We start from the raw sequence: 133,056 nt of genomic DNA on the forward strand, positions 1-133,056 counted from the left end.
ATTCCGCCTGTACATCCTAAAACCTAGTGCCTATCCCACTATTGCCCATTTTGTCTTAGCCGAGTATACAATTAATTCGGTATTTGTATTTTGAGCTAATCCACCCGAACTAACTACCCGAGACTATGCTAGAATAACAAAAACTCATCGGTCGGATAGGGCGGGCTATGCAGATGAACCTGCGCCTAGATAGGTAGCCCATCCCTACCCTGATACCGCATGTTTCTCTTATTCTAACCCTAGGGGGGTGTCGCTAGGTTGCAAATAGACGATTTTGCCCTTGAGATAAAAATTGTTTTCGGGAAAGAGAGATTACGCGGTGCGGGCCACCTCGGCCTGTGACCGACGCTAACCGATCCCCTGGACCTTCCAGGGTTGTCAAGAACCCTAAAAGAGCCAAAAGATCGGTTAATCTATCCGGAAGTGATCTAAGAAGAACTTCCACGTCCAGACCTGAGTTTCCTGAAATCAGGTGAGGCCTCGAGTCAAGACGCGCAAGTCCTTCCTAGACATCCATATCACATCGAACTACGTGTCTCGAGTTTTATAAAATTTGCAAGTTTTGAGAAGGGCACCAACGCATGTTTGCAACCTATCGACACGTGTTACCGGTTTATTACCAATTCGTACAAAATTATAAGGGCCAAGTGAATTAATTAAACGTGTGAACGTCCAATTACCTCGTTAGTGAAATTATTGATTAAATTAATTAATGTTTTGCCAAATGCTCTAAATATTCGGGTTTCGGACCGTCGAGCCGATCATTGATGGACCGTCCGATGCGAATCCTAATTCCCGATCGCCTTAGGATTTAAAAATTAATTTTAAGTCGAGTTTGCATGATTAACCCGATTCATGAGAGGTTTCGATTTAAACGATAAATCATTTTAAGCACAGATCAAGAGCATATCACCACATCAAGCACGGCGAACATACAAATTTACATAACCGGTGCCGCCATGATCATGATAAACACATACAAACATACACGCAAACACGATATCAACGAAATCGATAAAACGGCACCGATTCATGGAAAGCGGAAAATCATGCAAAGCACACACGTTGTCATGCCGTATACATATAATTACAAGAATAAAATATTTAAACATGGCATACGCGCTGTCGGTCGGTGATCCAAGTAGGAAAGGGCTGGATGTCTTTGGAAAATGTTCAGGACTGATTTGAAAATTCCAAAAAGTTCAGGGACTAATGTGAAAATTCCGAAAAATTCAGGGACTGATGTGAAAATTCGAAAGGTTCAGGGACTAATGTGAAAATTCCGAAAAATTCAGGGACTAATTTGAAAATTGCAAAAAGTTTAGGGACTGATCTAAAAATTCCGAAAAGTTCAGGACTGATCTGGAGATTTCGAAAAGTTCAGGGACTGGTTTAAAAATTACGAAAAGTTCAGGACTGATATGGAGATATTAGAATGATCGGGACTTGACTGGAAACAATTTTAAAATTCAGGGCAGATCTGAAAAAATAAAAATGCGTCCTCTGGACTGAAATGAGACAAAATGAAAAGTTCGTAAAATCGAGTTCGCGACGAATCCGATCACCCACACGATCCAATAACACTCATTTCACATCATATTCATCCAAGCAAACGTAGATATTTGGCAAATGAGCCCTAAACATGCCACTAAGTAGAGGATTTACCTAGTTCGGGAGATTGGGGTGAATCTGTAAAATAAAAAAATTTTAAAAAACGTCGGACGGGTTGGGCTGCTAGAGGGGCCGGATTGGGCCGGATTTGGCCAAACTGGGGTATCGGGCCGAACTGGGCCTTTGGCTGCTGAACTGGGCCGATGAGGGCAGACTGGGCCTGACTGGACCGCGGTTAGTGGGCCGGACCGGACCGCGATGGCTGGGCTGGGCTGGCGTGCGCGGGCCGAGCTGCTGGATGGCGTGCCTGTTCAACCCGAAAAAGAGAAACCGACCCGGTTAGCAGAACACGGAAACTCAGAGGGAGAGAGGAGGCGGTTCGGCGGCCGAGCCGTGGGCGAGGCAGACTCGAGCTGCGGGTTCGGCGAGGGAGCTGGAGGTTTTTTTTTGGCCGTGGGCGAGCTGCGGGTCTCGGCGTGGGGTCGAGCTGTGGATCTCGGCGGAAAGTCGGGATGGGATTTTAGAGAGAGTTCGTGAGCTGAGGGGGTTCGAATCTGGGAGCTGAGGGCGAATCGTCCGAACGAGCTGAGGGAGAGAGCGTGGGCTGTAGGAATTTTTCCGAGAGAATCGATGAGCTTCCGGGATTTTTTCGTCTCCGCCCCCATTTTTCGTGTGAGCTTCCGGTTTTGTTCCGGAATCGAGGAGAGAGAGAGAGAGAGAGAGAGAATCGCGTGCACGAAATCCATTCGCGTGTGAAGAGGAAGACGTTGGCGTGTGCAGAGGAGTTGGCGTGTGGCAGGCTCGGGTGCAGCGGCGCGGGAGGCTCGGGTCCGTCCTGCCAGGAGGGAGAAGATCAGGAAAATAAATGATGAATCAGAAGTCAGTGACTTCTGACCGTTGCTGAAATTTCTCGACGCGCGTCTCGTCTTGATCGGACGTCGGAAAAATAATTCGAGACCGCCATCACGCTTCGCAAAAATTTGATGATCGATATTACGCGATAAAATTATTTTCAATCTCGAATTTTGTCCCGAATTTTGAAAATTGACGTCGATGCACGCGAAATTTGAAAACGTCCCAAAATAGTATTATTTTTGAAAAATCATAAAATTGGTGCTAGATTAGGAAAATGTGCTATCTCCGAAAAGTCGTGAATACTCGGGTAATTAATCGGAAATACTTCCCTCACGGGCGGCAAAAAAACGACGATTCTGCCCCTCTGAAGCCGGTGGACCAAAATTGGGTGCTGACAGCTTGCCCCTCTTTGGTTGCGTGCTCGGATAGAGGGTGCAGCCAAAGATAATGAGAAGCACCCGTTCGGTCTTGACGACCACCTGGCCATTCTCTCAGATGCAACGGACTTGTTTGTGGGAGGAAAAAGACAAAGGAGTCATGGCAAGCAAATGCAGGGCTAAAGTTCGTAAAGTAATAAATGTGAACACGAAGTCCTAAAAGCGATAAAGGTTGACACGAAGTCCGGAAAGCAGTAAAAGTGAACAAGAATTTTAAAAAGCAGTAAAGGTGGACACGAAGTCCTGGACGCAGAGTCCGAAAAGCAGTAAAGATGGACACGGAGTCCTGGACGCGGAGTCCGAAAAGCAGTAAAGATGGACGCGGAGTCCGAAAAGCAGTAAAGATGGACACGAAGTCCTGGACGCGGAGTCCGAAAAGCAGTAAAGATGGACACGGAGTCCTGGACGCGGAGTCCGAAAAGCAGTAAAGATGGACGCGGAGTCCGAAAAGCAGTAAAGATGGACGCGGAGTCCGAAAAGCAGTAAAGATGGACACGGAGTCCTGGACGCGGAGTCCGAAAAGCAGTAAAGATGGACACGGAGTCCGAAAAGCATAAAAATGGACACGGAGTCCTGGACGCGGAGTCCGAAAGTAGTAAAGATGGACACGGAGTCCTGGACGCGGAGTCCGAAAAGCAGTAAAGATGGACGCGGAGTCCGAAAAGCAGTAAAGATGGACGCGGAGTCCGAAAAGCAATAAATGACACGGAGTCCTGGACGCGGAGTCCAAAAAGCAGTAAAGATGGACACGGAGTCCTGGACGCGGAGTCCGAAAAGCAGTAAAGATGGACACGGAGTCCGAAAAGCTGTAAAGATGGACGCGGAGTCCTGGACACGGAGTCCGAAAAGCGGTAAAGATGGACGCGGAGTCCTGGACACGGAGTCCGAAAAGCTGTAAAGATGGACGCGGAGTCCTGGACACGGAGTCCGAAAAACTGTAAAGATGGACGCGGAGTCCAAAAAGTAGTAAAGATGGACACGGGGTCCTGGACACGGAGTCGGAAAAGCTGTAAAGATGGACACGGGGTCCTGGACGCGGAGTCCGAAAAGCAATAAAGATGGACACGGAGTCCTGAACACGAAGTCCGGAAAGCAGTAAAGATGGGCATGATGCGAAAATGCAGGGAATGCAGAAGCAACGACTAGTGTTAAGGAATGGCGCGGGACGCCGAAAAGGGGCGCTTGGCATTGGGTCATGGCTTTGTTGGGATGGTGCAGTGGTAGGTGTGGCTTGCAGTTTGTCACGTGATTGGACGCGTGCTGGGTGACTTGTGTCACGTTCTTGGCAGGAATGGTCTGATCACTGTATTCACCGGGGATGCTGTTGCTTGTGAATGTTGCCATAGTGAAGCAGGGCTGTGGGTTGGACTAACTCTCGGGACCAAGACGCATCTTGTCTCGGTGGAGAGTAAGGATTGCACGTGGCTCTCCCGCAGAGATGAGCACCACTTTCTATTAGTCGTGTGAACGGTGGTGTACGCTGAATGTGCAGGGCTAATGCTACCCCAAATGTGCTGATCTGCCGGAGGCCGACCTCGCCGCTAGGGCGGTTGCTCGTTGCTCTGCCGGGTGCCGGCTCTGTCGCAGGGGCAATTGTAATTTGCTGGGGATGCCCCGGTCTTGCGATGAAGGGCTCAAGTTCTAGACGAAGTGCCCACGTACCTCGAGGGATGGGGAATCAGAGTCCGTCGTGGTTTCCGCATTTGTTTTACCTGTGATCCTGTCATCATTAGTAAGTCATGGGATTACTAGCGATTTGTAAACACAGGTAAAAAGATGTGCTCGCGACGCATGTTCTTTAGTTTCGGGTCGCCTGGGCGACCCGTAGAGAATTTTTGCTTTGGCGATGCGAATGAGATCCCATTTTCGAAGGCATCAATGCGAGGCCTCCAAGGCTCCTGTTGGCCATGCACGAGCATATCGAGACATTCTCAATGATGCCCTAGCGGCTCTGTCTATTATTCGACGCGTCCGTTGGCTTAGGACCCTTCTCGTCAGGGTACCGTAGGGCGGCTGCGTTTGTGACCCGCCTGGGGATTTATGTGCAAATTTGGTTAGACCTCAATCTATTCATTTCCAAAGTGTTTATGACTTGACTCCCGGAGATGAGTGTCTAGGATTTTGGCTTCGTGGTAGCCGGTTGTAGGGTGGCTATGACCCGTTTGGAGTTATGCAATGACAAAGAGAAAAGAGAAAGCTTAGGAAGCACGCTGTCCCAAGCCAAAAGGATACATGGGTTCACGCCCTGCAGCGACATGTACCCCCTTTCTCTTCCGTCCTTCGGTTGGTGTTGGCTGTCTTGAACTGCTTGGATTGCGTGCTTGGTCGCCCGCTGTGCTTGAGGAAGAATCCGCCTTTGACACTTGAGTCGTGCAGGAGAGCCGATCGGGGATCATGTTGGAGTAGATAACTTGGTCATTTTCCTTGGGGATCCCTGGTCTGCGCAGTGTGCGAGAGCCTAGGGTGACTGTTTTGTTTATCTCTCATTTTACTCTCCTTTTGCTACGGTTACCCACCTCGGGGCCGTACCTCTCAACCTAAAGGGGATTCGCTCTCCTTTTGCCACGACTGCCCGCCTCGGGATTTTCAGCCGCGCCTCTCTTTGCCCTAGCTTTTGCCTAGGTCGCCCCGAAGGGTTTTCGACCTAGTGGGCTTGATTATTTTGTCTCTCGAGTTTGCAAGGACGAAAGGTTCGAAAGATTCGACCTCCGAGTGCATTGTGTTATGTCTTCGTCGAGGAGTTACGTCTGCTGCTCCCTTTTTGTCGGAGTTTGTTGATTTCTTCTTCGAATTGGCAGTGCCGCAGTTTTATATCTCGGCGGTGCTTTGTTTTGTTCATTGGCGGGTTTTTCCCGCGTCTTTTCTCTCTCTCTTCATTGGCGGGTTTTTCCCGCTTCTTTCCGCTCTGTTTTTTTTTTCTTGCAGTTGGGGTTTGTTTTGTGCCCCGTGTATTTGTTGGAAACTCCTCGACTTTACATTGCGTGGTCGCTTTGGTGTGCCTTGCCCTATTTCGTGATGTCTGGCCTTTCATAGAGGTTTGGCTCCTGGATATTCGAAAGCCGAACTTCGTGCTGCTCGTCCTTGCAAACTTTACAAATGATTTCCCCTGTCGTCTAAAAGGAAAACAAGATTTGCCCTGGGGTACAGGTGACCAAGGTTGCCCCGGCATGAGTGTTGACCGCGGATGCCCTGGTCTTCGTGGTCTGCGTCGAACGCCGCTCCTGACCGAGTTTTGTCGTTCCTGTGGAGGGTACCCCTAGGAGGATAGGTGCTCTTGAAGTCGGCGTACGTGCTTTGCTTCGAGGGCCATGCTTGCTATCGACTGAGATGGTTGGGTTGATAGCATGTGGCTCACTCAGTCGTTTTTGTCTTCGACTTCGTTAAAAAGGGGGTACTTCCTCATCAAGCCTCTTTCCTGTCGGAGTATAAGGAGAGAGACCCGATAGGAGTTCTCGCGGAGGTGTGAACCCGTGTATCGCTCTTCGCTTGTAGCCGTCGTGCCCCTGTAAATGATGACAAAGAAGATGATGTATTAGGTGATTATACGGTGAAATATGTGGTAAGAAATGTAAGGTGGACCCATGAGAAATTCCCTCATCCAGCGCACGACCCAAGGGGTGCCGCGCGTGGGGGACACTCAATTTCGGGAGTCTGGTCATCGCCACGCTGGAGCAGTTAGACTGTGACTGGGAACCGCATAGTTGTACTTTCCCTGATTGCGGATTGGTCTGCGCAGCCGTCCTAGGGAAAACTCGAGGAGCCGAGTCCCATTGGGACATGCGAGTCGAACAGGTCCGACAGAACTAATAGGGCGTCTTCGAGATTCTTCAAGTGCCCCTTGAATGGTTCGTTCATGCCGAGAGCTTGTTTGGAAATGCGAATAAATGTAAAAGAGCTTGAAGGAGAATGTATGTTGCTGCAGTAGCAAGTCGATGGCCATAGCGGAGGGTGGGTTGGGCCCAATCTTCGATCGGCAATGTGAATGGGTTAGAAGCCCCGTGGCGGGTGGGCTGGGACATGCTATGTTCGTTGGAGCTGTCGCCTGTGGTCTTTCGTGGAGGGATGGTCGTTCTTCAGTGTTTGGAGTTCACGGAAGTAGCAGAGAAGTGCTTCCTGTCTCGATTGTGGTCGTTCGGGATTCAGATTGCCTTCTTGTCGGTTATTTCCTGCAATGGGAAAGGGGAACGAGGAAGGAGCAAACTATGTTCGCAATTTTATCGCAAGAGTACAGGGGATCGAACTAGCCTGATAGGCGTTGTGCGAGCGTGCTGGGGGTGTGTGCATGGGTAAGGTGGAGGCATGCTCGCACGACGCGAAAGGACGCACTCGATTGTGCTGGTAGATGTGCTTAGTTACGCGAAGAGACGTGTTTGCAATCACGCGATGACGCTTAGTTGCGCGGGGTTAGTGAGAAGCTAGCTTTGCCAAGGAAGGTGGATCGGTCCTCGGGCCACGGCTTGCCTTGCCGTGAAAGTCGTGATTGGTCTACCTGCGAAGAAGGACTTCACTCACTTGCATGGTGAGATGTTAGATGTTATGCAAAACGGTAAATAAGTAGGGTGCATGCGATGCGTGAATTTTCCAAAACTAATGCCATCATTCACATTGACTCAAAAGGTTCAAAGTACAATGTAAATTTTGTAAAATAAAGCCCTAAGTCGATCTTCCACCACATTCGAAGTTCGAGCGAGCGCGGCATTGAATTTGTGTAGTGGGTCTGAGCGAGCTCCCTCTAAGGTTGTGGTTGGTCGACCAGTTCCTCATCTTTCTCAGCAGCTTATCGGCGAAGGTAATCGATCATGTTGTTGGTGAGGTCGACTATGGTGGTTGTGCCTGAAGTGGGGGATGTCCTGGCAAGTGTGCCGGTCTTGGTTTGCGGAGATTCAGTGGGACCCTCCTGTGTTGACGGACTTTGTCGAGGCACGAACAAGAGGCCGAGCAAGGCGTCTCTTACTAAGACGAAAGGAAGACCGACTTAGGACTCGTCCATATGAATGACACCCTAATTTTGTAAAACGGATGATGCATGTGTGCGAAGAAAGTAAATGCCCACGGCTTAGTACAATTACAAGGTACATCACTCTTGAAATAGAAAAGACTCAAGTGGCACGTAGGCCGACATGGTGGAATGTTTGTCGGAGCCGGGTTGGAGTATGGCATGGAGCTCCTGCAGAATGCATGGTTTTAGTACTACGGGGACCGTGCTACGTAGGGATGGGGGCTCCCGACTCAAGGGTGTCAATTCCTTGAAACCGAGCGAGATTCTTTTCAAGGCCTAAGCGGCAGTCGAACTGCGCGCCGTACCCCTACTTCGAACCCCTATCTAACCTATGCTCCTATTACCGGTCGTGGGACGCGACCCATAGGTACCTAGAAGCTAGTATGATATGCAATGCATGTGCGGGAAATAAAAGTGCGTTAAGTAGATAAGCGGGAAATGCAGAAAGCGGTAAATAAACAAGCAAACAAAGCAAGCGGGAACGAGCCCGAACCCTCTAAGTGTCCCCAGTGGAGTCGCCAAGCTGTGCGCACCCGAATTTCATCTCGTCGGGGCACCCGTGCGCGCGCCTATGCAACGCGGCTTGGGAGTGTCCACCTTCCCGGGGACGCGCGACGGACGCACGTGAGAAGGAGTCGCCACTTGCCATTTTACGACCCGAAGGTCGAGGGCCGGCAAGTTACCCGGGTCTAGGGGTACGGGGTACACCTAATTGCTAAGGCATATGGTCTGCGAAACCCGAAGTTCCGAATTCGGGGGTTCTGTTACATGCGAGCCTATATCTCGCATGCCCTATCGGTACTCTAGCTTGTCTAGGCTTGCCATTTTAATTTAATTACCGCTTAATTAGGTTCCGCTCATCTTACGCGTTTTGACACCGTAAATTCGAAGGAACACTCCGACCGTCCACTCTCCGACCGGGATTCTTACATGAATAAATGTACAACATAAATCCTTACATTGTCCTCTCAAATAAATAAAATACAAATTACAGCAAATGAATCCCGGTCGAATCGCGTTCGGTTATTATTCCACTCGTGCTCACCGTGTGGTTTGAAAAGACCGGAATTGAAATTAAGATGCGCTCAGTGTTAGGGGGGGTAGACCCCGTGATCTACGGTAGGGCGTTGGATCCCCTATGGGTCGCATCCTAAGGGATCGAGCTCGATCCGCATAACAAAACAAGTGCAAGAATGTAACAAAACGGGCATAAATAAGCAAACAACGGGATTTTGTTATTGCCGAATTTACGTGAATTAACCGATTATTAACCGGGGTATCTTGGCATACAAATCCTACCCTAAAACAAACAAAGTAGGTACAAGGTGTGAATCGATCAAGGATCGCCTCGGGAAGGTATTTCGCATTTGGCATTATTTTATGAGGACCTGACGTACGTGACGTCTGTTGTCAAGCCTTGTGTTTGTGGGTTATTTTTAGGGTTGTTCTATGTTGTGACACTACGGTTGTTACAGGTTATTACCAAACATTGATTCCGCCTGTACATCCTAAAACCTAGTGCCTATCCCACTATTGCCCATTTTGTCTTAGCCGAATATACAATTAATTCGGTATTTGTATTTTGAGCTAATCCACCCGAACTAACTACCCGAGACTATGCTAGAATAACAAAAACTCATCGGTCGGATAGGGCGGGCTATGCAGATGAACCTGCGCCTAGATAGGTAGCCCATCCCTACCCTGATACCGCATGTTTCTCTTATTCTAACCCTAGGGGGGTGTCGCTAGGTTGCAAATAGACGATTTTGCCCTTGAGATAAAAATTGTTTTCGAGAAAGAGAGATTACGCGGTGCGGGCCACCTCGGCCTGTGACCGGCGCTAACCGATCCCCTGGACCTTCCAGGGTTGTCAAGAACCCTAAAAGAGCCAAAAGATCGGTTAATCTATCCGGAAGTGATCTAAGAAGAACTTCCACGTCCAGACCTGAGTTTCCTGAAATCAGGTGAGGCCTCGAGTCAAGACGCGCAAGTCCTTCCTAGACATCCATGTCACATCGAACTACGTGTCTCGAGTTTTATAAAATTTGCAAGTTTTGAGAAGGGCACCAACGCATGTTTGCAACCTATCGACGCGTGTTACCGGTTTATTACCAATTCGTACAAAATTATAAGGGCCAAGTGAATTAATTAATCGTGTGAACGTCCAATTACCCCGTTAGTGAAATTATTGATTAAATTAATTAATGTTTTGCCAAATGCTCTAAATATTCGGGTTTCGGACCGTCGAGCCGATCATTGATGGACCGTCCGATGCGAATCCTAATTCCCGATCGCCTTAGGATTTAAAAATTAATTTTAAGTCGAGTTTGCATGATTAACCCGATTCATGAGAGGTTTCGATTTAAACGATAAAGCATTTTAAGCACAGATCAAGAGCATATCACCACATCAAGCACGGCGAACATACAAATTTACATAACCGGTGCCGCCATGATCATGATAAACACATACAAACATACACGCAAACACGATATCAACGAAATCGATAAAACGGCACCGATTCATGGAAAGCGGAAAATCATGCAAAGCACACACGTTGTCATGCCGTATACATATAATTACAAGAATAAAATATTTAAACATGGCATACGCGCTGTCGGTCGGTGATCCAAGTAGGAAAGGGCTGGATGTCTTTGGAAAATGTTCAGGACTGATTTGAAAATTCCAAAAAGTTCAGGGACTAATGTGAAAATTCCGAAAAATTCAGGGACTGATGTGAAAATTCGAAAGGTTCAGGGACTAATGTGAAAATTCCGAAAAATTCAGGGACTAATTTGAAAATTGCAAAAAGTTTAGGGACTGATCTAAAAATTCCGAAAAGTTCAGGACTGATCTGGAGATTTCGAAAAGTTCAGGGACTGGTTTAAAAATTACGAAAAGTTCAGGACTGATATGGAGATATTAGAATGACCGGGACTTGACTGGAAACAATTTTAAAATTCAGGGCAGATCTGAAAAAATAAAAATGCGTCCTCTGGACTGAAATGAGACAAAATGAAAAGTTCGTAAAATCGAGTTCGCGACGAATCCGATCACCCACACGATCCAATAACACTCATTTCACATCATATTCATCCAAGCAAACGTAGATATTTGGCAAATGAGCCCTAAACATGCCACTAAGTAGAGGATTTACCTAGTTCGGGAGATTGGGGGTGAATCTGTAAAATAAAAAAATTTTAAAAAATTTTAAAACGCCGGACGGGTTGGGCTGCTAGAGGGGCCGGATTGGGCCGGATTTGGCCAAACTGGGGTATCGGGCCGAACTGGGCCTTTGGCTGCTGAACTGGGCCGATGAGGGCAGACTGGGCCTGACTGGACCGCGGTTAGTGGGCCGGACCGGACCGCGATGGCTGGGCTGGGCTGGCGTGCGCGGGCCGAGCTGCTGGATGGCGTGCCTGTTCAACCCGAAAAAGAGAAACCGACCCGGTTAGCAGAACACGGAAACTCAGAGGGAGAAAGGAGGCGGTTCGGCGGCCGAGCCGTGGGCGAGGCAGACTCGAGCTGCGGGTTCGGCGAGGGAGCTGGAGGTTTTTTTTTTGGCCGTGGGCGAGCTGCGGGTCTCGGCGTGGGGTCGAGCTGTGGATCTCGGCGGAAAGTCAGGATGGGATTTTAGAGAGAGTTCGTGAGCTGAGGGGGTTCGAATCCGGGAGCTGAGGGCGAATCGTCCGAACGAGCTGAGGGAGAGCGTGGGCAGTAGGAATTTTTCCGAGAGAATCGATGAGCTTCCGGGATTTTTTCGTCTCCGCCCCCATTTTTCGTGTGAGCTTCCGGTTTTGTTCCGGAATTGAGAGAGAGAGAGAGAGAGAGAGAGAAATCGCGTGCACGAAATCCATTCGCGTGTGAAGAGGAAGACGTTGGCGTGTGCAGAGGAGTTGGCGTGTGGCAGGCTCGGGTGCAGCGGCGCGGGAGGCTCGGGTCCGTCCCTGCCAGGAGGGAGAAGAAGAAGGAAAGAAAAGAGAAAGAAAAGAAGAAAAGAGGAAGAAGAAGAACAGGAAAATAAATGATGAAAGAGGAGCAGCGGTCAGAAGTCAGTGACTTCTGACCGTTGCTGACTTTTTTTTTTTTTTTTCGAATTTCAAAATCGACGCGCGTATAAATTTAAAAATCTCGTCTTCTTGATCGGACGTCGGAAAAATAATTCGAGACCGCCATCACGCTTCGCAAAATTTGATGATCGATATTACGCGATAAAATTATTTTCAATCTCGAATTTTGTCCCGAATTTTGAAAATTGACGTCGATGCACGTGAAATTTGAAAACGTCCCAAAATAGTATTATTTTTGAAAAATCATAAAATTGGTGCTAGATTAGGAAAATGTGCTATCTCCGAAAAGTCGTGAATACTCGGGTAATTAATCGGAAATACTTCCCTCACGGGCGGCAAAAAAACGACGATTCTGCCCCTCTGAAGCCGGTGGACCAAAATTGGGTGCTGACATCAGGTGTACCAGTTATCGTGCTCACGGTAAACGCTGGGTAGCTAAGTAAGGAGCGGATAATTGCTGAAAGCATACTATAGCTGCCTCATGTAACACACTAGGATTATCTAGCGACTATGTTCACAGAAGCAATAACCATATATAAATCTGATCATATCAAAGCTCGTCAAGAAGTTCTTGGTATAAGACTTTGAGTGCACCTGAACTACCCATAGTCTAGGCCAAGAGGTTGATAGCGAGATCTCGAATCAACTTATTGCTCTTATGGTATATCTCAGTAATGAGGCACGTAGGTATGATGGTATTGGGCTATGCAGCTCTTTTATATGATTCGATGAAATATCTTGGATCTATGTCAAATTGGTAGGTGATGTCAATCAAATGAATTTCGTTTGATATAACTTTTTGAATGCCATAAATTTTCGATCTAGTAAACTTATAAATGATTCCATGATTATAAGTTCATTGCATACCGAACTGAAATAAGGTTATGCATGAAGAGATTTCATTAATACAGAGATTGACAGTGTGCTCTATTTGAAGCAAATATGAAACGTTGCGATTTAATTGAAAATTTTGAAAGTACACGGTAAACCTAAAAATAAGTTAGAAAGAACGTGATTTTGCACGTAATTTACATGTGCAAATTCATATATTTTTGCTTATGCTAATTAATCAATTGTCTACTCTATATCTAAAAAGAAATAACCATAGAAGGTATTATTCTATTTTATTATGAGATAGAATTTTCGATCATCATCATCTAATATTCGGAAACTCAATGTGCTCAACGAATCCGAATTCGTGTTTGGTTAGTTTATTAAGGGATAAAACTCTTTCAGTTGTGTCTTTTCCCATTTAAATTCAAGACCTAATTTAAGAGAAGATATATTTAATTACCTGAACCAATTCACATTAATTATTAGAAAACAGTATATGTTGGAGCAAATAAAGATAGCATTTTAGGTTTAGATATACAGATTTGGTTCTATATTAAAATTATATCAATAAATAATATTATTTAGAATTTTTATTTCTTCTTTTCTCTTGTCATTTAGTCTATAAATAATTGTCAGCAATTTTAATTCTTGAATCGCGCAAATATGGTGAATTATCATTACCCCTCTGACTTCTTTAGCCACCATGTACAAGTGCATATCTTGCAAATTATGTGAGATTTTTGGAGAACAAACTGATATAAAGTATCAATTCGTACATAGTTTCAAATGGTATTGCGTGAAACGCACGTGCATTTTCTAGTTTATCTAAAAAGAAAACATAATTGGTGGTGCCCATGTTATCAATATGTAGCAGGTTCCAATTACAATGAGGGAAAATATATTTAGTATATACGGTGGACATGCAGTCATGATTCTAGGTGACAAATATTAATATTATTAGACTTTATATAGTATAGTGTATATGATTAATTAATTTTCCTTGCAGGTTGACTTCTTCATAAGCCTCTCTTGTACCTCAGGATTTTGTGGTCAGCACATCCTTTGCCGCGTGAGGGAATTCCCTTTTTAACACACGATCGATAATGCCATATATAATGAGTAGCAAAAAGACATTCTCGATTGTAAAATTTCTTCATTCACATTATTCAAACCTATGAATATAGAGGTGTTGAACCACTTGAATCAATCCATGCTAATATATTGTTATTAATCAAATAAAACAACTAAAAATGCTTAAAAGAACATGCATAGTATATGACTAGGATCAGACTATCAATCATCACATTAGACAAATTTCAATTTTCTAAACTTGTTGATCCTTCTTAGGTTATGACGTTATGTCCAGCTGTTTTCTTTTTCATCATACAACATTTGACCTTAACCCATGATATCCCATTCTCCTGTCATGCCGTATAAATGCCCTTCATTGTGCCCTTCTTCATCCATCCTCGAAAGCACTTGCTTCCCGAAAAAGCCCAAAAAGAACTTTCTGAATTAAGTGATTCCATGGCTTCGAAGGCTCCATTGTCATTGTTGTTGTCCCTCTTGGTCACAAGTGCTTTCGTGGCTGCAGAGGCTTCAGCCGGTCCCATCTCCAGAACGGTAGACATTACATGGGGAGACGGCCGAGGGAAGTTCCTCAACAATGGCCGCCTCCTTACCCTCTCCCTAGACAACTCCTCGGGCTCTGGGCTCCAGTCGAAAAGCAAATTCCTCTATGGGAAGTTCGACATGCAGATTAAGCTAGTTCGTGGCAACTCTGCTGGCACAGTCGTTGCCTATTACGTAAGTTATTCTTTCTTGATGTCAATGCTAAACGTATGGCTATCTTGATCCACGTATATGGAAAATTTTTACCTCCATTAGGCCAAATGTGGCCCGAGTCAAGTCCCTTATTCGCGCATATAGTAAATGCGGTCTGTTGCAGTTACGCTCTCCGGGACTGAATTGGGATGAGATTGACTTTGAGTTCTTGGGGAACCTGACTGGCCATCCCTACGTACTCCATACCAACATATTCACAGGAGGCCAAGGAAACAGGGAGCAGCAGTTCTACCTCTGGTTCGATCCAACTGCAGCTTTCCATACCTACTCTGTGGTATGGAATCCCTCGAACATCATGTAAGTATCAAGTGATCATCGATCACCGGCAACTCTTCCAATTATCAGATGAATGGCATCGCCCCGTCTGTTTTCGATAGATTCTAGCACATTAAAACACTCGAATTAATTTGGGTTGGCAATTTGATCAAAATCAGCACCAAGTATATGATTCAGCTAAAGCAGCCTGTAGACATGTTCTTGGCCTGTCCACGCACTACATATCATGGATTGATCATCTAAAAGTTGCTTCTTTTCCCATACGATTCGCTTCGGGCTAGCTCTAATTACACTCATTATGAATCAGAATTTATGTAGACAATACACCCATAAGGGAGTTCAAGAACTTGCGGTCAGTAGGGGTCCCGTACCCGATGAAGCAGCCAATGAGAGTCTTTGGTAGCTTATGGGACGCTGATGATTGGGCTACACGCGGCGGCCTCGTCAAGACCAACTGGACCCTCGCGCCCTTCACAGCATCATTCAGGAACCTCAACTACGATGCCTGCATCATATCAAACGGCAGGTCATCTTGCAAGCCAAAATCCTCGAAAAGATTTATGATCCAAAAGCTCGACCTTGCAGGTCAGAACAGGCTCAAGGCAGTCCAGAGCAAGTACATGATATACAACTATTGTGTCGACAAGAAAAGGTTCCCCATTGTTCCAATCGAGTGCACTCTCTCATGACCAGGAGATCCTTATAAGAAATTGATACCGATCAATTTTTTCAATTGAGATACCGGCCGTTATGCTCATTAATAGTTCTCTGCTGCCTACCTAATCAATGGGACTGATCTCATTGGCAAGAACGTGTGTGATGAACAATTTTTTTTCTTTTAATTCCTTAACGAAGAAGAAGTTCATTTTTATTTATTTATTATATTTTGCTAAATTGATTCTTTTATTGTATGATATCAAAGGAATCGATGTATGACTCAGCTTCGGCCCTTTTCCGCTATCAGGAAAAAATAACTTACCAGTACCATTAATTATTAATGCCAAAACCACAGCTGTATATTTAGGATACTTTCTTTCTTTTAAAATTGTTTCAAGAATAAATTCTATTTTTGGTGAGATCATGCGACATCCTCCATCTATCAATCCGAGAATAATACTTTCTCAGTACATCAGTCCGGCCCTGAACCGGAGGTGCTTTCGGATTTTCGGATGTGTTTCGAACTCCATCCCCACTCTACAGTTAAGAAATTTGTTTAAAATTCAGTTAAAGATTAGAACATAACAAACAGAATGGTACCAAGATTCTCTGCCTAATTTTGCCGGATATTTCTAATATATTGCTATATAATAATAATAATAATAATAATAACAACTATTTTCATGTTTCAGAATAAAAAACTCCAACTTTTTATTTTGTAGCGCCAAATTCAATATTCCCTCCATATATATATATATACGCACCTATTAGCCAGATTGACTAGTGACTGTTGCATCAATATTTTCTTTGGAAGATTGCCCTAAGAATGTTTAGTCACTGAGGAAAAAGAATGAAAGAGGCAGATCATCGAGCTTTCCCAGCAACACTGGGGTTTGAGGAGAACTTTCCTGATGGCTTACGTGTGATGGCCCTCGACTCCAATCGGGCCTGTCTCAAGATCCTCATCGCGATGCTTCGGAAGTGCTCTTTCACAGGTTCGTCTAATCGATATGCTCCCTCATCAACACAGACGGATTGATCTTTTGTTTCTTATAGTCATACTATCAAATCAAGTAATTGCATACTTGATTACTTACCGGAAATCCTCAGGGATTAATATAGCTCTGTGTGGCTTCTTGATCGTAGTTATTTAGTTAGGTTTCGTTTAGTTTTGTTGTGCCTCGGATAGTTTATATTTGTTAAACACACGAATATTAATAATTAAAAACTATGATCCAAACAGAGGAGATCGCCCATGCCTTTAAATAAAAAAAAAAAAAAACTCGCCTATGCCTGAAACCCCTTAGCTGTCTTCTTTAGCCCGAATTTTCAATGAACAAGAAGAGCCGCTAGTTAACGTAGATTTGGAAAATCTGACAGATTGTTTGCGATGGGTCGAGGCAAACAACCTAGAGGGACCAACTGTATATAAAATTGTGTGTTATTGTAATTTGATAATTTTCTTGATCCCTAATCATGACTATTCGTTGATTCGCTCTACTCTATGTGTGCGCGCATCAACATATTGAGTAGATTTTAGTCACTTTATTGCTTTTTATCATATTATTATTGAAGTCACTAACAGGTCTTCTGATTCAATTCTCTTCAATAAAACTCCTATTGCCAAGTAATAATCATCGACTCATCCATACATCACTTATTTAGTTTTTCTTAAATGCAGTGGTCGCAGCTGAAAGAAGTGCGCAGAAAGCCCAAAAAAAGCTTATCAGTGGCAGTGCACCCTGCGACATCGTCGTGACTGAACTGAAGAGGTTTGACATGGATATTTTCCAGTTTCTGAGAAGCGCTTCGCAAAGGGGCATTCCAGTAGTTGGTAAGCTTCACAATATCCATTGATGAATTGCTCATAATCCATAGGTTATAAATACAAGAGCATTCCTTGATGGTGTTGTGAATTCGATTGACATAGCTGAGGTCTCATAAATAGGAGTGACAAGTATTTTAGAAGCTAAAACTCTAAAACCTTAAAACCATAAAGATACGTACCTGCAGAGCCAAAAAATAAGTTGCTAGAGTTAAAATCTGCTCTGGAGTTGCTTGGAGCTTTAATTCCACTACTCCAATAAAATTTTTTGGTTCAGAAGATTGAAGCCTAAAATAATATATATAATTTGTTGGTTATTTACTTTGATGAAATCTGGCGATATAGTCTTATGGTTTTTGCAGTTCTCTCTGCATGGGAGGACAAGGATATGATATCGGCGGCGATCATCAAAGGTGGTGTTGCACAATACATGCGGAAGCCAGCTAACTTGACGTCGACTAAATCCATCTGGACACATGTTTATAGGGCAAAATTATGTGCATGCATCAATGGCAGTCCTAACAATGGCATTAATACCATCAGCAATGGTGATGGTCTACCTCGGAGCCCTTGCCCCACAGCAGACAATGCTCCTACAGAAGCTGCACATTTAGCGGAAACATACAATCACGCCGTCGAGGAGAGAATGAACGAGGCCCACAAGGATGACACACATACTGGTTCTATGCTCTACTCGACCAACAACCGGGAGGAACGGGTGGAGAAGGAGGAGGTTGGTGGGGATGAGGTTCAGAATCTTGCTCCCAAAATGAAGCCGAGGTTGGTTTGGGGGGCGCATCTCCAGAGCAGGTTCTCATCTGTCATTTGCAATCTCGGAGGAGCCGACAGTAAGTTGCTCATGTATTCCCATCCTATTATCTTTTTTATTATGTATACATATGCATGTATGTATTGTATGCAAGACTGATTTTTTTTTTTCACTTGGAAAAAATCAGCAAAACATGAAATATATCCACAAAAGCGACCCATTTTGGATCCAATTCGAAAATCATTTTCATTAATGACATGCCTGAACCGATTCTCTAGGGATCATTCTTTCACAATATTTCACTTTGATTTACACTAGTATGAGGACATGCTCTTGAGGTTTTATGATATAAGGCATAGATGTTCAATTGGTCCTGATTTGTATTCCAGATGCGAAACCTAAAAAGATATGGGAACTCATGGGGGAGCCTGAACTGACAAGAGAGAATATTGCAAGCCATCTTCAGGTAAAATATTGCAGGAATTTCCTTATCTAGACTCATCAGAAGTTCCTTCGGCTCACATGAGATGTGCTTTCAATTGTGATTTGGTTTTTCAGAAACACAGGCTTAATATAAGGAAGCAAGTTGCGGAGGCGCATTTGGGCGGAGCTGTTGCCTCGCTCCAGCAGAGCGGCAATCCTACTACGCCAAACCCAAACCATAATGCTGTGGCGAGCCCAAACCTTCAGGTCCATCCCGACCAAACTGCTGCATTGTACAACCAACCTTACCATCCGACAATGCCTGTACAACTCCCGATGTGGACGGACAATCTGGTGGCGATCCAGCCCTCGTTTCCTCTTGAAATGGGAGGTGACACGAGGATGAACAATCCTCAGGCAAATTGGCTTGGGATGGAAGGTCAAGACACCTTTGGAAATCCCTACAATGATCCTTTTCAGCCAAATGCTCCATCATCGAATCCTATATGGGAAGCCTTTAACCAGCAATTCATTGACTATGATCCTGTCCTCGACTTTGAGAACGATTCTGCTGGCGCCTATCAACCAGTCCTCGACTTCGGGAACAATACCGCTGGTGGGTTGGAAGTTCCCTCAATCTCAACCGGCATAGTTGATATGATGCAACATGGAGGTACGCTGTATACATATTCTATCTCAAATTTGGCTCCATTTGCTTCTTAGAAATTTCTGTTTTTACAATTAGAAAATATATAAAAAAAAGATATCATGGATAGACAAAAATGTAAAGAGTCCATTAATCAATTTCTTCTTAAGAAATATATATAGATAGTTTTTTAGAAAATTTAAATGATGTCCTAGATTATAAAAAGATATATATTATGCCGTATGAGTGATTTATGTTGATATGGTTGTTTCACATATCGTATATATTTTAATTACTTTTCTATGAAAACTTGCAGGTGCCAGTCTATACCCTGTGGCAAACGGAACGTTGCCAGGCTATACTTGGGCCCATGATGCCCCAAGTGCTCATAATTTTATAGGTAAGCATAGGTTAAATTTCGAGTTTTAGAGTCTTTTGTGAAATATTTAGTGTTCGCATTTATGATTACGTACCGTGAAAAAGTACCTATTGCGTCATATGAATGGCTCACGTGAAATACGATTGTACCATACATCCTCCTAATTATCATTTTTTTGGTAGAATTTGCAGCGGCTGGTTCCTCTGCTATGGTGAGTGGACCTGTTCATCAAGATGCCAATATCAGTTCGGCCCTCGACACTCCAAGTGGAACATTTTCGACATGATCTTCTAATAGTTATTTCCATGATGCTCTAAATTATAACTCAAAATTGTTGAGGTACCGCAGCTAGCATCGATCGCTTGAATGTCGAGTATAAGGACTTTTTGTGAAACATTTTGTTCATGGTGCATGCCCTTTGTCAGCATCCCGTTTTAGTCCACTGCACTCGAGAACCATCAAAGAGGACTTGACTGTGTTCCCCATTTATCGAGAAAGTCATCTCTGACTATCGCTCGGTGCATTTACTGCTCTTGAAATCGAAATATTTCTTTAATTTAATTCCAATTTGGTTTTCAAAAAAGAAGAAGAAGAAAGCTCTACAGGACATTTTTAGCCTTAACTTGCATGAATTTCGATTTTCTAAATTCGGAGTAATACTTGGGACCGAAAAATATTTTTATGCATAATATTGATCCTCAATTTTTTCTGAACACAGTGGCGGTCTTGCATTATTTTTCGGATATTTGATTGAAAAAACTAAACATTCAGAAATAATCGACGTATTGCGAAGGCTCGATGTCAATTTTAATTAAGATTCGGTCTCCATTAATGCAAATGAAACTTTTCATAAAGTCGATTATTTTTCAAATATTTCAATTTCAGTAAATTCATTCGGAAAATTTGAACGAACACCGAGAAATCGAATTTCATTCGAAAGACGCCAGTATGAGTAAAATAAAAAATAGATAAATATATATATATATATATAATAAAATAAACATAAGACCAAAAAAAAAAAAAAAAGAAGAGAGATAGGGAGTGGCAGGAGGGTCGGCCACAAGTGGCCGAGCCCATGCAGCTGCCTCCTCCTTTTTCTCTTCCTTTCCTTCTTTTTCTTTTTACTTCTCCTTCCTTCCTGCTTCTTCTTCCCCTGCTTTCCCATACAAATTGCTCTGCCCCCGCCTGCAACAAATCTTCGCGCCGACCTGCAACAAGATCCCATCATCTTCCTTTTTCCTTTTTCTTTCTTCTTCTACTGGCCATGCCCATTCCTTGCCTTATTTCTTTCGCCATCACCAGCAATCTTCTCTTGACCTTCTTCTTCTTCTTCTTGCTTTCCTTATCTGGTGGCCGGCTAAAAAAGGGGGCAGCACAGAGCTATCTCTTCATTCTCCATCAACTTGCACTCTCTCTCTCTCACTCTCGGACTCACTCCCTCCCTCTTCTTCTTTCATCCCTCTCCTTCATCACCTTCCTTCACCATCACAGCCCCTATAGCCAGCTCCTCAACCTTCCTTCTCCTCTGTCACCGCCACTCTCAGTTCAATCCCCTCATCATCATCTTCATCGACCACCACCATCATCATTCATCATCTGCTTCCTCCCACTCCATGTCATCTCCAGCTTCTCCTCGCTCCTCCTTCATGCCACCACCATAAGCCCATCACCTTCATCTCTTTCTTTTTCTCTTTCTACACGCCATCGCAACCACCACGCTCCATCATCTTCCTCTCCTTCTCTGCCAATACCACCTCCATCATCATTCATCTCGGCTTCCTCCTCCTCCCCTTGCCAACACAGACCAGCTTCTCATTCCTCTCCATCTTCACGCCACCCCATCATCTCCAGCCTCACCTCCATCATCTTCTCCTTCCTTCTCTCTTCTGCCTCCTCTCCTCAGTCTCACCTTCATCTCCTTCCTCCTCCCTCAGTCCTTCCCCGCTGTTGCTGCTGGTCGCTCCTTGTCGAAGTCGCTGAGGAGCTGCTGCTGAGTTGATGCCCTTTCCGAGCCGCTGCTCCTCCCCGAGCTGCCTAAGCTCAACTGAACCTCTCCTTCCTCTTCTGTACTACTGCTGCTACCCAGCTACTACCGTAGCTGCTGCCTCCACTAACTTCCTGAGGCCGCTGAGCTGCTGCCAGTCTTTCCCTGTTGCTATCGGTGCGGATCGTTGGTTGTACCTGCTCGTTTGTGGCTCGTTGGTGCTTGCTATTGCCGTCCCGTTCATGTCTTGTGCATGCCTGGTGCTGCCCCTAGCTGCTGTGGAGAGCTTGGACAGCTTGATCGAGGCATTTTCGGATATTGAGTGGTTCTTCCCGACATTGGCTTGGGAGAGGTATAACTCCTCGACCTCAGCGGCATGCTTAGGGCTTTATTATTCGGTTGGTTCTATGCTTGCATGGACGGTGATGTCGTTAAATGAATTTTGATCAGAAAAGTAGGAATCGGTTTAATGATTGAACTCGACTTTTTAAAGAATCAGGACGTGTAATGAGCAACCCACTTGAGCACGAATTTGACTTTGAAGGATCGGACTTAAAATAATTCAACTCCATGCTTATTTGACCTTAGGGAGTAAAACTGACTATTTACCAGCTTAATTGATCACTTGAACTCAAAACCAGCAAATTAAACTTTGTTGTGATTGTGTGTATCATGTTCGTGCGTTTTGGTGCTTATTATCATTTTTAATTAAAACCTCACACGAATCAGATTAATCGTGTAAAGTCAGTTTAAAATCGCATTTCAGCTTTATCACAGTAGTTGAGTCCGAACCCATAGGATACAATGAATACAAGGGTCCATCGCCCAATCCGAGTGCAACACGTTGCGAGGGACCAGGTCCAATGCTCAGGACCGCCTATTTTTATCCAAAATCGCAACCCAAAGTGACATGGAAAATCAAGAGGAAGTTCGTGTGCCTTGACCCGAGTTCGGGCCCAATTTGATGTGGCTCGGGTCAAGACACCTGAAATTCCTTTCGACCTCATCCGAAGGAGCATGACCAACTCCCGGCTCCCTCAGAGGTCCATGCGATCCCTTTGGGGTCCCATGGGTTGGTCGTCCTCGGTCACTAGCCGAGGTGGCCCGCGATGCATTAATCTCACTTTCTAAACAGTCACATAAATGATTTCATAAGTCACAAATCACGGTGAGGACGAGAGATTGAGACTAAGTGCACATTACCCCCAAGGCTTGACTATTTTGGGATGTATTTAATAAAATGGGGAGACATTGAACATATACCCCGACTTTTCAAAACCCTCATTTGTATTTATACAAGGGCCTTAGGCTTAATGCACACGAATCCCGAGCGGATAGAAAATCGAAATCGAAGCGGATTACGAATCCATACGAGACAGCTCAAGCCCATTACGCCCCACGGGCCACTCCACAAGCGAGGACAAAGTGGATGGACCAAGCTCATTACGCCCCATGGGTCATCCAAGAGGGAGGACAAAGTTGACGGGCCAAGCCCACTTAAGCTCCTTGGGTCATTCACAAGCGATGACAAAGTGAATTGGGCCAAGCCCATTAAGCCCCATGGGCCATTCGCAAGTGAGGACAAAGTAAATCGGGCCAAGCCCATCAGCCCCGTGGGCCTCATCTCGTGTGGCTTCATAGCCCAATTTCATTTTGATTCTTTCAGATTTCGTAATTAAAACTTAAATCGTGAAAGATGCGTGGAACCCTAATCCACGTGGTACATCATTTAAGATCGGCAAACATTAGACAAATTAAAGTACCGAAAGGGTGTGCGGGGATTTACCCCTGCATGTAACAGAACTCTCGAATTTAGAATCCTCAATTCCGCAGACTACTTGCCTTAGCGAATTAGGTATATCCCTTACTCCTAGATCTGGGTAATTCACCTGCCCTTGACCTCCGGGTTGTAAATTGATAGTGGCGACTCCTTCTCACGCGCGTCCGTACGGGTCCCTCGGGAAGGTGGATACTCTCAAGCTATGGATCTTGCGCATACATGTGGGCACCAACGAGACGAAATTTGGGTCTACACACCCTTGGTCGTCACACTTTTTGTTCCATTTTCTTTAGATTTTCCAAATTGATTAAGGTGAATTATATAAGATGACAATTTGTCATTGTGACAATGTGATACGTCCTCTGAGAGGTATGATATTTGTATCGAAATGCATAGTACTTCTATTGATACATGCAGTTCAACAATGAATTTTGAAAGTAAAATAATTATAGAATATTCAAAATTTTATAATTTTGGTATATGCTTGTACTTTTCCTCTTTTCACATTTACATAAATGAGTTTCATGAATTTGAATAATTTTAGATAAAAGGGTCCAATTATTTCGAAGAAAGAAATACTTAATAAGGTTTTAATGAAGTTAGCTATACAGTGCTTCGATACATTTATGAATATTTATTTACTAAAGAACTATTTGAATCCTTTTTTATTACTTTGTTGTGATAAATCTAACAATAAGTACACAAGTATACATATTGAACAAGTAGTACGTAATGAGTACGCGTATCGTTCCCACAAGAACAGATCTAAACTACATCTAATTACTATTCTGCTTTTATCCAAACGAATCCATTTTCAAGAGAGTCGTTTTAAAAGTAAATTGAAGCAATAAATCAAATAACTGTAATGCAAAGGCGATGAAATACCTAAAGCATTCAACTTCTCATAGGGTTAATACTAATTCAATCACTTACTTCTTCTAATATTGACTAATTGATTTTAATATTAACCTAGGATTTTTAATCTTATTGCACGTCTTTCGATAGCTACAAGAATGCATCCCCATGTATCAATTCTATTCCTAGGTAATCGATTGGTGAGGACCCATTAAGATCGCCTAATTGACTACCTAAGGTAATTGATTATACACAATCCTCTGGCAAATTAATATCGTTTCCCAACTTCAATTAATCTTAGGTTATCCTATTTCGAGTTTAAACCTGGAATTTGTCTCCTGAGTGTATCAAGGTTGCGGAAAAAATCTAATCATTAACTAGGCAATAAGAAAGCATTAAAAACGAAGTAGCATAAACATCTTCAATCAATCAATAACAAAGAAGTAATATCTCGATTTTGAATTAAACCCTAGGTTCTATTGAAGCCCTAGGAAAGATAAATTTAGCTCATAATTGTTCCGTTGAACATCAAAGAGTTACGGAGAAACATGATTGAATATACAAAAGAATAGAGAAGAATTGAAGAAAACTTTGTCGGTCTCGGGTCGTAGTCTTCTCCATTTGTCCCCACCCCTCCAAAAGTCACGTTGCCTCTCCCCCTTCTCCTCAATGTTGACACCCCTTCATAAAACACTAACGCTCCGTTTGGTTTTGAAGTCGCAGTTTAAAATTTTAACTTTAACTCAATACATTACACAACAAAATATATTTTTTCAAAGTCAAACTGGTGGACTTAATATATTATTCAATATACAATCTCATACACTACACAACAAAATTGGTAGGGTCCACAGACCCCATATTTTTTTTAATATTTTTCCACAATCAAAATCAAAGTTACAAATTCAAAACTTTAACTTTGAAATCAAACGTACTATAAATATCCCTAAAACAAATCCCTAGATATTCTCCCGATAAAAAAAATTCTGTTTCCCAAAATTTAAGAGTTAATTTCCCAAAATAGATCAAAAACTATCCCAACATCATATTTTCTTCTAAAATCAGCTCCTAAAAATTCTCCAACATAAACTTCATCCAAAAGATATTTGCAAGCAATGGAAGTTGCCCAAAATACCACATCAGCATAAGGATCCCTGAAAATCACGCTCGGTAAACTGTACAATGGAAAAGTCAGCTTCTTGCCATGGCAAGAAATATAGATTCGAAATTGCCGTGGCACATTCCAAAGTTCGTCGTGGCAAACTTTACTGAATAGCTCTTCTTGCCATCTCTACCAATCCAAGCCTCAATCTTGATCCTCGAACCCTTCAAAATTCTATATTTGTCCCTAAGGCATCAATCATAACATCAATAGCAAATAATTCATAGGAAAACCTCGTAAACTAACTAGAAACAAACAAAACTAATATAAATCTAATAAAATCAAACTAACTCTAAAACTAATAAAAACTAACCCAAAACACGACCCACTTGAAGTTCTAGCATACAATTATCGCTCAAAATAAGATTATTTAACACGTTTTTCACCGAGTTATCATACTTCTTTGAATTTATATAGAATTATTAATCACAATAACAATAATAATTAATATATTTTATTAATTTCTATATAGCAATTAACTCATGAATTAATCAATTAATTACTATTTTACCTCTATTTATTACTATGTGGTCAAGTTTATATGCAAATATATATTTTTAATATAAATGATATTTCTTACATTAATTTTTACAAGTTTCAATATTTTTAGATAAAATGACCCAATCACTTAAATAGAAATTTACTTGATTGAGTTTTATAAGTTTAGCAATAATTCTTGATATTTGGAATTTGATTTTAAGTTTATATAATTATAAATGATTAATCATTTTTTTTAATTATAAATATATTTATAAGTTAATGAAATGACAATAATTATTTCATACATTTTTTAATAAACATTTTCTTTATATTCATATATTTTTTATTAATTATAATATTACTATTATCATTTAAATTCTATATAGTAATGAATTTACAATTTTGGCCCTATTGACTGGGGCGTTGTCAAGTTTCATGTGTGTATATATATATATATATATATATACGAAAAAATATTTTCTTTATATTCATATATTGTTTATCAACTATAATATTAACTATTATCATTTAATCAACTATCAATGAAATAGACTACGCTTGTAATAAGTGCTCATAATAAATATTTTGAATATTGTAAATAAAACTAAATTTCATAAATTAAATATTATAATAAATTAAATATAATACTAAATAAAAAATAGTAAAACAAACTACGTCTGTAATAAATGTCCATAATAAAATAATAAATATAATAATACAATAATTTTTAGGGTAAATTACACAAAAAAAAACCTAAATTTTATAAAACGTCTCAGTTTTGTCATAAATTTTGTTTTGTAACAAAATAAACCATAAGTTTTCTAAATTGTTTGAAAAATGACCTCCGTTATAAATTTCGTCAATTTTGCATACGTGGACTATTAACTTCAGACATAAATTAATAAACAAATAATATAGGTTAAATAAAAAAATTCAAATTTTCAAAAAAGTTTCAATTTCATCATAAATTTGGTATGTAATGAAAAAAAAACCATATGACTTATCAGATGATGTATAAATTTTGTGGGTCCCATGAAGTCCACGTAGGCAAATAGACGGCAAACTTAACAGAATGATAACGGGAGGTCAAATCTGAAACGATTATCAAAATATGTGATTTTTTTTGTTACAATACAAAATTTATGACAAAACTGAGACGTTTTACAAAATTTAGGTTTTTTTGTGTAATTTGCCCTAATTTTTAAGATATAATGAATCACATAATCTATATCAATATTAAAACAAACTACATTTTGCATTAAATAGGGCTATGTTAATTAGGATTAGAATAGTCATTTTATATTTATATCACAATATTAGCTACACTAATACTATTTATAAATGTATTTCTAATAATTATATATAAAATTCTCCCAAAAAATTTATAATATAAATAGCATTTTCATATTGGTGCAATAAATAAATATGAAAATGAATGTCAAATAAGTTCTACTGAAAATTTTCAATTGAATACATATCTAACCTATGGGTTAGAACACTAGTTATTAGTAATTACAGACAGTTAGAGCAACGTTTTGATAGATATCTTGTAAAAAAAATTTTGATTACTTGTTAATTTCTCATACACGCCTCTGCTCATCCTATATATGTGTTTATCTCCATGATTATAAATTACCTACTACTATTTGTGGTTAGAGTATCAATCCAAGGAATACTGATAATTATAATGATCTTTCTTTGACTGTTTCACATTACTCTATCATCAGGGGAAGTCGAAAGATACATAACTAGATTTAGTAACTAAACTTTTTGCAATTTAAAAATATAGCAGTGAAACATCAATTAAAGGGAGGTATAAAGTGTATATAAATAAATAAACAAATAAAAGGAGGAGAAAATTTGGGCTTCGGATCCCTCATTCACTATAAAAAAAAAAGAGAGAAAAATGCGGTAAAAGTAATTGATAACAAGAAATAATCAAAAGGACACAAACGAGAAATAACCGTAAAATTTTGGGGGAAACGAGAAAAAAGAATATTGGAAAAGGGAATGAAAAAATAAAAAGAAAATGTCCATCAAAAAAGAAAAAGAAAAAGAAAAGGGATCTTGATGAGGGACCAATTTTCAATAATATAAATAAATATACATACTAATGGGTGTCTGGATACACCCACATTTATTTATGCTGAATCTGCCAAAATTTTGCTCCCAACTGCTTTTAATGGATTGGTCACTTCAATGTTCTGTACGAAACGTTGCAGTAGTGAAAAATGGGATTTCACGGGTAGTAATTAGACGCTTTTACTTTCTAATAATTCATAAGATTAGCATGAGGCTGCTTATAAAGAAAATAAAAAAGATTAGCATGATGCTCCTATACGTTGTAAACTTTGCGTTTCGTAGTGAAAAACCAGTAATTGCTAATTCATGGAACAATCATATGGAAAAAAAAATGCTTTCTTTGAATAAGTATAAATAAGAAAAAAAAATCTTTCTAATGTGAAATTGAATTGAGGAGAGGTGGCTTCAAAATTGGCACAACATTGGAAGGGCATGTGTTTATTGATTTCAAGTGTATCCATATTTAAGGAATAGATTTTGCTGGATACAATATGATCATGCATGTTATCATGCCCCATATGAAAAAGGAACAAAGAACAGAATATTGCATTCATTAGCGATCAATAGGGCCCGTATCGACTAGTTCACATCATCATTTAATTAACTTTGAGCGTAGTATACAATTCCAGTTTTGCGTGCTTCTCCCATCGGATAACTCGGATAGCCCTTATAACAAATTAGTGGGCCATGTGCATCCCTCTATCTTCTGCTCTTCATTAAAATTAGTGCAAAGGAGTTTACTTCAAATGACATGTGATACTGTAAAATTCCACTCGAATTATAATCTATTGTACCTATCTCCAATTCAAAAGTTTGAGCTAATAAGTTGTGAAATACAATCTCTTATAAACCCGTGAATTTCTCTTTAATTTTTCTATGTAGGACAATCTCTCTCAACACCCTTCCTCACGTAGCACCGTGTAGTATTTCTCACACTTTACCTACACATGCCGCGTGAACACATAAACACTCGCCCTCAACAACTTATCTCAAGCCGGGTTCTCATCTCTTCCAGACTCAAGCCTTAACTACCTCGAGGTGGGCTTTCTCTTCCACACTCGGACGAGGAGGATCAAACCAACTGCGAGCCGGGCTTCCACTTCTGGACTCGGACTTCATTGGCCACAAGTTCCATACTCTGACCTGGCGTAGTGTGAGTTCCCAAACAGGCACGCGAAAGCCTAACCCATTTGATACCATGTAAAAATTCCACTTGAATTATAATCTATTAGACTTATCTCCAACCCAAAAGCTCGAGCTAATAGGTTGTGAAACACAATCTCTTATAAAGTCGTGAATTTCTCTTTAATTATACAAACCTCTAAAATAAACAATTTAAGAGGAAGAGCTCCATAAAAGTGGTAGGCACTCATTCTCGATCTGAAACTAAGAGATTTCTGAATCGTTCCAACATTCTGTGACTCTTTATTTTCCCCTTTTTCGATCCATGATCACGACACTCATTAACCTCTCTTATAACCTAAATTAAAATTGACTGACCCGGTGAACGTATTCAATGCTTTTTCAATGTGTATTGCTTTCCTAACATGTTGCATTGAGGATCCGTTGTCATGTCCTTATATATTAAAGGGATCGAATGCAAAAAAACCGATAACTCTAGGATTAAAAGTTATTTAGCATGTCTTTTTGCCATAAATTATGTTTAGTTGGCCGAGTTTAGTTTAGTTTTAATCCTTTTTAGGTTGATTTTCATGTTGTAGTTAGTTGGTCGGATTTTGAAATGTTATGGTTTTTTTAGTTAGATGTTGGTATTTATTTGTTCTTTTCGTAGGTCATGGAGTGGCAAGGAAGACTCAAACTTGGATCAATTGATATCATAGCATTGTGAAGGATGCTGCAGCGTTAACAGAGAGGGCAACATGGATGAGTTTAGGCGATGCCATAGCATAGGCGAGAATGCTACAGTACTGACAAAGTACAACATTTGATGCACAGATTTTGCACTTTCGAATTATCTCGGAATGTTCGGTGATTCTCTTGGAAAGAAATATCTCATGGAATATCTTGAAGACCAAGATTAGAAGAGAAATTAATAGATTTCCTTTGTGCTTAATTTTAGGATAGCATGTTGAAGGCTTTTAAATTGGGAAATTAGATTTAATAATATCTATTGGATTTTATTTTACAGTTTTAGCTTTTATCCTATAAAAGCCCAAGACTTGGGCGTGAGACTGGTGTGTCAACGGCGGAGAAGAGGAAGCCACCTTAGAAAAGAAGTCAACTTGGGTTTTAGGAAGTTTTCTTAATACTTTTGTTGAACTTTTTTTTATTTCAATGTCTATGTTGAATTCGTCTGTGTTTTCTCATTTTTGCGAGCTAATTTCATATGCTAGGATTGCAATAGAACCCGCATGTTGTTAACTTGATTATTTTCTTTTGATCTAGTGATTTTTTTTATTCTATTTTGTTTAGTCTATTTCCATACTTAATACTTTCAATTGCTTGATCACCAATTGTATTGATTTCAATGGTCTAGATGAACTCAGGAGGAGAATTTTAGATATAGATTAGAGGTAGACTAGCCTAAGATCGGCTTTGATATATCGTTTCGAGGGTAGATTCAAGTCTACGGTTGATTTATAGGTAGGATAGGAATATACATATTCACCTTAGGTAGCCGAAGGATTGGTACTTAATGAGCTTGCATTAATTCGGTAATCATGGGAATACAGGGGATCGGATAATATAAGTCTTTTATTGAGTGATTCGGAAGAACCTTAAGGATAGTTACTAACCTAGATTAGGAGATAGGATTTTAAACGAATTAGGGATAGAGGGAGTAGCTCGAGTTAACAATTTGTTGGGGGAGTTGTAATTCTAAGCCATCTCACAAATTCTTCTTGATTTGTTTTTATTTTATTCAATTTTAGTCAATCGATCTTTGATTTGCTTGACTTCGATCACTTTATTACTTTATTACTTGTTACGGTCCGTACGCTTGCGGGTTATAAAACCGTAAAACAAAAACTAAATTGGAGAAAGGTAGTTATCGATGACTGGTCGGAGACTCGGGACAGTGCCAGTCAATAGGCAAGCCGATTGACTGACTATACGAGTCGAGAGAGACATTAAACGCACACGCATTATAGTGAAAGTGACATGGAACTTCCACACAACCGTGGACAATTCCACACCAATGAATTGCCATTGGCTCCTCCTACAAATAGATAAAAGGGGTCTGCCATGGAAGATCTAAGCAGAAGAGAGAAAAGGATCGACTGATCCAGTACTTCTCTAGCTTAAGAAAACATTATGGCAGCTTCTCTCGGAAAGGTCGAAGCTTTGTTGAGGGCTTGTGCGGTTCTGATGTTGGTCTTGACAGCTTGTTTGGTCGGGATGGATACGCAGACGAAAGCCATCGTCTTTACTTACAAGAAAAAAGTCACTTATAAGTACCTCAATGCTCTCACGTAATTCCCTTCCCTCGATCTCACTATTATTCATGCAAAAGGTTTCGTCCGTGTTTGTATATGTCCGGCGATTACATTTTATCCGACCCCTTTCTTTTCCCTGTACCAATATATTGTCGAATTTTCTGCATTTCGATGCGTCAAAGCTCGTGGAGTTCGTTCTATTTCTCAGCCTTTTGCTAAATTAAGAACATGTTGTGAATGTTTTTATAATTGGTAAGTGCATCGATGAAAGTATAAACAAGGATATTATTTCTCTCATTCTCTTTGTGAGCTTCTCCTGCACATAAAGTCTGCTCATATGGTCCAACTTGTGTGTTGATTCAGATATTTTGACACCTTTTTCCCTTAAATGAAGTCTCAAGTTTGAATTTTGTGAATGGAAAAAATCTGCGGTTAGGAAAACTTTACCCCTCAGTGAATTGACATGATCCAAATCTATTAGTCAATTTTCAAATACCAGACAGTGACTAGAAATTTGCCGATGCTTTCAAAAGTGGAAAGCAACGGCTTACTTTTCCCGACGCTAAAAAATGTCGCCTCAACCCCGGAAAATAGGTCCGGAAAAGGTGGCAATTTCTCAGTAGTATTGTTTGGCAACTGAATAATCATATGAAGTTATTAACTATGGTATTCATTAACTTGAGTATTTGGATCTTAATTTGGTGTAGGGCTATGGTGTATATCGATGTTGCAGCTGCGGCTTATAGTCTTCTTCAGCTAAGCAGATGCACCATATCAGTTTGGTCCCACAAGAACCTAATCACGTATGATCAGAAGAACTTGGCTTGGGGTTTTTTCTTGCTTGATCAGGTAATTCTTCTTATTATTCTTCTCTATATATATCTCTTTCTCTATAGAAGAATGTTTCTCCAACTAAATATACCAAAAGAGTGACCATCGAACATTTATTATATGGTCCTCATCATCATCCATGCTTGAAATTTAACTGGTAATTCTTTGCATAAACTCCTATTTTATTCGTTTAATACCTAGCGCAGCACCTCCATTATATTAATCATCCATGCAATATTCAATTTTCAACACCTCGTCTATTAGGTCAATTAAAAAAAAAGATTCTGATTAGCAAAAATGAGAATTTTTGTTTTACCATTTTCTCAAATCTATCAAATCTATCTCATGCTTTAAAAATTATTAAAAAAAAATTATGATTTATATCTTGTTCCAAATCTATCACGCTGTGAATTTTTCCGTCAATGAAATGTAAGTGGTCTACAAGCCTATCTCATGATTTTAATTTTTTCTCAAATCTATTCCATGATTTTAATTTTTTTTCTCAAATCTATCCCTAGCAAAAGGCCACAGTGACAAGAATGAGCCCACTTACATTCCATGTCAGCAACACCATTAAATGTTGACATAAAAATTAACTAGATTTGGAACTAAACTTAAACCATGAGCCTTTCTAGGTAATTTTTAAATCATGGATAGATTTGATAAACGAGTGATATCATGGAATATCTGGCATAATAACCCGCAGAAATAATGAAAAAGCATCCACTTGGAAGTTGAATCGGGGAAGAAGGGATCACACGCCCAGTTTAAGTGTAACTCCGTCCCTGACTTGTATCAATTCATAAAATATATATGCCGATAGTCAATATAAATATATATGGTCTGAAAAGAAAATCAAATAAATAAAGTATCACTTTCATATATACAGATTAAGGCCTTCCTAGCTCTAATACCACCCCCACCCAAAAGAAAAAAGCTCGTACATCATTATCAGGGTCAACCATAAACTAATATTATAATTGAAACTTCACTTTCAAATCCCTCTTTCTTCCCACTTTTATTAAAAGTTTTATATCGTTGTACTATATTTAAGAACCTCCTTATAAACGGAAAAAAATGTATGCATTTCAATAGGAAAAGGGTTAATACAATATACTCACTGAAAAAGAAAATTAGTACATATATAATTTCTGTTATTAATTATAAAGTTCGACAGCTCCATTCATCTTATTGTTGATTTCATAAGAAGACCATGTCCCACATACTTTGAAGTTATATCTTTATAAAAGTCTCTTCTTCTCTCTCCAACGCATTTTTGATAAATCTTTTGTGAGTGATACAATTTTTTATAAGATAATATGAATCTATATAAAATACAAGAACGACAAATGACACCGCACGCAGTACAAGAACCCCTCTGGTATAATACATATTGTCAAGGTACATATCCAGCCTCTATATATATAAAGAGAGAGAGAGAGAGACATTCAATCGAACATGAGTTATCACATGTCCGTGATTCTTTTTCTGCACTGCATAGATTGTCAATAAATAAGTTATGGACGGAGTTGGTTGAATCCTAGAATACTCCCAACCCCCACCAACTTATTAGTTAGGTTTCCTGATCCGATCTTGTGACTGTGAATATTTCCACATTTATATTCATCCGTGCCTTACTGGGGACAGTACAACACGAGGTAGTTAGGCCATCCTTTATAATCGAAATGGAATGATGAACTGACGCGTTATAGGGGTGCCCACCGAAAACTTCTCCTTTTGCGATATGAAGGTGGCCTATGCACTTAGTGAAGGAAAATAAATAAGGGAAGTATCATTGACGAGAATCAAATTTAGGACCAATTAAAAGATATATATCATTGCACTACACTTTTTCGATATATGATTCGGGAATCTCATCCCACAATATTTATATATGTGAAAGGATCTTTATATATTATCAAAACTTCCAAATATCACCTGTGCGTTTCTCTATTTACTGTTAATGTGATAAGCCATTGAATATGAATCAAAGTGAACTTGATTTGAAGCTCTAGATCCTGATCCGCGGTTCCTCAATGGATTGGAGGCACCTATACTCCATGTCCTAGGCTGTCATCCGATCATCAATCCGCATCCACAGGGAATTTCGTTGTAACAGTGACCATGTAGATACAATTTTAGCATAGATAGCTGGTGTCTATTACTTTTATGCTTGGCTGATCTCACATTCACAATTCATATCGTACGTGGATTATGTCAGTCTAACCCTTCAATGCTGTGGTTCCCACGGAAAAGATAGAAGACATTCATATCATTCACGTGCGGAACCATATGGTTGCTTTGCTCATGATTTTGGCCTAAAATATTTCCAATGTTCCCAGTTTCAAGTATTACTATTAGCAAAATATAAAGCTGAAAACCCCGATACGATGTATTCTTGAAATTTTACATTGAACAGGTTGTGGTTTACGCCGTGTTTGCTGTTAACTCGGCAGCAGCACAAGCAGCCCTGTTGGCAGTCACCGGCTCGAAGGGTCTGCAGTGGATGAAATGGTGCAACCGGTTTACCAGATTCTGCATCCAGATCGGTGGTTCGCTCTTCTGCGGCTATGTCACGTGCTTCCTCTTGGCAACAGTCTCATTCACCTCGGCATTCAATCTCTTCAGACTCTATTCGCCAACACAATTCATGCAGTTGAAGCGGAAAACTTAACTCGATCCCTAGGTATATGCCTGGCAATCTTTCTATATGATAATATTCAGTTGTTAATTAGTTGCTGCAAACAACCTGCGAGTCACATAAACTGAAAAGGTTTGAGTTATTGATGTCTAGGGAAGTCAGTGGTTGGTTTGTTTCCGGTATGCCTTGGGACACTTCTTTTCGAAAAAGGAAAAAAAAAAACAAAAAGACTCCTCTCAAAAGAAAAAATGCTACTAGCGTGTGGTCACATTTGTACATACTTATCTCTAAGGAATGTATATTACGGGCTTCTTGACATCCGCATACATGTACATCTCAGTGCCAACCATAAGGTATCCTACAATTGTTTTTTTTTTATGGTATGTACTCTAAAAAATTTTATTTAAGATGAACAAACACTAAACTGTTTGAACTAATCTTTGTTGGTTACAATTGCTGATTTTAAGAGATTTGTTTGTGTACTGATTAATTGATTGATGGATTGATTGATTGATTGATTGATTGACAAGTTTAGAAACTCTTGCACTGGTAGCTAATTGACCGATTTGGATCATTAATCGAACCATGTCAAGGACCACCAATAGGTGATCTCATTCAATCTAAGGTCGTTCTTGATATATGTTACAAATATATATATATATATATATATATATATATATGTCATGAGATTGCTCTATATTATCTTAACCACTATGTGTTGAAATACGAACCAAACCACATCATATCAGTTGTGTACTCATCCAATGGGCGTTTCACATATTTGTGAAAGTATCATATATATCATTCTCACACTATGGTTGCTGATGTTTTAAATCGACGCTGATTAGACATTTTTTCGAATTGATGATGTGATACATTTGTATGCTTGACTGTCTCCATTCGTTCAACACATGCATATAAGACGTGAAACTTTTGTAGCTGGTAATAAATTCTAACTTAACAGATGGGCATTAGTATGTATATTTTCTTGAAATGAAATGACTTCAATCACGAATAGTCATTTGTTTAGTCGTTCTACGTTACTCTTGCAGCGATGTGATGTATATCTTCACTTACATCTTTTTCAATAATAAATTTCCACCTAGAGTCATTTCAAGTGTATTTATATTGGAGGATATGAATGTAGAGAGACACGTAGGGTTAGGACAAAACATAACATATCGATTAGGACCCCTGCACCAATTAATTAATTTCTTCTTTTTTTTAATTATAAGAGAGGGATACAACACCACTAGCACATCATCCAAGTAATTGTAAAAACGAGATAATACTGACTCCTCTCAAAAAATGCTACTGTGTAGTTCCTATTGTCTGCACATTAAATTTGTACATACTTATCTCTAAATAGTGCATATTACGGATTTTTTAACCATAAGGTCTCGTACAATTGCTGTTTTTGAGATATTTGTTTTGTTTATTGATTGATTGATTGACTGATAAGTTAAAAAACCCTTGCACCGGTGGGCGTAGCTAATCGAACAGTTTGGAACGTTAACCGAACCATGTCAAAGACCACCACTTATAGGTGTCTTATTTGATCTAACATTATCTCAAGATTCTAAAACACTACATATTGAAATAGGGACCAAAACCACACCATATCAGGTCGCGTACTCATCAACTGGGTGTTTCACATATATGAAAATGTGTGTCATATATATCATTTTGACATTGTGGCCGTTGATGTTTAAAATCGATGCGGATCAGAAATTTTTTGCGAATGGAAGATGTGGTACATTTGTATGGTTGTCAGCCTCCAATCATTCAACACATAGGTGAGGTGAAACTTTTGAATCTGGTAATAATCTATTCTATAACCTAAGTAGACCTGCGTTAAAAAATACGACTTTCAATCATAAAATAGTCATTTATTTGGTCGTTCTACGTTGCTCTCGCCGCGATCTGATGTATATCTCCAATACATCTTTTTCAATAATAAATTTCGGTCTAGAGTCATTTTAAACGTGTATGATATGGAGGATATGAATGTACAGAGACGAAACATCGCTTTCCGATTAAGACGACTCGATTTATTAATTAGTCTTTTTTTATGTTTGAAATAAAATAAATAAATAAATAAAAGGGAGTCTACACTACAGACCTAGCTAGTAGCTACTATAATAATGGGAAAAACGATATTAAGAAAGTATTATAGTTTTATTAGTGAGTATTAAATTAAGAACTTTTTAATTCTAGTTTGACAGTTTTTACCACTCACTAAGTACCCTCTTTATTTGTTAGTTATATTTAGCGTACAGTGGAAGGTGATTTGGATGGCTTTAAGCTGTGTTACCTATCGCTTTTGCCATGACAAAGATCGATTGCAGTTGCTACTTCAACATCAAAGGGCCAAAAAGAAAATATTTTTTGCTAAAAAAAATGTGACAAAAGATGTTCGATAGCTATTAATGCCCGAATTATACAATGTCAATGTGGGCAGAAGGATGTGCGTCCCACCTATCAATTATACTTAGTTAGTTCGAATGAACCTTGCTAAATTTTCAAAATTGGATAAGGCAGGAACGATATCTTGGTGGCCCAATGACCGATCTCTTGAGACTAGAAAATATTTTCTGTATTTTTTCTGTGTGCTTTTATGTAGTATTCAGAAGCTCGATCAATAGATCCAGATTAGACTAATCCATGCTTGAGCCAAGACGACCAACTAAGGGATAAAACTCTTCCATGATCGTGAATTTTTCTATTTACAAGACTTGAACTTCAAACTTTCGTTCAGAATCCTCAAAAATGCAAGAATTCAATGCACTTTATAAAAATTCAATTGAATCTGTTGTTTGTCATTAAAATATCGCTCAAGAATTATTTTAAAAATGCAAGATTTACATTGGAATTGAGCTAAAATCAATGAGAGTTGGCTAGAATCCAATTCATTTAAAATTAATCACTTTAATTTAAAATTTAAAATCCTTTATAAATAGATTACTCTCTTCTAAATGCATTTCCAACAAGATTATTCAATTCATTTCAGTGAAATTCATTAATTTTTCAAAGAATATCAATTGCATTAATCGAATTGAGTTGAACTAAAATGAATTAACTTGAAATCAAATCTTACGAGAATTGATTCCAAACGGGGAAAGGGCGTCAAATCCCTAAAGCAATCCATGTCAGTAGATATTTTTTGTATTAATATGACTCGAGAATTAAAATGGACCGATTTAGCTAGTTATTTGTAAGATAAGTGGTTAGAGAAAATTTAGGAAATGGAAAATCCAAAGATACACTAAAATCTCCTAGGTATAAACTACCAAATCTATTTGAATCTATCCGATTATTTTTCGGTAATGATAAAATAAATCTTCAACAACAGTCATCAATCATATCCTGCAAACCATGCTAAAATATATGCAAATCTTAATGTGATTTCGTTATGAAACAGCGTAATTTTTTGATTGAGTAAAAGAAGTGAGAAAATTCAAATGAGTTGAAGGAAACATTTGAGGTACAAAATAAAGTCAACCACTTGAGCAAATATATTTATTTATTTATTGTTCACAATTTGATATTTCAAAGTCCAATAGTCCCCAAACTAATTCACATTCGAATTAAGATTGGACTACTAAAGGATAAAATTCACTTGATTATAGATATTCTCCATTTACAACCGTCAAAATCGAGATAAGAAAAATTCCAAAACATTTCATCTGATACTTATTCATTATTTATGTTTTATTTATTTTTTGCTATTTTGGCGCAAAAGGTGGTAGCATTAATTCATAGCTGAAATTAGTCAACCAATTATCATAACAAGTTAGTCAATCTAACAAAATTAGTAATCTCAACAAACTAATTCCCTACGAAAATCTGGCTCTCCACGATACTTTGTAATTAATTATTTTTTCTCGTGGTCATGCTCTAGTTTTCTTATATTAAAAAGAATAAGAATGAGGCGGTGGCCAAAAAAAAAGATTGAGGATGTGGAGAAATATATTGGTATAACTTCTGCATAATACTTAGACAATGCTCTCGACTTTCAAATTTTGAAAATGAAAATTTCCGAACCCTTATTTTCGTTTCTCTATCCTTTTTTTTTTCTTTTGGGTGAACTCTTTTCTCTATCTCTTAGACCGAAAAAGTGAGTTCCCTACATCAAGCCACTGACTCAATGCCTCCCAATTATTCTTTTCTTGCCAATGAAATTTGGGAAGGAGGAAAATGTGTACTTATATAGAGTTATTAATATAATCAGACAAAAAAAAGAGCAGCACGTTCTACTCAGTAAAAAGTAATGCACGGATTTCATGACTAATTTTTTATAATATAGTAAAAACATAACGAGGGTATCATAGTAAGGACAGGTATATCATCGCTATTTCCATTTGATAACAGTGCTATTTCTATTTGATATAGTAAAAGAAAAAGGACAAACCAGTTTTGCTTGAAAATATGATTTTCACAAGTTTGGGCCTGGATAGGACATCTGATCTCTATGACATGGCTAAACGAGAGATATATGGGCTTCAAGTCAGCCCAGCCAATTACCAAGTGAAAGCCCATTTCGTTTGACGTGTGAATTTCAGACGAATAAAATTAGTAATTCCGTCGTTTATAATTTATAGAAAGTGTCTGGAGAGAGGTCTAAATATTCCCTCAATTAGTGCAGTAACTAACACTATCACCTGATAACTTAGAGATTCCAAGTTTGATTCTCACCAATGGGACTACCCGTGCCCCTTTATTTAGATTTCATTTCCATTTCCTTATATTAAGTCATGAGCCTCCTATTGTAACCGAAAAAAAAAAAAAGTTCCCCCAATTTAGATTAATGCCAGAAGACTGTAGTTTACATTGATGAGGTTCTCAAATCCGATATCGGAGAGTGAAAAAGGACTAAGGCAAGCTCGCAAAAGCCACCCCCTTCCCTCAAGAGGTGTCTTTTGCATATCAAATCCAATTGGGGCCTAGTTCAAGGTCGATAATACCTTTCGGGCAGACTTTCCATGTCGCAGATTTAGAGCCCACAACCTCGTCACTGGCTTCGTCTAAAGGAACAAAATCATGTGCTCTGCTGTCCAAGCCCTTGTTTAGGGGATGATGAGGTTTCCAAATCCTATATCGGAAAGAGAGACATAGGCCGATGCACAGCACGTACGAGCAAAGACCATCCCTTGTATCGCTAGGCGCCTTTTAAGCACGAAATCTAATGGATTTGGTATAAAAAACAGACAATACTCATCACATAAAGAGAGACCAAAATCCGTCTGCAATTAAACTTCGTTTTTCGGTATATATAGTTAGCGCTTTAAAAGAAACCGATGCGGCCGTAAAGTGTTAGTTACATTTTTCGTTGCATTCGCTTCTATGCATCAACTCGCTAGCAGAAACTCTATGTATGCATTTTAGTTTTGTCCCCCTTACATTCCCTACAATTTCCTAGACTATATATATATATATATACACGATTCTCACTGGTCCGTCTCATCGTGTTAATGCATTGGACGAACCTAACATAGGAGTAATCTCACGGAGAGTCAACCAAGATTATAACAAACACTTGACCAACTAACTGTTAAGTAATCTGAACAAAATAAGTTTTATCAAACACCCCCGAAGTCGTACGTATGGGAAAATAGTTACTTCCAAGATGAAAAATGAGCTCTGTGAAAATATATGGAAAGGTTCAAATACTATTGCATGGAAAAGTCAATCTACAGACGGAGATTAAAAACGCATATATATTGTCAAAGAAGGAATCTGAGAAGGAGGCACTTAAAAAAAAAAAACCGTACAAGGTTATCATCTTTTTTGTCAAATCGTTCTAGTCAATGTAAAGCCTTAATCCCAAAGCAAATTATGAAAACTAATTAATTAAAACAAATTCTAGTAACTAATATATAATATATATCTTATCTTATCTTATAAGAGTCTAATTTTGTAACAACCTCCCCATTTATAGGATGAATAAAAGGTCTAGAAAATATCATTTATTCTCAATTTAACTATCATATAATCTAAAATAAAATAAATAAGTAAAAGGATAATATTATTCATTTAATATTACATTATTGTCCATTTAATATTGTTTTCCCCTGTCCGTTCGGCCTAGCAGATATGGACTTTTGTACTAAAGTTCGAGTTTGAACTTTGAAGAATAGCGTCTACTGATGTTGATCCGAAAAAAAAAAAAGTACTGTTTTCCCTCCTCAATTTCTCAAATCACACGATCTGTCGCATTATTCTTGCTTTTTTTTTTGTTTCTTCTGTTAAAATTTGTCATTAACTTTTTTTTAATCCCTTCCACACATAGTGCGGGTACCCTAAGAGGGGGCTTATTAGGGTTTTACCAGCTAATTAATCAAATAAATTTGACTAGTAATAATAAATTAATAACAAATGCTTTATTTCTAGTTGGCATTATCATTTTCACAGGCATGGAATTAATTTCCCTGGAATCACTGAAAAATTTCCTGGAAAATACATGGATTCATTCCTCAAGTGTCCGAAATTTCTCGATCCATCACATGGACAATTATCAATACGTACGACTCTCAATTATTCTAGCTTCTAGATATAATCTTGCTGAGTTCATGGAGTTAACCTGTAATTTAATTTTAATTTGACATTGTTACTTTAACTCCTAATTTTTTAAATAAAATAAATAATATATTCATATTCATTATATCTTAATACACTTAATCTCTTGTTTATAATCTCCATGTGTCAAACTATCAAATTTTTGACTTTTTTATTTTTATTTTGTAGATATTTGTTTATAATATCATGTAAGGCTTATTATATATAATATATATATATATAAATATATTTCTTATATTTTTTAAACTATATATAAAAATTTTCTTTCAAGTCGCCACCGCAAGTTAAATAGTTTTTATCATATCGTATCATTTGAAATATAACCCTAATTCCTTTTTCATTTAAATGCAAGATTACTCCAACTTATTGACAATCCTCCATTGGGTTGGTCGTGATCACGAGATACTTTAAATGAATTTCGACTGTCAATTACAATTAACAGGGCTCGATGATTTTTAAACGTGACTTTGAAAATATCCTAATTCTTTTTTCGATTAAATGCAATGTCACTCCAGCCTATTTACAATCATCGCTTGGTTGGTCATGGTCGCGAGATGCTTCAAATGAATTTTGAATACCACTTACAATTCTCAATGAATACCACTTATTTATGAATTTGTGCCTTTTTATATTCAATCCATGTACTATTAAGATGGATTTTTATTTTTTCTCCCGCATTCACGTATGCTTTTTTAGATAAGATTAATATTGAAATTTTCAATTAAATTTGCACTTAGCAAAATTACAATAATTATAATACTTTGTATTTAAAAATTTGTTGTATTGTTATAATATGGTGAATTTTTGCAACATTATAATGCACTCCATATATTTTTACTTTTTATACTAAATCAAAGATTCTTGTAATATTTGAGTACATCCTAGCATGATATTATGTGTAAAAAAGGTATTGGGATCAAATGAAATATATCGCATCTATCGAAATATATATATTGCAATAATGATAAGCTATAATGGCAACATATAAAACATTAAGAGATTCTTAATGAAGAGGAATTAGCTAGAATTATATACGTATTACAAATATATATGAATTAATATTTTAATTTTTGTAAAATTAATTATATTTCTAACATATATATATATATAATTCTCTCCTAAAAATAACCTTAACTGAGTTGTTATCTCCCACTGCTAAGCACGGGTCTTCTTCGCCCAGTCTACCATAAAAAGGATGGGAGTATCTAGGGTCAGGAGACTCCTGCTTTTGAGGATTCTCTAAGTTATTTAGCAAGGAATTTGTTTTTCAGTAACAATCTTATTATATTCAAAATAATAATTTTATTATAAATTAGCAAGTTTTTTATAACCTAATAGGTATTTTATTATATTAAAAAATAATAAATTTATTATTAAATAATAAATATCTTGCTATTTAACAAGATTTTTATTAGTTCATTACATAGTCCGATAAGAATGACGTTATGCTCTCCGATTGATCTCTATAATTAATTCCCTTTAAGGAATCTCCTGAGAGAAGTTAATTCCAAAAAGATTTCCTCTTCATGGAGAGAAAGAAAAAGAAAGAGGAATCATAGGAGAAATGCAAGAATGCGCTTTAAAACTATTCATAAATTTAGGATTCAAAACAAGCACATGTACTTCGTATACCAAGGAATTTTGTTCTTATTTGATCTCGTGAATACTCTTCAAGCACATGAATTAATTAATCAAGCACATGGGTGAGCTCTCACCAAAGATTGCGAATGCGAACGATCCTATAGATGGACTACCGTCAACGGCTCATAGCATAGTGTGATGTGCATGCATATATATATATATATATATATATATATATAATCGGTATAATCAAACTGGACTCATATGTCATTGTCTAACAATATAATGATGTGCCGATTTATGGACATATATAGATATGAAAATGTGCCAATAGCAATTTTTTATTTATAATATTATTGCTAATTAAAAATGTATAATTTTTTTCCTTAAAAATTTGAATTAATTGCACCGGTGGTCCAAGAAGTTTCATGAATGTTTCAGGTTGTTCTAAAATATTTTTTTGGTAACTTGTTTGTACAAAAAGTTTTAAAACCATTTCAATTTAGTGCATTCCGTCAATTGTCCTAACGCCGTTAACATTTTACTGACGTGGCGCGTCCTATGTGTCACTTTTGTTACGTGAAACCAATCATAGTGCCCCATGTCATTTAAGAGAACATAAAATCTGAAAAAGTCCAATAAAAATACAAAAAAAATTAAAAAATACTAAAAAATATAGAAAAAATAAAATAAAAATTATTTTAAAAAAATTTAAAAAATTTTAAAAAATATTTTTAAATATTTTTAAATTAAAAATTAAAATTGTTTTTAATTTAAAATTAAAAATAATAAAAATTATGTAAAATTTAAATTTAAAAGTTTAAAATTATTTTTAAAAGTTTTTAGAATTTTAAAAATAATTTTTATTATTTTTCTAAATTTTTACTTTTTTTTGTATTTTTATTGGACTTTTTTAGATTTTATATTCTCTTAAATGACGTGGCGCACTATGATTGGCTGTATGTAACAAAAGTGACACATAGGACGCGCTACGTCAGTAAAATATTAACGGCGTCAGGGGCAATTGACGGAATGTACTACATTGAAACAATTTTGAAACTTTTTTGTACTAACAAGTTACCAAAAAAACATTTTAGACCAACCTGAAACAATAACGAAACTTTTTAGACCACCTATGCAATTAAGCCTAAAAAATTATACGGTTTATCTTTTTAAGTACGGTTAATTGCACCGGTGGTCCAAAAAGTTTCATGAATGTTTTAGGTTGGTCCAAAATGTTTTTATGGTAACTTATTGGTACAAAAAGTTTCAAAACCGTTTCAATGCAGTGCATTCCGTCAATTGCCCCTGACGTCGTCAACATTTTGCTGACGTGGCGCGTTCTACGTGTTACTTTTGTTACGTTGAACCAATTATAGTGCGTTACGTCATTTAAGATGATATAAAATCTGAAAAAGTCCAATAAAAATACATAAAATAATTTAAAAATACATAAAAATACTAAAATATAGAAAAAAACCTTTAAAAATCATTTTAAAATAATTTAAAATTTAAAATAATAAAAATTATCTAAAATTTAAAGTTTAAAATTATTTTTAAAAGTTTTTAAAATTAATTTTTTTAAAATTTTTTTAAAAAAAATTTGTATTTTTTTTGGACTTTTTAAAATTTTATATGATCTTAAATAAGGTGACGCACTATAATTGGTTTCACATAACAAAAGTGACACATAAAACGTGTCACGTCAGCAAAATATTAACAGCGTCAGAAGTAATTGACGGAATGCACTACATTAAAATAATTTTAAAACTTTTTATACCAATAAGTTACAAAAAGATATTTTAGACCAACCTAAAATATTCATAAAATTTTTTGGACCACTAATGTAATTAATCATGTTAAGTGTAAATATATATATATATATATATATATATGTGTGTATATGTACATATATGTATGTATAACTCTATGCGTCATCGTCGAAGAAAGTCAAAAACTGCGTGATAATAATTAATGTACTTGGCTTTCAAGAATGCTAGCTGGCATGCGGTAGTTGGTCTCAACCTTCCTTTGTCTCATATCATATTTACTCCCAGTTTGATTTCGCAATCATATTTTTAAAATTTTAATTATAATTTTAACTCTAATTACTACACAATAAAAATTAATAACATTATTATTACTTTTTTATTTTTTTTATTTTTGTAATAATTTAATTCAATTTTAATACTAAATTCTTTCATCTATCTATTACATTTTCTACTATTCAATAATACAATAATTACTTATTTTCAACTATTCATTACTTTTTCTTATAATTCAACTACACAATCATTACAATTCAATTAAAATCAAAATTTAATTATACTTAACTCTAAAACCAAATATACAATTAAAATCCTAAAGTTCGTGTATCAAAAATTCTACCGTACAATCATTGCCCAGATAATTCTCTTCCCTTAATCTCACATCACCAAATATATTCCACGCCTTATTACTTTAACAATCACTTAAGCCTCTTCAAAGACTAACTACGCGTCATGAATCTTCTTAGGAAATTTAACAAAAAAAAATATAGGATTAGTAATTTGAATTACATATTCTTATGGGTTTGGAGCCCCTCTTACGTGATCTACTTACTAAGTCATGTCCAGACTCGATGAGTTATCCATCCAGTTTGTTCATCAAAAGCATTTCCGTTTTTTGATAAGTATGGAAAAAGAAAAACGCATTTGGTATGTTCCATCTGTTGTGGTGATTTCGATACGATCATACATAAAGAAATACTCGGTCCACTAGTTGACCCAGTTCGAAATTATTCTATATTTGCCTCATGCATAGTCAAACATGTGCAAATTCTCTTAACGTAAACTACTGTAGCACGCAAAGACCAATTACCCCGTAACTTCTAAGCCGCCTCCGACGCCGGTTACTCTTCGACTATATATATGTCCCCGCCATGTCCCATTCCTCATCCATTAATTGTCCAGTCTCTATCAAATCTTCGACCATCACATTTCATCACAATCTTAATTCCTAAGAGTTCATTCATAGTACAACGCTAGCTAGCTCCTCCAACAAGAAAGTTTGCGGAAATCAGAACATGGAGAACTGGCCGATCCTGGGCCGCCTTCGGAAGGCCGTGAACAAGGTCCGCTTCCTCCTCAACTTTAGGCTCCACAGATGGATCTCCTCGGGCGCTCTAGGGGGCTCTATCAGCCACCGCCGCCTGAGCTTCGGCGACAGACCGGGGCTGTGGCTATGTGCGGATGAGGTCGAGTCGGGTGATGCCCGCTCGGGCAGCTACAGTTCTCCTTCGAGGAGGTTGTCCCTTCAGAGGACGATAAGCAGCCCGACCTACAGCGACCAATACTGTTATGATGTCGATAAGAAGGCTGATATGTTCATAGCCAACTTCTATCGCCAGCTTCAGCTGGAGAGACAGATCTCTCTCGAGCTTCGGTACTGCAGAGGGAACAGCTTGGGGTCCATGAAATCTCCCTAATCCGACGACCTTTTTTCCTCTATCTCGAAGCATTCTGTGCACAAGTTCGGGAGGAAATTGATACGTACCAATTGCTTGGTGATGGCGTCTGCTTTATCTTTTCCTGAAGATTTCATCACATTTTGATTCTTTCATTCATGTATTATATCTTTTGGTCAATCAGTGCATTTTTGGTTTTTCTTGGTACATTTGTTTATTTTTATTTTTTTATTTATCAAGCTTTGTACATTTGTTTATTGATATGGATAGTGAAAAACAACATTTTGAAGATTCACCTACATTTGTTTAATCTCATAAGACTATACTATGCAATGCTCTCATTGATCTCGCCGGAACAGCCCGACGCAAAGAATCGTATCATCGTTCTCGATTGCAATTAAATGTAGTCAGTGTGATTGATTGTGAATCTACAAGTTTTCCAGGAACCAACATATTCCCTGCGGCAACTACTAATTTTCAGTTTCCCAAACACAACCTTTGGGACCAAAACATTCAAAAAACGCTTCATGGTCTTCCAAAGAATAGAATAGACAACTGAGGGAGTTGCAACTTAGCAGAGTAGCCTCGATGGCGCTGATTAAGGTTTCAGGGCAAGAGCGAGGCCCATCTTTGGAGCAGAACTTGAGACCTTGGTATCGTACTCGAATGAGAGAGTAAGCAGTGATTTGGGTCGCCACTCTCTTTGGCATAGCATAGCCACCTTCCCGTTGTCTGAGAACCGGGCCTTGACCGTAGTCAGCGGGTCCACCATGTGGGAGCTCCCTACGGAGAAACTGTTATCGTAGGTGGAGACGCGGTGAGTCATCTCGGCTGCGACCGAGTTGGTTGGGTTCACGGCGTGGATATAGGAGGCCTTCAGTGTCTGTCCCTTGTCAGTCCTACATCAGGGGGTAAAGGGGAAAATTTTCCTTATAAATCACAAACGCCAGAAACTGGAAACCTTACATATATAGATCGAATTGACTCGGTGGTGTTTGCTTCTAAAAGTTAGTTATAAGAGAAAATGAATGTAAGAAAAAGAGAAAGATGAGAGATAAAGATCTAAACTACTTAATCATTAAGCAAAAAATCACTTAATTCATAAAGTAGAATATTTTGACTTAATGAAATAAGTCATTCTTCACTTATTGGTGCTCTTTATCTTTCACAAAACTTTTCGCATACTTGTTCATTACTCCCTTCTTCCTATACATTTCTTCTCTTAACTAATTAAGTTCTTAATTTTTAAGCACTTAATTTATCAAACACCACCTTAATTTAATGGTTCCTCATAACTACAAGAACTAATCTAGTTGTTGTTATCAAAGCTTGGCCGAGTTGAACATCCCACTTGATGTGAGACTCAGATCTGATATTCACAATATAGCCATCCTCGTAGCCTATAGGCATTTGCTAGTTCTATCATATGAAAAGTACACAGCTAACTGTCACATACTATTGGGATACTCACAACAAGAGTGCTGCAGAAAAATCGGGCCTGCTCAACCCAATCCCAGCATTATATTTGGTCAAAGAAGCTGAAGCAGTATCAAGTGTGATTTCTCCACCCAAACTGAGATCTTTACTGCCTAGTGCTGCTGAAAGCTCCAAAACTGGAGCTGGGTTCAACCCAATACTTGACTCGATTGCAGCACGGTGGTGAAGGTATTGCACATCCAACTGATATTTATAATATATATACGCACAGACATGTCATTCACTGGTCAGCCTTTGCTAATCATTAATAATGTTGATATCAGCAAGAGCGAAGGGGGAAATTATGTCAAATTAAATTAAACTACAATAACACCAACCTTGCCTGATTTGCGATCGGGTACTTTAAAATTAAGTGTTGTTTTCGTATTAGGTAATATATCACTGGCGATCACTTTTGTGGACACCTGCGGAAAATTTAAATAATGAACAAAACTCGAAGATGGTACAAAAGAAATTAGGCATAAAGATGCATTCTGAAGCCATAGATGAAGTCAAAGAGAAAGATGCTTACATTGGAGTATGAATCAACTTTCACATCGACAGTTATGTTCTGGCTCTTGTACATAGTGTTTATGTCACCTATGAAAATTTGGTCCTTTTTCAAGCCTGTTGCTGTAAGACCCTGCTTATGCAGTTTGATATCGAAACAAAAAGCACAGTTAGATTAAACAGCAAAACACAAAACAGAGTAAGTAGAAAGCAATTCATGAACAGCAAAACACAAAACAGAGTAAGTAGAAAGCAATGCATGAACTTGACATTAAAGTTTTCAAAACAGCAATGCACCAAACAAATGGATTTAAAGAATGGGGATTTAAGCACTTAATCATAAGTTTAAACAAGAAATTTCCAGCCAATGGACACAGTTGCCAACAAGAAATAACAACATTTATATGGTTTTTCATGATAAATACTCATTCATTCAACAAAAAATTTACTTGGACCTGGAAGTTTCATCCAGGATTTTCTATGAAATCCATGTCCAGTGCGTTTAACTAGTTGAACTTTAGGAGCAGATTTATGTCAAATGACTAATATCTAAGATGCAGATCACAGTTATTTGATTACCTATGAGGTGAGATGATGCAGGAGGAGGAAAAATTTTAAAAGAGCAAAAAAAAAAAAGAGGGAAAAAAACTGCAGTCCAAGAAGCTCAGATGCCACAGTGTGCTAAAGCATTGAGAGAAACCGTGAGGGAAGAGGGGAGAGAGAGAGCAACTTGTGACATTACCATGCCAGTGGAGCATGGGATCGTCAAAGTGAACTTCTGATCAAAGTTGTAATCTTTAGTCAAAAGGTCTGCACCAAAGAATGCAATCCTCCATCAAGCATGCAAAACCAGATATAATGTCTAAATAGAACGCCAAGGCGTCATTTGTAAAGTCAAGCGACTAGAACCAAGAACAAGTTTGCAGCAACAACTTTATCATTCTAAACCGAATTTCCGGAGGAAAGAGAAATATTGAATGAAAAGATGAAGGACACCTCTTGCCCTTTTGCCAATATCAGAAAATGGAGCTGGACCACTCCCCATCTCTTTTGGATGATAAAACAGCTAACAACTTCTCCGATAAACCTGCAAGAGACATGATCTCTCATTTCTGACTAAATTCGACAGCCTTTAAGAGTACAAAATTATACGATACAAATGAAGATGATCGGTCAAACAAAATGAAGGTGCATCACTCATCACCTCTTTCTTGGCAAATCAGACAGGGAGTTTGAGAGAGTGTGTAATTAAAGAGTAAACACTAAGAGAAATTTATGAAAATTTAAATGGAAAATGCAGCACTCCCAAAAAAATTCACAGGAGACTGTCCCCTCTAAGTCCTCCGAGATTCCATCACTGACCACTAGGTTTTGACGATACACAGATCAAACGCTTTATAGACTAAACTAGTTCCCGAATTGAACTTCATATGCCCAGTTTCCCCATTTTAACTTCAGAATCCCAATTTCTAATGCAAGATAAACTTCGAGGGGCAAATAAATCTGCATATATACAAAAATGATCATTTTGAGGCATTCAGCACGTGACCCTATAACAAGATTGAACGAACTTTCATCGAAGAGGACAGGAAAGAGTATCAATGAGCATTAAGAATCTATCCATTCACTAATTCTTGATTTCTCAATGACGAAATAACCAAGCTTAACAACACGTCATCAATTCAATCGGAGGGACATACATTCAATCAAGACTGTAAACCAACATCTACATCAACAACGATCACTCTTCAATGGAAAAGTCAAATGCACCAAAGCACACCCCCCATTTCTTGAATTTCTGGTGCCCTCAATGGCCTTTCCAAGAACCAAGAATTCCCACGACAACATCTGAATCAGAGACAAAGCCCATTTGTCCTGTCAGTGATATGGATGCGTTTTCACGGATTATCTCGCGGGCTATTGAATATTGATTCCCCCTCTCTGAAAATTCGCAATCCTAACGGGAGGAGCAGAAGAAACAAGCACAAGAAAGGAACATAATTTGAAATGATAGGAGCAAATCGGAGAAGAGGGACACCTTTCAAGTTTCAGGTGGGCGGCGGAGGAGGAAATGTGACCGTTGGTGGTGGAGCCGCCGCCACCCTGCTGGATGTTTTGTTTTCTATTCGAAAGGTTCCTTCTTCATTCGACGTCCCTGTTCGTTCCCAGGGCGGCCACAGAGAGAGAGGTGACACATCGGTAGGGCGGTTTTTGCGAAATAGTCCTTGTGGTTTCATGTATTTCCGAAATAGTCAATGATCCGATGGTCCTCATTCACTCAAGTCCTGAGCCAATATCTGATTCAGGCCCAAGCCCAAGCCCAACATCAGGCCCGTGGCTGGCCAACATCTTATTTATATGATATGATAAATTGGAAAAAAAAGAAAAAGAAAAAAGGGGGAAAATAAAAGGTCTATCTTTGACTGAGAAGCGACCTTAAACCCTAGACCTCAGTGGAAGAGAGGATTCTTCTTTGCTGCCAAAGCTTCTGCATTTCTCTCCAATGGCGGTAAGTGCTTCAACGCGTTTCGCAGTCGATTTGATTCACGGCATCGATATACTACTGTTGTTCGATTCTGGGTGCGTGTTTGACTGGTTTAATCTAGGCTTGGGTTCAAAATTGCGCATCAATTTTTAATTTTATTGAGATAATTTTCCTTCTCCATAGCAAAAACTTTATTCTTATTGTTGTTAGAAGGGTTGATAGGTCGTTGCCAATTATGATTGGTAATTATAAGCATAATTTAATTCGTACGAGATGTTCGGAAACTAGTATGGGGTTCATTTCCGGCATGATGATTGATGTTGGAAAATTGAAATCGGAAGATGTTGGGTTTATGAGGAAATTTGATGGAAGTTTAGAGTGAGGGATGGTGGAAAATTCTGTTTTCCTGCTTTGTTTGGATGACTATGGAGATGCTGCTTTTTTTTTTTTTAGCTCGGAGTGTTTACATTTGTCGTCTGCTTAATTTTTTTCTGGTGGTATTGTTAAGTTGTCTGAAGACCAGTTAATTTGATATGGCAGACGATACCGGTCAACCCGAAACCTTTCCTGAACAACTTGACTGGGAAGCCGGTGATTGTGAAGCTCAAATGGGGCATGGAATACAAAGGTAATGAATTTTCCCACTTTTGTTTATCAGCGTTCGAAAGTGTGTTGGACGAATTTTTGAGGAATTACTTTGCTGTTCGTCCTACAGGTTTTCTCGTGTCTGTGGATTCATACATGAACCTGCAGGTGAGCCATTGGCCTATTTCCTCGTTTACTTGATAGTTGCATTAGATTTTGCTTATTTAATTGTTATTTGAAATCATTAGTCCAGTGAGACACTAATCCATATCACTGACTTCGACCTTTGACCCCTTCTGCAGTTGGCAAATACTGAAGAATATATCGAAGGACAGTTCACTGGAAGCTTAGGGGAGATCTTGATCAGGTATCTATTCAAAATTTCTGCCCTGAAATGTACAATTACAGATGAATAGTGCTCAAATGTCCTTACTAAAGTATACCTCCTGTTTTAGCATCCTTTTTAATACCGAAAAAAGAGTTTCAAGATAGATTTTGATCAGGTATCTTTGCAAAGTTTCTGCACTGAAATGTGCAATTTCAAATGAATAGAGCTTGAACATCCCTGCTGAAGTATTCCTCCTGTTTTACCATCCTTTTAAAACCGAAAAAGGCGTTTCAAGATTTATGCCTCGGTCACTACTAGTAACACACTTCTTTTTGCTAGGGGAGGTTCTAGGAAAAAGCTAACAGAATTAGACAATGATTATCTCTATTCCATTTTGAAAAGTAATTGTTCCCCTATGTTTCCTTAGATAAACACATTGCTGGAGATTCCTCTTTAGCGTAGTGCATTCATGTTTTGATTCTTGTGAACCTGAGCATGATAATTTCTAGGTGGATAGGGTATAACCGGTGTAGTTATTGAGTTTGTCATTTTACTATCAATAATTCCTTGTGTCATATTCATATTGTAATTTTCTGCCAACATTATCCTGTAAATTTTGGACTTCCCTTGGGGAAGGTACTTCAAAGGTTAGGTGTAGAAGTTATGGTTGGTGGAAGTGCAACTTACTATTTACTCTCATGATGGGCAATAAAAGAGTGCATCAATTTAGGACCATGGCTGCACATGCATTATTGTGTATCCATACCAGTGGAAGGTCACTGAAGTTTCCTCCACTATTTACTTTCCGCAGATGCAACAATGTGCTGTATCTTCGAGGCGTCCCGGAGGATGAAGAAATAGAAGATGCTGATCGTGACTGAAGCTTCATGGTGCTATTTTTGTTACTGTGTCATAGCTCATTTGCTTGAACTCTCTCAAGACACTGCGGTTGACATGTTCTGGGTCTCGAGACTGGACAAATTTGTTCCCATTCCGGCTGATCAACCCTAATGTGATTTGTAATGAAATTTGTAGGATATGGTGAAGTATATTGCATTCTATGAGCTGTGGTGACAATGACATATTTATTCACTATGACTTCTTTTGTCCTCAACTTACGAGGAATAGTTGCTTTAGTCCTTTTGCAAGACAAGGTTGTCTTTGTCTTGGTGCTTCAGCAAACGCAGTGAGTTTGTTGTTATCTTTCTCTCTCTACTCTCACTCTCGAACTCCCTCTCTTCCTTTGTTCACTGAGGTAATCGACGAAGGCCGGCATGGCATCCATGAGCCATAACCAACCACGAGTGAGCTCACCTGCGATGATCCATTGCAGTGGCCTTCTCTACCTCCCCTCTTCATTTGAGAAATTTTAAATTTTAATTCTTCAAAGAGAATCAGATAATTTTTTTTTATCAAAATTAACGTAAGGACGATTCTTCCTAATCTTGAAAATAAAAACGAGTGATTAAATGGATTTTCATTAAACGGAATAGCACACAAACTGTTTTTCGGGTTAGTCGTATGAAAATATGTCAAAATTGAGGGACTTGAATGGACAAGTTGAAAATAGAGGGACCAACAAGTTCAAGGATAAAAACCGTACATACACATACGCGTATTATCTTTGTCACGTCCTCTAAAATCAACAGGTTCTAGACTCGATTTATCTCGATGAGAAATTTATTGTGCCATTTACATCTTGCTTCCCTATTACTTTACTAAACTACCGGATCTCTGTTTAAACTGAAAAAAATAAAATTTAATTGATACCAAAAAGCTTTTATTATTTTCATTTTAAAATTTATATCTTTTTGGCTAAGAAAAATCCAAAGTTTTCATTCAACCAACATAGACGTCAGTCCAAGCAAGTCCCCCCCTTTACAGGAAAAAGAGTCTAATTTTATTTTATTTTGTCAACAAAATTTCAAATTTTTTTAAAGAATCCGCAGCGGTCACTTTCCCCACAGATCTATCTGACTCCTTCCTCCTCTTCCTCATCTCCTTCTTCGTCGTCGTCTTCCTCTCCCGCGCGCGCTCGCAATGCCGCCAACGGAGGCCGACTTTGATCTCCGGGTAAGCTTCTTCAGCTTGGCGCACTCCTCCTCCGATCACACTCTTCTTCACTCCCTCTCTCTGACTCTTGCTTGCTTTCCTTATGCTTCACTGCTCGGCAGCCGTCCTCCCAGTCCGCCTTCTCGATCGGGTGAGTGATTCTCCGCTCTAGGTTTTCTTCCCCGCAGTCGTCTACATTTGGCGCCTGCTCTTGGGAATTGCATGCATTAGGGCTTCAATTTGTCTTGCAGGGAGTACACGTTCGCCGATGCGGGGAATTTGGAGCAGTGCGCCAAGTACTTGAACCAGACGCTTGTTACCTTCGGGTTTCCAGCTTCTCTCGACTTATTCGCGAATGATCCGGTGCGGGTTTACCTTCTTCTGCAGCGTTTTCAGCTTGAATGCTGGGATTTTTGTTGTGATCTGTGTGGTGTTGTGATAGGTGTCGATCGCGAGAACTTGCAATTGCATCTACTCTCTGCTTCAGCAGAGGCAGCGCGACATTGAATTCAGGGAGTCTGCTAATGATCAGAGGCAGAGGTCAGTAGTCGTTTCCCGCAGTGCTTCCTTTTCTTCTTTTCCCCCATGTTTTCCCCCTTCATCTCGTCTGTGAGCTGTCCAATTTTAGGCCGATCTTCAGTTTTGATATGCAAAATTCCTTGAGTCATGAATGCACGGTAAGTACTTTGCGATTTATAGGGATTGACGGTTTCATCAAGCGCTGTTGATTTGAAGCAGCAAAAATGAGCTTGAATCTCGAAGAATATTCACTTGAGAGAAAAAGCTTAGCTTTGGCCATTTGGTGTGGACATAGCTGCTGAAGGAGAGAGCTGGTTGAATGTTTATGCTTTCTGTGCACTTATGCTGATGTATTGCATTTCGATGTTGTAGACTGCTTTCTGACATATCGAGGTTAGAGGCCAAAGTCGAAAGATTAGAGTCACAGCTGCAGGCCAAAGATAGGGAGATTGCAACCATTACCCGGACTGTGAGAATCCATCAACTGTAGTTGAAATTCATGTTACATGAGGTCTTTGGTTGCTGAGTGTATTATCTCCCTACTATCAGGAAGCCAAAGCTACTGCTCAATTTAAGGCTCAAATTGAAAAGCTACAACAGGAAAGGGATGAATTTCAGAGGATGGTCATTGGCAATCAGGTTAGAACAGTTTGAGGGAATCATTGCTGCCAAATATAATATAGTTGAGATGCTTATACGTTTCAGTTTTTTGATATGGCAGCAAGTGAGGACTCAACAGATCCATGAGATGAAGAAAAAAGAAAAGGAATACATTAAGTTGCAGGTTTGTTTATTCCTGTCCTGGACTAAACTACCGGATAAGAAAGGATATGATGCATGGAGTTGGTCTTCTGAGAGTGATCAGAAAGGTTGCTTTCAAGTCTGGATGGATATCTATAATTATCTTTTTCTAATTGCAGGAGAGGCTAAACCAAGTGTTGATGGAGAAGAAGAAGGAATCAAAATCAGGCATGGAAATAATGAATTTGCTTCAGGTTTTGCTGGACTCCTTTTTCTTCTGAATTGGTTGCACTTCAATCAATTCAGTCATTTGGTCCTGAACAATTTGTGTCTTAACAGAAAGAAGGGCGGCAGCGTGGGACTTGGAATGGGAAGAAGGCCGATAATGACTTCTACAAGAAGATTGTAAGAAACATCATGCTCTTCTTTGTTCTTATTTTCGTAGATTTCTTTTGTGCTAACAAATATTTACATATCCTTCTCATGGCCAGGTAGATGCTTATGAAGCCAAAAACCAAGAGTTGATGGCTGAAAACAATGATTTGAGAGCATTGCTACGTTCTATGCAGGTATCGAGACAATAATTTTACCAGTCTTTCTCTCCCTATCTCTTGGTCTTTTACACAATCATTGTATACTTATCCGTGAAATATAGTTAAAGAAGAAAGTGAAAAAAAGAAGAAGAAACTGCCAGCTTGTGTCTGAACCGTAGGGGATTCTCTTGGGTGAACAGGACAGTAGGATGGACAGCAGGGGCATTTTCGACATCTCAATTGCCAATTTCTTCTATTCCATCTAGCAATTTTAAGCATTAAAGTGGGAAGCATTTCCCTTTTATTCCGCAATGGAATTTAATGAGTACTGCATTCAATGTTGATCTGCAGACGGATATGCGTGATTTTTTTAATGCTCCAAATGGACTGACCAAGCAATCTCAATCTGTCAATGGAAGAGGAGAAGCTGATGTCACCCAATCTCCACTGGGTGGAAAGACGGTATTAAGATCTCTAAACTGATATTAACATAATATCTTTGTTATTCTGCATTATGTAACTTCTTTTCATTCAAATGTATTCAGGATGTCTTTGACCTCCCTTTGCATATGGCCAGAGATCAAATAGAAGAAAATCTTCGGAATAAAATGGCTTCAATTAAGGTAGTTGGCATACTTTTTATGGTATTAATTTAATGTAATAAAGTTATGGTCATGTCACACTGCTTGATTGTCTTCATCTCATTCTGAAGGAGCGGATGGTCCAATTGCAAGATGCTCAGAAAGAAGCAGAAGTTACAAGTGAAGCTACAGAGAGAGAGCTTGAACTTGAAGCTCAACTTGTTGAGGCAAGGAGCATCATTCAGGAGCAGGTATTGGATTTTGTTCTTTTGCAGCTTAATGCTTCTTAGATGCTCGCTCGGGATATCTAGCTTTGTCCTTGTAATTATAATCTTTTAGCCTGTGAATTTTATGTTACTGTGAATAGCAGATTGGCTCATTGGGAGGTTCTTAAGAACTTGCTCAGTCATACATAAACGTTGTATCTTTTGTCTGTTCTGATTCTGTAAAGGCCAGGAGCTTTACAGTTTGTACTATTGCCATCTGTCTCTTACTTTAAAGTTCAGTTGTTTTGCGAAAACTTGTGGTCGCATATTTCTGTTTTCTCAGTTGTAGGCCTAGTTGAATGGAACAGAAATCTAACTTGCATGATACTTTGGCAGGCATCCATAATGTCGAAGCATCTTGCAAAGTCTGAAAGACCAAGGTTAGGCTCTCTCTATGTATTTGGTGAATTGCACGTAAGAAGCATCTATCACCACTAGACTGATGTTCGATTTTATATTTCTCACAGGGAGTCGATCATTTCATCTCCGGAGGTATGATCTCATCATTGATCTTACATTTGTGACTTTTCCCTCTTCTGTTACTGTCTGTTGCAGAATAATTGGAATATAAGCATTTAGTTTCCTTCTTGCGATAAACTCTGTATACTTCTTCAGTCCCTTATATATAGACATCTGTTGACATCAGGGGCGTTAACTTGAAGAAGAGAGTTTGAAAAATCTCCCGCTTGCATCAATGTCAACTTAAGTTGTCGTGGATGCCCAGATCTTTCCAGTGACACCAAGGGCTGGGCTGAGCAAAACCCGAACATGTATTATTCCTCTAAAACTAGATCTGATTCGGGGTATCTATTTAGCAAAATGTCTTAGGTAGTGTATCGATGCCATACTCTTTCAATATGTAATGCTTCATCTTGGACAAGTTATTTTGCGTGATATAAGCTTGGTGAATATTCATCATCGTTACTCTTTCCTTTGTTTGTCGACCCAGATTCTGAAGCATTCATTCATTCTCGAGTTTTGGTAGATTAAGCGTCATGAAAATCCTCTTTAATGCATACAGGCTCTACCCGATTTAGTATCTCGATAAGGTCCTCTTTGTTTTTATAAGTAAATTGAAAAAAAATTATTTTGTCAATAAGTTATTTAATTAATTTTGTGGTTTCGCGTCTTTTCTGATCAATTTATGTCATTTTTTTTTATTTTGTCCCCCAGTCGGGTTGTTGCCTGACATTGAGTTCCGGTAAAGATTTACTGGTCCCGTAATTTAAAAGGGACGGTTGGAATTTTCCTATTGCTCTTTTCGTAATTTCATATGTAGATTTCCAATTTAATGCATCAAATCTAGAAGATTTATAAGCATAGTTTGATGTGTATATGCATATGCATCTATATCTATATATAACGGGAAACTGAAGAAATGCATGGAAATATCTTGTCAATACATAACTAGTAAGTGAATGAGTATCCGAGCAATTTAGAATGTAATTTCCACAAATTGGTCTCGACGAACACACATTCGGGATATTGATTACAGTATCGTAATGGAATGAAACATAGGATCATCATTCGACCTGACTCAACGATTCAGACTGTCAAAATGTGCGAGTACTATCGTCGTGATCGTGATCATGATACAAGTATGCGAACGGAGAGTTACTTTATCATGAAATTGAGATATTGATGGTTAAAGTCTATAAAACTGGAAAAATATGGAAAAGTACGCATGAAATAATGAAAAATTAAATTAGGTGGTCTGATAAGGATTACGAGAAGGGGAAATAAAGGGGAATAGGAATCCTAGAAGTCGATTAGAAACCTCTTGGTTTTGAGTCGAAAGACCTGACACTGCTCTTAATTTCTCGTTCTCACTGAGTCTGGTTCTTACTTCCATAAAGCACCTTCAAACAAAGGTAGTTTTATTAATTAAGGGAGATATGTTGTGATATCAGACGTCATTAAATTTCCTAATTCGGATCTGATATGAATTTATTGTGCATCCTAATTGCACGGATTCGAAATTTATATACACAGATAGGCCATTCTCATAAGAACTCAATTGTCAAAAAAAAAAAAACAACATAGGGGGAAATAAAAAAAACAATGGAAGACATTTCCCAGAAAAAAGAAGAGCAACATTTCTCTGTTCTTCGAGGAGAGGGCTCCTACTTCAGGAAGATCATATCAAGGGATCCATCGGTCGGAAGCACTTCGTCGAATGGCTTCCTCTATTTCTCGCCTGGGAATGTCCCGTTCAATTGGGAAATGCAGCCCGGGATGTCCAAAACACCGCCAAAGAATGCCGAATCTGTGCCATCGATCGACCCCCCGCCATTCTTGTCAAATATGGAACTATTGCCAGGGCCCAAAATCCCTGAGGCGTCGAAGGGATCTGGCCCCTTAGGCTGGTCCCGGGTCAAGTTCTGGGTGAAGATCAAGAAACAACGGAACCTTAGGAAGGTCGAGGGCAGGAGATCAGTGGATGGCCTCGAGTGCGCGGACATTCGCTCCAGGGCAGGCTACCGGGAGAACATGCTTCGGGAATCAGGCGCAGAGTTCGTAACGGCTTCAAGCAATTCGAGTTCGAGCTCTTCAGGGTCTTCTTCGAGCTCCACCTCATCTCGAGACTCGCATCTTCATCCATCTTCTGCCTCAAAATTCCACATCTTGGCAAAGGAACTGGTCAAATGGCGCTTTTAGTTGTTTATATTTGCGACGAACCGGTATGTGTGTTATTTTCTTTTTCGTGACAAAATCATCGAAATCGCTCGAGGCATTCGACTTGCCTATTAGATTATCGTATATGAGTGTTATTTACGATTTTGATCCTTTCGATGTTAGCAATTTTCTAGGCATATGGATTTAGCGCATTCGATATGGTCCTGGGATGTCCATTCCATCAAAACCATAAGGTTTTGTTTGCTTTAAAAACTTGAAGCAAAATGACCAAATGGGCCTCAAATTCAAACCCAAAGACCAACCAATCTCAGGGTAGGCCCAAGAAGCAGGCCCAGTAGTGAGTGGGCAACCCAGGCCCAGTCCAGTCCAAGCCATACCGGGAAAATGGGAAAGCGTGCCGACGCTGAAGTATGGCCGTATTATTGGTCTCTCGCATGTTACTAGCGAGACGATAACCAACTGCAAGTTCGCATCGGGTAACAAGGACTAGTCTTCATCGGTCGTCTCTGAGATTAGAACCTTTAATCGTTTTTCCTCGTGTTGGCTGACGTTTAACTAAACCGTCCTCTGCACAATCAGCCGGCTATCGAGATGGAATCGTTACTGCGCATGAAAGGAAATGAGAGCCGGTTTTCCGATGTAAAAGACTCAAAAGACTTTCCATGCTTGACATCCTACTAGCTTACAGTAAGTCAAATTTTAAAATTAGAGCAAAAACCGATTGCTCATGCAAGACGTACGCACTTGTCGGTGAGAAAAATATAAAGAATAAATTGGAAAACAACTATCACGACACCCCTATTCACTTCTAATATTTATTCGATACCCTGTCGTTTGCATGCTCACACCGATCAAAGAGAAAGCAATGGCATGGCATATGCAATAGCATCTCTCGAAGTATAGATTTCTCTCATTTCCATATACAATCCTATCACCATGTGGGACCGCTTCTTTCTTTCTCTCTCTCTCCCTTCATCTCTAAAATCGTGAACCTTGGAAGAACCACTAATGCATGGGAGAAACATGAAACAGTCTGCAACTTGCGTTCCATCTCTATCAGATAATTAATTGGCTGGGCAAGTGTGTGTGCTTACATGTGCTTGTATATATGTGTATATGTACGTGTATGTCGCTTTTATGTATTAATGATGCCGCTGATGAATCAAAAGAGAGTTGGTAGCGCGGTGGCTCATACTTTCATCTGATAACAAAGATGTTTTAGGTTTGAGATTCGATGCGAGATTATCGATACTCTTTTATTAGTTATTAATTTTTATTTCATTGTAGTTATGTTCGTTTTTGAAAAAAATAAAAATTTGATGCCTTCAATGATGGAAGTTCAGAAGAGAGATATTCATATTTGATCCGCTGCGTGATCGATAGTACCAATGCGCTCGTCAAAAACAGTGAAGTGTCCCCTTTTTGAAGATGACCCAACCCAACCGCACCCACCCAAGAAGATCCCCCCTCACCTCACCTTTCTTTCATCGAGCTGTGCAATATTTGTGAAGAGGCCCCTGAACTTAAAAAGTCCATTCGGATACGGTAGATTTTTGAGACGATCACAACCGTGTATCTATATATTAGACGGGGTATGTTTTTATCGGTTATTACTCGATGCTTTCCCTCAAGCGTACGCGACCTGGAATAATTTTCAAGGTCCAACATGTGAAATTAATTAAATGAAAGATAAATGTATCGAATCAGATCTCTTATATCACCAAATTCGTTATATATATAGAATCTTCTTAAATGATTTCTGGTCTACCATATTCGTTCTTGTAGTAGTTACAATTGCATGTAAATTAGAGAGACATTTGCAAATGTATCGAGAAGCCAGCCACACGTTATCATGAAGTCTTTCTATCTCATACCCTTCGGGGTACATGATAACATATGTATCCAATATACATTAGTCGTACTGCATTCATAAACATATCGAGTTTAATATGTCGAACCTTACTGATTATTGCACCAGTCTGCGAAAATAATTTACTGATTATTACACTTTGCGAGCTACTCGGAGTCAGAGGAAGACCTAATATGGAAATAGACAAAGCACAAAGGAAGAAAATATCAAGTAATAATTAGGAAAATGGTTAGGAATCAATGCCATCCGACATGTGACGCTGGATACAGCACACGTAATGTTTAATGGGGTGTACGCCACGTGTCAGAGGTGCGGTGGCAGGTCCACGGACTCCCCGTGCTCCCTATAATAGGAGAAAGAGGGGTTTGGTATACCGTGTCCACTTTTTGCATCTTTAATTAATCATTTTCTTTTTGTGGCCCAAAAAAAAAAAAGAATAATTTTTCTTTCGATTTTAATTTGATTGATTGATTGGATTTCCCCTCTACTGCTTTGTCTTTGTCTCTCCGTCATGATTTTGTATGTTTTGGGCAGTTACTTCAGTTGTTGGATTTTGCACAATGAGAAATACACAGAAAGCAATGTTGGCCTAAACGTTAAATGTCACAAGACAATTGATATAAGTTCCAAGGCAGGTGGTACTGCACTCCCCACATACATACTCGGCACTGATCGGTAGGACAACAGGAAGAAGTCAATGTTTGGTCTTACTTTCCCGAGATAGCAATAGATTCCTATCATTCACAATGAACTGATTGACCGAATTTATAGGCTTATCGTACTTATCGTGTATTAGTAGATTTAGACGGGCTGGAGACTTTCAATCCAACATAAGTGTATACTCTTAACATTTCCACTTCAAACATTTTCAGGTTAGACATACATTTTGCTCTCAAAATGCCAGCAAGCGATAGATCGATCTAGAGACCTAATTTATTCCTAGTATTGATTCAGTGGCTCTAATATATGCATGGAATATGAACTTCGAGTATGAAAAACTACGAAGGCATACCCTTCTTTCAAGAGAATTCGCCGCAGCCAGGCCTAAAGAAAGACAATACTAGCCAAGCTAGGGATACGGGAGTAGGGGAATAGTTTATGAGCCTCACGCATTGTAAGAATTTCTTCTTCTTCTTTTTTTTCTTCTTTTATTTTAAGGTGGGATAGAATAACCCGATTAAAACATTATTATACGTATGTAATGCATTATACGTCCCATTGAGAGAAAGGATAAGATTCTTTTAAAAGAATATCAATATTCGTAGTTACTGATCTATAAAATGTGTACTGAATCGATGACCTTCCATGTAGTTTATTTAATTTCTTTAAAAGCTATGGTGATTAAACTCCTATAATAGGACGCCAAACTTAACTAGGAGTGTGGACCAAATTTTCGCACTTACATATACGGTATACGTAGATCACCTTCATCAGGGCTAGCTGTAGGTACCGTTCTCCTACATCATATTAGTCCTTTAGAATGGCACAATCCGCGACCACTTCAGTTCGGTTTTTGTACTTTGATACGAAGAACAATAGTAGGGAGAGAGTCTGTTGTGCGAGAAAATAAAAACTTTAATTATTATTAGAATTTTGTGTAATTTGTGTGATAGAGATTTCCTTTCATGACTATATATGGAACCGGTGAGAGCGTTTGCCTAAATCAAGACCGAAACCAAAGATGCATTTTTTGGTTTAAAACCAAACACACCCTCCATCTGTTCTAAACCTATTTCACCTGCAACCCATTTTATTTTTTAATTTTTAATTATTGATCAACAATTATCAGCTATATCTACAAAAAAAAAAGATTAATTGGTTTATAGATGACATAATTTTCTTATCGAGCAAAATCTGGCAGTATGTTACTGGAATCACATGAGTTGACCCGACCACCTGTTCCCAGTTACCTCGAACTACATCAGCATGCGGCCGGTGAATATTAAAAATTTCCTAAATTAATACATTGATTTTGTACAATAATCTCATCTCCGATGTTAGTAATATTATTAGTGGATGTCAGACACATGGGGAGTACTTACTTAATTAAGTGCTGGAGACATTGAACGAGGTTTGGATAGTGAAATTAAGAATCAATTAATATGATAAGAAATGCTGACGTAGGGATCGAAAAGGAATTTAATTTGCACAATCCATTATCCCACTCGATATCATTACATCAGTCGATAATCCTTGTTACAAAACAATGGTCAACACCGCCCAGATTAAAAGAAAGAACAAAAGATTCATTGTTTACGTTCATGCCTACGTCGAGATGAAGCCCTAGTTTTATCCAATATATGGTATAGCCCATGGAATATTGTCGAATTGATCTACATACGTTCTATATACATAGGTACGTATATATGTGAATATGTGTACATATATATGAGTAAATGTCTGCATATTGCATATGAAGTATCCCCCTCGGTATATCTGTCGTAATCACAAAAATTGAAGATTTGGATATTAGTAAAATAAAAAAGCTTAATTATTTTATGGTAAGAAAATTGCAAGTCATCTGCCAAATTTAAGGGCAAGTTGCAAATTTTTAATGTGTTGGTGATATCTTCCCCGAGAGATGCCTCGGCATTTTCAACTATATATGATCGCATTTTTCCAAGATACATGAGTAGATTAATGCCTTTAAATGAAGCTTAGCGTGAGTTAGGTTTGACAAATCATGCCTTCATGTTATTATTTACTTGCATAGTTTTCTCGGCCATATAGAGGGGCTTCTAGTTCTAGTTGTGTTATTATAAGATATACATGACAATGCATGAATTGCGACATCCCATCTTGATTCAATAAATATGAGTTTCGCACATGAACATCAAGGTGTTAACTTAACAACCGTAAAAATTTACGAGCTTCGGGACTCTTGTAGTTCAAAACCTTCCCGCCTATGAGCACATGGAATTCGAAGGGTAATTTCAAAATTAAAAAGAAAACAAAAGAGATGCAAAGCAAGTTGCATAAATCTACTACAAGTAGTCTTTTTTCTTTTAAGAAATGTGTGAAGAGAATTTGGTTTTGTTCTCATTTTAGTTCAACAGCTTTTGTGAATATAGGGTTTATATTCAAATGCATCGTATGCCCTCCACACATCCGAATTATCGTCAAGTGTAACGTGATAAGTTTCGAGATTCACGCAGATTTCCATTCCTCTGAATCCTAAGTTAAGACAATTTACATTACATTTATGAAGCAATTAGTCATCTAATGAAATTGATCATCACTTTCTTTCCCTTGTTCATAAATTCGAAATGTATTGCATACAGAATTTCATGGCTTTTTTTTTAATAGATGGGTGCATAACTAATTATAGAATCTGCCAAACCTCAGCTTGTTATATATTGCCGGTAATAATTAGAGGTGAACCACATTCTATGAAATAATTCATGTTATTTATCAAACCATATTTTGTTGAATTTCGTATTTATGCATAAAACATTAAAGTTATAATTTTCCCTGTAACTCAGTACTTCTATGTGTATATAATCAAATTAAAAGGTGAATGAATGGTGGCACAAGATTAGGCTTTCTAAAAAATAAAAAAGAATTTACTTATGAAACAAGTTTTTTATTTCGAATTTTCGCACTCAAATACAAAACTTGAAATTTAACCCAAAATTTTACTGTAAAGAGCTAAAAGTTCAGTCAAAAAAAAAAAAGGCTACGAAGTGTGTTTTACCTAACCCTGATCTCTGAAACGAGCAGCTACTGCTTTGATCGCTATATGGATAGTGTGAACCCATCTGACTTTCAATTTTCAACTTCAATTCTACAATTATGACTTCAATTCAACTGCCTTCACATTCAAATTAATTTGGTACTAATTCCTAAAGCTCTCTCTAATCTACCATATTGTTGTTATATATTGCGCATATGCAGTAGATTTGTTGACCTGCTGCGCCTCTTTTCTTTGTTCGCATTGGATGAGTCGTGCATAACTCATCTGACTCAATAGCCTCGTCCGACAATTTCATAGTCCTGATGCCACCTCGTGATCATCACATGGCTTTAACCGAATTAAATTTATATTGTGGATCTGTTGTCATTCGACTTTCAATCATGAAACTTTATTTCCCTTCGCCTCAGTTTCACTCATTCAAATCTATCTGAGACATCATTTTTCAAAATTTGACCCCGTCTTTTTAGCCTCTTTCCTGTGATACCCTTCCCTCATTTTCTTTTTCTCTTTTTTCCTCCATCTTTCTCTTCCCTCTCAAATTTCAAACCTGTCTTGCTTTTTCCATATTTTCAAAATTTTTCCCCCATTGATCTCCACTTTTCTTTCTAATTTTTCTTTTTATATTTCAATTATTCTGCTTTTCTTTCCCTTTTTTTTCCATCAATATTGTCACTTTTCCTGCCTATTTGCATACATGATACCCTTTTTCATGCCTAATTTACCTATATGTCTACCAATAGCAAGCATTTTGCATTACCAATCCACAAAATTGACTAAATATTGTTCCATATACTATATGCCATCCAATTGTCATATACGAATCTTTTCTCGCTCATTTTTCTTCCTGAAAAGTGTACATTAACCCTCATAGACGAACTAACGGATAACAGTCGTTCTAAAATATTGATCCAAAAAGATCATCTCAACATCAAAGGTGGGCGGATTGATACAATTATGTTGGTAAACGTCTCCTCCTAGATGAAGCAAATCAATAACACTCCCATTAGGAGCTTAATTGACGAAGAACTTGAACGCCCGAAAGAAGGAACTGCATGCTTCTCATCACGAGCCAATCTGCATAACATTACCCGGTAATCTTCACGAACATTATTTAAACAGGAATAAACCATGTCAAATTAATATAATTTTTATGGGAAAAAAAGAAAGAGAAAAATATGGAGAATAAGGGCGTCCCCTTAGGCCTTAGCTATATATATATATATATATATATATATATACACCCTACAAGAGGGGGGGGGGGGGGGTCCTCCACGAGTAATGATAATGAGGAGGCATGTTGTGTAGGAGTAAGGTTGAATTAGTGATTTTAGCTGTGTATGTGTCGATGGATGAACGATATATATGAGCTGTGAGGTGAGGGCCCCTTTTTAGGTGCTGCTTCCATTTCTCAGCAAAAATTAATGACAACAATACTACTGTAGTAAGGGCACGTGCCGCCAGAGGAGAATGCACCAATGGATTCAGGTTGCAGACTATCCCAACCAAAACCCCCCTCAATATATTCATTCTTATAAATATATCCACTATTTATTTTAAAAAATACAAAATTATATGCCCATACATATATATATATATATATATATATATTCTCATTCCCAGCTGGTTCCTAATAATTTGAGCAACCATAATATGTTTGTTTTTTTACCGATATTAGTATATTAGCAGTGTAACATTTACGATTAGTTTGAGAGTATATTGTTTCTCATGTAAAAATGCCAAAATATAATTGCTGAAGTATGAGTGTCAATTTCAAAATAAGCGAAATATTTTTTAGAGATAATAATTAGAATTGTGTGGAAGTTAAAATTATCGTTTAAAATAAAAAAATGAGCAAAAACAACTTTTATAAGCTGATATATTAATCTGTTAAAAAAATAGATATCCAACTGTTAAATTTAATCAAATCATGGTTTTAGAATTATTACTCAAATACTGCTTCTACTAAAAAATCACTGTAAAAATACACTTATCTCACATTCACCGCACTTTAGAACGAACTCTCAATCTCGATGAGCTAGGAGATGATCCTCTAGCTAGCTCATGCTTGATATGGGAACCAATCTTGCAAGAATGGCTTTCTCCCCAGACGAAAAGAAAATCAATCTAAAAAACGACTCAAATAGTACTCCAACGAATCAAGTCTTGAGCTAATTATCTATATCATGTAGAGATCACTTTCTTTTTTTTTTAATTATTATTAAGTATAACAATATGGAATATCATGATACTATTCATACACAATAGACCAATCGACTGTATTCACCATATTACTTGAGATTTAGGTGTCATTCGTCATTTTTAAATCAGAATTTGGACTCTGCCTAGGCACATCAAGTGTTCCATTTTCCTTAGGAGCAAAATTCAGATCCCATGTTCAATCTTTGATGCATATTATGATATCCGTATGCCTTGTGCTATCATCACATCACATGAGATTTCATGACTACATAAATTCATTAAGCATGGAATTTAATTTTCAGATATTCCTTGTAATGTTCCATCAATGTAAAACCTCTCTGGAACAAAATTTCTTAACGGTGATCAAGTGCTTCATCCTCATGGCCGGCTTCGAAATTTTTTTTTAAAATTTCTTTCTCATTTTCTCGAGTGAAATAATATATATCAAGCAGTGAAGCAACTGGAAATTTGAAAACACATAAAATTAGTATCCCACAGAAGCAAATTCAGACCCAACCCCAACTGCATTAATGCACATAACGAGAAACAGTAATGAGGCAGCCCTACACACAGCAATTAATCATCTCACGCACATACACACACAATCTTTATATATATATATATATATATATATATATATATTTCACTACAACCACCTTGAGAAAAAAAATTTCCGATCATAATAAAGGTGAATGAGCTTAGTACATATAATTCATAATAATTAATAAAGAGTACGCGTAGTCCCATAACGAGAATAAATTTAGAAATTTATTGATTATTAGGTGAAAGCAATTGCTAATGCATTACTTTTTTTTTCAAATATTCATTCTTTTTTTGCTTAATAATTTCTCTTTTGTATTATATTATTCCAAATTGAAATCAAATAAACAAAAAAATTTAAAATAAAATACTGCAAAACAACAAACATCTTCCTCCGTCTGCAACTTTGACCCCCACTCTCCCTCCCTCTCAGTTTCTCTCTCTCTTATATCAATGCTGTCTCTGTTCCCTTAACCCCTCTCTGTGTGAGAGACAGGCAGAGGCAGAGAAAGAAACACAAAACAGAGTATCCCATGAGACAGAGAGCTTCTCCTGAAACAATGAGATACATCAGAACCAACAGCCTCAAGCGCCTCTTCTCCCTCAAACGCCGCAGCAGCTTCGACGGCGACGTCAATGGCAGCGGCATCCCCAGCCCCACCAGCCTCGGCACCCGCGGCAAAGATCGGGAAAACTCGGTGCCGGAGATATCCGACCAGAAGAACCAAAATAATAATGGCGATGCTCTGCCTGCCGTGGCAGCAGAGGACCCCCAGAGGAGACCCTCATGGAAGTGCTTCTCCTACGAGGAGATTTACGTCGCCACCGATGGGTTCAGCCCAGGTACTCTGGTTTCTTGAAAAACTCTCGGAAAACGTTTTCTGGGGAGAAAGAGAATGTTTTCCTTTTCTTGGGTGCTTGGTGCAAAAGATGTTCGTTTTCTTTTCTTTTCCCGGTTCGATTGTTCAGGATCAAGAAATTCCAGGAAACTGTTTTCCTTTTCTGCTCTTCATTATCGGCTCATGGAATGGTTCTTTCTTATATTCATTTCCAAATAGGAATGGAAATTCTTTTTTTTAACCTCATCACGAAATATCCTCCACCTGTAATAATTTTTATTCGATTATTATTATTTACTATTTTTTCATGAGCATCATGTTATAAATCTCTCCTTTTCTCTTCGTTCAGTTTTACGATGAGTTCGTGGAGTGTGCGGTTAGTTTATTGGTTGAAACTAATTTTCACTGGCATGTCGGCTTCAGCTATTGACAATATATTCTTTGCTTTTTTTGGATAACTTAGAGAAAATAGTGGGCAAAGGAGGCTATGCCGAGGTATACAAGGGAGTCCTCCTAAATGGGGAGGAGATCGCAGTGAAGAGGCTAACGAGAGGGTCGAGCGATGAGAGGAAAGTGAAGGAATTCTTGATGGAGATCGGAACTATCGGTCACGTTAATCACCCGAATGTGCTTTCCCTGCTCGGCTGTTGCATTGACAATGGGCTGTACCTCGTCCTCCAGTTCTCTTCAAGAGGCTCCATTGCCTCTCTTCTCCATGGTAAAAATCATTCACTTGTACTTTGCATTGGTACCCCCATAGTTTTACCAAACTGCATTTGCATCCCAGTTCTTTTGAAGTGTTGCATTTTCACCCTCATATTAGGCCTGTCTTGCTTTCTGAAGTTTGTCTGGTTTTTCACCTGTGCTTATGGGCCATTGTTTATCCTTTTTCCTGATTCAGTTATTGATCCGTTTTCTCCATAAACCAAAATAAATGTGCGAATTCATAGTCAATGAATTCTTTTTTATGGCTCAAAGCGAACACATTATTTTTTTCTTCTATATATACAGCGCCTATTCGTAAACTATTTCGAGTAGTATATTACTGTACTATAATATGAGGGGTGTCCCTGCAATTAGATTTTATGTGGTTTATTATATTTTTCCTAATTTTCTTTTTGTCCTTGTTTAATTTTTTGGTGGGTGAAATTATTTGGTGTAGATGAGAATTTGCCCACAATTGATTGGAAGACAAGGTACAAGATTGTGATTGGGACCGCAAGGGGGCTGCATTATTTGCACAAAGGTTGTCAGAGAAGAATAATCCACAGGGACATCAAGTCCTCCAACATCCTCTTAACTGCCGATTTCGAGCCCCAAGTAAGCCATTTTTTCGATTCCGGTCTTTAGTTAGCAGCCATATTCCCATGTCAATACGTCTGAATTCCGCATTGATGCCAGCCCAGCTCTATCGATTATTCATTACCACGTAAAGATCACACAATAATTACCGTTTCAAAATTGTGGTCTAACGTCCAATGTTTGGTCATGGGGGTTGTTGTAGATTTCAGATTTTGGACTGGCAAAATGGCTGCCCTCTCAATGGACCCATCATTCAATTGCTCCAATTGAAGGCACATTCGGGTAATTCACTCTTCTCTTTCTTTTGGTCAATTGGGAAGTCGGCACGGTAATGAAACATTATATCGGTTATAAGGAAGGTTTATAATTTAGTATATGGATAGAAATAAAATGAAAGTAGAGGAGTGAAATGTTATTATTCTCTTTTAATTTTTTGATAAAATATTCCAAAAATGATGTGACGTTGCAGTTTCCAAAAGGAAATGGTGTGGCAAAAATATGATATTTCAGATTCCTTTTTTGAAACATTTCCAATTAAATTAAGTCAGTCAATCTTTCATCTCACTTAAAAACATCACAAACGACAAATTCTTCCTAAAACCTTCACTGTTCCTCTTATCTTCAATCAGAAACTGGCAAAAAGGGAAAATAAAATAAAAAATCTATAGTTGTTTTTTCCATTCAAATCACATGCATGTCTCAATTTTTTTTTTCCTTCAAAATTCCGCTCTATTATAGGATGAATTTTTAATAGGTCATTCGTCTCAATAAAATGGCTTGAAAAAACAACCAAATTATTTTGTTATATATAAATTCTGTCATAAAATATAGAGGTGTGCTAATATGACCATCCATCAATTTTCTATAGTTTAATCGGTGCTTACTCATGACTTATTATAAGTTAGGACCAGCAAAAAAAATTTCTTGCGTTATTGTCTATAAAAAAAAATGTAAGTCGATGTTGATTAAAGAAAATGAACAAGCTAGAATCAGACAAACGAAAATTTTACATCTGTTTTAAGTGTCACTGAGAAGCAAAGTCAAGAGATCATAATTTATTAATGATTAATGGTAACTACGATAATAATGATAATTATTGGTTTACGTAATTTTTTTGGCAGGCATTTGGCACCAGAATACTTCATGCATGGAATAGTGGATGAGAAGACAGATGTGTTTGCCTTTGGCGTTTTCCTATTGGAAATCATTTCCGGCCGAAAACCCGTGGATGGGTCTCACCAAAGCTTACACAGCTGGGTACGTATGTAACAACTAATCCATTCAAATTCTTTTGGACGTACGCTATAGTATCTGAAATCTCAATGAATCTAATTAGTCGGGCCAAGCCGCTAGGAGATAAAGCTATTTTAATATGGATTTTTTTCATTCACCATATTTGAATTCGAGATCTTATTTATAGGGAACAGGCGCTGAACCGATTGAACTAACATGCATTCATTAATCCATTCAATTTAATTTAATCTATTTCATGTCCTTCCACAATTGATTTGGTAACTTAATTATGCCTTTTTAATTTAATCTCAATTACTTGTCCTCTTAAGGGGGGAACTCAACATTACTTGTGACTTCTTCAAGAGTTAGGGTAATGTACTTGAACTAATTATATATGTCCATAGGCCATTGTACGTGGTTTATATCGTGAAGTGATAGGGATTTGTTGCCAGAAAACATTTCGATTACGGGCTAGTTATAGTTTTATGACAACGATATACATGCATATAATAATATGTCCTTTATACTTACGGAGAGTATTGGTCTCTTAATAAACCTATCACTTCTGTCATTGCAACTTGCATCTATCACTTGATAAGTTACTCTTTTTGCTGATAAGTTACTTATTATATATAATCCCATGGAGCAAAGTTGTAATCGTAATTAAATGATGTTAATATTTCACCCACTTTGGTTTCATGAGTAACTTTTTTGTTTAATATATATAACTTGTCATTATGAAATATTTTTATATGTGATCGTCCCTCATCAGGCAAAGCCAATATTGACACAAGGGGACATTGAGAGGCTGGTGGATCCGAGGTTAGGAGGGGCCTACGACGTCGTACAGCTCAGAAGGTTCGCCTTCGCAGCGTCTCTTTGCATCCGGGCTTCTGCCACGTGGCGCCCCACCATGAACGAGGTATTTGTCTTTCCATATTTCATAATTTCTTTTTATATATTAATCCCGCTTCAATATGGTCTTAATCTTAATTGTAAAGTATTTTCAGTGAGTTCCATTAGTGACCGACGATATTCTAATCATCAACAAGTTAAACGGCTGTCTCCTTGCAAAAAGTAGTTACTATATAGAAAGAGAAGATTTATATATGCACGTCAATTGTCGACATCTTATAGAGACTATATGAAGATGGTTAGCTGATGTTCAATTCTACCTAACCAAAATCTTATATGTGCCAAAAACGCAACGTATTAAATATTTAGTCCCATGTGATTAGAGGATTAGCGTGCCATTAATTAATGTAATCATTATCGGAGCAGGTACTGTTCCTGAATCTTCATAATTACTTAATAACTTCCTCTTGGAATATTGCCTATCCACATGGTATAATCCATTCAAAAATTCTTCTAATTTAAAATTTTACTTATAATGGAATGAGTCGTTATTCACACAATATCTATGGATTATTCAATAAATGTGAATAAAATTTTGAATTATGAGGATTTTAAAGGACATCATCATTTAGAAGGATTTAGCAATTTTATTTCCTCTTATATTTCAACTAATTCACGTCATGAGGCCACTACTTTTGGAAAATTACAAGGCGGACCCAAGAAATAATTAACCAAATTAGTTTTACCATCGATAAATCAACTGAGGGTTATGATTTCAGAGGAGGACCGTGTATAAGGAGTTAAATGCAATTAGACTAAAATAGCGGGAATCAATGTCATTTTCGATTTATTATGCTGATTTAATTAGGGAATCTAATGTTCCGTTTCAAATCATGCATTGTAGTATTGTTGGTTAATACTTCCAATTCGTCTAAATTATACGCAGAATCTCTCCCGACTTGCAATGCAGCAGATATTTATTACTAGCTCGAAACAATTTAGAATATTAATTACACAAAAACCCAATTGATGTCCCTTTATGATCAAAAGGGCTTGGCCTTAGATCAAATGATCGTGGATTTTTCTGAGCATTTTTCACTCTATTTTCATCTCGTGACAATTTTTGCATCGTATCATGTTCAACAGGTATTAGAGGTAATGGTAGAAGAGAAGACGGATAAAGAGAGGTGGGCTATGCCGGAAGAGGAAGAAGAAGATCAAGAAGAGTTCTGGGGTTTCGAGGATTTAGAATGCGAATGTGATAGCTCCTTCTCTTCATCGATTTCGCCCGAGGACTCTATATCTACTGAAAGTTCCCGAAATTGAAAAGAAAAGAAAAATATAAGAAGATTAGATGCCCAAAATGTTAGTAACTTTTTTGGTTCCACTTGTAAATATAAAATTATGTAATGTTGTATCCTCTTAAAGGCGCAAAAGGGTTTTTGTTGTAGCTAGAAATCAATAGTACCTAGTCCATACGAAGTTATATATAGATTAGTGCTAGCGCGAATATTCGACTGTAATTTTCTGAACTTCTTGTGCGGAAAGTATAATGATAATGACTGCTCAAGTCATGACGTATAATCTATCCAATTATTCATTATGAAATAATGAAGGACTCGTCCTATTATTACATAATCTAATAGATCATCGGAGAAAGTTATATGTAGATTAGGTCGTTGATGCTAGTGCGAATCTTCTAATGTAAATTTTCGTATTTTTTGTGCTTACGGAAAGTATAATGACAATGACTGATCAAGCCATGACATAAAATCTATCCGATTATTCATTATAATGAAGGGCTCGTCCTATTACATAATCTAATTGATTAGTCGAAGTCACCGGTGAAGTGAAGTAATTGAAAACGCACGTCGAGCTATAAAAATCTGAAGTGTCGCATTAATCAAAAAGTTCACTGTTTTCGAATGGCCACAAAAATGTAGAACTGGTGAATGAAAGTTAATAGCTATATATACATATATACATATATATATATGAGTGTATATAATAGCACTTTATTGATTGGACATGCAATCCTGTGACAACAAATGTCGGCAGCACCTGTCACTACCAGTGAAATTTAATGTGATATATATATATAGATAGTGTAATTTTGAATTTAAATTATAATTAGTAGTTTATTAGCCATTCTCATTTTCTTTGGCCAAATTAGCCACTCTCATTCAAATGCACAATCTTTCTTCCCATTTACATTTGTTTTACCCTTCCTAATATCTCTTTACTATAAATTCATTTTATTAATAATATTTACATATTAATTGCTGAATTTATACCATAAACATTAGAAAGGAAGAAGAAAAGTAATTAGTGCAATTTTTTTTAAAAATATCCATTAAATATAAAATTAATAAATTAATAATCATTTAGAAAATTATGAATAATTAGTAATTTGAAATTTTTTATTTAATTTCAAATTTTATTTATGTAAGATTGAAAATATACGTTGTATCTTTATTTACACTAAATAAACAATTGTGTAGTAACACATGCCCTCATCTAAGAATCAAAAGGTTTCGGGTTTAATTGCCGCTAGTGAGACTATTTGTGTCCCTTATAATTTTTAATGTCATGTAAGGACATATTAGAATCAAAGAAAGAATTTGCGTAGTTGTGCTGTATAGTAAAATAGTACATATGGAGACATATATACCTAGTAGTTGGAGGTATTAGAGAAAATTTTTAAACCATATACAATATATTAATGTATATGAATTCAATAAATTAAAACCGCCATGATTAACATGTTTACAAGATAAATGTTGTATATTCTTTATCGAAATGGCTTTAAAAAGGATTGCACATTTGAACACACCCCTTTTCATCACTTTACATCTGTTCTTGGAAACCTGTATTCAGGGGGGCATTGCCCTCAGTGAAACTTCAAAAAAGATTATAATATATTTTCACCCCAACAAAAATAATTTATAAAAATAAAAAATTTATGAAGTTTATCTCCCAAATTTTTTTTATGAAACTTAACAATTCTTCCCCATAAAAAATGTACATGCCCACTGCAATATTTTATTATTTGATTTTGTCACAAAAATGTCCAGTCCCAATGAAAATTAAAATTTTTTTAATTTACCTACACTTAACTGATAAGAAAATAATTTGTGCTTTTAGATATATATGACGGTTAGAAATTTCAAGAACTAGCAATAAATTGTCCTTTCATAGGATAGGATATCTCATCCAAAAATTTATCAACAATCTAAAAAATTCTATTTATCAAAAGGATACAGGGAATTTTGATAATTTAGAAATGTAATTCTTTTAATATTTGTAAAGATTTGAAAATCAAATTTATAACATATTGAGAATGCAAAATTCAATTTTTGTTATGTAAAGATTTGAAAAGTCAAATCATGCATAACGTTGATATAGTTTTATATATTATAACTGGGTCCATTCCTGAATATGTTGCAGGTAGTTTGTATTACGTGATTAAAATAGTAATATATGATAATGAATGAAAGGAAGGTCGGATAACAATAAGATCGCTTTATAGTCACTTCAAATGAAACTAAGTACAAAATGATTTTATTGGGAAGTGGTCTTAAAAGCCATATTGCAAGCAGTAGCTTAAAGAGGACCACTCCAACTTATATCGGTCTTTTGGTTGGAAAAAAAAAATCGTTGATTTTCTTTTCATTGACTAGCGGAACAACCTAAGCTAGTAAGGGATAGAAGAAAATAAAAGAAATGGAAAGTCCAATTATTCTCTTTGGTTTCTGAATTGAGAGCGGATAACTATCACTATAATTGAATTCACTTTTCTCCGATAATTTTTTTTATTTGCTGGTTCAGTAAATTAAATTGATAGATTTTGTCATTTTGGGTCTGTACCCCACGGAGGCATACTGGTGACAATCATATATAATGTTCCTGAATGCCCATGTTAGTATTATTAGATAATGGTTTCATGCAACAGCTAGCAAAATATAAGGAAAATGTCCCAGAACAAAAGCTCCCCAAAATTAACAAACTCGGATAAGAATTAAAGATTAGCTGCGTCAAAATTGGTCAACAGTAATTGATGATTTTTATATTGATTTTCATATATATCTTTCACTTAGTCGAAGTACTAAAATTTGATTATTTTATTTTAGGGTAAATTACATTTCCCTCCCTTGACATATTGCTAAATGACACTCCACCCCATTCTTGACAAAGAAATGATACTTTACCCCTCGATTGGCAAGAAATTGACACTTCATCCCATTGGTTATGTTAACTTAATGTAAAAAAAAAAACTTTTGGCCCTCATTCTTTAATCTTTTTTAAAATTTTATCCTATTTCATTCTTTTGTTCAATATTGTCCTCAACATGTCACGGTTAGTCTACTTTGAGCTTCCATTAAATCTATTGACGTGAAAATTATTTGCAAACCAAAAATAATTTCAAAAATAAAGAAAATTAAAAATACAAAAACAACTTCAGGTACTTTGAACGATGTCTATGACGACTATTAAGCCCTTTAATTACTGGGGGTGAGTTATAGCTTTGGAGGCCCTTCCCCTTAACATTGATATCCAAAAGTAGGACCTCTAAAGTATTTCTTATGGATAGGGGTCTCTCACAGCTACACTACCACCTAAGGTTATTATTGCTAAAGTATTGCATGCAAGTTTCTCGAGGTAATAGTGGCTTATTGGAACCCCAAGTTTACTATATAATTTGTTAATATGTAATTTTTTTTCCAGAATAATAAATAAGTTTTAAAAATTAATAAATAAAAAAAATGAATGACAATAAGAAGCAAAGGGGATGGTGTGGCCACCACCTTGGCAAAATAGAAGAAAGATATAGCTGGCCATGATCACTTAGAATGGGAATGTGAATGGGTACGAGTATGCACTGGTTGAATAGCCTTCTATTTAGATCGTCGACTTTAGACAAACTCTGCAAATTTATTGTAGTTTTTCTCTATTGCAAAAGTATTTTTTTACAAAACTATTGCATAGTTATAGGCATCTCTGGAGATCAATATATTAAAACTAGCAGTTTAAAATATCATCCAAAGTATTAATGATTGTTGAGCAGTTACTTTTTAAAATTTTTAAAAAGTATATTATTCTTAAAAATATTGTACAACAATAGATCAATTGAAAATTGAAACAATAATTCAAGGTGGACAAACCATGTAATATCAAGAATAAGATCAGACAACAAGAATTAGGATGAAATTAGAAAAGCATTCAAAAGTTGAGACCAAGAAAGAATTTTCTTATTGAGTCAAGATAATCAATGGGGGTGGAGTGTTAGTTTTGACCAAGAATGAGGTTGAATGCCATTGGTAAAACCTTAAGAGATGAGAGTATATCTTACCATTTATTTTAAAGCAGAAGTTGGAGATGTAGTGATAAAATATATCTCGCTTGAAATTAAGAAATTCTATATTTAGTTCTTGTTAGTGCAATTTTTTAGCTATCTTTTTTCTTTTTCATTCATAAGACCAATGAGTCTCTACTATTCAAAAAAAAAAGATTACTTTAAAGTTTTTTTTTTTTTGGGGATAAGTAGATTACTTTAAAGTGTTAGGACAGTTTTCATCAGCTTAACGTACCAACCATTTGCAGGAATATTATAAGGGGACAAACAAAACACGTCATATGTAGTGTACCTAAGCCAGAATTAAAGGATGACACATACGTTGTTTGTAAGATACTCTTTTAATTTGTTAGAACTTATATATGCTTTGTTAATTATATGCATACGTTTGTTTTGTGTATTTTGATGAATTGTCAACGTGCCGTGGAGATATATACCGCGATTAATGAACAGCACATTTATAAATAATTCTTACCATATATATACACACATATATATATAATATATTTAGTTTAGAATATAGTAATATATAGGATTCATGAACACCTATTTGTGTGTCATATATATATATATATATCGATAAATTTTTTTTGGTATGTCTCATTTGTTAAAATATTTATAACATATAATACATGATATGCATGATTATGAAGTGGCCACATAGTATGAGTTAGTTGAACCATTTAATACCTTTGGAGAGAGACAAACACACTTCATCTTGTAATTTAAGCTTAGGATGAAGTAAGATTTAAGCTGTTTAACCAAACACGACTCTGAGGATTGGTAGAGCAAACGACAAGACAACAATTATTCGACATATATATACATTTATGTATGTGTATATATATAAGATATTATTAGAGAGAGAGATAGAGAGGTGTGTATGTTCTAGAGAATCTCAGTTTGGTACCAAAAAACAAGAATAGTTTCGGGGTGGCCGGTTTAGGTGAGTTTGATTAAATACAATCTAATGAAAAGCTTTAATAAGGAAATCAAATGTTTAAAATGCTTTAGATGAGAAACAGATGGAATGTTGTGGAAATAGAGGCGGCTAATAGAGGTAGGTCTCTCATTATACTAACTTCGATTCTCCATTTCTAATTTATTTTAATTTAATTTTTCCCTTTTTCATCTTGAGGGTCAAATAGTTATTTATTTCTGTGGATACCATATAATTCATGTATAATTTGGCGTATTAGGTCGGCCCTTCTGACTCTAAAGTTGGTTATACGGTCGATTAGGGAAGAGTTTGGTATAATTGAAGATATTAATTAGTAAACCTAGTAAAAAGTGTACTTTCAAGATTTAACTAACACTAGGTTTTCAGATCCATGTAATGCACAGGTTTTGTGAACAAAAATTAATTATAAAGAATTGAATTTACATTTCAAAATAATTAAAAACTGAAATTAATAATAGTTTGTTAGTATGGATTTTATAGTATTATATATATATATATATATATAGCATACAACATGTGTTTTGTATTACATAATACTCAAATAAATAAATAAATATATATATATATAGCATACAACATATGTTTTGTATTACATAATACTCAAATAAATATTAGAGAGATCATTAGATGATGTTCCATAGATCCGCTAAATTATCAATTTAATTCTAATAAAATAATTTTAAAGATCTAATACTAGTCATTCGATTTTATTTGATGAAAGTACAATTGAACAAAACTCTAATAAGTAGGAAACAAAGTTAAATTTACAGTCGTATTTAGAAAAGTCTTATTTTGTATATTCGGTCCCTACCTTTAATTTTTCAGAACTTCTATGGAGCCATTAAATGAGAAAGAGGCATAAGGTTGGATGCACAGTCGGTATCTTGACTGCATCTTGGAAGAAGAAAAAAAAGGAGAATAACAAGAAAGAAAAGAAAAGGCTATACACCAACGGCGGTTCGATATTTATTCTGGTTAAGTAAGATCTTAGGTTAGAGTCACTGTGAATGCATAAAATCCACGTGAGAGTTTTATCTCTTAGTGGATCAACCCGACTTGATTGAATTAGTCAGGGTTCAATTGGATTTCAGGATATCAGTTTTCACACCGAAAAAAAAGAATCCATACATGGTTTGTTGGGCTTGCCAGGTCGAACCTTCTAGGATGGCTTTCTGGGCGGGAAATTGTATTGCAAGGCAGGCCCATTTCCTCGTCCATATTGGTTCAGGGTTCGGAAATAGAATCAGAATCGGAATGGGACGGGATGTGAAGAAACTCAACCCTGACTGGACTGACACGCCCTTTTGAACTGCGTGAACGGGTGTCAATTTGCAAAGTTTTATGTGCTAAGACAACTAGAGAAAGAAACGTAAATGCGCGGTGATGAGCTTTTTACGACACCTTCGCAACCTTCACTCAGAATAATATCAAATATATCGAATGTTGAAACAATGAACTGAATCTCAAAAGACGGATTCTATGATAAACGGAAAGTAGCCCGTACAAATTGCTCATTATACGTACTTGTATATGTTCACAAAATTATGGCTAGTTTGCTTAAGTGGCAAGCAATCGAACTTATTAATTTCTAGGGAAGTTCTTCTAATGGAATTGATTATAATCAGACTGGATAATAAGCAAGCCATCTATCTATCATCTCGTAACACTCCTTCGGCTTGTACTCCTGAGCAACATGTCCTGCCCCCTGTAAGTTCAATCCACATAAAAATAAAAAAAGAAGCAGAATACAGTATACATTAGAAGCTTAGAAACAGGGAAGTACGGATTTTTCATCCTTAAATTCTTCGGAGGAACTTCCAGTTTTTCTCGCAGGATCCAAATTTAGATCAAGCAAAGACTCAGCTACAGAGATAAGGGTCACTGACCTTTACAGTTGCATAATCGAGAGTGAAATCATTGTTGATGTATTCTACCGTGTACCTGCAAGAAAAAAGAGACTTACGTCGGTTATTAACCGTTAAGAATTGCACAAAAATTCATCTCGTGCTCTCTTTTTTTTCCTGTAAGTTTTAACCACCAAGAAACGGGCATATTTAAGGCTTACCCTGCTATTTGCCCATCGATGAACCAAGGTCTCCAATCGCTGTAGACAGTCAAGTTCAGAGAGGAGATCCAGTTTTGAGTACCGATGTGTGTCACAGACAAGTCATGATCCCCACTGCATTAAAACCCCGAAGTTATGAGCACCAGAATTACATAAAGTTCATCGAAAGTACGGCTGATAAGGAATTTAGGTTTAAAGTTGAATCATTCTAAATATAGGTCCCCGAGTCAACCTGTATATGAGAGCTCGCAGTGCAGACTTGGTGAGATTTCTATGGCAGGGGACAGTGCTAGGGACATTCTTCGTGTAATCTAAGGTTCCATTGCACCTCATCCATACCCCTTTCGTTTCCTAAACATCACATAACATTAGATCTCATCAATTAACTAATGCTCTGCCAATAAATGATTGAAAACCAAGTGAGGAAGACCTGGCGTTTTCGCTTTGTGTCCTCGAGCTTGGCTTGAATGGAAATAATTATATCTCCCTTAAAAATATGACATCACGTGTTATCTATACCTTTCGAACTCCGAGAGCAGCACGTACATCCTTGTTGTTTGCCCAGATGTCAGATAGAACATAATTGTATTCCTATGAGAGAACTACCCACATAAGCACTTCAAGCAAGAAGATGTCTAGTAAAATAGCAAACCAACAGTCATTTACCCGACACCAGTAAGCGGGTTTAGCTTGCGCAGCAAGAAATCCTTTGTAGTCCTCCAGCAATCTTCGATTTCCCTTCATAGATTCGACAGGTCTTGAGGATGCAGTTTTGCAGAGTGGCTCAAGAATTTGCATAACATCTATGTCAACAAGCATCTGCAGCACAGCACATGAATGAATCTCGACGTGGAAAAAAATGGAAACTCCAAAAAACAGTAACCAGGGAAACTATTCAAATCAACGGGAGTCTAGGGATTTACGTCGTCAATCTCATCAATATATGTTAAGCAATCCGCACTACTAGCATTTATGTTAACATAGTCCCCCTTGCAGGCTTCTTTAGCATCCTGAAATTACGGATGTTATTGTTTGATCAATTAAAAGAAATGGAAAAGGTTGCTTTGAGTTGTTACAAGAAGATCCAAGACTTGATGGGTCGACCTTATATAGTTCATCGGATATGAGAGTCATTCGATGTGCGAATGGAACTCGTGAATTGTCATCAATGTAATCATCAGTCTTTGGATTCCCGAGCACATAACCCTACATGGATCGTACATATAATCACATTAGTCTCAAAAGTATGACCTCCTTTCCTTTGTTGATTAATTGATGTTGAAAATCATCCGATTTTACCCAAAAAAGATCAGAGATACTTACCTTTTGATTCAACTATGGCCCGGCTCCGGCATTGTTACCTGCAAAAGGCGGCCACAATGATATACTATATCAGCTGAAAGCTCCGAATTAGATGATCGACAAGCAATTATGGTAAGTGAAATCAATTCATCACCATTGAGTATCTTTTCGACCATCATTGGATGGGGAATGCCCGAGTAAGTATCGCCGCCGATGTAGAGTATGTTTTCCAAGTATTGAGGGTGCTTCATCAACCACTATTTTCAAAAATATGTAAATGATATCAATTTCAATAATGTTGCAAAAGTACACAAATTTCTCAAGAAGCGTCGCCTTTAATGGCTTGAAATATGATCCCGATGAAGGTACCTTTCTGAGAAATTCGTAAGTCTGTTCCGAGGACTTGTAGTCATCGACAGCATAGTTCTCTGCTGTCGTCGAATATGAGAATCCTGTTCCAACTGGTGCATCGACATATATTATGCTCAATCCCTACAAAAGGAAAATAACTGCCATTAATTTACACAGCATATAATATTGTATAACAATTTGAAATAAATTAGAACTAACCGTCCTAAAACTATTGTAAGAATGATGTTTGTTAATCATATATTATAATGAAGCCAGAAATTTTTCGGCAATGAGCTCATTTGCTGCAACAGGAACGGAATCTAGAAAATTTAGTTTGAGTATAAGGAAGAGTAAAATCGTAAGGGTAAGGGGGTGGAGTAAAATAATTTCAGAGGAGGCGACCACATCCCTAGTCCCTCTCTAGATCCAGCCTTGGTTGCAAATAATCTCGATTTATTTCCTTGCAGAATTTATTTTGGTTTTAAGGAGGCTTAGAAATATGTTTTTTTATAAATGTGTTTAACCATAATGAAGGATTATATATATAGTTAGATTTCCAGGCCCATGCAATGCATGAGATTATAAACAAAAATATACGATTAACAATTTAATTTATAATTATAAAATAAGCAATTAAATTCAATGCTATATATAAAAATAAAAATATCCATTAATCTCTTTTGTTAATAAGTTTACCTTATCAATATTGTTAGTGGATAAATGATAAAAACTAAAAATTTAGTAAAAGGACAGACATAATCAAACTAATTTTGGGAGAAGTTATACTTATATAAATATAAGTAAGAGAATAAAAAGAATTACTTAATTTTGGGAGAAGTTACACAATTCACTTGATTACTTGAAAACTTGATTCATGATATACTTAATAAAATGTTATGTTTTTCACAGGATGTGATGAAAATATGCCAATTGAACCATACTTAAAAAAAAAGAGAAGCCAAATTATACTTAATTAGTTGGAATAAATTAGTTACCTTATCTTGCAAGCATTTTAACCAATAGATAAGAAGACCCAAGCCAAGAGTTTGTGTTGATATTGGCATAATAACTTCGTCACGTGCATATGAAACTCCAAAAACTGACTCATATAGAGATATTTATGCTATGCAAGTAAATAATTTAAGATTTAATAGTCATAATAATATCATTGCTCTTAATTCAATAAATTTATGATTTTTTTTATAGGTGGTAAAATTTATATTGAATTGACATTGATGGTAGAATAATATTATGAGCCATTCAATATAAACAATCAATGACTTTATCATTCATAATCGCTTTACTAATATTGAGAGGTGGAAATTAATACTTTTTAATATTATAGTTAGCAGTTTAATTTATTGGCCATAATTTTTTTCTCTTCACACTCTAATCCATTATTGATTAGGGTGGAGTATATAGCTATATTTAATTTCATTGAAATTATTTATAAAATCAGGTTGTACTTTAACTTATTTAATTTTACCATTCTATCGCTATTCATTAGGAGGGATATATGTGTGTGTATGTACTGAAAACTTCATTATTCGTTATGTTATTCTTATTCAAGTCTCATATATTGAATTTCGTGAATTTGAATAATTTTAACTAACAAAAACTCAATTACTTCCATGAGAGACTTACTTAATTGAGCTTTTATAAGATTTGCAATAGTTTTAAAACTTTATTTGATGATGTTTAAATTTATTTAATTATAAATATTCCTATTTTTCCTAAAATTTATGAATATTTATGTACTATTGAAAAATATTGAGTTATTTAAATTAATATATATTTCACTTTCAGATTTGTTACTATTAATTATAATAACAAGAGTATGTATTATGATTGATTTTTATCTAACATATTAATCTATAAGTTAGTAAGACATTTACTATTCAACTCGTGTTTATTATAGTGTAGTCAAATTTATATATACCCTAGTTTTCAATTTCGTGTGATGCATGGGTCATTTTATATAAACAATTGGATTTAAGTTTTTTAGATAAAATTAAATAGATAGCTTGTTGAAATTCTACATGTTTCAAATTATAATAAATCATTAGAAAATAAGAAATAGCTATCGGTATGCTAAGAAAGTTAGCATAGTTGTAGTTGAAATAATGATAATATTATTAAGAAATTATTCCAATATTATATGATTGAAATATTATCTTGCCGAAACATAATCTGAGATTTTTAGTAGCTTTTTATGGAAAGGACGGAGAGTAAGACAATATCAAGGGACTGAAAGTGGACAGTTCAATTTAGAGTATATTTTTGTAATTTGAAATTCTTATAATCTGAAATTGCAAAAGTTTTGCTTTAAAAAATATAAGAATATAGACAAGAAGTCTTTTTGCCAAATTGACGAATAGTAAAAGTACGCAATTGTAGAAGGGCGCCAATTGTAAAAATCAAATCAAAAACATGTTTTGATATCATGTATGCATGAATAATGCAAATGCACCTCACACCACCAATACAGTGGTCTAGTGGTTAAGTATCAAGCATTTCACTTGAACATCACAAGTTCGAACCTCACTGAGAACGTAGAGCTCGCCACTATGTGGGTGTATTATGAGATGGTGGTGGCCGGCCCATAATGCTTGATCTAGTGGGCCTTGGACTTAATTCACTAGTGTGTTGATGGGGCTGCGGTGACCAAGTTGGGCTAAAGTCTCAACGAGCTATTGCGAAAAGAACATTCCGTGGTGGTTATGTTCCCTTAATTGGGGCAGTCGTAGCGAGCTAATAACCCGACTTAGCCTTTTTATTCAGCAAAAAAAAATGCAAATGCACCTCACATTCAGCTGGCTTTGTTTGGGAGTACTGTTGTTGAAACAAAAGTGTTGAAGTATAATTACTGAAAAATAAGTGAGCAATTTGGCAGGCTACAATTTGAAAATTATGGAGTTAAAATTAATGCTTAAAATAGAGAATAAGTATAAGCAGTTTTTATAATCACTTGTCAATTGGCTAGAGAAAATCACGTTTCCAATTGTGAAAATTAGTCAAATCATGATTTTGAAAAAATTCACCAAACACCACTTCTGCTTAAAACTCAATAAAGTAAAATAACCGCCCTCTAACCATTTGTAAGCATTGAGAATATAAAGTGAAAAGTTAAATATATATATATAGTATTAGAAATAAAGAAACAAATAGAGAAACAAAACCACTTCCTTACTACCAAAGACGTTTTATTTTTTGGGGTATGCCCCTGATATCCGGATGTCTAGTCGGTTCCGACTAATCCAGTTCAAACTGGGTCGACTCACTAAAGGAGTAAGCTCTCACGACATAGATTTTCTCCATTCACAAGACTCAAACCCAAAACCTTGCTTAAGCGAAATAAGAGTTGAATCACTTGAATCAAACCATATTAGCCAATAGACATTTTAGAGTAAGAGGAAGTACACGTATATGATACCGTACTCTTGAGGTTTATATAATATATTTTTATTTTAATTATCTTTAAAACTATTTATTAAATATTATTTAGTCGGAAGCAATGAAGCATTGTAATTTATGAAGTAATAAATATTATCTTCTAATTGTAAGATCATAATGATATGCAGGACTACATATAGTAAGAATAAATAATTTTTCCATTACACATGACTTCTTCTTTCAAAGTGAAAAATAAAAAATAAAAAAATAAGAACTAATTATAGTCAATGGTATGAAGCTTTGCACTACTTATAGCCTTAATTTAAATGAATTTAATAATTTAATCCTATTTGGTAAGGTGAGAGTCGAGTTAATTAATTTATTCATAAATATATAAATATGTAGATTAATTAATTTATTTTTAATTGAAATTTTGTTGATTTGAATTAATTGTATGTGTTTACAATAATGCCCTTTACCATATTCAACTTTTTATATATAGAAGAGATGTGAAAAGAAATAAGAACAACAACAATAATGTTCACAAAAAGCACATAGTACCGTTGTCCATGTATATGGATTAAGATGCAACGTAGGTAAGCTCCCATTGTACCCGCCATAGTTGAATTCCACCGGACCTATGGTATGATACAATGGATATATATTGAGTTCTTATTAAATCATGTGATGTTTTCCTTTTTCTGGGTGAATATGATGTTTTTACTTGTCAAGATTATTCACATAATACCCTCAAAGAGATAAAAATAAAAAGACTAATTTCTATCATTATTTATTGATTCATTTAGCTAAGCCTTTTTGTGCCATTGCGGTTATCATGACCTCATGTCGTGAAGGCAGTTAAAAAAAAAATACGAGCATCTATCTTTGTCATCAGGCATTTCGTGTAGTACCAAATTCGCCCTCATGAGCCGTTAATTTATTGTATCATATCGTACTGGCTCATTAAAGTTATTGCGCTGGATCGGGCAGACCCGATAACCGTGGGACCGCATAGGTTCCCATCACTGCATTCAGGCAAAATTTTATGGAAGACTCCAAGTCAACCTATGAATGGCTATGAGAAATTCTAAAGTGCAATCACCAAAAATGGTGGTAGTTTTGTTAAAAGTTTAAGTAAAGTTATTTTAAATAGTTGCAATTTACTAGCATTGTTAGTAAAAAAAAAAACTCTCTGGAAATAGTGCATTTTACTGGTAATTTGTTAACAAGTTAAGTAATTTATCTCAACTAATTTCTTAAAATACGTGTAATTTACTCGAAATACGTGTTGTTTATTTAAGATTAAGTTATTTTACTACAAATTTTAGTAATTTACTTGTATGTATGATTACTTTCAAAGTGATTGCATTTTAGACCTTTTACGGTCTTATTTCAAAGCATTCCTTATTGTAGGCGGGATCTTCTTCTTTTTTTTTTGTGGGAAATAAATAAATGAGTCAGTATTTTTTGATGATAGTGACGATATTTGCCTTCCACCTAAGCTGCGCAGGAAAGGCCCAAAGCCAATCCGATCTTTTATACTGTGCCCAATCCCGAAGTTAGTTCTATACATATGAATCTTTTAGATAAACCTCTTAAAGTATTAGAAGGCCTAGTATGCTACTATGTGTGATTTTGGTCGAAATTCTGATTTTACAGTGTCTCTAGGATATCATACTTAATGCTGAGATTAGTTACTAGTTTTAATTCTAATTTGATACAAATTTATATTTTTTGGGAATTGGTGAAATGTGATTTTATCTATTAATAAATTTTTGTTTCACGCAACCTATTGCGGCAATTACTTGTCAAAAAGCATTTGTAACTAATCGTGTAAAAAATAACAAATTAACTATTTTGGGAAAGAAGCCCTGAAACTCTCCTCTCCATCCAATCTCAAGCAAAATATTCCTACCAAAATTAAAACAAAAAAATCTAATTTTCAAAGTCAAATATCTAATTTTTTGCTCAAAGATTATTCTATAGTTAAATATCTAATTCTTAAGTGAACATATTATCGTCACATATGTCTGTTGATGCATGTATTATCTTAATTATCAGTTGTAGTTACTATTTATCCTAAAACTCTAAGAATAGACGTTGCACTCGGCAGTAATCATATAATGTTCCAGAGTAGAAAGTTTAATACCATTTCCATAAAAGAATGCTGAGAGAACTGAGCAACCCAGGCCGCCGGTGAGCCAAAGCATTATCGGGTCCTGTCCAGGACTTCTCTGCGACTCGACGAAGTAGTAAAATAGCTGTGACTCCTCCATGTCACCTACACCAATGTACCTATCCGAACAAGAACTTCAGCCAAACGTAATACAAAGACATAGACACATAATCCCTACTTGGGGCATGTGAGAAAATATGAATAAAGGGTCATTTTAATTTTTCCCTCTTATTGACGTGGAGCAGGAAATCTGTAAGAATGTACATTTTTAGTTGTCTCAATTTGCCCCTTGAAGTTTATAATATCCTTTCAATACACCCCTCAAACAATTAACAGGTTAATATATATAACAGGTCGCATACATGTGCAATTATATTAATTGTTTGCATCGGTTCACTGCCGGCCCTGACACTGTGGTTACGTATTGCTTCGACCAGAGGTTACATATTCAAGGCGTTTCTCCTCCAATCTTTCCTCTTGAATCAAGATTGATTGATAAACTTTCCATTGAATCAATGACTGGATTATACAGGTTCTGATAAGCCTGGAATGGTCGCATTTCGGTATTCTAATTTTATAGGAACTGACTTCAATTGTTGTAAGTAATCAGTCGGGGCTGAGTTTGTGCCCTGATTATGATGATGCGATAAATCTCATCTTATGTCTGATCTTGTTGTTTGCTTGTTTTTCCTCATGAGAATAGATTATTAGTCTCAGCATTGGTCTTTATTCTGTCATTTGTTGTGTAATATATATATATAGACTGTAAATTTTCTTCTAGAGGGAAAGTTCATTAATGCTTTTGCTCTAAAGTTCAGACGATGCAGCTCAGACGTTCGACAAGATGATTAACTGAATGCTTTCACTTCTTTAGGCTTCTTTCTGTAATAGGAGTAAATCTAATCTGCTGAGCCAAACTACAGTTTTCAGGATATCAAATTACTTCGGCTTGCTAGTCAAGTAAACATTCCTGAATGTTTGACCACTCGATACTGAAAATTTCTTTCTTCATAGCCTATGGGAAGCCGAAAGATATGTTTCTAAAGCTGAGTCGAACACGATGAAATGTTATAACCCTTACCCAGTTTCAAGATAGAATGGAAGCTCTCTGTTGTAACCCGGCAGCTCCTTAACAATCTTCACAGCCGAGATGGCGCCGGAGAGAGCCAACAGGAAGACAACACCAAAAAACCATTTTCTGTGTTTCGTATGATCATCCGCCATTGGAAGAGAAGGAGGAGGAAGAGGACGAGAAGAGGTACGGATGAGGGAAAGTGAGTGCTATTGGACATGTGGAATTTAAAAGGGTCCATCTGCAATATATTAAAAGAAATGGGGACTATTTTGAGGAGAAAGGGAGGTTTGTTTGGCCTTCAGGTACGTTCTAGTTATCAAATCTGGTGAAGATAGTTAGGTAGCAATTTGATTGACAGATTTAACTAATTTCTTTTGCGGTCTGTACATAGATAATACCGATCCTCAACGAGTTCTGATTAATGTCGACCAATTAAGGGGGAAGATATGCCAATGACAAGAGGAATAAGCGCTGAACTATTTGAATCAATCTATATTAGTGTGATGAATTCAATTAAATTTGATTGATAAATTTTAGGTGATAACCTTCCCCAAACTGAATTTCAAACTTCATTGTATCTGTTCTAACTGTAGTTTTGTCCAACTACTTAATTTCTTTTGCTTCCTATAGTATGTTCTTCTTCCTGATTTCGCCCTCCGTGGTTTCGATTTTCTCCCTTCATTGCATGTGTTCCATAACCATAAGTAGTAGTCCAAACCTCGTGCCTTCTGGAAGCACACGTAAATATATACATAGTAGATTTGCACTTCCTGTTATTCTAAATCTCAATGGTCTTGATTAATTCAGATTCGAATCAAGTTAGTCCACCAAGGAGTAAGTTCTCCCAGCGTGGATTTTTTCCATCCACAAGGTTCGAATCCGATATCTTATTCGAAGGGAATCAGCGCAAAAAAAAAAAAGAAAAGGAGAAAAAGAAGAAGAAAAGAAATGCTATGCACGTATTGTTGGGCTTTCTTGGGCCGAACCTTCTAGAATGGCTTTCTGGGCTGGAAATTGTATTGCAAGGCAGGCCCATTTCCTGGTCCATATTTGTTTCAAGTTCGGAAATGGGAACGGAAACAGAATCGGAATGGGACGGAATCTGAAGCAACTCGTCCTGGTTGGACCGAGATACCCTTTTGAACTATGTGCGAACCTGTTTCAGTTTGTAAGGCGTTGGGCTAAGCTATATGTGAGCAAGTTGTAATGTTTGATGTGCTAACACGACTCCGTGATTATCCCAGAAAATATCGTCGGTCCTCGCCATATTGCTTCTGCAGTTTCAAGCTGCTCTCTAGCTGTCGCCATTGATTTGCGAAGCAGCTCAATGTGAAGCACCAACCAAGCCCCCAAAAAAAAAAAAAGGAGTTGGATGTTCATCAAAACTGGAGCAGAGCAAGAAACGAAATACGCAGTGATGAGCTTCTTAGGATGCCTTTGCAACCTTCACTCAGGATTATATCAAAAATACCGAATTTTCAAACATCGAATTGAGCCTCAAAAGCTGGTATATATGATAAACAGAGACTAGCTCTTACAAGGTGCTCATCATACATACTTCTACATGTCCACAAAAATTATGGCTAGCTTGCTCAACTGGCAAGAATTCGAACTTATTCATCCGGAAAAAAAAAAAAAAGAAGGAATCGAACTTCTTTATTATTAGTGAAGTTCTTCCAGTTGAATTGATTATTATCAGAAAGGATAAGTAGCAAGCCATCTATCCATCATCTCGTAACACTCCTTCGGTTTGTACTCTGGAGCAACATGTCCTGCACCCTGTAAGTTCAATCCACGAAAAAAGAAAAACAGAAAACAATATACATTAGAAGCTTAGAAACAGCAATATGGGGATTTTTCATCCTTTAATGGTTCCGAAATACTTCCCAGATATTTCTCAGGATGTAAGTTTTAGATCAAGCAAAAGACTCAGCTACAATGATAATGGTCACTGACCTTCACAGTCACGTAGTCGAGGGTGAAATCGTCGTTGATGTATTCTACTGTGTACCTGTAAGAGGAAGGGCGTTATGTTGATTATTGACTGTTGAGAATCCCACAAACATTCATCTCGTGCACTTCTTTTTGCGTAATGTTTTATCGCCAGGAGAGAGGAATTTTTAAGGCCTACCCTGCTACTTGCCCGTCGACGAACCAAGGTCTCCAATCGGTGTAGACAGTCAAGTCCAGAGAATGGATCCAGATTTGAGTACCGATGTGTGTCACAGACAAGTCATGATCCCCACTGTATTAATACCCCAAAGTTATGAGCGTTGGAATTACATAAAGTTCATTGGTAGTACGGCTGATTAGGAATTTAGGTGTAAAGGAGAATCGGTCTAGAGATATTGATCCCGACCTGTAAATGAGAGCACGAAGTGCGGTCGAGCTGAGATTTTTATGGTAGGGGATAGAGCTGGTGACGGTCTTCGTGTAAGCTAAGGTGCTATTGCACCTTGTCCATACCCCTTTTGTTCCCTAAACACCACAAAAAATTCGATATCATCAATTAACTAATACTTGGCTCATAATTGATTGAAACCCGAGTAAGGAAGACCGATGTTCTTTGCTTTGTGTCCTAGAGCTTGGCTTGAGTGTAAACAATTTTATGTATCTCCCTCGGAAATAGGATCATCACGAGTTATATACCTCTCTAACTCCGAGGGCAGCTCGAACATCCTTGTTGTTTGCCCAGATGCCAGCGAGAACATAATTGTAATCCTATGAGAGAACAAACCGAAATAAGCAATCAAGCAAGAAGTATAGAATAGCAAACTCATAGTCATTTACCCGACACCAGTAAGCAGGATTAGCTTGTGCAGCAAGAAATCCTTCGTAGTCCTCCTCCATCGATCTTCGAATTCCCTTTATTGATTCTACAGGTCTTGAGGACGCAGTTTTGCATATTGGCTCTAGAATTTGCATCAAATTTATCTCAAGAATCATCTGCATCACAGTGACTGAATGAATATCGATGTCGAAACAAATGGAAATTTAGAAAGACATTAATCAGAAAACTATTCAAATCAATGCAGTTCTTGAGAATTACATCATCAATCTCATCGATATATGTTACGCATTCTGCATTGCTAGCATTTACAGTAACATAGTCCCCCCCGCAGGCTACTTTAGCATCCTGCAATCACGAAAAGCTACCAGACGTTATTGTTTGATCAAATAAAAGAAACCAAAAAGGTTGCTTCGAGTTGTTACAAGGAGATCCAAGATTTGATGAGTCGACCTTATATAGTTCATCGGATATGAGAGTCATTCTATGTGCAAACGGAACTCGTGAATTGACGTCAATATAATCATCGGTCTTTGGATTCCCGAGCACGTAACCCTACGTGGATTTTACAATCACATCAGTCTTAAAAGTAATAACTCCTCTATTAATTATATTAATTGATGTCGAAATCATCCGATTTCATCCCAAAAAGATCATAGATGTTACCTTTAGATTCAAATATGGCGCGACTCCAGCATTATTACCTGCAAAAGGCCATCACAATCATATACTATATCAGCTGAAACCTCTGAATTTGATGGTCGACAGGCAATTATGGTAAGGAATCGATTTATCACCTTTGAGTATCTTTTCGACGATCATTGGAAGGGGAATGCCCGAGTAAGAATCGCCACCGACGTACAGTTGGTTTTCCAAGTATTGAGGGTGATTCATCAACCACTATTTACAAGAACAACGTAAATGGTATCAATTTCAATATTGATGCAAAAGTCGGAGATATACAAATTCCTCAAGGTTTGAAATAAATCATCCCGACAGAGGTACCTTTCTGAGAAATTCGTAAGTCTGATCCACGGACTTGTAGTCATTGATAGCATAGTTCTCTGCTGTCGTTGAATACGAGAATCCCGTTCCGACTGGTGCATCGACATATATTATGCTCAGGCCCTGTATAGGAAAATAACTACCAGCAATTTGCAAAGCGTGCATGCGTGTGTGTATATATATATATATATATATATAGCATGACAATTTGAGATATATTAGAACAAACCGTCCTAAATATTGTAACTATTATAAGAATGATGCTTATTAATCATATACTATAAGCAAGCTGGAAATTTTTGTGCAGTGAGCTCATCTGTTGCAATACGAACGGATCTAGAGATTTAGTTCAAGGGTGGCGAAATTAAAGAGAAGGTAAAAACGAAGATTGATATCGTAAGGCTTAGGAGGTGGAATGAAATAATTTCACGTAGCAACCAGGCAAACTTGACAAAATATATGAAATATTTGCAGTACTTTTCCCAAATTCATGGAAGCGACCGCATCCGGGCGTCCTCTCTTAACTCCGTCATTGGCTGCAAATAATCTCAATTTATTTTCTTCCAAAATTTATTTTGGTTTCAATGAGGCTCAGAAATATATATTTTTTCAATTGTGATTCGCCATAATGAAGGATATAATAATAATAATAATAATAATAATAATAATAATCAGAAAAAGCATATAGTACCGCTGTCCATGTATAGGGATTAAGGTGAAAGGTTGGTAAGGTCCCATTGTACCCGCCATAGTTGAATTCGATTGGACCTATATGATGTCACAGAGGATATAAATTGAATTACTATGCGATCAAGCGATGTTTTTACTGACCGAGATTATTCACATGTAGCTCAAAAAAACAAAAAACGAAAAAGAGTAATATATTTTGTGTTTGTTGTTATTGGGTTTTGCCCGATCAAATCTGAAAATTTATTGTGCTATGCTGGTTCAGGTAAACTTGCCATGGGACGGCACCATAGTTCGATTATCTTTATCATCATGCTCTTTTCTTGCTATTGCGCTTATCATGCCATCAATTTGTGAAGGCACAATGAAAAAACAACTGTGCTATCGGTATGCATTTTATGTTGCTCTAAATCTACTCGGATTGTTAATTTATCGTGTTGCACGTAACCATTTAAGGAAAAAAAAAATCGTGTCGCATCGTGTCATGTCTTGCTGGTCCACTAAGATTATCGTGTCGGACCGGGCAGACCCAATCCACGGTACGGCATTAATTCTCTTCCCACCACTGCATATTCAACTCAACTCCAAGTCAACCTATGAATGACGGTTACAACTTAAATTGTGATCTCATTTCAAAGCATTCCTTATCGTGGGTGGCATCTTTTGATTTTCTTTTCTATTGGTGGGAAATAAATAAGTAGGTGAATATCTTTGTCTCTAGGAAATTATTAAATTAACTAAAGAATCCCTAACCTCTCTATCCAATCTCAAGTAAAATATTTCTACCAAAAAAATTCTAGTCCATTATCTTAATTTTTGCTCAAAGATGATCCAAAGGTTAAATAATATCTAATTTTAAGTTCACATATTATCGTCACATGTCATTGCATGTATTATCTTAATCATCTGCTGTATTACTCTAAGACTTTAACAATAGACCTTGCACTCGGCAATAATATTCTAGAGTAGAAAGTCGAATACCGCTTTCGTATAAGAATGCTGAGAGCACCGAGCAACCCGGGCCTCCGGTGAGCCAAAGTATTATCGGATCCAGTGTGGGACTTCTCTGCGACTCCACGAAGTAGTAAAACAGCTGTGACTCCTCCATATCACCGACACCAATGTACCTATCCAAACAAGAGTTTCAGCCAAAAGAAATCCAAAGACAAAGACAAAGACACATAATTTCTTTGATCAGACAAGTGTTGCAAAAGATTAATAAAGTGTCATTTTAATTTGGTCCCCTCATTAATTTGAAGCAGGAAATATGTGAATGTAGCTTTAGTTGTCTCAATTTGCCCGTTGAAGTTTGTAATACCTTTCAATACACTCCTCAGACAATTAAACGGTTAATATTATGGATAAAACATGTGTTATGTGTCGCACATATGTGACTTCGTCAGCCTTGATCGATTGGACTCAGTGAACATCATAGAGAGACGTGCAATATTTGCTGAGCAGTAGGTATTTAAATGAAATAAATTGCAGCTTCACCGTCCTAAATAATATAGCCGTAGTACTGTTTGGTAGGCCCAGATTTATTGAATGCATTTAATTTTCGAATCAAATGTTTTCCGATATGAGTGAATTAACAAAAATAAAATAACTTATACAAAGTCAAATGATAAATCCCATTTATACCACTCTTTTCCCATAACAAAACAAAATAACTCATACAAAGTCAAATGGTGAGCCCCATTTATATCACTTTTTTTCAAAATCAAAATCTGATTTTAAAATTCTATTTTGAAACCAAACGCAGCATAAATCATCCTAACAAGTATAAGCATAAAAAGTCGATCTAATGCTTACAATTAACATATTATACCCTTGAAAATTAATGCATATGCAACTGTGAGTGATTAGGACTTTAATAAAACTCGTAAGCTGATTATAAAGTCCGATGGTCGGATTAGCACACACGCAAAACTGATAGAACAACACATTGATTACTTTAGCTTGCTAGTCTAGTAAAAACACCCAAATGTTCGAACCATTTGATACTAAACGGGCCGAGATTTCTGTCCTCGTATCCTACGGCAAGCTGAAAAATTTGCTTCAAGAGGTGAAGCATGCATGATAAAATGCCATGAACCTTACCCAGTTTCAAGATAGAACGGAAGCTCCCCATCGTAGCCGGGCAGCTCCTTCACAACCTTCGCACCCGAGACGGCGCCGGAGAGAGCCAAGAGGAGGAATACACCCAAAAACCATTTCCTAGGTTTCGTACGATCCGCCATTGGAAGAGGAGAAGGCGGAGGAGGAGGAAGCAAAGTGGCGGATGAGGGAAAGTGAGTGCTACTGGACATGTGGGATTTAAAAGGTTCATCCTGAAACAATTGAAAGAAACGTGGATTATTCTGAGGAGAGAGGGAGATTTGTTTGGCTGGCCTTCCGGTATGTCCTCGTTAGTACATCTGGTGAAGAAAGTTAGCTAGCATCGTACCAATGATTCGATGGATGTGAGTTATCTGATTTTCAAATTTTATCTTATCTGTTCCACCTATACTTTTGGCCAACTATTTTATTTTGCTTCCCTATAGTGTGCTCTTCTTCATGATTTCGTCCTCCGCGGTTTCGATCTGCGCCACCTATTATCCAGAACTAGTCCAATGTGTTCTAACTAAACAAGCTTCGAGTCAAACCGGTCCACTGGAGGTAAACCTCTCCCGATCTTCATTCATAAAACTTGAACCTAAATCTTGCATAAGGGAATAGGCGCCGAACCATATTCTATACCAACACATGGTGATCGGGAACACGTATAATTACACGACCATCAAGGGGGAAGGATTAAGGACTAAAACGCGGCTGTCAGAAGAGTGATTGGCTTCTAAGAGTTATTAATGGCTAAGCTTGTAACTATGTCCGTTCATAAATGTTCGGACATGTTTTATAGACTTTCGCTTCAAGTGATAAATTAATTCATGTGATTTCGCAATTGATGCGGGTCTATGTCTTGTGAGTATATAGGCAAGTATTAGCCACCATTTTCGCTCGGACGGGGAGCAATAAAATAAAATTTCTCGTTTTCACTTCCTACATATGTTCTGGGTGACCTTTTGATTTATTCAAATCAATAGAGATATCATGTACTTAGTGACCATTCGACTTATTCAAATCAATAGACCTGACTCTCTTTGATTTGTCATGTGTTAACTTGACTGCAATACGTAACCGATCAACACTACATATTTTCAAAAATAAATATGCTAAATTCTATAAAATGATACATCTAGAAATTCTCCTAATTCAAAATTTTACTGATATTTTTTAAATAATCACTGAACATTGTGTAAATTACAACTCAAATCATAGTGAATGAGATTTTGAATTAGGAGAACTTTTACATTGATTTTTATGAGAATATACGAATACTCTAATTGTTAGTGATTACAGGAAAAGCTAGAATATTATTGAGAAAGTATGCCTGAAATTATTTAGATTTCAGGAAATATTATATTATCTTTTTGGTTAATCATATTTTATTATTGGAAAACTATATTGTAATATAACATTTCGGTATTTGGTTTGAAAATGAATTAAAAGGGAAAATTTAGTAATTTTATAATAATATCGTCGCTATGTTATATGTATTTAGATGCTAAAATAAATGCAATTAAATTTAAAATAACATGTAAATTTTATTTTTTTCAAAGTCTTAACTATAATATCATATGTATATTATATGTATTTTTGGGTGAAAACAAACCGATATATTTTACTTTTGATATATTTGGATATCTTGAAATGAATGAAGTCAAACAAATTAAAAGAATAAACTAGAGAAAGAAAGCATCAAGTGCTTTTTTTTTTGTTACATTGGGAGACCCAGGTCCTAATATACATTGAAAAATAAATTTTAATAAGTAATAAATTAATATAAATAGTCTCCAAATAATATTAAATTTGAAACATGTTAATTATTAGGTAAAAGTATGGGCTCAAGTGCATTAATTATGTTGGGGGAAATCTTTCCCCAAGAATTGCTAATCTTTCCCGGGAATGACCGGCAAACCGAGCAACCTCGGGAGGTAATTTCTAGGTTGGAAATGGGAATATAATTCCTTGCTGGCAATCGATTGCATTTGACCTGCACGTGCAAAAAAGAAGAATGTTTACTGCCCCAAAGGGAGGAAAAAAAACAAAAATAAAGAAAAGGAAATAAAGTTCGGGAGTTGGTTCCTGAAATAATTAAAACGAGCATCATTTCAGTATTAGCTGAATTTCATCATTTATCAATTCAGCAAAAAAAAAAAGAATTTCAACATATATTAATTCGGCGAAAGGACAATCATGCACTCACTTGGCACCGCGAAAAGCTCAGTTGCAGAGTGCAGGACTACTTCACGCGATGGATTGATTCTGATCCTCAACTTAGGCATCTAATTTCTCATAGTAGAGTTCGATGCCGAGGTAGTTTGTAATTTTGTTTTGGGGCTCCACACACGAGAACCTTCCGTTAATGCCAATCATTCTAATTGCAAGACCGGCTTTCGGAGATTCATAGACTTCAGGGTGTAACCCGCACATTCCGTGAAGCCAATGCCGCAGTAGGCGCCTTAGCTAGATTAGCACGAGAAGACTATACTAACTATCAGGATGTCGTGTATTTCAATGCGCCCGCCCACAGGGGCAGTCCTCGACTATCTCTATGCGGATGTAGTATGTAGTATGTGTTAAATTTCCTCGCCTTGTTAGTTCTAACAAAGTAAAAATAAAAATAAAAGTCTACGCATCGATGCCGTGGCCAGATCTTTAGTTCTTAGGGTCCCTGGAAATATTTAAATATCAGTTTAACACAGTTTTTAGTCATATTTCAATTGTACCATAAATATTTTGCCCTGTCGACGTATGCAAATCGTATCATGTAACGTCTGTATAGTGTATACTATGTTTGACTCGATCACTTTTGATTGGCCAGACCAATTAGTATTTGCTGACATGTACACATCTTGTCATGCCACGTGTGTTTTCGACTCGATCAGTTTAATTATCTAGACCAATTAATCAGACCGCTTGGTACCAACGAAACTAGCTGATTAGGCAGCAATAATCAATTCCCATCGTCGGTTCAAATTAAACAACATAAAGACGTTGGGTAACAATCCTTAAAATGTTTTTTAACATCGTGTACCTGAACCAGTGGCTCAGAAGATGACTAATAATTGTCCTTTTGAACAGTAGAGGTGGGGTTTGCTCTTATCTTCATGCCAAGGCTCCACCTAATTTTTTCAAAAGTGACCGTGGATTGTGCTAAACTTTCAAAAGATGATATGTTTGGACTAGTTCGTTTAGATTTTAAGCTCAAGACCCTACTTTATTTCTCGGTAGATATATTCTTTCATTCGATAAAACCGCTTCTCTTTTCATTTACGCTCTGAATATACTATACTGAGCTTAATTGACAAATTGTTTTATATTCTCTTTACACTTAACACGATAAACTGGGAACTAAGGTCGAATTTGGGAGGCAGTAGTCATCACTTCGCGCTTTGAGCGTCAAGCCACGCTGCGCGAAGATCTAGTCCTGAAACTTTATAGCAGGACTCACGAAGTCGGAGTAGTCCCAAAACTTTATATAGTTTGATCGTCGATTTCCAACGTGAGACTCGGCCTGGTAGCCCCTTGTGTCACTCCCAGCAAGATTTAGTTCGACTCTCTTTGGAAGACCAACCGATCGAAAAGGTCAAATCAGTGAATAATTTAATGCTTTTAGATCTCATCCATCCACGAAGTTCACATGCCCTGCCTTTACATTCGGACAGCCTCCTTGTGTCCTCATTGCCCTTTTCGTAAATAGGGATGGAAAACCGATTCAGTGTAATAACACTCGGTTCTTTACGGCAGTTACGACTATTTCTACAATAATACACAAAAACAATTTGAAACTCGTCAATTTTTTATCCCTTTCCCTTGCATTTCTTCATGCTGATGTTCGGGCCATTGTCTGAACACGTTATCGAACGTCCGTAGCTGCAAAGGAGGGTCTGCAAGCAGAAGCCAACCCTTTTTTTATTTTTTAATGCCTCATTCATTTGTAATAAATTGTGCAACTAAACGTCTCACATTTCTTTCGAAAATATTTGACAGTTGGAAATGATGGTAACTACGATATATAGTTGCTTTCTTTGTAATTTGTTATATAGAATTCTAACAAAAAATTTGTCCATACCAGCAATACTTGTTGCTTATTTTCCTTTTGGAATGGTTCAAACTTTATATAGTTAGTTAAGAATAAGGTTTGAACTTAGGATTTGAAAACCGTAAACTCCTCCATTTCTCTAGGGACTAATGTCAACATCTTGTAACTGCCAGGTTTATTTTAACTAATGTGCGGTTCATAAAGAGTAGTATGCATAGGTCATGAGAATAAGATCAAGCAATCGAGTTATATAGACCGAAACAAACTCTCGGATGATTCACTTTGGCAGGACTATTATTTTACAAGCTGCAATATCAATGAAGCAGCGAGTGCGAGTGCACGTACATATAATTGTCCTTTAAATGTAATGCCCAATTTTGCTACGACATAAAAATAAAATTTCTGGGCTAATTTAAGTATCTAAAGGGGATAATGTGCAAACCATCTGTCTCCCATCGCAGAGCACTCCTCTTGTTTATATAAGGCTGCTATGTGGCCCCCATTCTGTGCGCTCAAAAATGCACCCAAAAAAATGTGTATATTTTCCAGTCAGTCTAGGCTAAATAAATTAATAAATAAAAAGAAAATCGAACATAACCTCGACATTCACAACCCGATGTTATGAGAAACGGGGCCGGATTGAGATTGAGAATTCAATAATACATACGTAAATGATTAGACGGATCTGATCTTACCTTAACTGTCACAAAATCAAGCACATAGTCGTTTAGTTTGTACTCTTCGGTGTACCTAATCAAATCACGGCAAACATATTACAGAAAAGTAAGATTTTCACATGAACGAAGGAGGGCCTAGGAATTCAGGAAAGTAAAGAAAGAAAATTAACTAGTGAAGAGGAAATTTATTTGCGGAAAATAATTGATTAGTTTGGGGAAATTGCCTTACCCGGCAACTTGACCATTGTGGTACCATGCCCTCCAAGAGTCCCCTAGGGTCAAGTTTAGAGTTTGGATCCATTCTCTCGTTGCAATGTGCGGAACAGACATGTCGTGGTCACCACTGTCCCGAAAACAAAATAAAACGTTATGATCTTATCATATCAGCACTACTTAACTTATTCATGAGCAAATATAATCCTTTCTTATTTATCAATATATATATATATATAAATAATCCTTTCATGAGATCTCTAAAATAATTAAACTTGTGCACAAATATTAATTAATAACAGTTTTGATAATCTCAAATCGTTTCCGGGTCTCATCAGCTAGATTAAGTGATATCACACAATTCATACTACAAAAAAAAGTGCAATTAAATAATATTTAAGTGCTTCGAAATAGAGAAAGAGTGTGCAATGCAGTTTGCAGGCGGTTGCCTTCTTTATGGGGTTTTTATTTTTATTTCCTTATACTAAATTAATAAGTCTCTCCAAAAAAAAAAAGCAGAAAATAAAAAAAAGGATAAACACCTGTAGATGAGAGCCCTGAGTTCCGACTTCAAAGAGAAGTTTCTGTGATATTCAATGACACTAGAGATCTCTTCGGTATACGATAAGCTCATATTGCACAGCTTCCAAAAGTCCTTTGCCCCCTGTTTTTCCCCACAAATGCACAGTCCCTTAGCCGTTAGATAGAACGATTATGTACATTATGAATTGGGTCAGGACTTTACCCAATTCAAAAGTCCTTTGCCCCCTGTTTTTCCCCACAAATGCACAGTCCCTTAGCCGTTAGATAGAACGATTATGTACATTATGAATTGGGTCAGGACTTTACCCACCTCGCGAACATTTAGGGCCGCTTGAACGGTCTTGTCGTTCGCCCATATGCCAGCCAGCACCTGCTGATAACTCTGAAAGGATAACAATAGCAGATGTGACGATCAGCGTTCATTTTGTTCCATAGGACCTAATAGCTATATATATATATATATAGATAGGTAGACCAAATTTCTGGTGATCCGGGTCCGACTCCTCCCATCCAATGGCGCTGGGAGGAGACTGTAGGCATCAGAAATCGATCCGTCCGTACATACCCTGCACCAATAGGCTTGGTCCTTGTTATGGGAGAGGAGGAGGTCCTGTGTTTTCTCTCGGAGGGATCTTCGTCTCTCCCAATTAACGGTCGCTTCGGTTGGCTCTGGAGATGCAAAGCCGCATGTAGGCTCTGTCACTTGCTGCAAATTGATTTCCTTGATCAGCTGCACAACCCACAAAAAAAAAAAAAAAACGAAGTTATAATTAGCTAGTTTAGAGAAATTTCATTTCTAATGGATTAGCATCATTAATCGTTTATTGCAGAGACTGACAGTTTCGAAGGTTTCGAGAGCTGATGTGCATTTTTCGTTGTCCGTCTGCACCGTCACGAAGTCGCCATTGCAGCTCTTGTTCGCCGTCTTAAATTTGGGGGGAGGGAGACACAGATTAGTTTTGGAGTTCATAAATAAAATGTATATGTGGCTATGCATGACGGAACTTATATCTTAGGATGGATCGAGTAAATGTTTATTTACTCACTAGGAAGAGCTCGTCCGGGATTAGGCCCAGCCTGTTGGCAAATGAAAGTCTTGAATTACTGTCAACGAACGTATCCGTCTTAGGACTTCCAAGCACATAACCCTGTCAAAATGCCCAAAAAATTGGAGGAAGAGGAACAGCCTAATTAATTATCGTCATTACCCTCATAATTAGAAATATGCCTACAATTAATAATAATTATCAACTATTGACATTTTTCGACCAAAAAAATTATTGAGGTTTATCAAATTAAAGATAGGCTATAGATTATTACTTTTAGATTAATCCGACGATATTGACCTGCCATGTTACCTGCAACACACTCATGCAATGTGAGATCGATGCAATAAAAGATTAATTTTATAAAATTAAAATGTCCCAAGACTTTTAAAATATTTGTTTTTTTGCCGAAATTTTATTTTTATTTTTATTGTTTGATTTGTCAAAAGCACCAAAATATGTAGCGCACTTTCAAAGCCTGCCGAGTCGCCTCTTACAATTTTGAAGAGGACCGTTCAACTGAGTGGAGATATAAATACCGGAAATCACTTATGGCCATTTTCGGGCATACGTGGATAGAGAAGACTAAATTGCATAAAAGACAAAAGTATAGAGACCAAATTAGAGAGGCCGAAATTTATGTGTACCATCAAGTATGTGTTGGATGACGAGTGGAACAATGACGCCGGAGTAAGAATCTCCGTTGACGTACATTTGGTTCGATATGTACTCCGGGTGTTCAAGCAGCCACTGCACAATACTCAATTCTACGTTAAATTGCAAAAGAAAAGGGAAAAAAGAGGAAAAACTAATGGACGCAATACTATTCTTGGCACACAATGCAGACACCGTTCGAGCTCAACTAACCTTCCTTAGAAATTGGTAGATGAGTTGCGCCGATGTAGTGTCGTCACTGTTGGCGTAACCTTCTTGTGTTTTTGAGTAGGAAAATCCGGTTCCGACCGGTTGATCTACGTATATTATGTTGAGTGCCTGCAATAATATATGCATCATTGATTTTATAAGCAATTTTGAGCTCTGTCCTTTGCGCCCCCCCCCCCCCCCCCCCCCCCCCCCCCCAAAAAAAAATAGTTAGTCTTTATCTGACATTGACATTGTATTGGCTATAGTGATAAAAGACTAGGGTAAGAATTTCTTTGTATTCCCCTTTGAACTCGAGCGAAGTTACAAAATTTCTATTAGATTTTGTCGCATTTACCATTTTTTTCAAATGAAATTATCTTATTTTCTCCCCCGACTTTATACATCTCTTTATACTTCGTCCCTTGAACAAAATTCCTAAATCCGTCCCTACCTGGAAGCATATCAATAAAGTGGACTTTTAAGTTTTAAATCTAGGAGGCCATACTAGTTATTCCTGGCCACATTCTAGAAACTATAGGAAACTAGCTCATAAAATACATTTCTTTTTGTCCACCCCACATTGATGAAGGCGCAAACATTAATATAATTGTTTGCTTAACGGACTACAAGAATAAATATTACAAATATTTTGAGTACTCAATTGAAGAAAATTTAAAAGTTTAAATGCAAAAATGTTCACACCTTAGTCCATGTATATGGGTTTAGCCGGAGAGAAGGCAAACTCCCATTGTATCCATCATAGATGAAAGAAAGAGGACCTGCATACACATGTTAATCTAGCATGTCAACGCACGCATACCAAATATCATAATATATATGTTCCATAACTTCATCTCCAGGTTCCGGCACTCGTTGGGTCTACCAATTGAATACGTCCGAGGTGGCACTGTCATATTAGACACATGTCGTAAATTTTGGCACGCGATCAACTGAACTCACCCATATATGGAGAAGATCTTTTGTGTAACGGAGGTACTACATCGGATTATGTCACATATTAGTTTTGTCAATAATAGATTTTTCTTATTTTTGTTTACGTACTAAAAATCAAAATGACAAATATTTATTGATTTGTGACATTACCATATGATATCTCCGTTGCATACAAGACTTTCTCCCACGTATGATATTTTCTTTCGGAGCAACTATTAAATAATTTTCTATTTTAATTGCTGTCACCTACTTTCTGGTTGGTTCAGTCTAGGCAGCCTACTAGAAGTCATGTAGCATACAAATAAGGCAACAAGTAGAAATCAATTTTTTTTTCTTCGGTAAGCGGCAAAAATAATAGATTAGTGGGGCACATGGTACTTGAACCAAAGACCAGCATTTTAATGGAGAAGAGGCAATCATCATGGGCATGAGCCATCAGAACTGAAGGACAACAGGACAAACAAAAAGGTTTTTTTTTTCCCTGAATATTAGAAGTAAAAAAGGAATCTTTCCGAAAGCGATTGGTCTGTCTCCCAAGGATTAAACTCCAGTTCTTCTCCTTTCATTCATTGATTATTCATTCCATACTTAATTTCAGATGAGCTAGAAGTACCTCTATCTCACAATAAACCAGGAAATTAACAAACGATAAATTGGGGGAGGGATCAAGAAATTATCGAAAATTTTTTCATTAATAATTTGTTTGATTCAGAGGACACCCTCAACGCCATATGATCCCATATGTAGTTTGTTGGTACTTTCACCCAACGCCACCTTTGGGTACTGTGGGAAGTATTTAAAAATGTCCCTTTTTATATTTTTTACCTCAATTTAGAAGTGTGTCCGTTTGATACTCTTATATAATACGCATGCATGGTGCAATGGAGGATCTGTTTACGGTCGATTTTTTAATTAATTAATTTCTTAACTATATGAAATTGAAAAAGAAGTATAGGGGTGCGGGAACAGGCATACCGCTCTCGTAGAAGAAAGCGAGCAGGGCAGAGCAACCCGGGCCACCGGCGAGCCAAAGTATTAGCGGGTCGAGCGAAGGCGACCGCTGCGACTTGACGAAGTAGTAGAATAGCTGCACAGAGTCTGTCTCCCCTACCCCAATGTACCTATTCGGTAACAAGAGGTTCGGAATTTTAGACTGCATCTTTCAGTTACGAATAAAACCTATGCGCTTAAAAAGAGATGGGGAGAGGGAAATAAAGGTGAACATAAAATTCCTTTCCTAGGAGAATTGTCCCGAGTCGATCGGGATGATACTAATGTATCATACCACCCTCCCTCTCAGACTTCAGACTTTAAAGGGAGATGTTTTAATGGAGTCTTCATGGTACTAAATAAAGATCAGAAAATGTGTATCCAACGATGTATCGACTCGACAAAATAGATAAACATGAGAATGTGGGAGTGTCGATTTTGGTTCGTCGATACTCAAAGGGACACAATTCGAGTTGCATTATGTACTCACCCGGTTTCCATTGAGAATGGAAGCTCACCATCATATCCCGGAAGGGTCTTTACGATGGTTGCTGAAGAAGCGATCTCCGGTATCGTTAGGGACGAAAAGAGGACGACGAGGAGGAGGCAGAAGCCAGGCATGGCCTTTGGATGGCTACTATTACGATGAGTGCTCTCCATTATTCCCAGAATAATTCCGAGGTTTCAGAAGAATGAAACAGAAATATATATATATATATATGTATGTATGTATGTGGGGGGACTTCTATCTGGTGATGTCTCTCACCTGTAAAATTTCCGTTTCTGTGGTGGTAAATATGTCCACGTCATTCGTATACAAATATCGCATGTATAACCACCAATCTTCCACTTCAGAGCTTGACATCATGTGCTGACCGCTGAGCATGTTCGACGTCACGTCCATCTCAGCAAAATATCTAAGTCTTCGATTAGCGTAAAACGAGCTGAAAGAAGTCCTGGAAAAAGCTTTATACCCCTCCCTTATTATTTTATATCATATTTTTTTAACATTATTTTACCCAGAGGCAGAGCTGACATGGGACAATTATCCCCTCAACTTTAAATTTTTTAAAATTTTAACTCAAAAGTATATTTATTTAAGAATTCTTCTGTTTAAAATTTTAAATTTTTTTTTGGTGAATTAGGAGCCGAACCCAAGAATTTCAAAATTGAGTTCTTCAAGTGGAGTCATTCCTTGAATTGATCCCCCGTACTTATTAAAAAATATGATAAATTGCATTGGTGGTCCAAAATATTTTACAAATGTTTCATTATGGTCCAAAAAGTTTTTTCGCTACATGATGGTACAAAATGTTTCAAAGTTGTTTCATGATGGTACAAACCGTCAACTCAAGCTTGACATCGTCAAGCCGACGCTGACGTGGCTACTACGTGTCACTTCCTTACTGACGTGGCCGAAAAATTTTAAATAATTCTAAAAATTTTAAAATTTTAAAATTTTAAAAATAATTTTAAATTTGAAAAACTTTTAAAAATAATTTTAAACTTTTAATTTAAAATTTAAATTTAAAATTAAAAATAATTTTTATTATTTTAAATTAAAAATAATTTTAATATTAAATTTTAAATTTTTTATAAAATTATTTTTAAAAATAAAAAAAATTATTTAAAAAATGTAAAAAATTTAATTTTTTTAAAAATAATTTTCAAAATTTTAAAATTTTAAAATAAATTTTTTTATATTTTTTCTAAATTTTTACTCTTTGTGTATTTTTTATTATTTTTTGTATTTTTTTATAAAATTTTTAAATGTTTAAATTTTTAAAAATATTTTTAAATTTTTAAAAATAATTTTAAAATTTTCAAAATTTTCAAAATTTTAAAATATTTTTTTTATTTTTTTTCAAAATTTTTACTCTTTTTTTTGTATTTTAAAATTATTTTTTGTATTTTTTTGGACTTTTTAAAATTTTATTTTCTCTTAAATGACGTGGCACACTATGATTGGTTCCACGTAACAAAAGTGTCACATAGGACGCGCTACGTCAGCAAAATGTTAACGGCGTTAGGGCCAATTAACGGTTTGTACCATCATGAAACAACTTTGAAACATTTTGTACCACCAGTGCAATTTACCCTAAAAAATATTAAATGGTCCTACCTAAAATGGTGAGGAAGGATTTGATAAGATTATAACAATTAACTACCAATAATTATAGCAAGCAATTACTGGAGTGATTTAGTCTCATTTCCCTACTTGTTTTTTTTGTCCCATCGTCGGTTCAAATTAAGCAACATAAAGACGTTTGGGTAGCAATCCTTAAAATGTTTTCTTAGTAACAGAAGATGACTAATAATTGTCCTTTTGAACAACTGAGGTGAGGTTTGCTCCAATCTTCATGCCAATGCTCCACCTAATTTTTTCAAAAGTGACTGTGGATTGTGCTAAACTTTCAAAAGATGATATGTTTGGACTAGTTGGTTTAGATTTTAAGCTCAAAAGACCTTACTTTATTTCTTGGTAGATATATTCTTTCATTCGATAAAACGGCTTCTCTTTTCGTTGACGCTCTAAATATACTGTACCGAGCTTAATTGGCAAATTGCTTTATATTCTCTTTACACTTAACACGATAAACTGGAAACTAAGGTCGAATTTGGGAGGCAATAGGAATAAAAATGGAAAAACTTAATGTTGAGAGTTAATGTATGCCCTAGAGGTAATCTATCATCAGTTCTGTAATATGACATGTATTTTATTATAATATGAGGCACTTTCTAGTATTGTGTGGATTGCGCTAAATATTAATTTTACACAATAATGTCATTGGAATAGTATATTCAATAGGCATCAAGTGTGACTTGATTGTGAGATACTATAATTATTGAACACTATTCCTAAACGTCCCTAGTAGAAGTATTATCGTTAATTATGACAAAGATAATGTGGTTAGACTAGTGTGGATGTTGACTAATGATCAAGTCTTACAGGTCATGGATGTTGAGACATCAAGTCACACCACGAGTATACATTAAGAGTAATGTGTATTGAACTAACCCGCCATAAGATTGTTACATGGATTATTACGTAACTGTCATTAGTAGATCTCATAGTGACTATAATGTAGTGGTCATTTAACTTGAGGTCACCATGAATTCCTACACGTTATGTCATATACTTTGATACTGTCAAACGCCACCGTAACATAATGGTTATAAAGACAGTTATTGAGTATACTACAGGGCATGGAGAGGAATGTGCGTGACCAATGTATGATTTGTCCCTCCTACGAAATGGGAGCGATATCTTGGAGCGATATATTGTTCTCATTCAGTAGAAAAAGTTACATGTCTTGGAGCAATCTCTTCCTACGCCACCACTTGACGATGCCCCCCGAGCAGAAAAAGATGCTTATAGTAAGCATCATGATGATGCCGTGTACGTCAGATGTTTCATGTTAGTCACCATGGATTCGGAGCTTCAGAAGCAACACGAGAACATTAGGGCGTACGATATGATCGTGCATCTCAAGTAGCTCTATCAAGAGCAGGCTCGACATGAGAGATTCGAAATTTCTAAGGCATTTTTTCAAGCAAGGTTGACTGAGGGCAGCCCGGTAGGTCCTCATGTACTCAAGATGATTGGGTACGTCGAGACTCTAAGACGACCGGAATTTCCTCTGGGTCAAGAGCTGACCACAGATTTAGTCCTGCAGTTGTTGCCCAGCTATTACAGTCAGTTCGTCATGATCTATAACATGAGCAAACACAACAAACAATTGCCTGAACTGCTTAACATGTTGAGAACAGCTGAGTAGGATATCAGCAAGGGGATGCCTGTTCTGATGGTCCAGGGGACCAAGAAAAAGGGTAAGAGCAAGAAGGCTAAGAGCGCATCCAAGTATGACTTGGGTGCAATGAAGCCCAAAGCCAAGGTGGTAAATGATGACTGCTGCTTCCACTGTGGCAACATTGAACATTGGAAGTGGAATTGTAAGGTATACCTAGAGGAGTTGAAGAAGAAGAAGGTAAGTGAGACTTCTACATCAAGTATTCATGTTATAGAGATCAATGTATCTACTATTTCTATATCTTGAGTATTAGATACCGGATGTGGTGCTCATATTTGTGGAAATATGCAGGACCTAAGGGGCAATAGATCGTTGGCAAAAGGCAAGGTAGACTTACGAGTTGGAAATAGAGCAAGGGTTGCTGCATTAACTGTAAGGACTTATCACATGTCTTTGCCTACTAGGCTTGTACTAGACCTTAACGACTGTTATTATGTACCTGCTATAAGTAGAACATAATATATGTTTCTTGTTTGGATAAGAAGGGATTTTGTTTCACTATCAAGAGTAAGTTTTGTTCTATGTACATGAATGATGTATATTATGGCAATGCACATTTATGAAATGGTCTGTATGTTCTTGATCTATATACGTCTGTTTATAATATGGAAACCAAACGGCTCAAGTCTAATGATTTGAACTCGACTTACCTTTGGCATTGTCGTTTAGGCCATATTAGCGAGAATCGCATCTCCAAACTCCATAAGGATGGATTACTGGACTCGTTTGATTTAGAATCAATCGAGACACGCGAACCTTGCTTAATGGGGAAAATGACTAAGGCCCCCTTTACTCGAAAAGGTGAGTGAGCTAGTGATTTTATGGCTCTCATACATACCGATGTATGTGGACCAATAAACAAGCTTGCTAGAGGTGGATATTTCTACTTCATTACATTTACTGATGATTTCAGTAGATTTGGATATGTGTATTTGATGGAACACAAATCCGAATTCTTTGAAAAGTTCAAAGAATTTAAGAATGAATTGGAGAATCAGTTGGGTAAGAGCATTAAAGTTCTTCGATCAGATCGAGGAGGTGAGTATTTGAGCGGTGAGTTTTCTGACTATCTTAGACAGTATGAGATTTTATCCCGACTGACTCCGCCCGGAACACCACAGTGAAATGGTGTAGCTGAGAAGAAGATTCGAACTTTATTATATATGGTTCGATCTTTGATGAGTCATGCGGACTTACCTGACTCCTTCTAGGGATATGCGCTACAAACAGCCTCTATCATATTAAACAATGCTCCATCGAAATCAGTTGAAAAGACACCATATGAGATATGGTACAAGAAGCGTCCCAAGATGTCTTTTCTAAAGATATGGGATTGCGAAACTTATTTGAAGAGCTTGTCTTCGGATAAGCTTGGCCCTAAGTCGGACAAATGTTACTTTGTGAAGTATTCTAAGGAAACTCGATGATACTATTTCTATAATTCCATCGAGGGCAAAGTATTTGTAACTCGAACTGTTGTATTCCTTGAGAAAGAGTTTCTCTTCAAAGGAACGATTGGGAGGAAATTAGAACTTCGGGAAGTTTTACTACAAAATAACATTGATCAATCAACAAGTATGGTTGCAGAACAAGTAACACAAGATGTTGCGGCACAATTCTTCTATACAAGTGACACAAGAGCCTCGTAGATCTAGTAGGATACGTTGTAATCCTGAGAGATATGAATTTTTCGTGACTCAAGATAATGACGTATTACTCGTCGATAATGATGAGCCTACAACCTATGCGGAAGCCGTAATAGGTCCAGACTCCGAGAAATGGCTGGAGGCCATAAGATCTGAGATAGAGTCCATGTACACCAATCAAGTATGGACTTTGGTTGATCCACTTGAAGGGGTAAAGCTCATTGGGTGTAAGTGAGTCTTCAAGAAGAAGACTGACATGAACGTAATGTAATTACCTTTAATGGCCGACTTGTGGCAAAAGGTTTCAGACAAGTTCATGGTGTTAACTATGAAGAAACCTTTTCCCCGATGGCTATGCTTAAATCCATCGGGATCTTGCTTGCAATTACAGCTTATTATGATTATGATATCTAGAAAATGGATATCGAAACCGCTTTCTTGAATGGGAAGCTCCTCGAGGATGTGTACATGACATAACCTGAGGGTTTTGTTGATCCACAAAGTGCTGGAAATGTTTGTAAGGTGCAACAGTCTATTTATGGGTTGAAGCAAGCTTCTAGGAGCTCGAATCTTCGTTTTGATGATGCAATCAAAGAGTTTGGTTTCAATGAAGATGAACCATGTGTTTACAAAAAGGTCAGTGGGAGCGCAGTGATCTTCTTAGTGTTGTATGTAGATAACATACTTCTGATCGGGAATGACATTCATTCCCTACAGTCTATGAAGACCTGGTTGGGAAGGTGTTTCTCCATGAATGACTTCGGTGAAGCTACCTATGTGTTAGGTATCAAGATCTATTGAGATAAATCCAAGAGACTTCTTGGCCTAAGTCAGAGTGCATACATAGATAAAGTGCTTCGGAGTTTTAGCATGTAAGATTCTAAGAAAGGGTCGTTGCCTATGTTACTTGGCATAAGCCTTTCGAAGGTTCAGAGTCCTTCTACTCAGAAGGAGAGGGACCGTATGAATAGGATTCCATATGCATCAGCTATTGGATTTATCATATATGCTATGTTATGCACTCGATCTGATATCTCGTATGCTTTGAGTATGACGAGTCGGTACCAATTTGATCTAGGTGAGAGACACTGGATCGCAGTAAAGAACATCATTAAGTACTTACGAAGGACTAAGGAGATGTTCTTGATATATGGAGGCGATGAAGAGCTCGTTGTAAGAGGTTACACCGATGCTAGCTTCCACTCCGATAAGAATGATAGTAGATCGTCGTCAGAGTATGTGTTCTCCCTGAACGGAGGTGCTGTGAGTTGAAAGAGTTTCAAGCAGGAGACAATAGCCAACTCTACCACAGAAGCCGAGTATATCGCTGTCTCTAATGCTGCAAAAGAGGCCGTTTTGATAAAGAAGTTCGTAACAGAACTTGTTGTGATTCCTAGCATCGCAGACCCAGTGAATCTCTATTGTGACAACAATGGAGCTATTGCGCAAGCTAAGGAAACCGGGTCTCACCAGCGATCCAAACATATATTTAAGCCTAGGCGCTTCCATCTCATTCGCGAGATCATCAACAGAGGAGATGTTAAGATGTACAGAATACCAATAAATGAGAATCTCGCAGATCCACTTACGAAGTCTCTTGTGCAACTCAAGCACAAAGTTCACACTAGATCTATAGGCATTAGAAAGATGCCAGATTGGCTCTAGTGCAAATGGGAGATTGTTGGGAATTGGTGTATGCCCTAGAGGCAATCTATCATCAGTTCTGTAGTATGACATGTATTTTATTATAATATGAGGCACTTTTTGTTATTGTATGGATTGCGCTAAATATTAATTTTACACAATAACGTCCTTGGAATAGTATGTTCAATAGGCATTAAGTGTGACTTAATTATGAGATCTTATAATTACTAAACATTATTCTTAAACGTCCCTAGTCAAAGTATTATCGTTAATTAGGACAACGATAATGCGGTTACTCTAGCATGGGTGTTGACCGATGACCAAGTCTTCCAGGTCATGGATGTTAGACATCAAGTCACATCATAGGTATACATTAAGAGTAATGTGTATTGGACTGACCCGCCATGAGATTACTACATGGATTGTTACGTGACTGTTATTAGCAGATCTCATAGTGACTATAGTGTAGTGGTCCTTTGACTTGAGGTCACCATGAATTCCTACACGTAATGTTATATACTTTGATACTGTCAAACGTCACCGTAACAGACTGGTTATAAAGATAGTTATTGGGTATACTACAGAGCATGGAGAGGAATGTGAGTGATCAAGATATGATTTGTCCCTCCTACAAAACGGGAGCGATATCTCACGACCGATTGGTGGGAATAGTCTAAAAGTGTATACATACCCAAATGAGTCGTTATAGGGATATCGAGCTCATTTGTTCTAATAGACTTACATGGTAAACCAAAAAGGAAAGATTGAGTCATACAAGAATGACAGCGACCATACCTTGTACTCAATAGAGATATAGATGACAAATGGATTATACTGTACGGTGACGTAGGTCACAATGTTCTTCGAGAAATTGACTTTTCGATTACTTGAGTAGCAGTGATGCATTGCTAGATGCCGCTCACTATTTGTAATATTGAAATAGAGATTTTGATATTACTGTCAACGTAATTGGGAACTTACAAGATCACACCCGACGATTAAATCGACGAGATATTTTAAAACAATAAAATCGTCTAATAAATATTAAATTATTTATGGTGCGAACGATTAATCGGATATTTAATTAGATCAAATTTACCGATTAATTAGACCCAATTTATTAAATTAATTGGACAAGATTGATACACAATATATATGATGACACATGGCTTACATGTGCATGGACACATAATGCCATTTTTCATGGAACAAATGATTGACCCATGGCATGTGGAAAACTCAAATTTGAATATCCAACGTCGGCCATGAAATCAAAATGGCCACTCCTCATGCCTTATAAATAAGCTTAAGGAGTTAAGCTTAAAAGGTGAATACATATCTATGTATACGTATATGTACGGATATGCATATGTGTGTATAAATGAGCAGAATCAAGTTGAACTGTTCAACTTGTTCCGTCTAATTAGTCTAATAAATTTCAAGTGTTGTACCGGTGTTTCCTGCAAGAGTTGGCGGCTAGCACTGCCGATCTCGAAGACTTATCGGTAAAGTCGTTGTGGATACTTGTAAAGGCGTCATGCGTGGTACGCTCGATCGATAATTTTAAAATTACAGGTACGCTTTATCTACTCTTATTTTTCTAGTAGGTCTTGGAATTAGTTTCACGGATATGAAAATTTTGAATTTATCCTCTTTTTATACTTTCGTTGGCCTCGTGAAACTAGCACTTAAATGAGGAGAAGCAAATACCAAATAACCAGTTGAACAGTGGCAATGATTGGCAAGCCGGAGGAGCACAGTGAGCCAACTAATAGTCCAACATCAATGAAAAAGCTATCACTTCACGCTTTGAACGTCAAGCCACGGTGCGCGAAGATCTAGTCTTGAAACTTTATAGCACGACTCATGAAGTCAGAGTAGTCCCAAAATTTTATATAGTTTGATCGTCGATTTCCAACATGAGACTCGGCCTGGTAGCCCCTTATGTCACTCCCAGCAAAAGTTAGCTCGACTCTCTTTGGAAGACCAACCAATCGAAGAGGTCAAACCAGTGAATGAGTCAAACTTTATGTAGTTAGTTAATAATAAGGTTTGAACTTAGGATTCGAAAACCATAAACTCCTCCATTTCTCTAGGGATTAATGTCAACATCCTGTAACTGCCAGGTTTATTTTAACTAATGTGCGGTTCATAAAGAGTAGAACACACAGGTCATGAGAATAAGATCGAGTTATATAGACCGAAACAAGCTGTCGGATGAGTTACTTTGGCGAGACTATTATTTTATAAGCTGTAATATCAATGAAGTAGCTCGTGCGAGTGCACGTACATATAATTGTCCTTTAATCCCTTCCCAATTCCTCATCATGAGAGGTCACATGCATAAATGTAATGCTCAATTTTGCTACGACCTAAAGATAAAATTTCTGGGCTAATTTAAGTATCTAAAGGGGATAATATGCAAACCATCTGTCTATCATCGCAGCGCACTCGTCTTGTTTATATTCGGCTGCTATGTGGCCCCCATTCTGTGCGTTCAAAATATACCCAAAAAAAATGTGTATATTTTCCAGTCAGTCTAGGCTAAATAAATAAATAAAAAGAAAATCAAACATAACCCCGACATTCACAATCCGATGTTATGAGAAACGGGGCCGGATTGAGATTGAGAATTCAATCTTACCTTAACTGTGGCGAAATCAAGCACATAGTCGTTTAGTTCGTACTCTTCGGTGTACCTAATCAAATCACGGCATACACATGACAGAAAAGTAAGATTTTCGCATGAACGAAGGAGGGCCTAGGAATTTAGGAAAGCTAAGAAAGAAAATTAACTAGTGAAGAGGAAATTTATTTTCCGGAAAACAATTCATTATTTTGGGGAAATTGCCTTACCCGGCGACTTGAGCATTGTGGTACCATGCCCTCCAAGAGTCCATTAGGGTCAAGTTTAGAGTTTGGATCCATCCTCTTGTTGCGATGTGCGGAATAGACATGTCGTGGTCACCGCTGTCCCAAAAAAAAAAATTGATCTTATCATATCAGCGCTACTTAACTTATTTATGAACAAATATAATCCTTTTTTATTTATCAATATATATATATATATATATATTCCTTTCTTGAGCTCTCTATAATAATTAAAACTTATGCATGAATATAATTAATAACAGTTTGGATAATCTCAAATCTTTTCCGGATCATATCGGCTAGATTAAGTGATATCACACCATTCATCCTACAAAAAAAAGTGCAATTAAATAATATTTAGTGCTTCGAAATAGATAAAGGGCGTACAATGCAGTTTGCATGCCATTGCCTTCTTTATCAGGTTTTTTTTTAATTTTTTTATACTAAATTCATGAGCCTCTCTTAAAAAAAAAAGAAAAAAAAGAAAAAGGATGAACACCTGTAGATGAGAGCCCTAAGTTCCGACTTCAAAGAGAAGTTTCTGTGATATGCAATGACACTAGAGATTTCTTGGGTGTACGATAAGCTCCCATTGCACATCTTCCACAAGTCCATTGTCCCCTGTTTTCTCCCCACAAATGCACAGTCCCTTAGCCGTTAGATATATTGCAAGCTATTCGAAATATAGTTAGATAGAACGATGTCATGTACATTATGAATCGGCTTGGGACTTTACCCACCTCGCGAACATTTAGGGCCGCTTGAACGGTCTTGTCGTTCGCCCATATGCCAGCTAGCACATGCCGATAATTCTGAAAGGATAACAATAGCAGATGTGACGATCAGCGTTCATTTTGTTCCATAGGACCAAATAGCTATATATATAGATAGGTAGACGGAATTTCTGGTGATCCGGGTCCGACTCCTTCCATCCAATGGTGCTGGGAGGACACCGTAGCCATCGGAAATTGATCGGTCCATACATACCCTGCACCAAAAGGCTTGGTCCTTGTTATGGGAGAGGAGGAGGTCCCGTGTTTTCTCTCGGAGGGATCTTCGTCTCTCCCAATTAACGGTCGCTTCGGTTGGCTCTGGAGATGTCATGGCGCATGAAGGCTCTGTCACTTGCTGCAAATTGATTTCCTTGATCAGCTGCAGAACCCACAAAAAAAGAAGAAGTTATAATTGGCTAGTTTAAAGAAATTTAATCTCTAATGGATTAGCAACATTAATTGTTTATCACAGAGACTGACTGTTTCGAAGGTTTCGAGAGCTGATGTGCATTTTTCGTTGTCCGTCTGCACCGTCACGAAGTCGCCATTGCAGCTCTTGTTCGCCGTCTTAAATTTGGGGGGAGGGAGACACGGATTACTTTTGGAGTTCATAGATAAAATGTATATGTGGCTATACATCACGGAACTTATATCTTAGGATGGATCGAGTAAATGTATATTTACTCACTAGGAAGAGCTCGTCCGGGATTAGGGTCAGCCTGTTGGCAAATGAAAGTCTTGAATTATCATCAACGAACGTATCCGTCTTAGGATTTCCAAGCACATAACCCTGTCAAAATGCCCAAAAAATTGGAGGAAGAGGAACAACCTAATTAATTATCGTCATTACCCTCATAATTAGAAATATTTCTACAATTAAAATAATGATCAACTATTGACATGTTTCAACCAAAAAAATTATTGAGGTTTATCAAATTAAAGATAGGCTACAGATTATTACTTTTAGATTAATCCGACGATATTGACCTGCCATGTTACCTGCAAAGACAGCAAGCACACACTCATGTAATGTGAGATCGATGCAATAAAAGATTCATTATACGAGATTAAAATGTCCCAAAACTTTTTAAATATTTGTTTTTGCCGAACTTTTATTTTTATTTTTTATTTTTAATTTGTATTGTTTGATTTGTCAAAAGCACCAAAATATGTAGCGCACTTTCAAAGCCTGCCGAGTCGCCTCTTACAATTTTGAAGAGGACCGTTCAACTGAGTGGAGATATAATACCGTAAATCACTTACGGCCATTTTCGGGCGTACTTGGATAGAGAGGACTAAATTGCATAAAAGACAAAAGAATAGAGACCAAATTAGAGAGGCCGAAATATATGTGTACCATCAAGTATGTGTTGGATGACGAGTGGAACAGTGACGCCGGAGTAAGAATCGCCGCCGACGTACATTTGGTTCGATATGTACTCCGGGTGTTCAAGCAGCCACTGCACAATACTCAATTCTAAGTTAAATTGCAAAAGAAAAGGGAAAAAAGAGGAAAAACTAATGGATGCAATATTATTCTTGGAACACAATGCAGACACCGTTCGAGCTCAACTAACCTTCCTTAGAAATTGGTAGGTGAGTTGGGCCGATGTAGTGTCAGTGTTGTTGGCGTAACCTTCTTGTGTTTTTGAGTAGGAAAATCCGGTTCCGACCGGTTGATCTACGTATATTATGTTGAGTGCCTGCAATAATATATGCATCATTGATTTTACAAGCAATTTTGAACTCTCTGTCCTTTGCCCTCCAAAAACTTAGTTAGTCTTTATCTGACATTGAAATTGTATTGGCTACCGTGATAAAAGATTAGGGTAAGAACTTCTTTGTATTCCCCTTTAGACTCGAGCAAAGTTACTAAATTTCTGTTAGATTTTGTCTCAGTTATCATTTTTCTTCAATGAAATTATCTTATTTTCTCTCTTGGCTTTACTCGTCTCTTTATATTCGGTCCCTCGAATAAAATTCCTAGATCCGTCCCTAACTGGAAGCATATCAATAAAGTGGACTTTTAAGTTTTATAACTAGGAGACCCTACTATTTATTTCTGGTCGCATTCTATAAACCTAGGAAACTAGCTCATGAGATACGTTTTTTTTTTTTGTCCACCCCACATTGATGCAGGCGCAAACTTAGATATAATTGTTTGCTTAACGGACTACAAGAATAAATATTACAAATATTTTGAGTACTCAATTGAAGAAAATTTAAAAGTTTAAATACAAAAATGTTCACACCTTAGTCCATGTATATGGGTTTAGCCGGATAGAAGGCAAACTCCCATTGTATCCATCATAGATGAAAGAAAGAGGACCTGCATGCACATGTTAATCTAGCATGTCAACACACGCATACCAAATATCATAATATATATGTTCCATAACTTCATCTCCAGGTCCAGGCACTTGTCAAGTCTACTAACTGTATACATTCGAGGTGGCATTGTCATATGAGACACATGTAGTACATTTTGGCACGCGATCAACCGAACTCACCCATATATGGAGAAGGTCTTGTGTGTAACAGAGATATTATGTAAAATTATGTAACAAGACGTATAAAAAATATTATTTTTGACAATAATAAATTATTTTTATCAATAATGGATTTTTTTATTTTTGTTTACATGCTAAAAGTCAAAATGACAAATCTTTATTGACCTGTAATATTGTCATGTGATGCATCCGTTGCATACGGGACTTACTTCTATATATGATATTTTCTTTCCGACCAACTATTAATTTTCTATGTTAATTGCTGTCACCTACTTTCTGGTTGGTTCAGTCTAGGCAGCTAACTAGAAGTCATGTAGCATACAAATAAGGCAACAACTAGAAGTCAATTTTTTTTATTTCTTTGGTAAGTGGCGAAAATAAAAGATTAGTGGGCGCATGGGACCAGCATTTTAATAGAGAAGAGGCATGAGCCATCAGAACTGAAGGACATTTAGGAAAAACAAAAAAAAATTCTTCTTCTTTTTTCCCCTGAATACTAAAAGCAACTCAAGTACTCAAGTACGAACTCCCTATCCATTTACATGACATGGCTAGTCCTAGTATGGCCCCATATGTAGTTTGTCGGTACCTTCACCCAACGCAACCTTTCGATACGGTGGAAACTATTTAAAAATGTCCCTTTTTATATTTATTACCTCAATTTAGAAGTGTGTCCGTTTGATACCGATATATATTACGCATGCATGGTGCAATGGAGAATCTGTTTACGGTCGATTTTTTAATTAATTATTTCTTAACTATATGAAATTGAAAAACAAGAATAGGGATGCGGGAACTGGCATACCGCTCTCATAGAAGAAAGCGAGCAGGGTGGAGCAACCCGGACCACCCGTGAGCCAAAGTACTAGCGGGTCGAGCGAAGGCGACCGCTGCGACTTGACAAAGTAGTAGAATAGTTGCACAGAGTCTGTCTCCCCTACCCCAATGTACCTATTCGGTAACAAGAGGTTCGGAACTTTAGACTGCATCTTTCAGTTGCAAATGAAACCTGTGCGCTTAAAAGGAGATGGGAAGGGGAAATAAAGGTGAACAGAAAATTCCTCTTCTAGGAGAATTGTCCCGAGTCGATCGGGATGATACTAATGTATTAGACCCCCTTCCTCTCACACTTCAGACTTAAATGGAGATGTTTTAATGGAGTCTTCATGGTATTAAACAAAGATCAGAAAATGTGTATCGAATGATGTATCGACTCGAGAAAATAGATAAATATGAGAATGTGGGAGTGTCGGTTTTGGTTGGCTGATACTCAAAGGGGGACACGATTCGAGTTGTATTATGTACTCACCCGGTTTCCATTGAGAATGGAAGCTCACCATCATACCCTGGAAGGGTCTTTACGATGGTTGCTGAAGAAGCGGTCTCCGGTATCGTTAGGAACGAAAAGACGACTAGGAGGAGGAGGAAGAAGCCAGGCGTGGCCATGGATGGCTACTATTACGATGAGTGCTCTCCATTATTCCCAAAATAATTCCGAGGTTTCAGAAGAATGGAACAGAAAGAGATGAGAGCGTGAGGGCAGGAGTACTCTTAACTTTTGGAGATAGGCTATACCATATATATATATAGATTACATCATATTTTTTTTATATAAATATATATAATATGGAGACATCAGGAAACTTTCACGTCTGATTTTTAGGAGGGAGATCCTATAGGATCAGGATCCTATCCCAATATTTCTTTTGTCAGGCCATAGCTAAAAAACCTACTTTCTTACGATTACGAGGGTTATTCGAATATGAAATCCAATTTTGGAAATACAGCATCCCACTCTAGCTAGTGATGGAGACACTTCACCTAGTAAATTTCTTTTTCTGGTATGGTATATATGTACACGTCATTCGTATAAAAATATCGTATGTATAACCAATCTTCCACTTCAGAGCTAGACATCATGTGCTGACCGCTAGCATGTTCGTCTTCAGATCCATCTCAGCAAAATATTTAGTCTTAATTATACTAATCGAAGACTTAGATTATCGAATGATATTTTGCATCATGCATCAGCGTAAAACGAGCTGAAGAGGCTCTGAAATCAATTCTCACAAGTGTCTTTATATCCCTCCCTTATCATTTTATGTCATATTTTTTAACATTATTTTACCAAAGAAAAAAGCTTACATTTGAACTGTTATTTTATACATATGCATTCGTAGATTGTATATAGGTCATATATATCGTGAGAGAGGTAGTTCACAGGTGGGGGACGAGAAAGTCTTATATGTAATTATCACGTAATAATATCACAAGTCAATAAAAAATTTCAATATTTATTAATTTTAAAAAATATTATAAAAAAATTCTACTATTAATAAAAATAAAATTTTTACATGTCTAATGACACAGTGCCACATCGTCACAATACTTTCGGACACAAGGAGGAGGTTCGTGTATTTTATATACAACAGATAATTTATTTTTTTGGGTGAAACTATTGAGGTGCTCTCATTTTATTGGTGGAGATTATAATCCCCATTTTCATGTAAATCTGGCTTTTGCCACGGATATTAGGGTGATTTTAAACTCCTTTACTTTAGGTAAAGTTCACCAACATGGAGTATACAGTTTGCCAATAATTATAAAATTTATGAATTTACGTTTAATCAGCACAAGAAAAACTAATATATATACTGATTGTTCATTCAAATCCAACTATACAAAAATGGATGCAAAAGAGAAAGCTTACATAACGTTAGTCTCGTCTCCCTTACTTCTCTTAATTTCCATGCTAGCGATTAGGTATGACCAGCTGCCATGTTTTCAGAGTAAATGGCTCATGCGTGATACCACGAATGTGTTCGACAATCAACTAATAATTATTTATTGATCCTCTTCAAGAGGTAAAAAAAAAAAAACCAAAGAAGTAAAAAGCTAAAAGAGAGTCCAAAAAGTAGAATCTTCTTTGCAAAGAAATAGTTAAAAAGGTCTTTTTCATTTCATGCATTTTAAAATCGAAAGTTTAATGAGATTCGATTAATTTTGGTATAGTCAAGACGTTTTTTATGTAAGTTGTTTGTGTGTGAAAAATGACATAATCATAGTAATCGCGTTTCAGTACAGTGTGCCGTGAAGATTACGACATCTCCTCTCTATATCTAACTTTCAATAAAATTTATGAGATCTCTGTTTCTTGTTTTTTCTTTTTTTATTTTTACATTAATTCAATATCCAAAACCACCGAAAATTTATTGTAGCTTTCTCTTCGTTCTAAAAATCTTATCACTGAGGGTAATTTTTTTTAAAGCTCATTTATATTAGAGTAGACGGTTCTTATACGGTATTTTTTTTCAATAACATATGATATCATATCATGTTATTGACTAATATTAGATCCATGTTTGGACGTGGGCTTAACCTTAGCCTTGGGTATAAGATGTTCTCAGTAAGTTTCTTTATCTATGTGATTTTAATAGGAAAAAAATTGATCTCCCACCTAACAAAAATTTAGAATAGAGCAAATATCCAACCAAGATGGGTTGATAAGTGGTTTAGCGCTTGTTCTCCTTAAATAAGATCTCGGATTCGAGTTTGTGAATAAAAAAATTCATACTAAAGAGTTTTACTTTCTTAGTAAATCGATTCGACTCAAATTGAATTAACTAAAGTCCATTAGACTTCTGAATATTAAGATAAAACCCGAAAAAGTATAAGCCTCAATTGTTTCTTAAAGTCATTGTAAATTTCAAGGAAACGACATGCGATGCTTTCTTAAAATTATCATTTTGAAAACCCTAAAAGTTCTTCTTGGGGCTGATGATCTACTTGCATTAGAAAAACCTCGGACACGACATGACAATCTGCCCCCAAGTAATTATAAATTATGAGCTTGTCAAAGGGTTGATGAACTTAATGGACATTATCTATTTGCCTGATTATATCAAAGTTTCCGCGTGCACAATACCCAAGGTTTCATAACCATTAGGTAGCTTTCCTCTAGGCCAAACAAAAGTCTCCACCCAGGCTATTGAGCCCCCACTCCAACCATCAGATCTGCACAGTAGGTAAAAGCAGCAATGTTCATCTTACTGTTGAGATGCCGAGAAAATATTTTGTGCAAGTTCCAATTAAATATGAAAAAGAAAAAGTGTGCGATGCGAACTGTACAGGATAATGTATCAACTTTAAAAAGAGAACTGCATACTACAGTTATTATAATCACACCTAATATTTTCTCCAAAATATCCCAAATTGACGATCCGAGGAAGGGACGGTAAAATTTTCTGAAACAGAGAAAGAGAAGTTGTAATTAACTTTATTCGCCCCGCGATAAGAAACCTTGAAGTACTCGAGGATCTCATATTTCTACCTAACCTTCTGCAAAGCCGTTGACCTAAGGCCACCGTAAAAAGTCAAAGGAGAGACAAAACGGTATATTGAAAGATGAGAGAGAGAGAGCTGAATTTCAATGACGACCACAGGCAGATAGTTTCAGAAGGTTTGGTTCCTTTCCCACCATTAATTGGATGTGCCAAATTGTCGTTCAAAATCGGGTAAATTTTATACCTACAATTTACAAGGAAAAAAGAAATTTCATGATTGCTTCCGGTGACAGGGAGAGATCTTCCTATAAGTTAATTCAGAATCGAGAAGTTTGGAGTTTAATTTTTACCAGTGAGATTTATATGTCTTTTTATTTCGTTTTATTTGTTATCTTTATATTAACCAACGAATCTCTCTCTCAGGGGCGGAGTCAGGAGTTTCATCGAGATGAGCAAAAATATTACTTACATATATTTTTTTTAGGAGGGATAAAATATTAATTTTATATTAAAAAAATAAAACACATACTTTTAGGATAAAATTTTAAAATATTCAAAGTTCAGAAGCGGCAATTGTCCCCTTAACTGTACATTGGTCCCCCTGCTCTCTCTTATTACCGAAAAAAATGCGTAGGTGATTCTTCCCTTGCACTATTGTCCATAAGGAGTAAGTAAGGATATATATTTCTTTCTTGTCAGTGAATGCATCTTATTTAATAGGAGAAAATAGTTCTGTTTGGTTTCAGAGTTGTATTTTAGAATCACAATTCTAACTTAATTCTACCCACTACAAAACAAAATAACTCATACAAAGTCAAAGAGTGGGTCCCATTTATATTACTTTTTCCCACAACAAAACAACATAACTCTTACAAAGTCAAAGGGTGGGCCCATTTATACCACTCAAAATCAAAATCAAAATCACAATTCTAAAATCCTACTATGAAACCAAACACCACCTAAGGATGTGAAATGATGAAATCAATTTGAATTGAAAATCAAGGTAAATACCCTATGATTTATGCATCCCTTTCTGAATCAATTATCTACTTCCACCGTTTCTCTTTTTCTTTCATTTTTAATTTATATTTTTAAGATAATCGATCAATTATGTTTAGAATTTTAAAATTTTTTTGGTGAACTAGGAACCGAAGCCTAAAGAATTTCAAAACTGATTGCTTCAAGTGGAGTCATTCCTTGAATTCATCCCCCGTACTAATGAAAAAAATATTAAATTGGTCCTACTTGACATGGTGAGGAAGGATTTGATAAGATTATAACAATTAACTACCAATGATTATAGCATGCAATTACTGGAGTGATTTAGTCCCATTTCCCTACTTATTAGTGACGATTTCTCATATCACGTGGCGAATTAGAATTAAAAAAAATTCATATTTAGTTGTGACCGATAGAGCATAGCCAACCGATTTTTTGGCTGAAGTAGCGGATCTCTTTTAGAAAAAAACAAAAAACAAAATAGCAGAGTTTTGTACTTCTAGTTCTATGGTCAAAAGGGAAGAGAGATTCACAAGTTTCGCCCGTGATCTTAATCAAATTAATTTGAGAAGATCTTGTGCGTAACGGTGATATTACGTAAGATTATGTCATATATAAAAAAAATTATTACTTTTGCCAACAACGAATTATTTTTTCAACAATAGATTTTTTTTATTATTCTTTACATATTGAAAACTAAAATGATAAACTCTTATTGACTTGTGACATTGTCATATGGTATCACTGTTGCGTACGATAATTTTTCTTTTATTGTTGGGGACAGGTCAACGATCTTTCCTAATTTGGACTTGCAGATTTAAGTTTGACTAGTTTGTGAGGTACAATTTCGTTTTACAATATGCAGTGCGACAAAATAATTCTTCAAGAAGCAAATGCTGCGAAGATCTTCAACTTCAATTCAAGAATTAATGCGCGATATTCGATCGATCTTTACTTCAATTCAAGAACGCCAATGCATGATATTCGGTCACGAGCGAAAAAGAAAACTTGATATTCAGGACAGACATCAATTGTCTACAAGGACATCTATCACCAGGTTACTAATTATGATTAGGACCACTTAGGGACATCTATACACCCGACACTTCTGTAGAATTTGTTCCTGATTATGATGCACGATTTCTATCTAAACGAGTGCGCGTGCTAATCCTTAGGAAGTGATTTGTTGAGAAGGAAAAAAAATGATCATCGTAACAGCCAATTATCTATTATTTATCATCTATCTTATATTATGTATTAATCCATTAACATAAGGAGAGGCTTCCCTTTAAGACTACATTTACTTCCTGAATTATTATCCATCCAAACATTACACGAACTTTAATTTGTCAGAGCTATTAGATCGGATTACTACAAGCACTTTAATTTCTAAGGAGTTATGCTACACACTCCGAATTCGGCACAGCCGAATGTCTCACAATAGCAATTTTACAATTAATGGAAACAGCATGGGCAATTTGCACTTGAGTGACATTCGGAGGAATATTGCCCGAACGTTTTCGGAGGAAAAGCAATTTCCCATTTCTAAGAGCTATTAGACCGGATTACGACACAGTAGAATTATTAACAAAAATAACTAACTAATTTACCACCCATTTTTACATTTAACGGGAACTATTCAATTATCGAGCTAATCAAACTCGCCCTTTCTGCAGGGAAGATTCCTAATCCATCGGACCAGTACAACTTCCGACAGAAAATCGACAGATTTCCGAGGGAACAGTTCTCTCGGAAAACGAGGCCTCCGGATCTTTTTCTGCGGTCTTACTGATGATGGATTTTCTCTCGGTAATTTTCCGAGGGATACTGAGGGAGATGTCCCTCAGTAATTATCGAGGGACGATTCCCTCAGTATACCGATGGATATTTCCTTTGGTAATACCTTGGTAATTAACGAAGGATCATCCCTCAAGTTTTTTTTTTTTTTTAATAACGAGGAGTTTAAGCACATGTATAAGTGACCTCACTAAGGGCTATGCGCACAGGGAGAATTTGAACCTACTACCTTGTAAATTACGAACAAGGCGTACGCACATCCTAACCACTTGTACTAATCCTTAAGGGTTCATCCCTCAATTATTAAACTTGAGCGTTATTAGATTTCACCTTTCACTTTATATATATTCTTAGTTATTTTGACCCATGCTTTGCATAGGACTTTTACTACAAATATATTTGTATTTACCTATTCAAACTTTAATATTTTTTAGCGAAATTTCAAAATTTTAATAAAAAATTAATTATTTTCTATATTATCTAATATTTGATAATTTTATCCAAATATCATAAGGAATTGCGATTATTTCACATATTACTACTACATTAGAGAAGGAGTAACGATGTAATTTTTTAAAAATTATTATTTCTCCAATTCGAAATTAGTATGCTGAGTTTTGATGATAATTTTGTAATTATCTTAAACTACCCACAAAACCTACGTTGCACGGGATTATTATCATGAAAAAATAATATATCTTTATATAATTAGATTATTATAAATATAAATTAACTTACAATTGTCGAATTAAGTTTTGGATTTTCTCAAATTGACAATTAAATGAAATAAATAAATTTATTTTAATCAAAATTATGATAATTAGTTATAATTACAATATAAATTTATCCCATGCACTTCGTGGTTAAATTAATATTTTTATTAACGCATTTTCTTATGAAAGCTTCATTTATATTTTTATTATTAAGTTCTACATGACTTTTATTTTTTTCATCAAACTAATGTTGGTTAATTAGTAAAAACTTATGATTATATTAAGATGTTTATTATTTGATTTTTTTTCGTTGTTATGTTTTTGAAAATATGATTTCATATGTAATTTACTTCCCATGAAATATATTAGTTCTTCATACTATTTGCTATTATATTATGCGAAAATTTTAAAATTCCTATGTTATTTCATTATGGTTAGTCATTTTACTATATACCAATTAAAGTTATACGTGCAAAACGAACATAATTTAAAAAGTAGCAATTTCAATATTATTTATTTAGACAATATAGGTGATCGATGTTAAACTATTAGTTTGAATAACTATTTACCCTATAATAAAAATATGTACTTTTACGTTACTTATACATAATTTACAGTACCAATATAATATAAAACATAAATTTATAGCTCAATTATATCTCTCTATTTGACCAAAGATCTCTAATTAATAATTAATAACTAATATATTTATATTGTGCAAGTAAAAACTTGGTAGAAAAATTCATTGTACTTTTTTAGGCCAAAACTGTAGTAGCTGACTTTAAGAGACAAACACATAGTTCGTTGCATATATTATAAAGCTACCAATATTCTTTGTTATTTTTGTAAAAAAAATATTATCATTTCAAAATTAGTAAATTAGAGATGTGTTGTTAACACCGTATTGACGTGTATATATAAATAATTTTGAGATTATCATCATAGTTGAAAATTGTCTTGTTATTTAATTATTATTATATTATTTCAAAATTAATAGATTAGAGATGTATTGAAATATATATATATATACACATATATAATTTTGAGAATATCATTCTAGCCGAAAATAGTCTCGTTATTTAATTTATATTATGATTTAAATTAATCGATTAGAGATGTGTTGTTAATACCATATTGTTGTATATATATATAATTTTGAGAATATCATCACTGATAATCGTCCCGTTATTTAATTTATTGATTGGGGCTATGAAATTTGAGGAATTGAATCGATGGCCTAGGATTCGAGAAGAAGAAAATTGGGCGATGAATTTAAAAGCTCAAGAATGACATTCTTCCTCTTGAATACGAAAGGCCGATCGAAAAATATAAGAGATTAAGATGAATACGAAAATTTGAAATTAATTGCTGAAACGTGATTCTATGTACCATGACCTTGTTTTTTGATATATATTGTTGTATTAAATATTTCTAATTGATGAAGTCTATTTCTCATGAATAATTCAAAGGTGAATGAAGGATGGGGAGCTTGGCATCTAACTCATGACAATACCTTATCAATCTTAGAATAACACTTGGAACAGTCTCGTTAAACATGCTATTTTGTTCTGGCATTATAAATTGTATAAAAAATAAGTTTGTAGCTCAACTATATCTCCCTTATTCGACCTAAGATCTCTAAGTAATAAGTAATAAGTTTGAGCAAATAAAAGCTTGGAAAACAATTTCATTGTGTTTTTTTAAGGCCAACATTTTAACATCTGCCTTTAGGAGACAAAAACATTTGCATATATTTAAAGCTATCGATATTCTTAGTTGTTTTTGTAAAAAGATATATCATTTCAAAATTAATAGATTAGAGATGTGTTGTTAACACTGTATTGATGTATATATATATAATTTTGAGAATATCATCATAGTCAAAAATTGTCCTCTTATTTAATTACAATTATGATTTTAAAATTAGCATATTAGAGATGTGTTGTTAGACTATATTGATGTATATATAAATTTGAGGATGTCATCCTAGCTAAAAATAGTCTCGTTATTTAATTTCTATTATGATTTCAAAATTAATCAATTAGAGACGTTTGTTAACACCATATTCTTTCATATAAATAATTTTGAGAATCTCATCGCTCAAAATTGTCCCATGGCCTTGTTTATTTGAAAAACTGTGGTGCATTAAATATTTCTAATTAATGAAATCATCTCTCATGGATAATTCAAATGTGGCTGAAGGCTAGGGATTTGACGCCTGGAAATACCTTACCAATCTTAGATTGACACTTGACGCAACCTAGTCAAACAATCTCTTTCGTTTTGCTATTAAATATTATATATAAATTTTGAGGATATATTAAAATTAAAAAATTTCACGTCCAAACATATTTATGCATATATATTAAAATTAGGGAAAATAGCCCCATATAACACGATTTTTACATTATTTTCACTTCCTAACACGTTTTTAAAAGTTGTCACGATCTAGCACAAATCACCATTTTATTCCTGGATCTAGCACACTGTTAAATTCCGTCTAAAAACCATTAAACTCCTTCTTCTTCCTTCTCATCCTCCTCCTCCTCCTCGACTTAAACGAAGAAGCAGAGAGATCAAGAAGGAAGAAGATGCCGCCGAAGCCAAGAAATAATGATGAAGATGGTCGCGGAGATTACTTGTTACTTGAGGCGTGAAGGGAGCAGGAGCAGTAGCCGTTGGAAGCTGCCTAGAGTTGTCGAGAAGATCGGGAAGTCATGGGAGGTCTGTCTGTGATGGTAAAGGTACTGAGGATGGGAGAGAGCAGCCGAGAGATGGTGGTGAGGACAAGGAATAGGCGTCCTTGTCTGTTCTCTATCTGCCCCTACCTGAGAAGAGAGAGAGAAAGAGAGAGGTTTATGGAGTGATTAGAGTAGAGGAGCAAAGGATGGTCACGGTGACGTTGTAGTGCAGCCAGAAGTAGGCGGGTCACCTTAGAGAGGAAAATGAGAAAATGAATAAGAGTAGGTTGGTTGTTGCAGGTTTGTTCAAGGAGTGGACATTCATTGCAGGTCTTGGACTTGCAGGGAGGAATAAGAAGAAGAAAAAGAGAAGATTGTCGGTGATGGTGATTGACGCGTGATCAGATGGAGTTTGCAGGGAGGGCATGTGAAGCAAAGTTAATGGACGCAGAGTTGTGAAGGAGGAGGAGGAGAAGGAAGAAGGAGTTTAACGGTTTTTAAACGAAGTTTAACGATGTGCTAGATCCGGGAATAAAATAGTGATTCGTGCTAAATCATGACAACTTTTAAAAAAGTATTAGGAAGTGAAAATAAGGTAAAAACTGTGTTATATATGACTATTTTCTATTAAAATTATTTAAGTATTTTTATTTATAAACTCTTGATTCTTATTCATTTATTATTAACTTAGTCCTATTTAATCTTAATTATATATATTTCATCTAATTAAAATTATTAATAATTTTGATGTATAAGCTCTTAATTTTTATGCATTTATTATTAGTTTAGTCCTATTTAATCCTAATTATATATATTTACAATTATGCCACTATTTATTATAATATATTCAACTTAATATATATATATAATAGATTTACCTTTATATTCCTATGATATTACAACATTTACGTTTATGACCCTATTAATTGTCATGTAGTCAAGTTTATATATATATATATATAGATGATGAGACCGAAGCCCACGCATTGTGCACGTGTTAAGAAAATTAATAAAGTATAACTTATTCGATGTTGATTGAGATATTATTAAATAGCCTAAAAGTTAAAATAGTTTCCTTAAACTCCCTAATTTACCAACTTTTCAAATTTAATCTGAAAAATCAAAACATTTTCATATGTTTTCCCCATCTACCAACTCGTTATTTTAGGCATTAAAGGCGTTGATGTGGTCGTTAAATCTACCTATGTGATATACAGCGACACTCGTGGAAAATAGGAGTTATCCTTTAAGCTAAAATATCATATAATTTGCCAATTTTCCCTAATCTACCAAAACATATGAAATCACATATTTTGCATATATTCTCTAATCTACCAAAACATATTAATCACCCAAATAATCATCAAACTCACATGATAAGGCATACGTTTTCGGGTTTTCTTGTGCCAATTTCGATTTTTAAAATTTGGAACGATACTTGGAAACGAAAAATATTTTTCTACATAATATTGATAGTCCTATTTTTCTGAACACAATGCTAGTCCTAGATTACTTTTCGGACATCCGATCATCAAGATAAGAATTCAAAAATAATTGACTATTATGATCGAACGCATTTCGTAAGCTCAATATCGATTCTTATCGAGATTCGGTCTTCATTAATGTAAATTAGATTTTTCATAGAGCCTATTATTTTTTTCGAATTTCTCAATTTGAGATATTCATTTGAAAAATTTCGACGGACGCCGAGAAATTGAATTTTGCCCAAATAACATCCATAGGAGTAAATAAAAAAGGAAAAAAAATTAAAAATATATAATATTAGATGGCACAGGGGTCGGCCCCAAGTGGCCAAATTGACGGACCCCCTGCCTCTCTCTCTTCTTTCTTTATTCATTCTTTTCTCTCTTTTCCTTCTTCATTCTCGCACCTGCAACATCCTTCTTTCTTTATTCATTCTCATTTATTTTTTTTCTTTTGCCCTTTTTTATTTACTCGTACAGGAATTATTTAGGCAAAATTCAATTTCTTGGCATCCGTCCAAATTTTCCGAATGAATATTTCAAAATTGAGAAATTCGAAAAAATAATCGGGTCTATGAAAAATCCAGTTCGTCTTAATGGAGATCAAATCTCGATAATAATCGATATTGAGTCTATGAAATGTATTTAATCATAATTACTCGATTATTTTTGAATTCTTATCTTGATGATCGAATATCCAAAAAATAATCTGAGACTACCGTAGTGTTTAGAAAAGTACAAGGATCTATATTATGTAACAAAATATTTTTTAGTCCCGAGTATTGTTCCGAATTTTAAATCAAAATTAGCACACGTAAAGCTTGAAAACGTATGTCTTACTATGTAAGTTTGATGACTATTTTGGTGATTATAACATTTTGGTAGATTAGAGAATATATGCAAAATATGTGAATTCTTAAGTTTTTTATATTTTGGTAAATTAGGAAAAATTGGCAAACTATATGATATTTTGGCTTAAAGGATAACCCCTATTTTCCACAGGTGCCGCCATCTGCCACGTAGGCATATTCAATGGCCACGTCAACGCCTTTAATGCTTAAATTACCGGGTTGGTGATGGGAAAAACGGATATGAATGTTTTTTATTTTTTATGTCAAAATTTGAAAAGTTAGTAGAATGAGGAATTTAAGTAAACTATTCGAATTTTTAGGCTATTTCCTCTTTGATTTATCTAAAAAATTCCTAATTTGTATTAAAAATTGTATAATCTTTGTTCGTGATTTTTAGCATAACAATAAGTGTCATAATTTCGTTGAAATTAAAATATTAAAATAACTTAATTTACGAGAAAAAATTCTTTTTGAAAAAAATTAATCTTTATTTACAATCTTATTGAAAATAAAATTAAGTCATAATTTGCGGCAAAATTGGTCTTGGTTGAACGATCTTGTCTTACGGCAACGGTCTATGATCAACTTTCTTCTCTTCGATTAGTTGTCCCTCGAATGATGGATGTGATGAGGCTTTCTCAGTTGAATCGATTTACTGTGGCTGAACTAACTGAGACACTGTGCCTAACTCAATTTAATCGCTGACTCGACTTGAGGAGGCTGAGTTGGAGCGATGCTGGCTCTTGAGTCGTTCTCGACAATTGAATATCATTTTGAATGGGCAACTGATAATCCCTCAGTCTCGATTGAGAATAATCCACCGATATCGTCGAGTAACTCGTAGGGAATGTCGAGTAAGTAACTAATTGTGGCTGCGAATAGTTTGGATAACTACGCGACAACAAATAGTTGGTCGATGGTGATGAATTATAACAAGACAACGACGCTGAACGTGCTATTAGTAAAAGTGCAATAACGTAAGTACGGTGAAAGTAAAATGCTAAAAATAAAGATTGAAAGTGTAACGTGATTGATAATTGTGCCGAAAAGGACTTACAATAAACTCCAAATCACATATTTATAGGCATTATGACAAAACCCTACAAGATCTATTAAAATCGGATATGTTTATAGTTACGAGATTGAAATATTATTCAAAAAAGAAAATGAGCGCTTAAATTATCTAAATCGCCTAACAATTTAATGCTACATCTACAGCGCAGTTTTTTAGATTTTTCACGCCATGCAACAGCAATATAACCTTTAGATTATTCTCATTTAATACGATCATCCATTATAAACTAATTTTTTAAGTATCTATAACCTTTACTTTGATATTTTCCATTCACAAACCTTACTCGGTGTTATCAATAAGCCCTTACGCATGAACCAATGAGACTGCATAAATCAATGAGAAAGTGTCATGTCATCCACTAATTTATTTAATATAAGAGTAAACCGTCAATTCAGTCCACCAAACTTCACTTCACGCGGCCATCAATTTGATCTACAAAGTTCAAAAGCCAACAAATCAGTCCATAGATTTCAATTCCGTTATTGTTATTAAAAAATATTAGAATATTCAAAACGGGGCCCTTTTGTTTTGACTCAAAATATTTGAAAATATTATAGAAAAATCTTTAAAAAAGAAGAAAAAAAAATATACTGAAATGGAGGGGCTGGAGGAGGTAGGTGGTGATGGTGAGATGGGCGTGGAAACTCAAGTGGGGGAATGTGGGTAAGAATTGTTTGGTCGGTGCAAGAAGAGCTGGTCCTTGGTCTTTTTCAACGAACAACTCATCTCGATTCCGAGCTTCAAATCGTTCAAGTTTGAGCTCCCTCATCGCTTGCATTCCTTGGATTTTTGATGATGGGACTGAGAAGGAGAAATGGGTCCAAGAAGGGCTCCCCCATTTCTCCTTTGTCTTCTTCGATGAAGACGATGTTGACTCCGAGTTTCAATTCGTTCAAGTTGTAGCTCTCTCTCCGCTTGCATCCCCTTCGTACGAATGTTCTGAACAATCAATGAACCCTCCTCCTCCATCTTCTTCTGGGTGTTCCTTGTACTTGTCTTTGCCGTCTAAGTCGATAGAGGGGAGAGGGATTTTGCAGAAGAGAAACCCTGCAATCGGTGATAAAAATCACGACCTGACAAGCTCAATGGAAACACGAGTAGGTTAAAATCACATTTTATATAGTTAAAGGATGAGATCTTGATTTTTTTTAGGGTGTTTTTGAAATTTTAAAACTTAAAAAAGATGAACGGTCAAAATTAAATTGAGGACCAGGACCTTAAGTGTGTAGCCATGCATAGATCAAGCTCTTCAAATCTCTAGGTTGTTGGCTGAAATAGGAGCCTTCACCAACAGGGTATAGACCATCCCGAAGGTCCAGGGACCACTAGATGAGGCCTCTCCGGTCTGGGCCTGTCCCGTCCCGGAGGTTGTAGGACCGTTGGGTAGGGACCCTATAGTATTGGAGTTGTCGCCGCGTCCAGTCCCCCATTTGAGTAAGTATTTCATTGTCCTCAGTCGTGATAACTGCAACTCCCTGAGATGACTTGTACCATCGCACTCATTTGAACAACTTATATCAGCTTGTTAACACGGAGAGTATGCCTGTAGCCATCCACCATGATTAGTACAGGGAGAGGACGCCTGTACTCTGTAGTCATTATTCGATTTATGCAGCCGAAAATCTTTTTCTGTCTCGGGCCTAGGA

The 133,056-nt window shown here is 36.7% G+C and overlaps 12 protein-coding genes across 14 annotated transcripts; 7 read left to right on the forward strand and 5 right to left on the reverse strand.

Annotated features, from left to right (window-relative positions):
- Window positions 1-14,299: 14,299 nt before the first annotated feature.
- Window positions 14,300-15,900, forward strand: LOC116196943 (probable xyloglucan endotransglucosylase/hydrolase protein 25). Its single transcript, XM_031526905.1, has 3 exons — window positions 14,300-14,612; window positions 14,755-14,948; window positions 15,235-15,900. The coding sequence occupies exons 1-3, from the start codon at window positions 14,334-14,336 to the stop codon at window positions 15,614-15,616; spliced, it is 855 nt and encodes a 284-aa protein (XP_031382765.1). The 5' UTR covers window positions 14,300-14,333; the 3' UTR covers window positions 15,617-15,900.
- A 512-nt stretch (window positions 15,901-16,412) lies between these two features.
- On the forward strand, window positions 16,413-20,102 carry LOC116197305 (two-component response regulator ORR21-like). Its single transcript, XM_031527403.1, has 7 exons — window positions 16,413-16,579; window positions 17,266-17,418; window positions 17,772-18,257; window positions 18,568-18,644; window positions 18,737-19,274; window positions 19,564-19,647; window positions 19,809-20,102. The coding sequence occupies exons 1-7, from the start codon at window positions 16,435-16,437 to the stop codon at window positions 19,910-19,912; spliced, it is 1,587 nt and encodes a 528-aa protein (XP_031383263.1). The 5' UTR covers window positions 16,413-16,434; the 3' UTR covers window positions 19,913-20,102.
- An 11,067-nt stretch (window positions 20,103-31,169) lies between these two features.
- LOC116193684 (CASP-like protein 2C1) lies at window positions 31,170-35,269 on the forward strand. Its single transcript, XM_031522426.1, has 3 exons — window positions 31,170-31,400; window positions 32,072-32,213; window positions 34,615-35,269. Exons 1-3 carry the CDS (start codon window positions 31,243-31,245, stop codon window positions 34,867-34,869), a joined length of 555 nt encoding a protein of 184 aa, XP_031378286.1. The 5' UTR covers window positions 31,170-31,242; the 3' UTR covers window positions 34,870-35,269.
- A 10,788-nt stretch (window positions 35,270-46,057) lies between these two features.
- LOC116193591 lies at window positions 46,058-46,459 on the forward strand. Its single transcript, XM_031522331.1, has one exon. The coding sequence runs from the start codon at window positions 46,058-46,060 to the stop codon at window positions 46,457-46,459; it is 402 nt and encodes a 133-aa protein (XP_031378191.1).
- A 320-nt stretch (window positions 46,460-46,779) lies between these two features.
- On the reverse strand, window positions 46,780-50,611 carry LOC116197940 (mitochondrial outer membrane protein porin 4). Of its 2 annotated transcripts, none has more exons than XM_031528221.1 (7): window positions 50,463-50,611; window positions 49,421-49,511; window positions 49,167-49,234; window positions 48,447-48,557; window positions 48,253-48,339; window positions 47,910-48,118; window positions 46,780-47,337 (listed from the first exon to the last, which is right to left on the reverse strand). In XM_031528221.1, the coding sequence occupies exons 2-7, from the start codon at window positions 49,467-49,469 to the stop codon at window positions 47,037-47,039; spliced, it is 825 nt and encodes a 274-aa protein (XP_031384081.1). In that variant the 5' UTR covers window positions 49,470-49,511; window positions 50,463-50,611; the 3' UTR covers window positions 46,780-47,036. The 2 variants fall into 2 exon arrangements, with proteins under 2 accessions (XP_031384081.1, XP_031384083.1); XM_031528223.1 differs by lacking the exon at window positions 50,463-50,611 and adding an exon at window positions 50,125-50,389.
- A 171-nt stretch (window positions 50,612-50,782) lies between these two features.
- On the forward strand, window positions 50,783-52,949 carry LOC116194327 (probable small nuclear ribonucleoprotein F). Its single transcript, XM_031523116.1, has 5 exons — window positions 50,783-50,933; window positions 51,450-51,537; window positions 51,625-51,662; window positions 51,797-51,861; window positions 52,634-52,949. Exons 1-5 carry the CDS (start codon window positions 50,928-50,930, stop codon window positions 52,701-52,703), a joined length of 267 nt encoding a protein of 88 aa, XP_031378976.1. The 5' UTR covers window positions 50,783-50,927; the 3' UTR covers window positions 52,704-52,949.
- An 801-nt stretch (window positions 52,950-53,750) lies between these two features.
- On the forward strand, window positions 53,751-57,445 carry LOC116193559 (afadin- and alpha-actinin-binding protein A). The gene is made up of 16 exons (XM_031522303.1): window positions 53,751-53,895; window positions 53,997-54,025; window positions 54,126-54,237; window positions 54,317-54,414; window positions 54,766-54,862; window positions 54,943-55,032; window positions 55,115-55,177; window positions 55,314-55,388; window positions 55,474-55,539; window positions 55,626-55,703; window positions 56,019-56,129; window positions 56,213-56,290; window positions 56,380-56,499; window positions 56,851-56,894; window positions 56,982-57,006; window positions 57,161-57,445. The coding sequence occupies exons 1-16, from the start codon at window positions 53,863-53,865 to the stop codon at window positions 57,167-57,169; spliced, it is 1,128 nt and encodes a 375-aa protein (XP_031378163.1). The 5' UTR covers window positions 53,751-53,862; the 3' UTR covers window positions 57,170-57,445.
- Window positions 57,446-67,873: 10,428 nt separating this feature from the next.
- LOC116194390 (probable receptor-like serine/threonine-protein kinase At5g57670) lies at window positions 67,874-73,264 on the forward strand. Its single transcript, XM_031523205.1, has 7 exons — window positions 67,874-68,297; window positions 68,757-69,011; window positions 69,456-69,613; window positions 69,798-69,877; window positions 70,717-70,852; window positions 71,601-71,750; window positions 72,830-73,264. Exons 1-7 carry the CDS (start codon window positions 67,988-67,990, stop codon window positions 73,007-73,009), a joined length of 1,269 nt encoding a protein of 422 aa, XP_031379065.1. The 5' UTR covers window positions 67,874-67,987; the 3' UTR covers window positions 73,010-73,264.
- A 6,133-nt stretch (window positions 73,265-79,397) lies between these two features.
- On the reverse strand, window positions 79,398-88,594 carry LOC116193595 (serine carboxypeptidase-like 2). Its single transcript, XM_031522335.1, has 14 exons — window positions 88,366-88,594; window positions 87,258-87,403; window positions 85,670-85,746; window positions 81,734-81,856; window positions 81,519-81,621; window positions 81,410-81,423; window positions 81,167-81,268; window positions 80,986-81,072; window positions 80,729-80,881; window positions 80,582-80,653; window positions 80,295-80,413; window positions 80,063-80,176; window positions 79,884-79,938; window positions 79,398-79,702 (listed from the first exon to the last, which is right to left on the reverse strand). Exons 1-14 carry the CDS (start codon window positions 88,506-88,508, stop codon window positions 79,619-79,621), a joined length of 1,392 nt encoding a protein of 463 aa, XP_031378195.1. The 5' UTR covers window positions 88,509-88,594; the 3' UTR covers window positions 79,398-79,618.
- A 1,221-nt stretch (window positions 88,595-89,815) lies between these two features.
- LOC116196458 (serine carboxypeptidase-like 18) lies at window positions 89,816-95,163 on the reverse strand. Its single transcript, XM_031526186.1, has 14 exons — window positions 94,940-95,163; window positions 93,821-93,966; window positions 92,844-92,920; window positions 92,153-92,275; window positions 91,945-92,047; window positions 91,814-91,851; window positions 91,601-91,702; window positions 91,409-91,495; window positions 91,150-91,305; window positions 91,009-91,080; window positions 90,719-90,837; window positions 90,491-90,604; window positions 90,316-90,370; window positions 89,816-90,138 (listed from the first exon to the last, which is right to left on the reverse strand). The coding sequence occupies exons 1-14, from the start codon at window positions 95,146-95,148 to the stop codon at window positions 90,055-90,057; spliced, it is 1,485 nt and encodes a 494-aa protein (XP_031382046.1). The 5' UTR covers window positions 95,149-95,163; the 3' UTR covers window positions 89,816-90,054.
- A 4,048-nt stretch (window positions 95,164-99,211) lies between these two features.
- On the reverse strand, window positions 99,212-104,966 carry LOC116196459 (serine carboxypeptidase-like 18). 2 transcript variants are annotated; one of them, XM_031526187.1, is made up of 14 exons: window positions 104,762-104,966; window positions 104,257-104,402; window positions 103,030-103,106; window positions 102,331-102,456; window positions 102,111-102,213; window positions 101,738-101,775; window positions 101,464-101,565; window positions 101,256-101,342; window positions 100,983-101,147; window positions 100,728-100,799; window positions 100,417-100,538; window positions 99,891-100,004; window positions 99,680-99,734; window positions 99,212-99,488 (listed from the first exon to the last, which is right to left on the reverse strand). In XM_031526187.1, the coding sequence occupies exons 1-14, from the start codon at window positions 104,929-104,931 to the stop codon at window positions 99,405-99,407; spliced, it is 1,461 nt and encodes a 486-aa protein (XP_031382047.1). In that variant the 5' UTR covers window positions 104,932-104,966; the 3' UTR covers window positions 99,212-99,404. The 2 variants fall into 2 exon arrangements, with proteins under 2 accessions (XP_031382047.1, XP_031382048.1); XM_031526188.1 differs by having other exon boundaries at window positions 99,212-99,495.
- An 8,603-nt stretch (window positions 104,967-113,569) lies between these two features.
- LOC116194572 (serine carboxypeptidase-like 18) lies at window positions 113,570-119,098 on the reverse strand. Its single transcript, XM_031523420.1, has 14 exons — window positions 118,837-119,098; window positions 118,333-118,478; window positions 117,270-117,346; window positions 116,595-116,720; window positions 116,375-116,477; window positions 115,979-116,016; window positions 115,706-115,807; window positions 115,498-115,584; window positions 115,232-115,396; window positions 114,985-115,056; window positions 114,744-114,865; window positions 114,230-114,343; window positions 114,018-114,072; window positions 113,570-113,862 (listed from the first exon to the last, which is right to left on the reverse strand). The coding sequence occupies exons 1-14, from the start codon at window positions 118,971-118,973 to the stop codon at window positions 113,779-113,781; spliced, it is 1,428 nt and encodes a 475-aa protein (XP_031379280.1). The 5' UTR covers window positions 118,974-119,098; the 3' UTR covers window positions 113,570-113,778.
- Window positions 119,099-133,056: the final 13,958 nt, after the last annotated feature.

This window comes from Punica granatum, chromosome 2 (assembly GCF_007655135.1).
Source record: "Punica granatum isolate Tunisia-2019 chromosome 2, ASM765513v2, whole genome shotgun sequence".
NCBI lineage: Eukaryota > Viridiplantae > Streptophyta > Magnoliopsida > Myrtales > Lythraceae > Punica > Punica granatum.

Coding starts and splice junctions, on each gene's coding strand:
- LOC116196943 (XM_031526905.1), top strand. CDS start 14,334: ATGGCTTCGAAGGCTCCATTGTCATTGTTGTTGTCCCTCTTGGTCACA. Junction 14,613..14,754: donor GCACAGTCGTTGCCTATTAC/GTAAGTTATTCT, acceptor GGTCTGTTGCAG/TTACGCTCTCCGGGACTGAA. Junction 14,949..15,234: donor TGGAATCCCTCGAACATCAT/GTAAGTATCAAG, acceptor ATTATGAATCAG/AATTTATGTAGACAATACAC.
- LOC116197305 (XM_031527403.1), top strand. CDS start 16,435: ATGAAAGAGGCAGATCATCGAGCTTTCCCAGCAACACTGGGGTTTGAG. Junction 17,419..17,771: donor AAGGGGCATTCCAGTAGTTG/GTAAGCTTCACA, acceptor TGGTTTTTGCAG/TTCTCTCTGCATGGGAGGAC. Junction 18,645..18,736: donor ATATTGCAAGCCATCTTCAG/GTAAAATATTGC, acceptor TTGGTTTTTCAG/AAACACAGGCTTAATATAAG.
- LOC116193684 (XM_031522426.1), top strand. CDS start 31,243: ATGGCAGCTTCTCTCGGAAAGGTCGAAGCTTTGTTGAGGGCTTGTGCG. Junction 31,401..32,071: donor AAGTACCTCAATGCTCTCAC/GTAATTCCCTTC, acceptor AATTTGGTGTAG/GGCTATGGTGTATATCGATG. Junction 32,214..34,614: donor GTTTTTTCTTGCTTGATCAG/GTAATTCTTCTT, acceptor TACATTGAACAG/GTTGTGGTTTACGCCGTGTT.
- LOC116193591 (XM_031522331.1), top strand. CDS start 46,058: ATGGAGAACTGGCCGATCCTGGGCCGCCTTCGGAAGGCCGTGAACAAG.
- LOC116197940 (XM_031528221.1), bottom strand. CDS start 49,469: ATGGGGAGTGGTCCAGCTCCATTTTCTGATATTGGCAAAAGGGCAAGA. Junction 49,235..49,420: donor TATTGGCAAAAGGGCAAGAG/GTGTCCTTCATC, acceptor TCTTTGGTGCAG/ACCTTTTGACTAAAGATTAC. Junction 47,338..47,909: donor TTTTCTGCAGCACTCTTGTT/GTGAGTATCCCA, acceptor CCCCTGATGTAG/GACTGACAAGGGACAGACAC.
- LOC116194327 (XM_031523116.1), top strand. Junction 51,538..51,624: donor ATGGGGCATGGAATACAAAG/GTAATGAATTTT, acceptor TTCGTCCTACAG/GTTTTCTCGTGTCTGTGGAT. Junction 51,862..52,633: donor TTAGGGGAGATCTTGATCAG/GTATCTATTCAA, acceptor TACTTTCCGCAG/ATGCAACAATGTGCTGTATC.
- LOC116193559 (XM_031522303.1), top strand. CDS start 53,863: ATGCCGCCAACGGAGGCCGACTTTGATCTCCGG. Junction 53,896..53,996: donor AGGCCGACTTTGATCTCCGG/GTAAGCTTCTTC, acceptor ACTGCTCGGCAG/CCGTCCTCCCAGTCCGCCTT. Junction 55,389..55,473: donor AAATAATGAATTTGCTTCAG/GTTTTGCTGGAC, acceptor GTGTCTTAACAG/AAAGAAGGGCGGCAGCGTGG.
- LOC116194390 (XM_031523205.1), top strand. CDS start 67,988: ATGAGACAGAGAGCTTCTCCTGAAACAATGAGATACATCAGAACCAAC. Junction 70,853..71,600: donor ACCAAAGCTTACACAGCTGG/GTACGTATGTAA, acceptor GTCCCTCATCAG/GCAAAGCCAATATTGACACA. Junction 71,751..72,829: donor GGCGCCCCACCATGAACGAG/GTATTTGTCTTT, acceptor CATGTTCAACAG/GTATTAGAGGTAATGGTAGA.
- LOC116193595 (XM_031522335.1), bottom strand. CDS start 88,508: ATGGCGGATGATCATACGAAACACAGAAAATGGTTTTTTGGTGTTGTC. Junction 81,073..81,166: donor TATCCGATGAACTATATAAG/GTCGACCCATCA, acceptor CCGTAATTTCAG/GATGCTAAAGAAGCCTGCAA. Junction 79,703..79,883: donor TCGATTATGCAACTGTAAAG/GTCAGTGACCCT, acceptor TTGAACTTACAG/GGGGCAGGACATGTTGCTCA.
- LOC116196458 (XM_031526186.1), bottom strand. CDS start 95,148: ATGTCCAGTAGCACTCACTTTCCCTCATCCGCCACTTTGCTTCCTCCT. Junction 91,496..91,600: donor TATCCGATGAACTATATAAG/GTCGACTCATCA, acceptor TCGTGATTGCAG/GATGCTAAAGTAGCCTGCGG. Junction 90,838..91,008: donor CTGCCCTCGGAGTTAGAGAG/GTATATAACTCG, acceptor TGTGGTGTTTAG/GGAACAAAAGGGGTATGGAC.
- LOC116196459 (XM_031526187.1), bottom strand. CDS start 104,931: ATGGAGAGCACTCATCGTAATAGTAGCCATCCAAAGGCCATGCCTGGC. Junction 102,457..103,029: donor ACCCATATACATGGACTAAG/GTGTGAACATTT, acceptor ATATTATTGCAG/GCACTCAACATAATATACGT. Junction 99,735..99,890: donor CACAATGGTCAAGTTGCCGG/GTAAGGCAATTT, acceptor TGATTTGATTAG/GTACACCGAAGAGTACAAAC.
- LOC116194572 (XM_031523420.1), bottom strand. CDS start 118,973: ATGGCCACGCCTGGCTTCTTCCTCCTCCTCCTAGTCGTCTTTTCGTTC. Junction 117,347..118,332: donor CGCTTTCTTCTATGAGAGCG/GTATGCCAGTTC, acceptor ATGTGCATGCAG/GTCCTCTTTCTTTCATCTAT. Junction 115,585..115,705: donor TCCCGGACGAGCTCTTCCTA/GTGAGTAAATAT, acceptor CCCAAATTTAAG/ACGGCGAACAAGAGCTGCAA.